Source organism: Vulpes vulpes, chromosome 2 (assembly GCF_048418805.1).
Source record: "Vulpes vulpes isolate BD-2025 chromosome 2, VulVul3, whole genome shotgun sequence".
Taxonomy (NCBI): domain Eukaryota; kingdom Metazoa; phylum Chordata; class Mammalia; order Carnivora; family Canidae; genus Vulpes; species Vulpes vulpes.
This window is the reverse complement of record NC_132781.1, coordinates 138787918-138911399: the sequence shown is the minus strand read 5'-3', so window position 1 is coordinate 138911399 and position 123482 is coordinate 138787918. Positions and strand designations below refer to the sequence as shown.

The 123482-nt window shown below is 44.4% G+C and overlaps 4 protein-coding genes and 1 long non-coding RNA gene across 12 annotated transcripts; 2 read left to right on the top strand and 3 right to left on the bottom strand.

Annotated features, from left to right (window-relative positions):
• Positions 1-5645: 5645 nt before the first annotated feature.
• Positions 5646-39601, bottom strand: PSME3IP1 (proteasome activator subunit 3 interacting protein 1). Its single transcript, XM_026011795.2, has 7 exons — positions 39353-39601; positions 27474-27615; positions 26832-26930; positions 26320-26441; positions 21942-22075; positions 14151-14215; positions 5646-6414 (listed from the first exon to the last, which is right to left on the bottom strand). The coding sequence occupies exons 2-7, from the start codon at positions 27598-27600 to the stop codon at positions 6197-6199; spliced, it is 765 nt and encodes a 254-aa protein (XP_025867580.1). The 5' UTR covers positions 27601-27615; positions 39353-39601; the 3' UTR covers positions 5646-6196.
• Positions 39602-39762: 161 nt separating this feature from the next.
• On the top strand, positions 39763-85761 carry RSPRY1 (ring finger and SPRY domain containing 1). Of its 6 annotated transcripts, none has more exons than XM_072750170.1 (16): positions 39820-39960; positions 43008-43161; positions 53350-53854; positions 59186-59238; positions 59920-60032; positions 61055-61181; positions 62168-62226; positions 64073-64139; positions 64550-64681; positions 65581-65696; positions 66828-66971; positions 72588-72699; positions 75206-75308; positions 75643-75795; positions 80871-80975; positions 84392-85761. In XM_072750170.1, the coding sequence occupies exons 3-16, from the start codon at positions 53505-53507 to the stop codon at positions 84486-84488; spliced, it is 1731 nt and encodes a 576-aa protein (XP_072606271.1). In that variant the 5' UTR covers positions 39820-39960; positions 43008-43161; positions 53350-53504; the 3' UTR covers positions 84489-85761. The 6 variants fall into 6 exon arrangements, with proteins under 6 accessions (XP_072606269.1, XP_072606270.1, XP_072606271.1 ...); XM_072750166.1 differs by having other exon boundaries at positions 39839-40282; XM_072750168.1 differs by lacking the exon at positions 43008-43161 and having other exon boundaries at positions 39763-39960.
• On the bottom strand, positions 65981-73293 carry LOC140597962 (uncharacterized). Its single transcript, XR_012000049.1, has 2 exons — positions 73215-73293; positions 65981-66988 (listed from the first exon to the last, which is right to left on the bottom strand). It is a non-coding gene; the product is annotated as an uncharacterized lncRNA (long non-coding RNA).
• Positions 85762-91973: 6212 nt separating the features above from the next.
• Positions 91974-110804, top strand: ARL2BP (ARF like GTPase 2 binding protein). Of its 3 annotated transcripts, none has more exons than XM_072750164.1 (7): positions 91974-92293; positions 92942-93003; positions 94561-94667; positions 96555-96640; positions 96881-96977; positions 109125-109174; positions 109359-110804. In XM_072750164.1, exons 1-6 carry the CDS (start codon positions 92256-92258, stop codon positions 109137-109139), a joined length of 405 nt encoding a protein of 134 aa, XP_072606265.1. In that variant the 5' UTR covers positions 91974-92255; the 3' UTR covers positions 109140-109174; positions 109359-110804. The 3 variants fall into 3 exon arrangements, with proteins under 3 accessions (XP_072606265.1, XP_072606266.1, XP_025867588.1); XM_072750165.1 differs by having other exon boundaries at positions 110156-110222; XM_026011803.2 differs by lacking the exons at positions 109125-109174; positions 109359-110804 and adding an exon at positions 97498-98945.
• PLLP (plasmolipin) lies at positions 101106-123204 on the bottom strand. The gene is made up of 4 exons (XM_072750163.1): positions 122975-123204; positions 106245-106418; positions 103782-103904; positions 101106-102264 (listed from the first exon to the last, which is right to left on the bottom strand). The coding sequence occupies exons 1-4, from the start codon at positions 123107-123109 to the stop codon at positions 102148-102150; spliced, it is 549 nt and encodes a 182-aa protein (XP_072606264.1). The 5' UTR covers positions 123110-123204; the 3' UTR covers positions 101106-102147.
• Between the last annotated feature and the right edge of the window lie 278 nt (positions 123205-123482).

Sequence of the window (123482 nt, the reverse complement as noted above, 5' to 3'; positions counted from 1 at the left end):
GTCCAGCCACTGCATGGCACCCTTCCTTCCTCCTCTTACTCTACACTCTGTCCTGAGGTGTACACATCCAGGTTAGCCATCGCTGCCACCCGTTTGCTCCTCTCACAGGCCTCCCAGGCATTGGGATATGTATGCCCTGTGGTCTGCAGTGTATGAGAACCTCTTTGCCCACAGGACACTAAGAAGGGTAGCTTGTGTCCCTGCTGACAACTATCTTTCGTTTCTAGAGCATACCTCACCCTGGCTCAGGCCCCACTTCATGAAGCCAACCAGGTTTCACTCTCAGGGTCCTCCCAATTCTCTCCTCTCCTCCACATAACACAACCTTTTCTCTGGTCTACCTCCCCCCTTGGAGTTTCTGTTAGCCCCCATGCCATAGGCTTCTATGTAACCAGTAACAACCAACAGTTCTACTAAGGGCTATTTCTGGCTCCACATTACAAGCTTTATAGGCATAATCTTGATAACCCTTCCAAAAGCCTATAGCCTCTGCCTATGCCCATTTCCAAGATGAGGAAACAAGCAGAGAAACTAACCAGACCCATTAGAGGCAGAGCCAGAACTTACATCCAGATCTAGCCCCTTTCCACAGCCCATACTTCTTCCACAGCACCTTCCTTTGACTCTGCAAGGGAGTCTACTCAAGCCGCTAATGAATTTGTCCTTTCTCTCCACTGAGCCTGGGAGGTCATGACCTTGACCTACTCCCAGGACAGTCATTCTCACTGGGACCCGCTAGACCCAGGCATGCACCAGACAGGTTCCTACCTCCAGGTGCCTGGCAGGCTCAGAAACCAGTGTATCTGGTGAGAGTGAGGGAGAGGTTCATCCTGAGCTTCTGATGCTCCTGCTGGTTCTATGGACACCAGAAGTCAACTGAAATATTCTTTAGGGGTACCTTCACTTTGGAGAGGGCTGCAGGACTGCGTGGAGCCCCGTTTCCCCAAGGACCTTTGGGAATCACCACATAATGGCCCAGGGGCCAGATGGCAACCTGGATGGAAGCCCAGGACAAGCGCATCTGGCTCCTTCATTTTCTGCCTAAACCTTGCTTCGGCCACCTGTAAGACTGGGTGTTAGTCAAAACAATAGCACAAGTCTGCTTATTTGCTGTTCAGCAGCTCAAGTGAGTCTAGCTGGATGTCTCATCCCCACCCATCCTGGAATAATCTGTCAAGTTCTGCAGTCAAATGCTCTACTCCTGAGCTATACCCCCTAATCTGTCAAGCTGTGATTGACCAGAGGTCTCTAAAGGGGAGCAGCCTTTTCATCCCAGCCCTACATCCCTTCCTTAGCTCTCACAGGATAGGTATACTGTGGGGGACCACTTCTCATGCAGACCTCTCCCTTATACCTCTCCGTGAGAGGAATTTGCCAGACCAGTAAAACTGGGGAAGATGGACATATGGGGCCATGTTATGGTCGAGTCCCTGCCTTATGCTGGGGTCCATCCCAAATGCTCAAACTCTTATGGACCACCTACCTCAAGTGTGGTGGCCATGGCCCTCACCTCTAGGCTCTATGGGAGGAGACCCCAACATCTTTGGTTTCTTCCCCCTTCTCTGCTCAGGTTGGGTGGATCAGTCAAGCAAGCCCTCTCCCAATGGACTCAAGTTCACAGGGGAAAGGAATGCACCCAAACTCCTGACCAGGTCCAATCACCACTTAAGAAAAACAAAATAAGTCCTGGCATGTAATGTACAGCATGGTAACTATAGTTAATAATAATACTATACTGTATATCAGGAAAGCTGCCAAAAGCATAGATCTTAAAAGTCTCATCACAAGAAAAATGGATGGACAATTTTGCAACACATACAAATACTGAATAAACTATACCCGGAAACTAATGTCAATATCTCAGTAAGGGTGTCTGAATGGCTTAGTTGGTTAAGAGTCTGCATTTGGCTCAGGTCATGATCCCAGGGTCTTGGGATGGGTCCTGGGATGGAGCCCCGCATCAGACTCCCTGCCTCTCCCTCTCAATCGCCCTGCCACTTCCCCTGCTTGTGCTGTCAAATAAATAAAACCTTTAAAAAAATAAAACTCAATAAAAACAAATGGAGCCTTGGTGATGCTGATTCTTGGCACATGGGTATAGCAAGCTGAAAAGTGAACATGAAAATCGAAAAGATCCTTCCACCTTTGCATCACTACTGCCGAGGCCTGGGCAATAGCATTTGTTTAAAAGTTTCACTAAAACCATAGAAAGCCAGACTTAAAGGCTCTAATTAAAATTCTGGTTCTGTCAACTACCTGTGCAACCTCAGGCAAGTCACTGAACCACTATGAATTTCAATTTTCTCTATAAAATGTAGAGAAGGGCTGCTTCACAGGACTTTTTTTTTTTTTAGGATGAAAGACACTACAGTCTGCAAAAATAATCCACAAATGTCCCGAACAGTGCAGGCACACACATAGCAGGCCCTCAGTACCGAATGAGTGAATGCAACAAATCCACATAAGGCACAATGATGTGCTTATTACTGAAATAGTAAGGGTGAGGCCCAGCCAATAGCTCAAGGTGATGGCTGTCTCTGGGTTTTGCTGCCCTTCTCTGTGAAGCTCTGAGGCTGGGCCACATCCTGCCTGTCACTGCTGTGACACTCCCATTCTCCCTAAACCATTGCTCCAACAGGTAAGGGAGCAAAATGCCAGCCCTTGCCAGCATCACTTTAAGGCATGAATGTGCAGCTGGCTTGTGTTCACCCTGTGACTACAAGGATGTTGCCAAGATTCTAGCCTCCCACCAAGCAGAACTTACATTCCATACTGTTATGCGTAAGTAGGCTGGGCACGCCAGAAAATTAAGACAAGACTCAGGTCCAAATGATGGTGCATTGCCACTGAGCTCTCCTTTTTGTTTTTCTGGAAGGGGCTTAAGACAACAGCTGAGCCATATACCCACGAGTAGGACACCCGAGCCAAGGAACCGGGTGTGCCTAAGCAATTAACATTTAGCTGAGAGGGAAGCATACAGCAGAAGCTGGTGGTTGTAGCTCTGACGACCAGATCTGACCCTTCATCGTGTCAATGTTCTAGCTGCAACTGAGGAATGCCAGTAGGATGGGAAGACCCATCATAAATCACCACTAACGGAAGCTCTGGATACCCTACCCAGAAATGGAAAGCCAACAGTTAACAGGGCTACTAAGGATGGCTACTGTTACTGAGCACTCTGTGCCAGATCCCACACCAAGTACCTAATCCAGATTCTTTCACCCTCACTAGAAAGTTGGTATCATTATTCCTATTTATAAGGATGAAATGGAGGCCTAGAGAGATTAAGGACCTTGCCCAACTGACCCAGCTAGTAAAGGTCTGGTTCTAAGCTCATAACCACTACAGTATATCCAGGGAAGGGGGAACTATGCTTAGTTCCCAGGGAGAAGCAGAAGCAGTGAAGGAAGCCTTGGGCAAAAGCAGCTTGTCTTGGGTAGGAAGGAGGCAGCCAGAAGGGAAGAATAAGGTGGAGAGTGGAAGGAACAAGGATGCAAAGAGCTGGCCCAGGTCACCCCAGTTGGGGGACCAACTTCCAGTCTGAGGGACACCTGGGTGGCTCAGTGGTTGAGCATCTGCCTTCAGCTCAGGGTGTCATTCCGGGTCCTGGGATTGAGTCCTGCATCAGGCTCCTACGGCTATGTCTCTGTCTCTCTGTGTCTCTCATGAATAAATAAAATCTTAAAAAAAAAAAAACAAAAAAAAAAACATGAGCCTGAAGCCAGCTTGTCTCTCCTCCTTGGTCCTGAGACCAGGGAAGGCATATAAAAGCAGATCGCCAGTCACTTCTCCAGGTCCAGTCACATCACCTCCCCTGCTTTTTATGATGACAAATGGATATTTTGAATTTTATGCTTTCTCCCCACCAAAGTGGGTAACAGGGCTGAAAAGTAGAAGTGGTTCAGAGGGTATAGTGGGACACAGGATAGATAAATCCAGAAAGAACTGGCAATAGGCTTTCTCCCCTGCCTGGTTTAAGAGCTGTACGAATACTACCACTCAGGACAATGCAAGCAGTTTAAAGCAACTCCCCCATACATACTTTGTCTTTAGCCTTTACTACCTAGTTATAAAACCCCAATTAATTTATTAAGGCCTGAGGGCTGCACTTTATGGATTAAAGCAGTCCCTGTTTTTCCTCTATCCTTCTTTGGGTTTGAACCACACTGTCTATACCAGATGCTTTTCAAGGCTGCTTCCTCTACCAAGGAGACCAGGTCCTGCCCTGCTAGTCACGGTTCTACGGGACGTGTGTCTCCATTCCTCTCCATACCTCTACACCATCTCCATTCCTCTCCATATCTCTACACCACCAGGAACAATGAACATGATGACAAGATCACCAATGACTCTCAGCCTCTCCTGTGACACCACAGATTAGAAATCTCCATCTGAGGAACCTCAACCTTAATACAATCTAGCTGTTATAGTAGATGGGGAGGGAGGTGGGAATGCAAGATCCAGTACGGGAAAAGCAAGATCTTGTTCCCTGACGGGTGGATTAGCTTTCAAGTTAATGTACAGTTTTAATTCCTATAACCTTTTTCCCAACAAATACAGAGGCCATGAGGCATAGTGATGGCTTAAAAGTCAAACCACATAGAGATGGTGACTCTGACTCCTCAGTCTGCCTCCAAAATGATACGAAGTTGCTCTGGTAAGTGCTGTAAGAATGACAGCACAATCGCAGGAACAACGGAGGAGAGAAGCAGAAGGTGCCTACACAGTTTTACCTAATGGTACTGTTTGTTAGGATGGAGTTGATACGGCTGTGCTGCCAGTCAGCAACAATTAGCATAAGTGGCCCTGGAAAAAGGAAGGATTTACAAGGCATCACTTATGGGTGAAGGGAAGCCACCATCTGCTACCGGGCACCAGAGTGTCACTGCACTGGAAGGGGAAAAGCAGTGGGTTGGAGGAGATCCAGGGGCCTCTCTGCCCACATTAAAAATGAGTAGCTGCTCTGCCTGCCAGCATCACAGTGTCAACACATTCTGTGTGTGTCTCTCTCTGTCTCACACCCAAAGAAGTAGAAACAATTGACGTAGGAGCCCAGAGGAAGAGAGAACTGTACAGACTCATTCTCCTGAAGCAGAGGAGCCTACAGATTTTTTTGTTTGTTTTTAAAGCCCATGCCTCCCTCTATCCTTAAGGCCTTCATACCTCATCTCCCTCTGTCCTGAAGGGAGAGCCTCTGCCTCTCTTTAGGAGACAGAGGTGGAGCAGTATCTCTAGGTCTTGGCTGCTCACAGCCTTGAAGCTGCCCTGTGTGGGAAGGAAGAGGAGCAGGGGGGAGGAAAGGACAGGGCAGCACCTTCGGGCCAGAAAGGGCTCCCACAGTTAGAAGCCCCAACTATAAACGTACTAAACGGACAGGGGCCTCGACACAGCAGAGTCGAGTCAGATAATGCAGATGTGTCCCAATGGTTGGCACTCAGGATTCCAGATGCTACTAGAAATAGGTCATCTTGTCTATATCCCTACCAGCACTTCTGCTTTCTGGCCATGATGAAATAAGATCTATGTTTGTCTCCCTAAGGTTTAGGGTCTTAGGTGGCGTTGAATGGGGGGAGGAGAAGGAGAAGGAAGAATAAAGAAAAACTTCACAATGAGTGACGAACATTAAGTGACACCCCCGGCAGATGTAGTTTATAATCTTTACTTAATCACACAACATCGAGAATTGGTTAGTTCCAAGGGAGCGCACCAGTTCATCACCTGGGCCCCTCCTCCCCCCACCCCCTGACATGCTCCACAACGCAGTACAACCACATGGTGTGTTCAGCTAGAATAGAAAGTTTAAATGATACCTGTCCAATAACTGCCCTTGCTTCTCTGTGCTGTCGGGCAAGAAAAAAAAAAAAGAAGAAAACAAGAAGCAACACAATCCAAACACTTGGCACACCAGCGGGTGCCTGTGTTCCCAGGGCATTTTCAGTGGAATTTCTGCTGAGCCCGGACCCCACCGCAGCAGTGAGGAAGGAGGCGGCAGGACAGGTTTGGACATCTGCACTGGAGTAGAAAGAAACCAAACACAAGTTGGGCCACAGGTAGATTCTGGCACACTTTTAGATAAGGTTAAAAACGTCATGGTGTGCACAGGAAGCGGGCAAAGGAGTTCCGAGGGAGGTAATACCCGGAGGCAGAACGAACCATCCGGTCTACTCTTGGGCAGGAGCTCTGAAGGACACAGGAGCTAGGGGGCCTCGAGGAAGGTGTTGGTTCGGAAGATGGAGGAGACAATCTTGCCAGTGGCGTTGATAGTGCCTTCACTGTCTGAGCTGGACTCGGAGTCACTGCTCCCGGAGTAGGCGCCCAAGCCTGGGAGGATGCCGATGCAGACTGCAGCGGATGGGCAGTGGATGGAAGGGGCACTCAGGGATGTGCTGCCAAGAGACACGCAGGACGGGGCTTCTGCAAGACAGGAGGAAGGGCTGTGATTTCACCACCTTTCCCAGAGCTGGCAGCGTACTTTCCATGCACCAGGCACTTCATGCACTTCACCCGGCGCTTTACAGTGAAGGCCTGACCACCGTATGCAGGCAACACTACTGGCATCCACATCAGATGGCTCCATGCCTTTTTACTATTGCAAAAACTGAAGCCACGCTCAGAGAACATTTTAAGATGGTGCAGAATGTGACCAAGTGGCTAGGGTTCTTTCTGTCCCGGGAAACCCAGAGCCACTGCAGTACCTCAGTGATGGGAAAAGCCTCAATCTAGGGAATGTGGGGACTTGATGGTGAAAGGAAAAATTAAGGCCCCTACTCCACCTTTCTCATTGCCTCCAAATGTTTCTAGCCTCAATCACTACAACAACCTGATGTGTAGGTAACCTCCATTTTACTGTGGTGGGAAGCCAAATGACTAGGCCAAGGTTAAAGGCCAGTTAGAGTAAAAAAGGTTAAACCAAATAGGAATCAAAAGAATTGGGACACCTAGGGGATCCATGGGTGGCTCGGCAGTTTAGCGCCTGCCTTCAGCCCAGGGTGTGATCTTGGAGTTCCGGGATCAAGTCCCACATCAGGCTCCCTGCAGGGGAGCCTGCTTCTCCCTCTGTTCTGTCTCTGTTTCTGCCTCTGTCTCTCTCTTTCTCTCTGTCTCTCATAAATAAATAAAATCTCAAAAAAATATTTTCAGCATTTGAAAAAAGCATAAACTTGGGAGAATAAACAATCTATAAGGAGGTAACGTATGGAGAACATGCATCTTCATATGTCACTGAGGAAATGCAGGGCAGTTTGGCCACGTCCTTCAAACTTAAATAGGGTACATATGAGAACATTCCCTGTAGCACTGTTGATAGCAGCAACCAAAAGGTTAAGAGGGGATCTATTCAACCATAAAGAAGAGTAAAGCCTCTGTGTTCTGGTATGGAATGATCTCCAAGATACTATGCTCCATGAAAGAGCAAGGGTATGTGTAAGCTATGGTCTGTGGGGAGGGGGCATGCCCAAAGACATGCATGATAACAACTGAGTCAATATATACAATTGCTTCGGGGAGGTCAGTTGAATGGCTGGGGAACAGAGGAGACTTAACTTTTTACTCCATTTCTTTTTTCTGTTTTGAATTTCCTATTGTGTACATATACTACCTCAGATACTTTTTTAGAAAAGCAAAGCAAAAGTTCAAAGAGCATCATCATCTACTTAAATTAGAGAGGAATAGTGTCACATTCTCTAACCCCAAGGATGTCCCTGTGTTACAGCCAGGAAGGCTGTAAAAGAATGGACAGTCTAATGATGAGGACTGCTTGTCTTATTCTCTAACTGTAAGCCTCTTGAGGGCAAGGGCTCTTTTTTCACCTTTCTGTCCCCTGGGCATTCAGCATGAGGCCTTGCACAGAGCAGATCAGTATTCACGATGTGTTAAAGACATTTTACCAAATTTCATTACAAATAGCTAAATTTAGGGGTGGTAGTGGTGAAAACTAAGGACAAAACATCAAACCGTATACCATTCATTACTTGAACATTCATTGATTATTTTCACATATATAGTGACACTTTCAGTATTCTATTAGAAATATTTGGTTGTTAAAAAAAAAAAAAAAAAAGCCTGGTATCTTATAAGGGTATGAATCAGTCACTCAGAAAAGTAATTTATGTGAAGCTGTTCAATGAGATGTCATTTTATTAAGTACTTCAAGGACCCTCCCGAACAATCTAGATTCCAGCTCAGGTCATGATCAGGTCATGAGATCAAGCCCTGCATTGGGCTCTACGTTTAGCAGGTAGTCTACTTGAGAGTTTCTCTCTCCTCTGCCTCTCCCCCCCTTAAATGAATAAATCAATCTTAAAAAAAAAAAAAAAAAAAATGAAACAAAACCAAAGAATCTGGACCACGGTGGCATCAGCAGAGTTTAAGCCAAAAGACCAAATCTCCCAATAATCTAGGTTTCAAGAAAGAAAAGAGACTGCAATTCTGACAAATTTCATTCCAAAAATAGTTACACTGTCCAAAGAGAACAAAATGGTGCCCTCTGATCTCACCCATTTGGTGAAGTTTCCTGCCAACTTCTGCATTTGCAGGACCACGCTGTCATACCAAATTAATACCGAAAATTACTAATAGAAAATGTTCTTGGGATTCAAACAGATGCGTGACTTGAGAGTCAATGGGACCAACTGTGCATTCATTCACTGGCTCTGCTTGGAGCTTAAGTCTGAGCTTCCAGTGAGGAAAGTCTGAATCTCTACTAGGGTCACAGAAGTATCTTCTGGTAGGACTAAAGGGGCAAAGCTTTCTACTGCCAAGGACAAGACTCTCAAGCAAGCTTTCAGGAGATATTCTTCCCGTGGGGCCTTAGCTTCCAGCAAAAGAGGATATTTCATGTCCAGCTGTAAGAATGCTGTGAGAATGAAGGGGGATGACAAAGATTTTAAAAGGTGGCTCTGAAACATGGTGTCTGTCTGAGATAGTTTTAAAAAAACCACACAAGTTTTCCTTTCTACTGACTGATGTGAATAATTCCTACAAGGAACTGAGTACCAGATACAGGGCTACTGGCTAACTAGTTGAAGTACATTTAAGATTTCTATAAAGTTTTATATATGTATGTGTACACAAACACAGTATACACTTAATCCTACTTAAGCAGACAGTTTAGAAGTTTTCTATACATTAAAAAGACATCAGTGAAATGGAGCTCCTATAAGAATATAAACTGGGATAACTTCTTTTCAGGGTAATTTTGCAATATTTATCTTTTTTTTTTTTTTTAAGATTTTATTCATCTATTCACGAGAGACACAGAGAGAGAGGCAGACACATAGACAGAGGGAGAAGCAGGCTCCTTGCAAAGAGCCCGACCCCAGGATCACAACCCTAGCCAAAGGCAGATGCTCAACCGCTGAGCCACCCAGGAGTCCCAGTGGCTTTTTTTTTTTTTTAAGATTTTATTTATTCATGAGAGAGAGAGAAACAGAGACAGAGAGAGAGGCAGAGACATAGGCAGAGAGAGAAGCAGGCTCCATGCAGGAAGCCTGATGTGGGACTCAATCCCGGGCCACCCAGGTGTCCCACGGCAATATTTATCTAAATTACAAATGTATATCCTCTCTGCCCTAGTAATTCTTTTAAGTATTTAACTTAATATATCATGAAAGTGACAAATGATGCACATACAAAGTTAAATACCATAACAGAGAAAAAATGGAAACAATCTAAATATTCATCATAAAAAATAGGATAGGGGTACCTGGTGGTTCAGTTAAGCATTCAACTCCTAATTCTGGCTCAGGACATGATCTCAGGGTCATGATATCGATCCCTGCATTGGGCTCTAGGCTTAATGGGGAGTCTGCTTGAGATTCTTTCTCTCCCCACCTCTGCCCCTACCCTAACTTGCATGAGAGCTCTTTCTCATAATCTCTTTCTCTAAAATAAATAAGTTTTTAAAAAAATAGAACACAAGGAAACCTTGGTGGCTCAGTGGTTGAGCAACTGTCTTTGGCTCAGGTTGTGATCCTGGAGTCCTAGAATTGAGTTCCACATCAGGCTCCCTACAGGGAGCCGGCTTCTCTTTCAGCCTATGTCTCTGCCTCTCTCCCTCTCTCTCTGTGTCTCTCATGAAAAAAAATCAAAATCTTTAAAAATATATAAAATAAAAAGGAAGAACTTCTTATAGGTCAAATGAGACATGATAGCCCATTGTAAAGATGCCATATGATAGCAATATTCCCAGATTGATCACCAGATTCAAATAATCCCCATCAAAATCCCAACTGCCTTTTTTATTGAAAGTGGCAAGTTGATCCCAAAATTCATATGGAAATGCAAGAGACCTCGAATAACCAAAATGACCCTGAAAGAGAACAAAGTTGGGAGGACTCATACTTCCCAATTTCAGAACTTCCTACAAGACTATAGTAATCAAGAAGACTGTGTCGTAAGGGCATAAGGACAGAAAACATAGATCAACAGAAGAGAAAAGAGAAGTCTAGTTTAAATAAACCCTTTGGGCACCTGGGTGGCTTCAGTTGGTTAAGCGTTTGGCTTCTGCTCAGGTCATGATCTCAGGATCCTGGGATTGAACCCCATATCAGGCTCTCTGCTCAGCAGGGAGTCTGCTTCTCCCTCTCCCTCTAACCCTCCTCCTCCCCAAGTGTACTCTCACTCTCTGTCTCAAATAAATGAATAAAATATTTAAAATAAATAAATAAGCAAACCCATACATGTTGGTCAACTGATTTTCAGCAAAAGTGCCATGAAAGTTCAGTTTGGAAAAAATAGTCTTTTCAACAAATGTTGCTGGGTCAACTAGATATACATACAGAATGAAAATGAATCCCTACTTCAAATCATATACAAAAAATAACTCAAAATGGATCACAGGGCACCTGGGTGGCTCAGTGGTTGAGCATCTGCCTTTGGCTCACGTCATGGTGCCAGGGTCCTGGGATCAAGTCTCACATCAGGCTCCCCATAGAGAGCCTGCTTCTCCCCCTGCACATATCTCTGCCTCTGTGTCTCTCATGAATACATAAATAATTTAAAAAAAAAAAGGATCAGGGCAGACCCGGTGGCTCAGCAGTTTAGTGCCGCCTTTAGCTCAGGGCGTGATCCTGGAGACCCAGGATTGAGTCCCATGTCAGGCTCCCTGAATGGAGCCTGTTTCTCCCTCTGCCTATGTCTCTGCCTCTCTCTCTCTCTCTCTCGTCTCTCATGAATAAATAAAATCTTTAAAAAGAAAGAAAAGGATGAAAGACCAAAATGTAAGAGCTAAAACCATAAAACTAAGAAAACATGTAAGTTTTCATGACCATGGATTAGGCAATGGTTTCTTAGATAGGACACCTAAAGCACAAGCAAACCAAAGAAAAAATAAATTAGATGTCCTCAAAATTTAAATTTTTTGTGCTCCAAAGGACTCTATCAAGAAAATGAAAATACAACCAGCAGTATTTGTAACACTGACAACTCAACAATAAAAAGACAAGTAACCCAACTTAAAAATAGGCTCAGGATTTGAGTAAATATTTCTCCAAAGAAGATATACAAATGACCAATAAGTACATGGTGCTCTCATCATTAGTCATTAGGGAAAGGAGATAACATTTCATACTCACAAAGATAAACAGAATAAAAAAAGATAATACCAACTGTTGATAAGGATTTAAAGAAACTGGAACCTTCATATACTGCTAATAGAATGTAGAAATGGTGCACCTGCTTGGAAAAACAATTTGGCAGTTCCTCAAAAAGTCAACCATACAAACACAGTTACCATATGACCTAGAAATTCCATTCCTAGGTATTTACCTAAGAGAACTGAAAATAGTTGTTCACATAAAAACTTATACATGAATGTTCATAGCAGCATCATTCAGAATAGCCAAAAATTGTGAACAACCCAAATGCCCATCAACTGATTACTGGACAAAACAAAATGCAGCATACTACACAATGGAATAGTAATCAGCTGTAAAAAGTGTGGATGCATACTACAACATGGATATTTTCACTATCATTGTAAAGTGAAAAGAAGCTAGAAACAAAATGCCACATACTGCATGATTTCATTTATATGAAATGTCCAGAAAAGGCAAATCCATAGAGAAAAGTAGATAAGTGGTTGCCAGTAGCTAGGAAGAGGGAAGAATGGGCAGTCACTGTTAAGGGACATGGGGCCTCTTTCTGGGGCGATAAAAACGTTTTGGAATTAAATAGTGGTGATGAATACACATTCCTGTGAACATACTAAAAACCACTGTATTGTGTCCTTTAAAAACAATGAATTTTTATGGTATGTGAATTATATATCAATATTTTTGTAAAAGCCATATAGGCCAAATACAATGTATGTCTGATCCTTGCTTGGATTCTGATTTTTTTTTTAATTTTCAAGAAAAAAAAATATGAGAAAATTGGGGAAAAATACTAATTTGCTATCCAATAATATTTAGAAATTACTGTAATTATTTTAGGTGTGATGTTATTGTAATCACGTTAAAAAAAACAAAGAACCCTTATTTTTAGGGATACATATAGAAGAATTACTGACAAAACAATATAACGTCTGGTATTTGCCTCAAAACACTACAGCTGAATAGACATAAATGAGACTGGATAGGTGCTAAAAATTATTGAAGCTACATGATGGGGTTCATTATCCTATCTCAACCTCCAGCTATGTCTTAAGCTACCTATAATAAAACATTTCTTAATTTTAAAAGAATATAATTGCTTATACATACATACAATAACTCTGGATATATACCTAAGAAATGTATAATACTGTTTCCCTCTGGAAAGGAGAACGGATGGAAGAGGATATATATGTAGAAGGGGGACTCTTCACACTCAATGTTCTTTTTAAAAGTAAACTCTAGGGGGTGCCTGCATGGCTCACTTGGTTTTAAGCCTTTGACTCCTGATTTCAGCTCAGGTTCAGCTCCACACTCTACAATGGGCTCCACACCCAGCCTGTCTCTCTGCTTCTCTTTTTAATATTGTCTCTCTCCCTCTCCCCTTCTCACCCTATCTCCCTCTCTTAAAAAAATAAACTCTAAGAGCAAAAAGTTATTAGCAATAGCTACCATTACCGATGCTCAGCAGATATATTATTTTTCATTTTTAAAAGTTTTTATTTAGGGCAGCCCGGGAGGCTCAGCGGTTTAGCGCCTGCCTGCAGCCCAGGGCGTGATCCTGGAGACTCGGGATCCAGTACCACATTGGGCTCCCTGCATGGAGCCTGCTTCTCCCTCTGTGTCTCTGCCCCTTTTTCTTTCTGTGTCTCTCATGAATAAATAAAAAAAAATCTTAAAAAAAAAAAGTTTTTATTTAAATTCCAGTTAGTTGCCAGATACATTTTAAAATATCCACTGTTTTTTGAGAGAGAAATAAATGTAAGCCCTCTTTTATAGATGACCCATTGAGTTTAGCACAGAGTCTCAATCCCACAGAGTCAGGGATAGAACTAAAAACACTCTTGAATTTCTCATCCCTGAATCAGCCCTCAGAACACTCACTTTCACTTAAAACTTTGTGCCACTTAACACAGTGCCAGATTTTTTTTTTTAAGATTTTATTTATTTATTCATGAGAGACACAGAGAGAGAGAGAGAGAGAGAGAGAGAGAGAGAGAGAGAGGCAGAGACACAGGCAGAAGGAGAAGCAGGCTCCATGCAGGGAGCCTGATGTGGGACTCGATCCCAGGTCTCCAGGATCACACCCTGAGCCGAAGGCAGGCGCCAAACCACTGAGCAACCCAGGGATCCCCACAGTGCCAGATTTGATTGCATACAAGTATTCACCAAAGAAAGCGTACTTCTGGAGACTATATTAGGCTTCTAGCCTCAATCCAATCCAACCATCAGCAAGAGCCAGGCATTCTACCTCTCACTGGTTGCCATCCAGGTGAAATCAAGAAACTTGACATTTGGGGGAGACAGAAAAACCCTTTGTGAGCAGGGCTTTGGCTTTGTAAGTACTTCTGGGAGATCACAATTGTCATTTATCAAATTCCACTGGTTTCTAACATACTGGTTGGTAAGGCAGCTGACATACTCTTGGTTATAAGTCCTGCTTGGTAGAAAAAGGCTTGCTTAGAGATCCATGCATTCCTTCATAGATACAATGCAGTCCAGCCCTGTACTATATGGTTCATGTGTATTATGAATAGTGAAATGGAAGCTGCCACCTACCTTGACTCTTGTCATCTGGGTCAGGGTCCGATTTCAGTCTTTTCACACTGTTGCCACTCTCTGAACTGTTAACAAAAAATATGGTAATTTGAGCTACTTCCAATCTCAGGGATTAAAACTTTGGGAATCAGGAGCTCCAATAACCATTCATATGGGTCTTAGGTAGCCTCAAAGATCTGGGGTAGTCTTGAAATAAAAAGGCTTCATTTCAGGTTCTTGATCTCCTTTCAGTTATATTATTGTTATAAAGACAACTTAAGGAGTGAAGCATTCTATCTTCAAGCAACACCTAAACTTCAGATTCTTTGTTGTCCTTATCATTCATCTTAGTTAGGATCACAGATGGATTTCAGGAATATATGGACACATTCATACATGACAAAAATTTAGTTAAGTTCTTAAACATGAACTCCTCCTCTTAGTGACATGCTGGAAATTCTGAAAGTTGGGGATCCCTGGATGGCTCAGCGGCTTGGAGCCTGCCTTTGGCCCAGGGCATGATTCTGGAGTCCCGGGATCAAGTCTCACGTCAGGTTCCCTGCATGGAGCCTGCTTCTCCCTCTGCCTGTGTCTTTGCCTTCTGCCTCTCTCTCTGTGTGTCTCTCATGAATAAATAAATAAAATCTTAAAAAAAAAAAAAAAAAGAAATTCTGAAAGTCACTCAAAAGACCTTCACTGAAAGACTAAGAATGTACTTCGCTTGCTGTGTAGCTTAGAAAAGGCATAATAATAATACCTCCAGCTCCACCATTACTGCTAATATTTAGGGTAGTCAAGAAAAACATAAAAAGGGATCCCTGGTGGCTCAGCGGTTTAGCACCTGCCTTCGGCCCAGGGTGTGATTCTGGAGTCCCGGGATCGAGTTCCACATTGGGCTCCCTGCAGGGAGCCTGCTTCTCCCTCTGCCTGTGTCTCTGCCTCTCTCTCTCATTCTCTCTCTCTCTCTCTCTCTCTCATAAATAAATAAATAATATCTTTTAAAAAAAAGAAGAAGAAACTTCAACAAAGAAAAAACTTTTCTCAGAAGGCCATAATCACAAAAGGGTTAGTGAACAAAGAAACAAGCAAATGCAATCTAATTTGCGAATTAAACATGACCATATTAAAGTCCTGGGCCATAGTAGCATGTAAGGAAGAGGTGATTATAGCTAAAAGTTCTAAGGTCCATGTATAATTTTGTATGGAAGTAAGATGCCTATTTAACTTTAGGTTTTCCTAAGTACTTCTGGCAAGTTGCAAGGTTAGCCATCAAAAACAGAATATATAAATCCAAACTAGTAGAAGGAAAATAACTGAACAAAAGAATTTAATATATTAATTTTTTAAAAATACAAAGAAAAAAATTTTTTTAATTTAAAATCAATTTGCTAACAGAGTATAACAGCAAGTACTCATCAAGAAAAAATATTTTTAAAAAGACAAATAACATTAAGATAACAGAAACTATATCAAAAATCCTTAAAAAAAAAAATCTAAGCCTACCTATAAAAAGAGATTAACATCCTAAATTTTAAATCAGCTATTTAAGGGTGACTGGGTGACAGGCACTGAGGCGGGCACTTGACGGGATGAGCACTGGGTGTTACACTGTATGTTGGCAAATTGAACTTCAATAAAAAAAATATATATATAAAATCAGCTATTTATAAGACATGCCAAAAATTTTAACAGAAGTAAAACAAAAACAAACAACTTAAGACCCAGGAAGACTGAAAGGAAAAGAAAAGCAGAAGAGTTACTGAGGCAAATACTGACCAAAAAACACTAAGCTACCTAGAGAGTAGACTTTAAGACCAAGAATAGTGGCTCAGTGGTTAAGTGTCTGCCTTTGGCTCAGGTTCTGATCCCAGGGTTCTGGGATTGTGTTCTGCATCAGGCTCCCTGCAGGGAGCCTGCTTTACCCTCTGCCTGTGTCTCTGCCTCTCTCTCTCTCTGTCTCTCATGAATAAATAAATAAAAATCTAAAAAAAAAAAAAGACCAAAAAATATTACAAGACCTAAAGTAGATTAGTTTATAATGAAAAAAAGTTTAATTCACTATGAAGATATCACAATTCTAAACAGGTATGCTTCTAATTAAAGAGCTTCAAATATATATTCAACAGAATTCTTAAGAAAATTCAAGAAAACATCACTAAAATGAGAGATTTCAAAATACTCCAGTACTGACAGAGCATGCAGACAAGTATGTAGAGACACAGATTTAAACAATACAATTAAAAGCTTGTTTGGTTGTACCTACATAGAACTCAGAACAATTACAAAACATGGATTCTCCTCAAGCTCACTTGGACCATTCACAAAAAAATAACCTCAGGAATAAGTCATAAAGGGAATTCTAAAGGAATTTCAAAATTAGTACATATAAACCACAATGTAATTAAAGTAGAATTCAACAACAAAAGACAAATATATCACAGACTCTTAAGACACAGATAATTATAAAGCATTAAAATGTGGGGGGAGAAGGGGCCAGAACCTTAGAACCTATGAGATACAGTTAAATTACCTCAGTATGTTTGGAAACTTTAAAAAATGTTTCTAATTTATGAGCCAAAGAAGAAATCCTAATGGATATTTAAAAATATTTAGTTGGATGGGATGCCTGGATGGCTCAGCATTTGAGTGCCTGCCTTCGGCCCAGGGCGCAATCCGGGGGTCCTGGGATCAAGTCCCATATCGGGCTTCCTGCATGGAGTCTGCTTTTTTCTCTGTCTCTTGTGGATAAATAAAATCTTTTAAAAAAAAAATTTAGTTGGCAATACAAAATTGTGTACAGTAAAACCTGAGGAAGACTTAAGTTTTAGGTGCCTATAATTGAAAAGCTGAAAATTAACTAGGTATCTGACACTCATTTATAACAGAAATCATAAAAGAATAAACTTGAGGGAAGTAAAGAATATCCCAAGGAAAGAAGATGGGAGAAATTAAGAAACTAGCCAAAATAAGGATAAAAGAATAATCCATCAATATTTGGGATGAAAAAGGAGATAATTATACATACAAGAGCAATCAGAAAAATAAAAAAATACTAATGTTAGTGAATGCATTTGAAACAAGGCAAAAATGGACAAATTCCGAGAAAATATAACTAAATAAAACTGACTCAAAAAAACATGGAGAAACCTAAACAGACCTATAATCACAAATTTTAATAAGCAGGATCAAAATGCTTATATAAAGAGTTCTACCAAATTTTCACAAAATAGAACATTACCATCTTACACAAATTCCTCCAGAGAACAGAAAAAGAATGCTTCCTAAATCCTTCTACAAAGCTACTTTTAACCTTCATATCAAAATCAGAAAAAAACGGGGGGGAGGGGGAGAAACAGATAAGTCTTACTTATGAACATAGATGTAACAATCTATACAAAATATTAGCAAACCAAATCTAGTAGAGTTAAAAATAATTATACTATAGCACGCATAGGGAATATAGTGAAAAGACTGTAATAACATTTGGTAACTACGCTTATATTAAGCACTGAGCAATGCAGAGAATTGTTGAATCACGCTGTAAATCTGAAACTAATAACGCTGTATGTTAATTATACTTCAATTTAAAAAATATTTTTAAGTAACCCCAGCTTGGTAGTGAGGTATGATAACAGGAATATAACATTAGAAAAATCCTTAAACTTAATTTTTCACCATAACAGAGTAAAAAAAATAATTTTTTTATCAATTCAAAGGAAGAAAAAAGTTGACAAAATTAAGCAATTTGTAGCTACAAAAACACTCTTCTCAAACTAAGGCCATAACTTCCTTAAACCTAAAAGATATCTGAAAAAACAAAAACAAGAATGATGAAAAGTTATAAATGTTCTGTCTAAAACAGGGACATACATAGTAATTGTTCCTAACATTTTACTGGTGATCATTGCTGGTGCAGTAAGATAAGAAACAAAAGAAAAGGTGTAAAAGAATAAAACTGTCATTATTCACAGATAATGCTCTATATAGAAATTTCAAAAGAAAAAAAAAGAAATTTCAAAAGAATCCAACAATAAAAGTTAATAAGAGTATTTAAAGAATTATTGTTAAGGTTAATAAGAGCTGAGTAGCTAGATGTAACTACTCCAAAATCAATTGCACTTATACAAACCAGCAACAAAACAAATTTAAAACATCTAGGAATAAATCTAACAAAAGATATGCACAACCTTTTGAAAAAAAAAAAAACTATGACTTTATTGAATGACATTAAAGAAACAAATAAATGTAGATATATGCCACGTGTAGAAAAACTCACATCCATAAAGATCTGTTCTCTCCATAAATTTATCAAGCCATTTAGGAAGATTCCAAAAAACTTAACTTAATTTAGACTTAATCTAAATCTAAAATTCAAATTTATCTAAATCTAAAATTTATATGGAAGAACAAAGTGGCCAACAATAGACAAGACTTTCCTGAGAAAACTATAAGGGGACTTGTCCTGCCAGATACCAAGATTTTTTATAAAGCTACAATAATTACACAGAGTGATACTGGTCTAACAGGTCCAAAGAACAGAAAACAAGGAACTCCCAAATAAACCCATATGTATCTGGAAACTCATTATAAGACAGAGGTAACACTGAATGTCACTGGGGAAAGAGAGAAATATGGAGCAAATGTTGCTAGAAAATTAGCTTCTGGAGTCCTGGGTGGCTCAGTCAGTTAAGCATCCAACTCCTATCTCAGTTCAGGTCTTGATACCAACATTGTAAGTTCAAGACCCATGCCCAGCATGGAGCCTACTTAAAAAAGAAAAGCAAAGGGATGGATGCCTGGGTGGCTCAGCAGTTGAGTGTCTCTCAGGTCATGATCCAGGAGTTCTGGGATTGAGTCCCACATTGGGCTCCCCACCTCTCTTGGCCTATGTCTCTGCCTCTCTCTCTCTCTCTGTCATGAATAAATAAATAACATCTTTAAAAATAATTAAAAACATTTTTAGGGATCCCTGGGTGGCGCAGCGGTTTAGCGCCTGCCTTTGGCCCAGGGCGCGATCCTGGAGACCCGGGATCGAATCCCACATCGGGCTCCCGGTGCTTGGAGCCTGCTTCTCCCTCTGCCTGTGTCTCTGCCTCTCTCTCTCTCTCTCTCTCTCTCTCTCTCTCTGTGTGTGACTATCATAAAAAAAAAAAAAAAAAAAAAGCTGTTGTTTAAAAAAAAAAAAAAAATTTTTAAAAAGGAAAAAAAACCGACCACCTTAAAATCAAATATATTTGACCACCTTAAAATTAATTAATGAAAGTAAAAACAAAAGCTATAAACTGTGGGGGGAAAAGTCAGGACCATATTTAAAAAAAACAAACATATGAACCCTCAAGAAAAATACAAATAACCCAGTAGAAAAATGGCAAAATATAGGAGACCTTGCATATAACAGGACACATGAATGGCAAATCATCATATAAAATATGTCAACTACATTTTTAAAAAATATATATATTTTTTATTTATTTATTCATGAGCGACACAGAGGCAGAGACATAGGCAGAGGGAGAAGCAGGCTCCTCATAGGGAGCCCAATGCGGAACTCAATCCTGGAACCCTGGGATCACACCCTGAGCCCAAGACAGACAGACTCTCAACCGCTGAGCCACCCAAGTGCCCTAGGACCTGGGTTTTAAATTTTAGTTCTAATTAATTTAAATTTAGATAGCCACAGGTGGCCAAGATAGCAGAGCTCTGGAGAAACATTTGCACATAGGTAACAAAGCATGCCCTAGACCTCTGGACATCATTTGTCACAGTTCAAATATACATCTACAAGAGAGTGGACACATTTTGGTATCTCATATAAGGCACCATTATAAAACAGGGAAAATGAACTTATTACAGCTATATATACATGAATACACAAAATTGTTTCAGTAACAGGAACATTTTTACTAAAAAACCAAATTCATATATTATATACAGAATGAAATCATTTTTATAAAGTTCAAAACCAAGCAAGCTATTATACTGTTCATGGACACCTATATAGGTAGCCAAAACCAAACCAAACACCAACAACACCGCTCCCTGCTCCCCGCCCCGCCACATACACACACCCCAAAACTACTAAAAGACATGCAGAAGAATGATAAAGCAGATTTGAGAGCATGGGGCGAGGATGGCAGGGCAGGGAGAGAGAGCACAGAGGTAGGCTGTCATGTTGATCATGCCCTAGGCACATGCCAGGTATCAGACTTTCTTTCACAAGTACCAGAATCATCCGTACAACTTGAAAAATTAGACTCCAAGACCTCACTTCAAACTTAATGAACCAGAATTAGTGAGAGGCCTAGAATCCATATTAACAAACTCCCAGGTGATTCTAATAAACTCAGGTCTGGGTAGATGAAGAACTCCTGCTCCAGGAGACTCATTTAGCATCTTGCCACACACAAAAAAAAACAACAATAAATGATGATCTAATAAAAGGTGAGCTAAGGACTAAGGAAAGAGTTATAACATCCATTTTGCTAGCAGCTAGACATTGCCGAGAACTGCCCACCTACAGAGCCCTTTCTTGCTGAAGTCCAGTAAAACTGACCCAGGACCAAATTCTAAGACACTGGGCCAGGTATGAAAGCTGCTGTGAAAACTTGAACAGAGGAGGCTGGATGGCTCAGTTAAGCATCTGACTTGATTTCGGCTCAGGTCATATATCTCAGGGTTAAGAGATGGAGTGCACACTGGGCATGGAGCCTGCTTAACACTCTCTCTCTCTCTCTCTCTCTGCCTCTCCCTCTGCTCCACCTCCACCCCCGCCCCCTCAAAAAAACTTCAAAGGAATAATTCATGGCTCAGATAGCACTTTTCAGGCTACTGCTACTCCTCCCCTCCACTGCTAAACCATGACGACATTTTAATCTGTAAGCAATGTTCTCCGGATCATCTGCAGCAGATGAATGGTGCGCCAAACCATAAGAGTCCATCAGTGCACTCCCCTGAAAACATGTGGCTGGTTGCCAACGTGCCACATTGATTTTCCTAATAGACTGCACTCAAACTTAACATTATTTCGTCCATGGTATGGTTGGTCAAACTGAAATGACCAGATTTCATCACTTTGGTGACATCTGAGGATTTAGCGAGGAGCAAACCTAAAACAGAACTTCTCAAAACCTCTAGGCACTGCTGCCACCGCACATCAATCAGCAAGGAGCCCAGTCAGGTCTGTGCAGCTGTCATAGCTTCCATGGTCTTGTGGGCTACAGTGCTTTGCAGCAACTGTTCTCTCTGCCAAGGATGTTCTCTTCCCTTTGTCTGTCAAAGCCCTAGTCATCTACCTGGTCAAGATCTCACTCTAACGCCTTCCCTATCTTCCCCAAGCTGAGCTCAGAGGCCCTCTCCAAGGAATTACGGGTTTCCTCCTCCCTGCTCCCATGACACCCTACCCAAATCCTTTCACACAACTTGCTACCTCGTTTGCCTAGAAAGAGATGCTCAAATATTGACCTCCACCTCTCCTATTACTTTGTGATCTGGGACAAAGGTTCTTAGCCAATCAGATTTGTACTTTATAGACTTGTGGGAAGAGTAAGATCATTCCTGGAAAGCACGTAACACAATGCTTGCTACATGACAGGTGCCCGATGAAGAGTAGTTAGTATTATGTTGAACGAAAAATCAAAGAGACAGGGCCCAAAGGCTAGAGACACCAAATCTAGAAGGGGAGAGAGAGGTAGGACTACCAAAGAAACGTCACCAAGACTGATGCTTAGGCAACTGTTTGCTCAGGCTACCATTACCGGTGGCATTTTAGAGTAGAGTCAGAGGGAAATCCAAGTTGTGTGAGAGCTGGCTGACCTCTTATGTTTCACGGCTCCTGCCAACAGCTTTGCCTGGGAGAACTTGTTCTTGGTTTCTATGGGTTTCACAGCCACTTTCTTCTCCACCTCCTTCTTATTTTCCGGAGAAATTCCAACTTTGTTGAGATTACTGTGTTGTAGGTTAAGGGTCAGACTAGGTAAAAAGAAGAGCTATAGCAGGACAATGATAAATCAAGAGAAGACAGACGTATATAATCCATTAGTACTTCAGCTCTGCCGAGTAATGTTTAGCTTATTTATATTAAAAACAATGCCCTCTTCTTTTTTCTGCCAGTCATATCCCAGCTGATTTGAAGAGAAATGAAGGTAACCACAGAGGAAGAAGGCAAATCAAGCCAAATATAATACAGAGAAGCAAACTTTATTCCTCTGATTCTCTGTGAAAATCTTGAATTATGGTCAGAAAACCTTCCCAAGGATAGGGCCACAGCTTGCTGGAGAAAACAAGGATCTTAAGAAACAGAAATGCCATGGGAAAATGTGGCTTCTCTGAAAATATTTAAATATTTGCTTTTTTCGCCCAAGGGTAAAATCAAGTCTTGCAGAATGTCCTATGATATATCAAGTATCAGTGGCATTCAATCTTGGACATCACAAAGACTAACTCCTCTGCTGGTATAAGACAACACCAGAAGCACCGTAAGGCTCATTATAAACCAGAGTCCATCCCCTGTCCCAAACCTATTGAAATGAGGACCTCCAGAGGTCTAGGAAACTGTTTTCAACACCATCTTCAAGGTGATTTTAATGAGAAAACCCAGTGCATATATATCACAAGAACCAAAACACAAACAGGAGGCCTTGGTGGCACAGTCAGTTAAGCATCTGACTCTTGGTTTTAGCTCAGGTCAAGACCTTGGGGTCTCTAGATGGAGCCCCACACTGGGCTCCACGCCTGCTCTGCAAGGAGCCTGCTTGAGATTCTCCCTCCCTCTGCCTCTGCCCCTCCCACTCATGCTCTCTGTCTCTAAAATAAATAAATATCTCTCTAAAAAAATAAAAGCACAATAAGTTCACTTGTAAGATCACTTCTTGCAGACCTGACATCAATCTCTGGCTGTCAAAGTCTGTCACTTTCTTTTGTTCTCTCCACCAGCCCCTCCCCTCCCTCCATTTCATACTCTCACAACCCATTAGGCAACAGACAGAAGTGTTGGATGTGGTGCAATTCTTTATTCAAGAGGCAGCAGTGCCTTACTGGAAAAATAGTGACATCTAGTGACCAAGAAATCTAAGAAGCAGGTATTATCAGCCCAAAGGGCTGGGCAAGAGGGGTATATGGTCTTTGAACAATGGGGAAAACTGGGCACCAGAAATAAGGAAATTCTAATTCTGATCACTCTTCAGGCACTAAGTCTTGGTCATATAAGCAGCAGTTACCTTAAATATTTGCAGTATTCAATGGGGATTATGCAAAATGCTCAGTACTATTCTGAATTTCATCAATTTAATGGTTTCAGAGTCAACATGAAAACTGATAATATGTTAACATTACATGTTTGGTTTTCTAGGAAAAAAAACCGAAAAGAATCAGGTTTCATCTTTCCAGTACCGCCAGAAACCACAAGCATGCTGATTTTTACCTGCAACCCATCATTAAAGGATAAGTTCTTAGAATTCTTAATATTGACAAATATTTTTTCCCAAAAATGGAAAAAAAAAGACGCATGTTTTTTTATAATAATAGGACACAAACAGAAACCAACACTTCATTTTTTATTCTTTTAAAGTGGAAAAAAAGCCTCCAGCATTTTCTTTTTTGGGGAGGGGGGTAAAATATTACTTTTGATCCACAGCCAAAATATAAACCACTTTTTCCCCCTTAGGTTCCTCTCCCCCTTAAATGCTTTAAAAATTCAAACACATCTCAGAAATTTCAAGGAATTCATCAGATGAGACATTTTTTAAATTACATAGTTTTAACATATAATATTGCTAAATGCTGGTTTAATCTGAAGAAAACAAGAGTTCTATTGTTCATATGGGCACAAATCACAGCTTATCTGCCTTCACAAGTATCACATTATAAAATGTATCATATTATAATGATCAAGCAGAGCCAAGAACCAGCTCCTGATTTAGAGCTTCAATAAACAAACGTCTAATCCTTCAGTTCCTATCTCAACACGTCTCTGGCTACTTGCATGCCAGGATTAGTGCATTATGTATCATTGGGTTGGAAGGCTTGCTTTTCTTCAGGTTTTCTAGATGGCAGGAACTTACCAAGTTTCCAACAAAAGCCAACACCCCTGGGGCCTCTCCAGTGTTGTACTGTAATGTTAGCAGGGCAGGAAAGTTTCTTTCGCCTTACTGTTGCCCTGTTCATTCTTTTCTTTGAACTGAAAACCACATTCATACCAAACCAACACTACTCCCCAGAATGCTGCTTTGGGAGACACTCTACATCTTATTTGTTAGCCTGCCAAACTAAGCACATAAAACAAGACATAATCCTAGGGATCGGTGTAATTAACGTATTTCCTGGGAGGAAAAAGTCCGGTGCCTGACAATGCAATACATATATCTGCCCATCTCTACAAACATCAATGCACGCTGTTATTCTGGAGTCACCAGGGAGGGCAGTGGCGGAAGGGAGCTCCAGAAGAGTCAGCCTCAACCCTACAGTTGGGATTGAGGTGTGATTTTCCATCAATTCCAATCATAAATGCTATACCAGAATTCCACTAGGAAAACTGGGTCTGGAAGCCCCATCTTTTGCTACCAGTTCAGAGCAGGTTTTGTAGCACCATGCTGCTTGCTCCCTTATCTCAACTGTTGTCAGTCACCTTAATTTAAACCAAATCCCTGGGGATCAGTCCAAATCTTCTCCTACATAGCTCTTTAAAGAAACTTACTGCATGCTCCCTGTAAAAACAAACAAAACCAACTGGCATATACATGCAGTCGCATCACCAATTGAGAGGAAAAGCTTGTTCAATCACATTAGGGAGGTTATTCAACATATAAGCCTGAAATACTCAAATAAGCCAGGAAAAAAGCTAGAGTGGCTTCATTAACCTCTCCTAGGAGTTTGTTCACATATATACTGAGAACCTACAATGTCAGGCACTAGGGAAATCAGTGGTGACCAAGTCCCTATTTTTATGCATCTTACCTTACATTCCAGCAGTAAAGAGGCAAATAAACCAGTAAGCAAATTAAATTAAGATTTTCAGGAATGAAAGTTACTATTAAAAAGTGACATCATACATAGTGACATAGTTTGGTGAAATTTTAGATGAGATGCTTAGGGAAGGTCTCTATGAGGAAGGGAGATGTGGGCTGACACCCAAGTGCTATAAAACTCCAGCCTTGTAAAATCTGAAGGCAGAGCACTCCAAGCCAAAAAACAAAACAGAGGCCTTGAAATGAAATCACAAAGCTCAGTATGAGAAGAACAGAAAGAAGGCCAGTAGGCTGGAGTATAGTAAACATGAAGGAGTTTAAGATGCAACAGGAAGGTGGGTTGGCCTATATCATGTAGGGCCTGTTAAGAATGTACACTCAAGTCTAAATGCCACAGGAAGCCACTAGTGTCTTAAATAGGAAAGTAACAGGATTCCAGGTATGTTTTCAAATGTTCCTTTGGACTCTTGTCTTGAGAATACATTGTGGTAGACGCGAGCAGAAGCAGAGATCAATTTCATGGTCACAGTGGTCCCAAAAGCCAGAGAAAGCTGAACTACACAGACCTGGAGAACATTCTTTTTGGAGGTAGTTTCTGGTTTGGACACCTGGGGGCAAGTTACCGAAATCAAAAAGAGCAGAAAAAGAAGACATTTGGGGGCAAGGGCAGTGTGATGAGTTGAGGGTAGGGATGTGGCACATAGAACTGAGAATTCCAACTCAGCCAAGTTCTAGGTGGGATTCAGACATGCAAGTGGAAGACAAAAAGGCAACACTGAGCCAAAGTGAAGTCATCTTTGCTGTCTTCTCTACCCTTCTGTGGTGACAGACCAGGCTACACCTCTAGGGAAGGTGTTAATAAGGACACAGGAGAGTTGCTAAACATTTCCTTTTAAAACTCAGAAGCCAATTTCTCCCCTGGATGAGTTTACTGCATTGCCCATCTGTTTTAGAGTCTAATCCCACGAGGCAAAAATACCCTGGTACTGACTATTAGGATTTAGGCCTTTAGTTAATCCTAAAGAATCTGGACTTTCAATTGCACATGCCATGTAACCGCACAAATCACTGCCTGTTATTCAGGCATGGGAGTATCAATGTTGAAAGGGAACTCAAAGGTCACTAGGTAGGAAATCTTATTTTCTTTCGATTTGTGAAGAAACTCAAATCCATAGACATAGACAAGAAAATGGACACCATACAGATTTCTCTCAAAGTACAAAGGATATTCTATATTCCTTTAGTTCTTTCAGTTCTTCTTCTCTTCGTTGCTTTTCCAGGAGTTCCTGCTGCCGAGAAACCTCATCAAGGAAGTTCGTCTCATCTTCGTCTAAGCCTCTTACCATATTTTCTGAGGAAATAATTGAACAAGGAATACTTAGCAGGCTAAAGGGAAAAGAGAGTCAAATAAGATTTTTCCTTCTTTTTTTCTTAATAAGCAGCAGATCCTTTAGAGGATTAGAAGAATTTGTAAACACCTCGGCTTTTGGAGAGGTAACAGCATAAAATCAAGGCATTTCTCTCATTACCAGACATTAGCACAGAATTAAAATGGGTATCTTGAGCTCTAAACAAAAATGTTCATTGTGCTCTAGAAGGCAGAAGGTTGTCTCTTTCCCACCAAACGAACATCTAGGGACTAGATAAGACAGTTCCATGGCCAATTGGAAAAAGTGTTGCATGAGGCAACGTGCATCGAAAAGGCCCTGCAGGGTATGCCAGACTGTTTTCTGAAGCTTACTGAATTTGAACTGCTCCTCATACTCCTGCTGCTTCCTGTCCTTCTGTTCCTGTAGCCTTTCATATAGAGACCGAGGGTCATAAACCTCCTCTGGACATTCTGAAAGGAAGAGGGAGGGAGAAAAAGGAAGGGGGAAGAAAAGGCACATACTTTAGAATTTTTCACATTATTTTGGAATCACAAAGGATTTCAAAGATAAAGTCAAGTCTCTGCATGATCTGAGGGCAAGGATAACACAAAAATAGTACAAAGTCCACAGTTTTGCTTTGGATCTCAGAGAGGGGCCAGCAGTTCTCAAAGGCAACTACAAATGTCAATAGGGCCCATGGCCTGAGACAGTTAACTGGATTGAGGGGCAAGCCCAACCCTACACAGCAGCCACATTCTCAGTCACTCAGATCCTGCATCCACCTATACAGATGGAACAAACTGGCAGAATGTTCTGGAAGGTAGGACAGGGGAGAGCAGACAGTGAGTACTCTGGTTCTGCTCCTGGCTACGAAGTCCTTACATAGGTTCTTACACTCCTCTGAGCCTCAGTCCCTGGCTCCAAAGTGAGGACATTAGTACCTACTCTGCAGGACTATTGGGAAGATTAGAGATCATTATGTTGAATGCCAAACTATAACCTCATACATATACCTTCTGGATCTTCAGGTTTTCGAACTTTCTCCCATTCTTCTTGCCTCCTTTTACGCCGTTCATCTAGTTCTGCCTCGGACACAAACCTCTTTTTGATAACAAGATTACCATCATCCCCTCCATCCATAATGGAATAATCGGTCTACAAAAAACAAATGAAACATTTCAAGTGAGAACTGCACTTGAAACAAGGAGCTATAGCTCTGTCTCACCTAGCAACAGACTACCTCAAAATTCCCTTCAACCTTGAAGAAATCTTTTGAGTTGTTTAATTTATAGATCATTGGTGAAAGCACATGATTGCATTTTTGTTAATGTATCAGGCAGTTTTATTAACATTTATGTTATTTACAAAGTCAGTGAGAGGACCTGGAATAATTCATTACATTCTGTTCCATAGTAAGTCCAACACTTCTTGGTCCCTCTCTAGACAAACTGGTCTCCTGGGTATCCTATCTTTTTCCCAGATCTCATCTTCCTTTATTTCTGTGACATCTGACATTGTTTCTTCTTGAAATTCCTGTTTCAGGAACATTCCACTACCTCTATTTGCATGTTATTGTTTCCAAATATTTTCAGAATGGAGAAACTCAGGTATTCAAGGAGCCTTGGAGATGAAGTCTAGTCTGTACAAGGGATACACCTAGAGGCACACAAACCCCACACGGAGACAGTGAGACTAGAGCCCAGATCTCCCAACTTCAGGTTCAATGTCCTGTGCTCTAGACTACGCTGAGTTCTCCAACTCTTTCCTGACCTCCCGTCCTGTGAGTTACAGATCTATGCCACTGAAGAGTCTATCTTCAATTCCTCTCTTTTCTCACTGACACGATAACCTCAAACACTTTATGCATATCTTGATGCACAAGATTCTCAAATCTAGATACTTCTACCTGAATCTCTCTAGGAAGGGAGAAGGGAATAATGCTAGAGTGTGCACTACTCCTTTTAAGCCTTTCTTTTCTTTGCTAGTTTCTTTCCTTTTGAAGAACTGTGGAATAAACTCTCTACTCAGACATGTTATATTAATCATAGAATTAATTACATCCAAAAAGGAAACAAGGGCAGCCCAGGTGGCTCAGCAGTTTAGCGCCGCCATCAGTCCAGGGCGTGACCCTGGAGACCCAGGATTGAGTCCCAAGTCGGGCTCCCTGCATGGAGCCTGCTTCTTCCTCTGCCTGTGTCTCTGCCTTTCTCTCTGTCTCTCTCATGAATAAATAAATAAAATCTTAAAACAACAACGACAACAACAAAAACCAGGAAACAGATATTCTGCATTACTAGTACACCAACTCAATGTCCATTCCAAAATGACCCCTAATAAAAAAAGTAAATCACTATTGGGATGCCTGGGTGGTTTAGTAAGTTAAGCATCTTGACTCTTGATTTCAGCTCAGGTCATGATCTCAGGGCCATGAGACTAAGTCTTGTAAGGCTCTGCACTCTGCACAGAGTCTATTTAAGATTCTCTCCCTCCCCCTGCTCCTCTCCCTCTACTTCCACCCTTCCCCCCACTGCTCCCACTCTTGCTCTGTCTCTACTGACAGCACAAAAATAAAGTAGCTGCCATTTATTGAACCTCTTACCATGCACTAAATACATTTTTATGTATATTATCTCACTTATGCTCCCACTGACTCTATGAAAAATATTATCTCTCTACAGATGAAGAAATGGGATTCTAGAGAAGTTAAACCACTTGTCTAAGATGATAAAAGGTGGTGAATGGTAGAGCTGAGAATAAAATCCAGGTCTGATGTAAAAGTGTCATACTCTTATCCACTTCACCATCTCCTTCCTCAGAAACCTGGGATCCTGGTTGAAAAGAAGGACATGTCAACTTCAGCTTTCTTCCTACACCAAATTCCAGGCTGAAAATGTTCATGTAAACATTTTACTAAAGATGAAAATGGAAGCTGAGAAAGCAAATCTATACATTCTGAACAAGAAAATAGTTTCAGCCTAAATTTCACTGCAGCAGTTTAGTTCAGTGTTAACAACCTTAAGAGAGAATTTTGAAATTTACTAGAAAGAAAACTAAATCCATTGACAGAAGCTATTGTTCCCACCTAAAGCCCACAAGCTGAACACTTGTGATTTAGCCTCATTCAATGTCTCCAGACAGAGCCCTGTTATAGAAACAGAATTATTCCATCTCTGCTAGCCATGCCAAAAATTCCTCAACTTCTGCAGAATAACCTCTTATGAAACAAGAGCCAACATATTTTTAAATGTCTTAAACTAGGGCTCTTATGAGTGGGAGAGACATACTGGACCCTCGATGTCCCCCTTTCTTCTCTGTTAGCTTGGCTGCAGCTCTCCTCTGTTACCCTAAATTGGCTATCTGGTTTCTTCCCCTCACCCTTATTCCTGGGAAATAATCCAGAGTGGGTCAGCTTGTGTCCCATCTAAAATGATTCTCCGTCCAACATACAAATCTACCACACATACCAGAAATTTTCATCCAACCCATATTCTAAAACTTTAACAGGGACCAATGCATTCACTCCCAGGCAACTGACTCCCTAAGTAGATCTGACCAGTAGGATGGTTTTTCCTTAAACCGCACTGAAATTCATCTCCCTATAAGTTCCACACATAAATTCAATCCACTAAAAAAAAAAAAAAAAAAAAAAAAATCAATCCACTGGACAAAAAAGGAGCCAAGTCCTTTTTCTTTTTCTTTTTTTTTTTTTTTCCAAGTCCTTTTTCAACACGGCAATGCTTCAACTGTTTGAGGACAACTCCCACGTTCCTCCTAATCCATCACTTTTCTGGGCCAAACAATCCCTAGTTCTTTTAATCTTATGAAATGGAGAAAATAATAGTGTCTCAAAGCAGTGAATTTATCAGATTGCGTAGGATTTAAAACTGGGAAATATTAGGATATGACAATGCCCTGGCATTCCTATTAAATGCATCTCTTCATTCTCATTGTACATTTTAAAAAATGAAATATGTTAATTTTGAAAAATGTTCCAATAGGCCAAAATTTTAAAAACCTAGAATCTCTCATGCTTCTATCTAAATAAGAATTCGGACTGTATGATCTACTCTTGTAATTCAAAATGAAGAAAGTAAAATCATTAATTTTCATGGCCTATTGAATTTTTGGAAAAGAACCTACCTTCACTTAACTTTAACAAAGATCTCTGAAACTCAAGGGACAAAGCCTTCAAGATATATGTGTAAAAGGCTTTGAATTTGAAATATAAACTCTAGAGATATAACAATCTTCCTAACACTTATCAATTTTGGAAAAAGACAAATTTAAGGGATTCCAAGAAATTCTTACTTTCTTTCTCATCAATCTTTTTCTCTGAAATGTTAGAATTCAATTTCTACCCAAAGGATTGAGTCTGTGCTACTAACCATCTTTCACACCACAGGGACAAGGGCAGGAATCAGAGATGGTTACCAAAAATGAAAATAAAGAAGCACATTAAAAAAGGAAATCGAGGGATCCCTGGGTGGCGCCGCGGTTTGGCGCCTGCCTTTGGCCCAGGGCGCGATCCTGGAGACCCGGGATCGAATCCCACGTCGGGCTCCCGGTGCTTGGAGCCTGCTTCTCCCTCTGTGTCTTTTTGCCTCTCTCTCTCTCTCTGTGACTATCATAAAAAAAAAAAAAAAAAAAGGGAAATCGATGGGGATTTCTGGGTGGCTCAGTGGTTTAGTGCCTGCCTTGGGCCCAGGGCATGATCCTGGAGTCCAAGGATCCAGTCCCGCATCAGGTTCCCTGCATGGAGCCTGCTTCTCCCTCTGCCTATGTCTCTGTGTCCCTCATGAATAAATAAATAAAATCTTTTTTTTAAAAAAAAAAAAAAAGGAAATTGAAAGACAATGGCTTCAGAATTTGAGAGAAAGTACTGCTTTCGAAGGGCTGGTTTCCTAAAAACAGAGTTAAAATTAGTGAACACTTGTAAAAATCTACTTTTTAAAGCTAGTATTATAATCCTGATAGTCCCTCGATCTCAAAATAGATAAAACAAGCTAGATGGCCAGACCTAATTATAAAGAGTTTCTGTGTTTAAAAGGGACAAGACTAGAATATAGCTGGCTCCATCCTCTCTTTCTACACTTTGCACATCTTCCATAGGTCCTCATTCCTGGGCTCTTCAACCATCATTCCCTCCTTGCCTTCTATGCCACCAGTGGCACTTCTAGCTATCTGGTCACCTTTCTATGTTAGGAGAAGTCAAAGACAGGGACAGAAATGTTCATGAACAAGTGGCATACTCCTGAGTATTCTGGATAATGTTCAGGATATTCCTTCTCCAGAAATAGTTTTTTTCAGGATTCAAAACATCGCTGACAATACACACTGCCAAGAAGCAAGTTTCATTTCACACACCTTTCACTTAACCTAATCTAATCCCCCCCACTATATAACAAGTACCTTCTGTGCTGGTCTCCTTATACAAGGCTGCACAAGTAATGATAGACTTTACACTGTGTCTGAAATCAAGCGACCTCAGTTCGGCCAAATGCAAGTCATATGCCCTGCGCAAGTCATTTAAGTCCTCAGAGTCTTGTTTCCCCCATCTACAGGTTGCTCTCACCAGTGAGGATTAAAACAGTCCTGCACAATAGAGAGCTTTTGTGAGGATAAACAAGGTAATTCATGCAAAGCACTCAGCACAGTGTTTGACACATGCTTATAAAATGCTTCAAAAGGTTTGCCATTACTACAAACCACTAAGCTAAGCCCTGGACTGGTTACAAGAGTGAGTGAAATACAGTCTGCACTCAAGGAATGGAGGGGAACCAGATCAGGGATACAAACATAGAGAGATTAGATATATATAAACCAAAGAATTATATCAGAGAAAGTAGGGAAGATTTACATGTGTATATATAATTGGGAAATTTTGTATTTTCCCATTAGCATGGTTTTCTATTTTACTGTTTTATTAGAAGTTCAATTTAAATAAACTGGACATTGTGCTGAATGCTAAACTCTATATCCAGCACTGTGCCAGATTACATGGGGTACATAAAGGAAATAAACTTTAAAAGAATGAGTACTCTTAAACTAATTAATACCAGATAATAGTGTATATATCATGAATTACCAAAGTGAATAGTACAGGTAAGAGACAATGGAGTGCATAAATATGGGTCAATCCTGTTTCCTGGCTGAAAACCCAGATGTGAACCTAAACTTCTTCTCCTTCAATTTCCTACATTTCACCAGTCACCAAGTTCTGGTATTAGTACTTCATAAGGTTTATTTCTTTTTAATCCATCCTCTTTTTTTTCAAAGAAAAGAATCCTTTTCGGGACACCTGGGTAGCTCAATGGTTGAACGTCTGCCTCGGCCTCAGGTGTGATCCCGGGTTTCAGGGATGAGTCCTGCATGCGTTCCCTACAGGGAGGCTGCTTCTCCCTCTGCCTATGTCTCTGCCTCTCTCATAAATAAATAGATATAAAAATCTTTAAAAAAGAAAAGAATCCTTTCCTTTCTAATCTCTTTCCAGGCACCTTATCTAGCAAGGACTACTAGAATAGCCTGCCATTAGCCTCCCTGTTTCTACTCTCACCCCTACTGGAGCAATCTGTAACTTGATTGCAGCACTTACCCATTGTGTTTTATCATTTGTTCCAACTGTTCCAACGGCCCTTTGTATCCACAGTGCTTATTAGCACAGTGTCTGGCATATATTAGGCAGATAATAAATGCTTATTGAATAAACAACCATGAAAAGGATTTGAAGAATTGAAGCAGGGAAGAATGATCTCACATGAATATTATGAGGTATTATCCAATGTAAAGTTACAGAAAATGGTAGACATTACGTATTTGCTCAAGCTTCTATGTTCCGTAGGGAATTCTATTTAAACACGACAAAAACTGTGCAGTTGGAAACACAGGACCAAAAATTAAATCACTTTCCTATATTATATAATTGATGTCTTCCTCAAGAATAACTCACTACTTTCCTTTAATTTCAACTGACTAAAAAATGCTCTGTTACACTGAGGAATAAGTGTTGCCCACACAAAGCATTTTTCTTTCAAGAGCTTAATTTTCATTGGTTGTTTATTCTCCAAAAGAGAGGTGATGAGTACCTGCAGCTCATTTACCTCCTTCTGGAAGTGGGGAAAAAACTGAAAATTAAACTTTATTTCTAATTCCTACTACCCACCTAAATTTTCACAAGTCTCTAATTTACCCCCTTCATTTGCTAGAAAAATTAAAAACAAAACACAAAGTCCAGGGGTCTGGGATGGGACCATAAAGAGTCATGTAGAAATGAAGAGGATTTATGTTGGGAATATTAATTTTGTTCAGTGTGCTTAATTGTAAAAAGAATACACGCTGTCAATTTTCATTTACTCACACAGCTTTTTTATTTCCAAGGTGATTCAAGTTTAATTATCAAACTAAACATTACACTATTTTAAAAAGGATTATTTAAGTTCCTCAATTAGGGAATTCATGGAAAACCAAAACCATACCAAGATCATTTTGTCCAAACTTAAAAGTTTCAAACCGACACAAATAAAGAACATAGTTTTCAAATTTGCTTAACAGCCAAAAAAACAAAGTTCTTATATTTCAAGCCAAAGTAACTGTTAAACACTGCACTCCTGTGTTTGTACTGGAGACTGTGGTATTTAATTTCCAGGTTGGTGGGACAAAATGGGCTCAGTGTCTTACACCGCATGCCATATAAAATAGAAAACTTAAATTGCTACCCCCAAACTAATTGCTATTGCAGACTTGAAAAATTATTCCATTTAGCTAGTGCCATGATACAAGTTAATGATAATCTGGTTTCCCATGCAATTGAATTCTGTGATGGCAGACTACTTAAGTGTTTACATCACCGGCCGCTACCCCCTCCTAGCCGCTACCCCCTCCTAATTCTAGCGTTAGATAGACTGCAGTATAAAAATACACCAAGGGGAATCGGATTTCTGTGTTATGGTGTTCTAAGCCTTCTCTTTGGGTAGCAAAACAACAGGCCAATCCACTTTCCTTTTGTCAGTAAATATACTTAAGTACTGCTCTTCCAACATTTTTACCCTGATATTTAAATCACATGGGACTTCAAAATGCAGGATGGCAATTAAGAGGAATCTGCCATCTGGCAAACTCTACTATATTCCAGATAGGTAGCTTTCTGGCCAGAAGTCACTTGTACCAAGCCATGGGAATGCAAATCAAGAGGACTTTCTCTATAGATTTTAAAACTTCAGGGCATGACAACTACTAACAAAGACTACTACTAGTACTTATTACTAGACAAAGTAATCCTCAATCTAACACTCAGGCTTATTTAGCACACTCCACTAGCAAAGGAGACTAAAAGAATCTATTTTTTTATTTTTTATGATAGGCACACAGTGAGAGAGAGAGAGGCAGAGACATAGGCAGAGGGAGAAGCAGGCTCCATGCACCGGGAGCCTGACGTGGGATTCGATCCCGGGTCTCCAGGATCGCGCCCTGGGCCAAAGGCAGGCGCCAAACCGCTGCGCCACCCAGGGATCCCAGACTAAAAGAATCTAAACACCAGCAGACAGCATAAGCAATTTCATTCATATTTAAAATGTTTATCATAAAGAGCAATTTGTAGTAATCTTCTGGTTGTCCAGGCAATCTAAAAAAACACATGCAATAAGAAAAATTTGGGGGGGGATCCCTGGGTGGCTCAGCGGTTTGGCACCTGCCTTTGGCCCAGGGCATGATCCTGGAGTCCCGGGATCGAGTCCCGCATCGGGCTCCTGGCATGGAGCCTGCTTCTCTCTCTCCCTCCTTCCTTCCTTCCCTCCCTCCCTCTCTCTCTCTCTCTCTCTCCCTGTGTGTGTCTATCATAAATAAATAAATCTTTTTAAAAAAATTTTTAAAGCAAACCTATATATACATTTAGCTTTCCAGAGCACAAGAACAGTCTTATCGTTTGTGCTTGTACCCTGAATTCATCTTTATGCACTGGAAGAAAATGAGAACTTAAAATACTGATCCCCTTGCCTGATCCTCAGTTCTCCAATTCATGTGTGCCTCTCATTGTAGAAGCATTTCCCTCACTATGTATGATTCTAATATTAGTCATATTAAAAAAAAAAAAACCATTATGACTCCTAAACGCAAACCAGCTGCTTCACCTGAGGCTCAAAGGAAGAAAAACAGCATCTGTTTCAAAGCTGGAAGAAAACCTGGGCATGTTGGAATTTTGCTGTGCCGATATACCTACATCCAATATGATGCCTCCCTAGAAGATTTTCGAAGGCAGCTTTGATTATACAGTTTCACCATCTGGGCTGGCTTTGGAACCTAGCCCACACACTAAATTATACTCCCCCCACACCTTCATCCCACTAGGTTTTGTGTAACTCCTAAGACCAAACTTAAGGGGAAAAAAAGGGTTTGCAGTACACAAACCACACGAGGCCAACTAACTCATTCAGTTGTATTGTGGAAGTAAATTTTACAGGGGATCTATTATGTACAAGGCAGAGTGCTAGGTGCTCAACTGGCACTCCACTTTTTAGCAAATGAGGAACTTGCCTTCAGGAAAAGAGATAAGGTTGGCACATAAGCAATTTTAGGAAAAGAAGAAGGAAGTTAAATGCTATAATAAAGAAGCAAAGCACTGAGGGGTTCACAAAAGGAAGACTAGAAAAAAGCATTAGGGAAGCTTACCACTGACAGTGGCTGTGACACTGAAGAGGGAACAGTGTGGAATTTTTAGGTATACAGAGAAAAATGATCTTTAACTCAAAATTCCCTGAAATCACAAATTTGCATTCCAAAATAAAAATGAAAGGGGGCTAGGGCAACTGGGTGGCTCAGTCGGTTAAGCATCCAACTCTTGGGGTGCCTGGGTGGCTCAGTCAGCTGGGCATCTCCCTTCTGCCTAGGTCATGATGCCAGGGTCCTGGGATCAAGCCCCATGTTGGGCTCCCTGCTCAGCAGGAAGCCTGCTTCTCCCTTTCCCTGCTGCTCCCCCTGCTTGTGCTCACTCTCCCTCTCTCTCTCAATGTGTCAAATAAATAAATCTTTAAAAACAAACAAAAAAACATCTGACTTGATTTTGGCTCAGGTGGTGATCTCAGGGTTATAGGATGGAGCCTGCTTAAGATTCTCTCTCTCCCCCTTGGCTACTCCCTACCTCCCTTCTAAAAAAGAAAAAAAAAATTTTTTTAAAAGACAAATTAAAAGAGAAAAGAAAAAAAGCAAGCAGGCATTCATTTCCAGAAATAGTGGCCTAGGAAGTTGAGACCAATCTTCTACCTCTATGATAGAACAAAAACAATGGAAGAAATTTTTAAAACAATTCTCAGGGCAGCCCGGGTGGCTCAGCGGTTTAGTGCCGCCTTCCGCCCAGGGCATGATCTTGGAGACCCGGGATCGAGTCCCACCCAGATCCCACATCGGGCTCCCTGCAGGGAGCCTCTTCTCCCTCTGCCTGTGTCTCTGCCCCCCCCCCCAGTCTCTCATGAATAAATAAATTAAAATCTAAAAAAATAAAATAATTCTTAAACAGAAAAGCTAACAAGATAGTAAAAAATTTGGCCAAAACCCAAGAAAAGGTGATACCAGAAATTAAGCCCAATATTCAAACTGGTTTTTCTACTGAGGATTTCTATGACCATGAAAACTGCTGTTCTGATAACCTTACGAAGTAATAGAAACAAAAGTCAAAACCAGGAATCCACAGATTATAGTCTGACAACCACCTGCTCCATCTGAACCTCATACCCCCCAAAGAACTCAAGGTAAAGGTGAAGTGGAAAGAAAAACTGCAGGAATAATGAGCAAAAGAAATAAGCCCAAAAGGGGACACCTGGGTGGCTCAGCGGTTGAGCATCTGCCTTCGGCTCAGGTTGTGATCCTGGGGTCCTGGGATCGAGTCCCGCATCAGGTTCCCTATAAGGGGCCCACTTCTCCCTATGCCTATGTCTCTGCCTCTCTCTGTCTCTCTCATGAATAAATAAATATTTAAAGTAAATAAATAAACAAACCAAAAGGGAATTCACACAGTGGGATTAACACACATACATCATAAAAAAAATGCTTACTGTGTTTAAAGAAATAAAAACTGAGCTTCAAAATTAACAGCAGAGAATAAGAAACTGTAAAGCAATGAATGGCATGGCATATTTGAAAAAGGGCCAAACAGAACCTCAGGAACCAAAAAAAAGCAACACCTGAATTTAAGTTTTCAGTGCAAGGGTATCGTAACAGATTAGAAATAACATGAGAATGAAGAAGAAATCATGCAGGATGTAGTATGGAAAAATAAAAAGAGAGTAAGAGACATACATTAGAGTGAAAGGTCTGTGTTTAATTAGCAAAGGCAACAAACAATGGGGCTTATGCAATATACGATCATAAATTCAAGAATTTTACACAAGTAATGAAAGACACTAATCCACAAATTGAAAGTCTGATAAACACCAAATACAACAAAAACACATTCACAGTTGGATATATCATGAAAATGCAGAAAACCAAAAACAAAGAACTGTCTTTAAAACACATCCCACAATAAGGAATGAAACTGACCATATTTAAGAATTGAAGACAAAGAATTTTCAAAAAGTGATCAAGAGGGAGCACAATGAAGCTATTTGATTCAGCTGCCGCAAAGGTATAATTACAGTATGATTGAGCCTCTGGTGGAACCACACACTTCAATAACCTCACTCACCAGCAATGCAGTTTTCAGTATGAGGTAGCAGCTTAACTCTAACCAAACATCAAGACTCTTAGAAGGTGAAAGGAAAGGCTGCTAACCACGTAAATGGTCTTGACGTTGTTCTTCCTGGTTGTAAGGGATTAAGGCACCAACATGTCAGCTGAGAAAAATAAGTGGCCAGCCTCTGCTTTCAGACTCCTAGAAATTGCTAACAGCTCCTCTCATGCTCTAGTTGACTGTGAAAGCTGCCTTTATCTCAGCTCAATTCCTTGTATCAAAAAGGAGTATAAACACTAATTCCTTTCAAGGACTTCAGAAGCAGTGCCCTCCAAACCATTTTATGGGGTCCCTGTTAACTCATCAATAAGCCAAACAGCTGAAGATGAACAACTCTTACCTCACAGCTGATACACAACAGGTCATTGGGATTTCTGACCACCAGGCGCAAACGCGCTGGCTTCCCTGGGTCCCAACTCCAGACCTACTCAGTCAGATTATCTGGGGGTAGGGTCAGAGAATCTGTATTTAAGTGGACGTCAGAAGATCGTATTTTCTACTAGGCTAAGAACCACTGCTCTTAGTAGGTCTCCACCTTCACACCTGTGTGCACAGACATTCACGTGGGCAACTTTCAAACAAGATCATTCCACCCATGGTCTTAGTTTCCTAAGCTGTTTATTTTGTTTTTTTTTTTGGGGGGGGGGGTTGGTTTTGGGTTTTGTTTTTTGGGGTTTTGTTTTTGTTTTTTTTTCCAAAACGAGCACGCTGGTTTGTTATCTATTAGAAGAAATTGCACTGAGCACAGCAAACGGTACATGGTACATAATAAATGCGTTTCCCATCCTACACTTGCGTTCTGGGATTCAACCATTTCCAACCAGGGACTCCCACATTTCCTGAGGAGCCCGGCGCGCACCTGGAGCCTGGGGGGTGGCCCCACTTAGCAGAAACGGTGGAAGAGAGCCAGGAAGAGGCCCGAAGTCCCGAGACCGCTGGAAGGGGTCGGGATGCTTCCCCACATCCCGCTGGGATGCCCTACCGCAGGCTCCCTCGGCTGCCCCCTGGCTGGGCCCCAGCAAGCCCCTGACCCCAGTGACTCAGAACACTGGGCGAGGGCGCAGACTGAGGGCGGGCCTGGCCCTATACCTCACACCAGTCGCAGCCCCCCGTGTCCTCAGGGAAGAAGCTGGAGCCCGGGTCTCTCCGCCAGACCAAGGCCCAGGCCGCACTCACCTACCAGCGTGCGGGAGGCGAGACCCCCTCACCTCGGCGGCGCCCACCCCAAACCGCCACCGCTAAGGCCACTCGTTCTTTGGGGGGGGGGGGGGGGTGAAAAAGAAAGAAGGAAAAAAGAAAAGAAAGAAAACAGCCTTTGCTTTTGTATTCCTTTTGACCCTTCAGGGCTTCCTCTTCCTCACCGCCACAACAAAGTTCCGCCCCGCTTCCGGCGGCGTAACCCAATCCGCACCTCTCTTTCTTCCCAGGGGACAGATGGAAATCCGGTGTCCCGAAGGCTAGACGGAGAGACTTGATTGGGCCATTCCCACTTCAGCAAGAGGATTGGCCAGTTCGCGCTTGGGGGGCGGGCCGGAGCGTGTGGTCACGTGGCACCGTTCCTGAGAGACGATTGGCTTCCAGGGAGAGGGCTTGCCACCGAGGAAGGGGCGTTTCCTAGGGGACCGAGGGAGGGCAGGGGCGGTGCGAAGCGGGGGTGGGCCCAGCGCGTAATGGCAGCGCCGTGGCCTCGCGTCCATCTTTACCGCTCTCTCGGACCTGTCACAAAGGAGTCGCGCCGCTGCCGCCGCCGCCCCCTCCCTCGGGTGGGCCCGGGAGCTGGAGAAGTCAGTGCCACAGCCCGGCCGCGCTGCTCTGGGAAACCAGTGGGGACGCGGAGCGGGGGGCAATCCGAGGGCTGGGGACGTCGGTGAGGGAGGGGAACAGCCGCCCGAGTCTGCGCTGGGGAGACCCGACGGGGGCCAGGGCAGGTTCTGTGCGGGCCCGGGAGGGAGTGGCGTTGGGCAGAGCCCAGGAAACAGCCCGAGGTCCTCCACTGAGGCCGCGCCGAGGGCGCCTGAGGAGGCACCTGGAAGAGGGTGTTCCCCCTCCAGGGGGCTCGTGGCCGGAGGCGGACCTTCCGAGGAGGCCGCGGCTGAAGGGGCCCAGGTGAGAGGCAGGTAGCTCTTGGGGGGCTCCTGATCTTAGGGGCGCTCCTCAGGAGCGTCCTGGACGGAAGGGGTAACCGAGGGCGGCTTTGGGAGGGGTTTCTTTTGTGGAGTTTAAGGTTGGGGCGGCACGGACGGGAGTCGGACCTTCCCCGGGAGACGCAGAAATGCCTTGGGGTGGAGGGGCCCCGCGGGGAGAGGGGCCAGGAGCGGGGCCAGAGCGAGCGGATCCTCTTACTCGGGAGGCCCGATGTCAAGAACGGGGAAGGGCCCCGGGACGAGGCGGTTGCCGAGCGGTTCCGGAAAGCCGGGTGGGGAATGGGGAGGGGGCAGCGGCAGCGGCAGGGCGGTGGGGATGCGGCGTCCGTCGCAGCGGCACCCTCGAGTGCCTCTAGCCGGGCTTCGGTTCCTACCTGGTGCCTCGGTGTCCCTGCCTGGGAGGAGGCAGAGCGAGGCTCTCGGAGAGGGTTGGCCGAGCCGGTGCAGTTCCGCTCGCGGAGCCGTCCGAATGGGGCTGCTCCCCCCGGAGTGCTGTACTTTGAACTTTCCGAGGTTGCAAGTGTCTTGTGCGTGTTAGTGACTCGGTCGAGCCCCACAGTGGCCCGGGCCCCTCGCCTACCGCGGGCGGGATCTTAGGAGAGAGCAGATGAGAATCTTGCGTCCCTTCTGTAAAACGGCAGGGTGTGTGCAGAGACTTGACAAGCTGCAAGCCGTGTGAAAGCGGAGGACTGCGATTCTGCCACCAAAGGGGGTGAGGAGTGGACGTGAAGGCACTTCCCGGACTGTGAAGCAGAATGTAGGTGTAGGGGATTAGCGTTAATACAGGTGCTGATCACCTTTGGTGCTGGGAGCCATGTTGTGCTGGGAACCTCCAGGTTCCGGCCTTTCTAGGTCGCACCGGGATCTAGACCCCTGCTTCAGATGGGAGTGCAGGGGTTTCCGGTTTTTTGCTCCCAGAGTTTTAATTGACTTTGAACTTCTGATGGTGCTGGCAGGAGGTAGCACTATAATATGATCTTTTCCTCCAGAAAGTTTTTCTCTGACGGCTGAAATTTGATCTCAGTATTATAAACCACCACCGCGCCCCCCCCCCCCTTTTCCCTTGTGTGTGTGTATCCGTGACCTTTGGGTATCTACACGTAGTGAATATCGTGCTTCTTCTCAGTTGTGATTTTGTAGATGAGACGTTTTTATTTATTTTTTTTCCCCGTGAGTATTATGCCTTTCTGTGTTCTATGGTGACTTCAAACGACGGATTGTGAGGCACATTACCAATTGCTTTTAAATTTCTCTTCCACAGTGGTTCTCTTTAATTTCTCACCATATATATAATTTGCATTTCCTGGAATGACATCTTGCTTTGTAGCTCCCCCTATGAGGTTATAAGATACTTGTGTCCATGTATGACATGTTCCTAACGTTTGGTTACTGGCATTTGCTAGAGCTGATTGTCCAAATGTTGGGTGATTTGTGATTTTTCAAGTTTGGTTTTTTGGTGATTGTTTTTTGTTCTTTGGGTTTCTTTCTTTACAAAAAGCTGGCTTGCATTTCCTGTTTTTTTCTAATTTTGTATTCCATGGGTCGTAAAGAAAAAAAAAAAAACAAACTGGTGATTTTATGAACTCCTGGTTTCCCAGGATACATGCTGTCCTGACCTACTGCTTAATGCCTCTGTCCTGCTTTTGCTGTTTTCACAAACCCTTCATTATTTCTGTACTCCATGATTATTTTTAAGTTATTAATTAGGAAGTGTTCCAGCATACTCTGTGTGGACTTTTTCTGATTTGTCAACAAAATGACTTTTCCCTTAGTGAATTGGCCAAGAATCAAGAGGAAATAAAAACATAGCATTGTGTGTAAAAGTTTATTATTCTATAGTGAATAGGGAAACACAACAACTCTACAGTATGTTTTGGCAAGAGAATAACAAATTGTTGTGTGTTCCTAAAATGCATTTACAACAGTCTGTCTCTACTCGTGAGTTTAAGTCCGTCTATCAATTATTACAAAAATTATGGGAAGTAATTTTTTTAATGAAGTGAGAAGTCACTTTGCATCCTTTAAAATACAACTCACCTTGATACTCTAATATCTATACAGTTTGAGAAATTATTAGGAATTCCTAAGGAGGGTAATGACTATTACTGGTTTAAATTGGAAGTGTTCCGCTTTGTGGTCGGATATTGAAAAGTAGGTGTGATAGTCACAAGGCTGAAAAGTGAATGGAAAATCATTAGGCACCACGGATGGGAACCACAATGGGACAGCACTCTATTTCAAAGAGTTACTTTGGGGTAGTAAACTATCAGTTCAGCTGCTCTTCAAATATTTGGCATTCTTTCATTTACCATTGAGTGTGGATAGTTTTTTCCTGTGTACAATTTAGAAAATTGAAACAGAATAGTCAGGAAATAGTGAATGCTAACTCTTAGCCACAATGGTTAGAAGGAGACTTTCACAATTTTAGGAGTGTAAAAGAATGAATATTTTCCCTTTGGTTTATCTATTTAATAAGTAAGCTTTTGAAATATGATTAGGAAAAAAGGTACATATTGTTAAATTTTACTGTGTCCATTTCAAAAGAGTGCTTGCTGATTAAATATGTAAAAGCATATTTAACTATAGATAACTGTATATAATTGTGTGATATATACAAGGCTAAATGAGGCAAACATTTTACAAATAGAGGCTGGCTGTTAGAGAATATTCTCCTTTCTCCCTTTCAGAGCTTTTGAAAATGAAGAATGCATTGGAAAAAAGCAAAGAATTGATGCATATTTTAAGTTTGCTAATGAATGAACCCTGCATGTAGCTTTCTTGCTGCTTGAAATTATAATTTCCTGGCATAATTTCATGGATCTTACACACATCAAATAGAAGGTTTGAAATACCTTACTTGGCAAGTTTATTTTTACCTCAGTTTAATGTTTCAGTGTTGAGTTTTTTCTTACCCCTTCTAGCTCCTGAAGAGTTAAGTTTCCTCTCCTGGGCTCCCTAATGCAGTGACTCTCCAAGTATGGCTCCCACTCCACCCTTCTTTGTGAGAAGTACAGCTTCTTTTTTCAGTTCTTATTGCTTCATAGTTGTTCATACTTACATATGCCTCAGGGCTACTTATTAATAACCTGCCAAGTGAATTGTTAAGAATTACTGAAACATGGTATTCATAAACCATTTGTAACATTAGAGTTTACTGTTGTCTCCCAGAGTCTGTCCTGGGAAACTTGGCACCAGTACAGAGCTTCTTACATGTCATATGCAGAATCGGGGTTCCTGCCATATTCAGGAAGGATGCTTATTTAGGATCATCCTCAGTATTGTCTCAAATGGATCTTAGTTTCCCATTGTGCTTCCTCTCCCGCATCCCCCTTGAAGTTACTGTTAGCTTCATCTTTATCAGTTTAGTTTTTGGGCTTTTGGTTAACCTTTCACTGTGCAGTCAGGAATATTTGCACCAATGATGTTTTGGCTTATAATTTAAGACATGAGTGTATGGCAGCACAGACATAAATCTTCCATTACCCTTTTGCTAACGCTGGTGTATATAGTCACCTAAAAACATGCTTGTAAGAGATACTTGAAAGTCACTTAAGTTTCTTTTCCACTGGAAAAATGGTAGAGGGAGAGGCCTCCACCTCTTGGACCTGATGCTTTACCCATAGGCTTCTATGGCACGTACTGCATTATGGATCGGGCACTCAGTATGTTGCCTGTTGCTGTCCTTCCCTTTGTGAAGAGCATGAGGGACCACTTTTCATCTTTGCTTGGTGCCTGGCATAAGCATTGGATTTATATTTATTGAATGACGTTGTTTGAGTTTTTCAAAGTGATAATTCCTTTGGAAACACTCAATTTTTACCGATTTTAGAATAAATTCACTTAAAATACTTACTGACTGCCTGTTAGTTTCTAATAGGTATCAAGTTGAGTGTGCAATGGAGTGTTTTCAGATACTGCTTTAAGTAGATCTCTTTAAGGAAAGTGTTGCTATTCATGCTGTTGACACATTTTGTTTTCTTATTAGCAAAGAGTTCTCTGTGGTAGTAAAGTCCTTTCCCCTCCATTTGTGGATCATGTATGTCTTTGAATAACAGATCTTTATGATTTCCTGTTATCTGGCTTCCTAGGGGGGAGAATCGCAAATAGTGTAGACTCCTACATTTGTTTTTGTTTTTGTTTTTTCCTCTGTACTGTAGCCATCATTGGCACTTACCTCAATCCTTTCATAGTATTTCCTTTCTGGGTTCAAGGCAAATTTTTCAGTCTTTGAGACCAGGCAAGTATTAGTTACTTTTCCTTTTTTACTATTATTTGCTTCTGGAAATTCCTTACTCTATCCCAGCCCTAAATTTTGTTACATTTTTTTGAATGCTAAAAGGATTTGTCTTTTATCCTTTGTACCGTTTCAGGTCAGGGCTATATTCTGTAATTTGTTTTGCTAAAAAAAATAATATATATATATATATATATATATATATAAAATAAAATTCACCTGACCACAGACAACACTGCGACTGAGTTAAAAAGCCCTTAACATTATAGGAGAAGCCTTTTCCAGATAACCCTTCTGTACTAGCTCAACCATGAAAATTAACTGCATTCCCTCCAAAGATGTACTTCCTTTCTTTTTTCTTTTTCTTTTTTTTTTTCTTTTTTAAGATTTTATTTATTTGAGAGAGAGAGAGCAAGAGCCAGCATGGAGGAAGGGGGGTTGCAGAGGGAAAAGCAGATTCCCCACTGAGCAAGGGAGCCAGATCTCAGGACCCTGTTGGATCATGACCTGGGCTAAAGACAAATGCTTAACTGACTGAGCCACCCAGGGGCCCCAAAGAGGTACTTTAACTTCTGCACATAGCAGAAAGATCAGAATCACACAGTGCTTTTCTCAGACAACATGAAGGTTAGTTACAATCCCAGGGATAATAGTACACTGTGTGGCTTAGACCTCAAGTAGCTTTCCCACTGCAGATAGTTTTGTACACCTAGGTGACATGGTAAAATATCTTATTATCAGAGCTGCTATTCTATTTGGGGGAAAAGTGAAATTCCAACAAAATATTTCACAATCTTCCCCCTGCCCCCCACCCCCACCCTCCCCTGCCTGCTAGAAAATATCAGATGCCTTAAAGTCTAAAGACAAAAACACACTTGTTAAAATGTCTTCAGGTGGTTTCTGTTTCAACTCAAGAGTATACCGTTGACATATAATATACTTTTCTTATCCACTTACTGTGCTAACAATCAATCTTAACCTCCCAAGCTTTCCGCATTTAAACACAATCTTCAGCAAAAAAAAATGGCGACCTTTGGTGTGTCCTATAGAATATTTTAAAAGCAAATATGTTTAATGGGTAAGATTTACCTTGATAAGGTTTGAGTTACATGGATGTATGCATTAGACAAAATTTGGCACATATATGCTTAAGATTATATATTTCATTATATGTAAATTTAACCTCTAAAAACATATTGAGGGATGCCTGGGTGGCTCAGTGGTTGAGCATCTGCCTTCAGCTCAGGGCATGATCCCAGGATTCTGGGATCCAGTCCCACATCGGGCTCCCTGCCGGGAGCCCGCTTCTCCCTCTGCCTATGTCTCTGCCTCTCTCTCCGTGTCTCTCATTAATAAATAAATAAAATCTTAAAAAAAAAAGAAAAACAAAACATATTGAAGTCCAGTTTGTGATATGCACAGTGAATGATTTAGGGGGCAGTATACTGATGTCTGTAATTTACTTTGAAATGTATCAAAACCAATTAGATGGACTGATGATGGATAGAGATGGATGGATGTGTGATAAAGCAAGTAGAGTAAAATGTTATTGTTAGAATGTAGATGGTGGGTATCTAGGTGTTCACTGTAAAATTCAACTTTTCTGTATGTTTGAAATTGTTCATAATTAAACGTTGAGGGGGCACTAAAATATGACACTAGAAGCTATCATTGTAATACATTCACTACCTTAGGACAAAGTCCAAAACATATTCCAATGAAGGAAAACCATTAAAATTTCCAGTGTATTACGTGTTCATGCTGTGGGATTTAGTCTTCGGGAACTGGGTAGTGGATTGGAAAAAATTACTGCATCCTGTAATACTGTTTTGTAATGATGAGGGAAGGATGACAGCAATAGTAATTTCATGCCCAAAGTTTGGTTTTTCTTCCTATGGCTATTCATTTAACCAGCTTCTTCTTTCTCGGCAGCATAATTCTGAAGTCTTATTTTCAGAGAAAAGAACGTATTCTTAATGCCACTGAGCTGTATTATGATTGAATGCAAGCAAATATTTGAGGAGATGAATCATTGATTCCTGGACCATTGTCAGACAGGGTTAGACCAGTTGGCCAGATGTCTCTGTGGTGAGCTGTTTATGATGGTAGAGGTCTATGTGTTGAGTACCAGACCTCACCGCTTTAATACTAAACTTACTGAGAGCCCGTTTGATTTTTTTCCTTTCAAAGCAGCTTTAAAGTAGATAAAATGTAAAAATCGAATAAGTCATAAGTGATATAGAAATGAATAGTCTTAAAAAAAAATAGTCTTCACTTTCTTTTGTAAGAGGAAATGCTTGATTATAATTATGCCCCTGCAGCAAAATGTCTATGAACAGTATAATGATTTACAAAGCATTACCATTTAGATGGTTAAAAGTGTCTCTAGTAAGCAGTGGCTTCCAGCGGTATCATTATAATCAGTTGATTGCTACAGCCACATATCTAAGCATTGTCTCTATTTAAATTATGTGACTTTTTTTCTCAAAATTGAGACTCCGACCATCTAATGCTAAGTAGTCTTCAAAGTTATGGGAAAGTATATAGGTATTTGAGATATTTTGCCTTTATATAATCTCTATTCTTATTCATTTTCCATTCTATTCAGCCTGTCAACAGTTGAATGGCATTACCCATAAGCAGGGTAGCATCTCAGTTTATTATGATGCTTCTTCATAAGGTGGATCTGGTGGGAAATATAGGGAGCTATTCACTGTGTTGATATGTACTGTATGCAATCATTAATGGATATAACGGTATTCTAATGGGTTTTTTTGGATACCCTCTCCAAAAGGCTATGTTCAAAAAAAGTCTTAGTTCAATTTTCTGGAAAGGGAGATTAATTGTTTTGACTGCAGATGAATCACTCTAGTGTTTCAGTTTGTCCCTTCATTCAGTCAGTAGGTCCTGCCTGTTGTGACAGGTCAGATTTTATGGCACAATAATTTCCAGACCCAGCCACTATCAGAATCAACTGGAGAATTTTAAGAAGACACTTGTTTGGGTCACATCCTAGAAATTTTGATTCTGATGAAAATTAGAACCAGGAATTTGCATTTTAAGAAGAACCTAAGCAATCATCACCTTTGGTATGCTTAAGCTACAGTCCCTTCCAAGGTTCTTTGTCTAAACGTGTAGATAAGTAAAAATTATTTTAGTACAGAGTAGATGAGAACTAGAAAAGATAACTTCTTTGATTATCTTAGTGCTCTTAAATCAGGTCTTTTTCCAGAGTCCCCATATCCCAGATTATTTAGTTACTTTCAATAACATCTTTCGTTTTTAGATCCAGTGTGTTAGGCCCTGTGCCACATATTGTACATGCATTCTTCCATTGAATCCTCACAGTAGTTCTGTGTAAGAACTACTATTATCTCCATATCTTAAAGTCTGTCAATAGCCGGGGTAATTAGAATATGTAGCTGTAAATATTGCAGGGCTGGGATCTGAGCCCAGTCTATCCAACAAAGCCCAGGCCCTGTGCTGGAGGTGGTCTCTAGCATCCTTTATAAGATCTATAGGCTGAGTGTTACTGTCTTAAAACAATGGTCCTGGAGAAGAAGAGGACCACATAATGTTTTTTGGGATGAGATAAAGCTGTGTAGAGTGTAATTGTTTAGTTTCATTATCCAATCTTTTGCCTAAAGTATTCACAGTTTGTTCTCTGAGAAAAGTACCATGAGTGACAAAGATTTCCAGATGCAAAGCAATACATTCTTCAACACTGAGTAAATCTAAAAGACCATACACTTTGTTCATCTATGTGCCCTGCCTTTAGCTGTAACCATTAAGATTCTCTGTACATTTCAGAAGGTTTTTAAAGATGCCAGCTCATTTTTTTTTTCTTTATGTTTCATAGGCTTTCCTTTGAAATGCTTCACAGCTCCTCCCATCTAATTAACCTCTTCCTTCCACCTGGTCTTTACAGTTGGTCCTTTCTCAAAGGAGAAAGCCTTTGATTTTAAAATATTTTAAAACTTTATTTATTTTACTTTGTTTCCTCCAATGACAAATTTTGTAGTTAGCATCATCTCCTGCGTCATTTGGGGAAAATGACTCTTGGAAGAAACTGACCTGGGATCCCTGGGTGGCGCAGCGGTTTGGCGCCTGCCTTTGGCCCAGGGCGCGATCCTGGAGACCCGAGATCGAGTCCCACGTCGGGCTCCCGGTGCATGGAGCCTGCTTCTCCCTCTGCCTGTGTCTCTGCCTCTCTCTCTCTCTCTCTCTCTCTCTCTCTCTCTCTCTGTGACTATCATAAATAAATAAAAATTTTTAAAAAATGGCAAAAGTCATTTAAAAAAAAAAAAAAACGAAGAAACTGACCTGAACTACACTTGAGTTCAATATGAAAATAGGGGGAAAAAGCCCACTAAATTCTTGTCATCTCCCTCCAAATTTAGTCAGATTTTTAAAAATACCTGTATGTATTAGATATCTTCCACTTTTTAAAAGATTTTATTTATTTATTCATCAGAGAGACAGAGAGAGGCAGAGACATAGGCAGAGGGAGAAGCCCGCTTCCCCCAGGAAGCCCGATATGGGACTCAAAACTGGGATGCCAGGATCATGCCCTGAGCCAAAGATGATGGTCAACCACTGAACCACCCAGGCCTCCCTAGATATCATCCATTTACTTTGGAACTGTACTGAAAGGAAACCTGCGTAGATTAATTCTTTATCCAGTTTAGCAACAAAAAATTTTTTTTGGATAAAATGGAAGTTTAAGACTCAGATTCAACAAGCTTTTTTTTTTTTTTTTTTTTTTTAAACTCACTGCTTTTCTCACAAGCATTCCCAATATTTCTTGTCAGTCTAAATAGCTTTAGAAGTGTTGGCATTAAACTGTAAGGATCCTCTGTTCTCTTGTCTCAAAGACTTTGTTTTCTGGGACTTAATCTCACTTTGATATTTTCAAATCATTACCAGTTTTTTTTTTCCTAAATACCTGATTGGCCTCCCTTCCTTACGTATACATACATTCCCCAATTTAATGTGTCTGGTTGGACTGAATCTTCTATTTGCATGTCATGCCTGTCCCAGCTTCCATACTGATCATGTGGAAAGGCACAGAAGCTTTGAGAAGCCAGTAGACTTCTCTCTGCTCTAGTAAACTTGACACCATGGAGCAGCATGAGAAAGCACTTGGCTAGGAGATGAAGCATTCCCAAATAGAATGAATCCTAGGCCACTCCTACCATCCAACTACTATTAGTTGGTTTAGACATAGATTTTTATGGCATTGTGAATATGAAACAATGACAATCCAGAGTATGAATTTTGATACAGTCTTAAATGGGATGAAGAGTAGTTTTAGATATTCTGCTGTATAGAAAGATGTGTTGTGGGGCACCTGGATGGCTCAGTTGCTTGAGTGTCTGCCTTCCGCTCAGGTCATGATCCTGGGACCCTGTGTTAGAGCCTCACATTGGGCTCCCAGCTCAGTGGAGAACCAGCTTCTCCCATTCCCTATGCCTGCCGCTCTCCCTGCTTGTGCTCTTTCTCTCCCTGTCAAATAAAATAAAATCTTAAAAAAAGAAAAAAGAAAAGAAAGATGTGGTGTTAAGGGGGGGAAGCAGGAATCCCTGGTGGCTCAGTGGTTTAGCGCCTGCCTTCAGCCCAGGGCGTGATCCTGGAATCCTTGGATCTCGTTCCACATTGGGCTCCCTGATGGAGCCTGCTTCTCCCTATGACTATCTCTCTCTCTCTCTCTCTCTGTCTCTCATGAATAAATAAAATCTTTTAAAAAGGGATGGGCACGGGAAAGCAAACCACAGAACAATAGCTATGGCATTGTCCTAGTTTTAAAAATTTTTGTGAGTATGTAATAATAGATATAGTAATGTTTGGAAATAGACATATGAAGCTTTTAGCAGGGATTACCTCTGGAAAAGGGAACGGGCTGTGAAGAAAGCCTTGAGAAGCTTTCACTTTTCTGTAGGCTAGATGCAGCATTTGGGTCTTAAAATGAACGCATGTCCATTTTTTGTTTTAAAAAGTTAACAGGGGTGCCTGGATGACTTGCTCAGTTAAGTGTCTGCCTTTAGCTCAGGTCATGATCTTGGGTTCCTGAGATAGAGCCTCACATTGGGCTCCCTGCTCAGTGGGGAACCTTCTTTTCTCTCCTCCCTGGCTTGTGCACTCTGTTGCTATCTCTGGTTCACTCTCAAATAAAATATATATTTTTTTTAAGTTAACAAAGTTTTAATATCATACTTTGGGATTTCAAGGGAATGCACTAGTGGCATATCAGCTGGGCAAATCTATCAGAAAACCTAGGATTCTTTACCCCTTCCCATCTGAACTGCTCCCTCTCTGAACATTCTGTAAGAAGGGCAGAGGACATTGCTTCTTAAATGTTACTTTTTGGTCTTTCTCAGAAAACAGCATAGTTTTAAAAAATCAATAGCAATTTATACCAAGGACCCTCTTAAAAGCGTTGTTTTTGATTTCTGTCTTCTGTCCTCTTAAGCTTTGAAATCTCTTGGTTACCTGCCTTATGGGGGGAATTGTCTACCATGGTCCCTGCAATAATGGAAATGGTATTATTTCAACTCTTTGCTAGTTTAGAATGTGTCCTCTTTTATTTTTTAAAAAAGATATTTATTTTTATTTGATAGAGTACACGAGCTAGGGGAGGGGCAGAGGAAGAAGCAGGATCCCCACTGAGCTGGGAGCCAGATGCAGGGCTTCATCCCAGGACCCCGGGATCAGGATCTGAGCCAAAGGCAGGTGCTTAACCGACAGAGCCACCCTGATGCCCAGAATGTGTCCCTTTTAAAAGGCTATTTCCACCTGAGTCCTTGCCTCATGCTCCTACCTATGTTCCAGTCACATCCTTTTAAGTATAACCTCCAAATTTGAGAGACAGCCTGTTTGGGGGGAGCAAAGAACACCTATGGTATTACTTAGCTATTGCCATCTTGGTAGTCTAGAGGGAGATGATGTCTGTTGCCTCTCTTCTCTTTTCCCCTCCCTTTCCTTTCCTTTGTCCCTCCCCCTCTCTGAATAGATTAGATTAGATTATTATATGTATGTGTAAAGACATCCTATCTCCATCTATCTCCTTCAGTTTTCTTCCATGAGCAGTACTTAAACTGGGCAATATTTAGAAGAATTTGCTGCAAATCTGTCCCAGTAATGGAAGTAACTTCTAATTCCATTGAATTACATATTTTATTTTTATCAGTTCCTGGGGTGTACTCAGTATATGCAGATATAATTGTAAATAACCAAATATTGAGTGGAGAGTATGCACTAGTCTTTCTTCCTTATGTGTCCATTTGTGTCCCTCTGGGCCCTGTCTCCAGGTATTGGTCTGATTTTTTAATTTCTGTTACCAACCCCACCCTGTCTGTATTCTTCCAAATCCTCCTCTCCAAACCTAACCAGATTTCCTCAGTTTAACAAAGAGCAGGTTCTATCATTAGGTGTTTTGTTGTGTACAGGATGAGAATAGCCATCCATGAATTCCTGGAGGGCGGGGACTGTGCTGTGTCCATCTTTATTCTCCCAGGGCTGACACTGTTTGGCACAAGGTGCTTACTCAGTATTTTTAGACAAAGATAATTGGTGCATCCTTCTTCATAACTTTGTAGCAGACATGTCCTACAACAAATTTATCATTGTGAAAATGTAACCATGTGATACATATTTGCCTCTCCCCAGTCTTGCTTACATAACAGAAAAACTTTATAACTGCTCCTGTGATTTCTGTTCATTCTCAAGAGTCCCTCCAAATGGAAAATCTATGCAGTTTGGTGAATGTATTCAGTTTTTTTTTTTTAATTTTTATTTATTTATGATAGTCAAAGAGAGAGAGAGAGAGGCAGAGACACAGGCAGAGGGAGAAGCAGGCTCCATGCACCGGGAGCCCGATGTGGGATTCGATCCCGGGTCTCCAGGATCGCGCCCTGGGCCAAAGGCAGGCGCCAAACCGCTGCGCCACCCAGGGATCCCTGGTGAATGTATTCAAGTAAAACACTCTACCTTTTATTCTTCTCGATATCAAGTGGGTACTATCATGTTTGCAACATAACTTTTTAAAGAACAAACATCTGTAATTAGATAGTTTATTTGAAACATACTGGTTGGCTTGCACACTTCTGTGTGTAAGAACTTCTGTGTGCAACAACTGCACACTTCTTCTAATGTATTTTTTTATAGGTAGAACTACATGTATGGTTTAAAAAAAAAAATCAGGGCAGCCCGGGTGGCTCAGTGGTTTAGCACCGCCACCTTCAGCCCATGGTGTGATCCTGGAGACCTGGGATCAAGTCCCATGATGGGCTCCCTGCATGGAGCCTGCTTCTCCCTCTGCCTGTGTCTCTGCCTCTCTCTCTCTCTGTCTCTCATAAAAAAATAAATAAAATCTTAAAAAAAATAAAAATAAAAAACAAATCAATGGTAACTCCTGTTTATAAGGGTACAGTTTAGCAACCAACTTTATAATATGAAAAGGAATTCTTGACTGTTAATTCTCTTATGCAAAGGTACTTCTTTGTGTTGGAAACCTATAAAAATAACCAAAGATGTTTGGCATTGTAATTCTAATGCCTATAAAACCACACTAAGAAAGTTCTGAGTAATTTTTTTTTAAAGATTTTATTTATTTATTCATGAGAGACAGAGAGAGAGGCAGAGAAGCAGGCTCCCCGCAGGGAGCCTGACATGGACTTAATCCCACGTCTCCAGGATCACGCCCTGGGCTGAAGCCTGTGCTAAACCACTGAGCTGCCCAATTTTGAGTAATTAAATGACCAAGAACCGTGGATTCATTTTTCTTTTCTTTCTTTTAGAACTGCTACTGGATGACCCGGGTTCCCTGTAATTGATAATGTTGGAGATCAATTCTGCAACTTTCTTCCACATTCAGTTGTTAAAAACAAATAGAATGCAAGTTCCTCAACTCTGGATTATGAAAACAGTACTTGGAAAACTGAAAACTATCTAAATGATTGTCTTTGGTTGGGCCGTGTTCTTAGTGAGCAGAAGCCTTGGCCAGGGTCTGCTGTTGACTCTTGAGGAGCACGTAGCCCACTTCCTGGGGACTAGAGGTGCCACTGCTACCATGGGTAATTCCTGCATCTGCCGAGATGACAGTGGAACAGAAGACAGTGTTGACACCCAGCAGCAACAGGCCGAAAACAGTGCAGTACCCACTGTTGACACGAGGAACCAACCCCGGGACCCTGTTCGGCCACCAAGGAGGGGCCGAGGACCACATGAGCCAAGGAGAAAGAAACAAAATGTAGATGGGCTAGTGCTGGATACACTAGCAGTCATACGGACTCTTGTAGATAAGTAAGTATCTGACTCCTTAGTCACCTCCTATGCAATGAAAAGGAACCTAATTTTTGGCTCCTTCACTTCATTAGGACATAATCGCCAAGCCATTAGCTTATAATGCAGAGAGACTATTTTATTTCTCTTCTGATGGCAGAGTAAATTATAAGGTTTGATGTTTTTACTTGCCGCATCTACTCCTATCTGGAAATGTCTAAACATTTCGATAGCAGAAAACACTAATTAAGGTTACAATCTTTATTAGGGAAGGTAGTAAACGAGTGAATTTATGTTGCAAGCTACTATAGGAAATGGTTTCACGAAGACCGACTCTTATCTTGCTTGCCTATCTGTGCCACTTACCAGAGATTCAAGATGAGTTCTTTTCCAAGAGCATAGCTGCATGCCCTTTTGGCAACATAAGGACATAGGCCAAGGAGAGTATTCATCCTCCTCCTATTTTGTATCCCTTATTTGGCCATCTTAGATCCATTTGGAAAGCTTGTAAATTGGAATGCAGGGCACACTTGTACCTGTTTTGTTTCTCCTATGCTTTGTCTAACTCTACATGTGAAATCCCAGATTGAGTAACAGTGAAATGGAAGAACATTGTTCAAGTTGAAAAAATATTTTAAGTATAGTTCAATGGTTAGGAGCAAAAGTTTTAGAACCATGATGGACCAAGTTTCAGATTTTGGCCCAGCCCCTTAACTAGCTACATGACACTGGGTGGATTACTTCCCTAAGCCTCAGATTCCTCATGTATAAGAGGGAAATTAAAAAAAAAAAAAAAAAAAGGAAATAATACGTTTTTACAGGGATTATCATAAAATATATAAAGCATCTAGCATAGTGCTTTACACATTGCAGTTGCTCAACAGATGATCATTTGCAGGAGGTTTTTTAGAGTTATATCTATTTTGTTTTTTGTTTTGTTTTGCTTCAGCCTCTGCTAGCAAATTTAAGTATCTAAATATTTGATCACATTTATAAAAACCCAGTTTAAAAAAAAAAAGTTTTGTTTAACCCTCAAAACTATAGCATTAAGCAAGGTGTACCTATGCATATTATTCTGAGGTAATTTTTCCCCCTCAGAGAAATTTGTTATGCATATTTTTCTATCTGCCATAGAACATCCTGGGGAAAGATGGTTCTTACAAATATTCTCCATAACCAGTTCAGAAAGGCCTTCCTAAGTTTACTAAACCAGGCTTTGAACTAGTTCTGGTATCTGAACTAATTTAAAATGTTCATATGCTTGTAGAAAATATTTATTGAATATAAATCTTTGCCACTTACATCCCTCAAACCCAGGCAAGGGGCTAGAAGCCATTATAATAAAGTTTCTTCATGGTGACATTAAAAACATACTATAAAATTATAATGAAAAGTTGCCCTTCCCAAATAAGGCAGTAAATCACAAGCAGTGTTATTTAAGCCCATTGGAAAAACAGGTACAGAATAGGCTTTGCCATATTTTTTAAGAGTGATTAAGAGTGTGTGGGAACAAGGTAGGAGCTTTATCTCCAAGCTTTTAGAAAATACTACATATTATGAGTGAACTTGTTGATGAAGCACATAATTCACTTACATGAGGCAAGCAGCATACATTTGAGTAATAGTCCTTTTTATCTTAAGCCTGCGTATACTGAATTACAGCTATAACTCTTCTGAGAATGGACAAATAAGGCAGATGGAGAGCAAGTGTGACAAGACCTGTTAGTCTAATAGCAAAACAGGGTTCGGAGAGTTACAGTCTCTGTAGCTGGGTTTTCAGAAGCTAATAGAGGAGAAGAATTTCATAACCTATAAAGTTGATAGGGCTATTAAAACTAACCATGAACGTTAGGACGGCTGGGCTTCATACAAGTGTACCTAAAAGGGTGTATGCAGATGTTGCAATTACAGAGCAGTCGGCATTGACTGCTGTCCTCTTTCTTTTCTTTTCTTTTCTTTTCTTTTCTTTTCTTTTCTTTTCTAAGATTTTATTTATTTATTCATGAGAGAAACAGAGAGAGACGCAGAGACACAGGCAGAGGGAGAAGCAGGCTCCATGCAGGGAGCCTGACATGGGACTCGATCCCGGGTCTCCAGGATCAGGCCCTGGGCTGAAGACAGCACTAAACCACTGAGCCACCCCGGCTGCCCTGCTCTCCTCTTTCTGCTTGTTACTGAGGAAAGGGTGACACTAGAGCAAGAGAGTTGTTATAGGAAACACACTTTAAGTACTCTAACTTTCAAATCATTTTGAAGTTCTGTTATTTGCATTTTTTTGGTAGAAACTTGATCCTCAGATTGTCAATGGTATTAATGTTAGTTATTCTCATACGTTTTGGAACAATAATTTACAGAGTCCTGATGGAAGTTTTTTCTTCACTGTGTGTGTTCTGTCTCTCTGTCATTCTGTCCTTCTCTCTGTGTTATCTCTCTTCTTGTCACTTTCATTGTCATCCTCATCTACCTTCAGCCTATGACTGAACCTAAACTGGATGGTTCCAAGTTTCCATTTCACTGTAGGAAGCCTAAGTCCTGCTGCATGGCTTTCTTCACCTTTTCTGTCACTGCAGATTTGAAGCTTGATAACACTTGTAGCTCAGATTATCATTCGTAACTTACCTTCTTTCACTGAGAGGGGAATCCTGTCCAAGCTTCACTTTGTCTGTTCCATCCCTTGCACAGGTGGGGTTTTGGTCCCCATTACCTCCCACGCAGGCTGAAGGCTCCTGGTCACTTCTATCTAGTTCCAGACAGTGAGCCCTGCTGTCCTACGGCTTTAGTTCCTGCCTCCCACCAGGAATCTCTGCTCCACGTCCATTCCACAAAGAAGTTTATCTGATTTTTTGAATGTAAGGATATGGGTGTCCTTTAAGTGCATCTGTGTAGAATTGAGGTCCTTAGAGTCCTTATTGGTCACTAACCCTGTCATATTTTATTATTTTTCCCTCCCCTAATCCCATTGTCCCCCTTGCCACCCACTATCCAAATATCAGTGGGTAACCATTCTTGTGATTTTAAGCTATGTTCTCCCAATCTGCCTGCTATATATTTGTTTATGTCTGTATAGAAAGTTTATATTAGTGTTTAGTGTCTGATTTTAAAAACTTATGTAAGTGGGACGCCTGGGTAGCTCAGTGATTGAGCATCTGTCTTTGGCTCAGGTCATGATCCCCGGGTCCTGGGATCGAGTCCTACATTGGGCTCCCCGCAGGGAACCTGCTTCTCCCGCTGCCTGTATCTCTGCTTCTCTCTGTGTCTCTCACGAATAAATAAAATCTTTAAAAAACAAACTTATATAAGTGATACAATTGTAGGAATCTTTGTTTTTTAAGATTTTATTTATTTATTTACTTATTTACCTGAGAGAGAGATTGAAAGAGACAGAGTGTACAAACATGGGGAACAACAGAGGGAGAGGGAGAGGAAGAAGCAGGCTCCCCACTAAGCACGGAGTCCAGTGCGGGACTCAATCCCAGAACCCTGGGATCATGACCCTAACCCAAGGTAGAGGCTTCACTGATTGAGCCATCCAGGTGCCCCTAGTTGTATAAATCTTTGTTTTTAACTTCTCTCAACATTATGTTTGAGACTGATGTTGCTGTATGTAAACCTATAACTGCTTCTAACTCCTGCACAGAATTCCTTTGTATGCTTGAAAGTACTATATTTTGTTATCCTGTAATCTGGTGATGGCCACTTAGATTAATTCAAGGGATGCCTGGGTGGCTCAGCAGTTGAGCATCTGCCTTCGGCTCCAGGGCATGATCCCAGGATATGGGATCAAGTCCCACATTGGGCTCCCTGCAAGGAGCCTGCTTCTCCCTCTCCCTAGGTCTCTGCCTCTCTCTCTCTCTCTCTCTCTCTCTCTCTCTCTGTGTCTCATGAATAAATAAACCTTTAAAAAAAAAAGTTTAATTCAAAATTTTCCTACAAATGGCACTACAGCAAACAACATCATATGCATCTATTATCTGTGTAATAGTTCTCTAGCATTGTTGGGTATATGGACATTTAATTTCATTATTACTAGATTGCTCTCTAGAAATATTTGTAATCAGTTATATCATTTAAGACAAATATTTTAAATGACAACTTTCCCTTGCTATGGAAGTGTACCAGATATGTCAAATATCCAGTACCTAATGAGTACCTGAAATGAACTTAATAATTTCCATATCCCAAGATTTCTCGGAGGATTAAGTGATTGAAGACAATAGTTTTTATGGTTTTCTTCAGAGTAAAACAGAGAACTACAATATGTAAATAAATGTGAATATATTCCCTAAGTAATTAGATTTATCATTATTTGATGGCAAATATTTCATTCATTATGCTTTAGTTTCCCTAAAGCGCCTCCTTAAGATTCCTGGGATCATAGATTGAAAACCCACTGTAAGATATATAATGCCATTTTATTTTTATTTTTATGTTTTTTAAAGATTATTTATTTATTTATTCATGAGAGACAGAGAGGCAGAGACCCAGGCAGGGGGAGAAGCAGGCTCCATGCAGGGAGCCTGATGTGGGACTCCATTCTGGGACTCCAGGACCACACCCTGGGCTGAAGGCGGCGCTAAACCAACCGCTCAGCCACCTGGGCTGCCCTATAATGCCATTTTAGAACAATGTCTAGAATATTTTTTAAAATTTATTTGAGAGAAAGCATGAGCCAAGGGTGGGGAAGAGGGAGAAGCAGGTGCCCCACTGAGCTGGGAGCCCAACATAGGGCTCAGTCCCAGGACCCTGAGATCATGACTTGAGTCAAAGGCAGATGCTTAACCAACTGAGCCACCCTGGTGCCCCCAGTGCCTAGAATATTAAATAATTCCTCAATTAAGTTTGGTTTCTTTTTCTTCTAACACCCATTTTATGAAGTTCAAGCAAATAGTGATATTTCCCAGAAAAACACTTAAAAATGAAGATGTTTATGTAGACTCTTGCTTCCATAAATCCTCTGTTGAGATTACAATCTCTCTTCCCAGTGTTTCTTTGAGGTAAGTTGGAGGAAGACCATGTTGCCTTCCCTGGCTCGTTTCAGTCGCCATCGGCCTCTAGAGGAAAGCTCAAAGTAGTCCTCTGGCCTCTAGTTTTAGGCCAATGGTGGTCCTTTCCTATGCCCTCCCACCCATTTTATTTGTGGGCCATCACAGGTGGCAGCCTGGAAATTAGCATATGCGGTGTGTATTTATTCTTACAGAGTGGAGCTCCAGACTCTCTTCCATCTCTCTCCACATCCATGAACACGTTCATTTCTTCTTTCTCTCTCTAGACCCACACTTTGAGTTTGAATTTGAGTTAGAATTGTCATTTCTTAGTTCTTCAAGTTTGATGTCTTGACTATTTGTTTTTCAGTGATCAGGAACCTCCCTATTCAATGATTACATTGCACGAAATGGCAGAAACAGGTATTCTTAAAGTTTTCTTAAAATACTTTCTAACAAATTGATGACTATGAAGAAATGTGGCTACTTTTTTTTTTTTTTTTAATAAGATTCCAAAAGTACTTAACACACATGACCATGAAAAAAGCCATTAGTATATGGAAATTTTCCTGTACTGGAGTAACAATTAATAACCACTGTATACTGCATCCTGAATATGCAGCTGCACCTCTCAGTATTGATTTTATTGCACTGAAATTATTGAAAGAAATTTTTTTTTGGCATTCTATAGATCTTTGGCCATAATTGTTTCAGAATGGGGAGAAATATTTTTGTCCCACAATTTCCTGAGTTTCATTCCGAAAGTGGAGCCAACTGCTTCAGATACTGAATCTTCTCAATAAACTCCTAAATAAGATGCTGAAACTATTTTAATAATGATTTGAGATCCCGGGACTATAGCTTCACTTTGCTCCAAATGAAGATACCTCCAAACCACCAGACTCCTATAAGTTAAGAAACTTTGGTCTACCATGTTGGCTACAATTAATGACTACGTCCATGCCATTGTTAGCTGCTTAAAAGCTATAGGATGAAAGCCAAAAGTGTTTCTATTTTAATGTGAAGTCACTTTGTGTTATGTTATATATTTTTACATTTTTAAAATAGTGGCTCCATCATATAATCTTCTCGATTTGCTCTTAGATGAAGGATGGTTAGACGTTGTCCAGTCTTTAATTAGAGTTATTCCATTGGAAGATCCACTGGGACCAGCTGTTATAACATTATTGCTAGATGAATGTCCATTGCCCACTAAAGTAAGTTAATACTTGTCTTTTATGAAACTGTCACCTATGCTTGAAACTGTCACCTATGCTTTACATTTGGGGTCTGTTTCATTCGATATTGACTTCATTTATGTAAGTTTATTTTTTATTAATGAGGTGCTACACCCTCTTTCCATCAATAACTATAAAGCTTTAATTTAAAATTTAAAAAAAATCTTAAAAATGAAAGCATTTATACCTGAAATGGCAATCTGTATTTGAAATTGAAAGAGAATGTTCAGTTGCTGAGCTGATTTTCTTATCTTCCACAGAATAATTTTCTCATTACAGAATGTTTTCGTTAATATTTTCTATTAGGAGAAAAAACCGTTACACTAAAAGCATCTGTGAGTCTTAAACATATTAAAGATTGGTGTAACCTTTATTTTCCCTTATATAGAACTAAAGTATCAAACTTTCATTGCCTGAGTCCATATGTTCTATGGAATAATTTTTTACAAATTTTGGGTGCTGGCATCTTTCATTTGTTTAAGCCTCAGACATTTGGGCACAACATGGAAAAACATTATGGACAGAAGAGAAAGCCTTTGGCCTAGACACTGATGAGCTGACCTTTGCCTAAGCTTTATAAGAGGTTTTCTGTTGTAATTTGCTTCAAAACCTCTGGCAAGATTTGTTCTTGTTTGATTTTTTTAAAAAAGGAAAAAAATCATAAGTAACTTTTTATTTCAACCTCATTAAGGTGTTGTTGTTACCAATCATACTGGCATTTGGGTGGATTTAGTCTAATGATTCAAGAGTACATAGCATATTTTTGATACAACGGGTACATTTTGAATGAAATGGAATCTAGCAATTCATGTAAGAAAACTTCTAGGTTGATCAAATTAGCATTTCTCTTCAATAATGATATCATTGGGTGCATTATATCATTTTTGTATGTATGTTCATTCTGAGTTAATAGCTGGCTATAGCTTTTGTCTCAATTTCCTTGGAGGAGAAAAAAGTCTAATACATTTTATCAAATTCACTTGTTACATTTTTGTTTTTAGGATGCACTCCAGAAATTGACTGAGATTCTGAATTTAAATGGAGAAGTAGCTTGCCAGGACTCTGGTCATCCTGCCAAACACAGAAACACATCTGCAGTCCTAGGCTGTTTAGCCGAGAAACTAGCAGGTAACTGGGAACCTCTACCAAGAAAGCTCTCCAGTGGTTTGACATAAAGGGGAAGATTGCACTGCAGGACTTTAATCAAACTTGCCATACCAAAAAGGAGTGTTTCTCCCCCACCCACCACTACTACCAAAAAAAAAAAAAAGAGGACCAAGAACAAGTTAACTGGAAAAAAATTATTCAAAAGGCCAAAGAGATGATTGCAATCTAATATAGCTTTGAGGATTCTCAGAGACATTTAAAAGAAAAATTTTTACTTATTTGCTTTAAAATTAAGAATAAAAGACTCAATTCAGTATAATAAATATTTATATAGGTATATGTTTATGCATATAATAGATACCATAGGGCAGCCCCAGTGACGCAGCGGTTTGGCGCCGCCTGCAGCCTGGGGTGTGATCCTGGGGACCTGGGATCGAGTCCCACGTCGGGCTCCCTGTATGGAGCCTGCTTCTCCCTCTGTCTCTCTCTCTGTCTCAATAAATAAATAAAATCTTAAAAAAAAAAAAAAGATACCATACATGAATACACTTTTATAAAGTTTAGCCAGATACTGGAGATGTTCTAAGTCAGGGAAGAAGAAAGGAATTTTAAATTGGAGCCATTCCTAAGAAAAGAAGCAGATATTTAACTTGTTTATGAACGTTACCCACTTTAGGCAATATCCAAATACAGGTGAATAGCTCAGCTAGTTAGATGGTGTATGATGGAAGAAACAACAGATTCAGAGTCAGGACACTTGGTTACTGGTCCTAGCTCTGCCATGTGTGCTCCAGGTGCACCGGCCTGACTCATTCCACTGTGGGCTCACTTGCTCAGCTGTGAAATGGGAATGCTGCTGTTCCCTGCCTCAGAGCAAGAGACTTAAATAAGAAAATAAGACAGCATGCATGAGAGCACCTTGTCAAAGAGTTCTAAAAAGCAATTTGTACTGATGAAAAATAATATGGCCCATTTCATTATATCTCATGTTTGTTGTGTTTGTCTAGGTCCCGCAAGTATAGGCTTACTTAGCCCAGGAATACTGGAATATTTGCTGCAGTGTCTGGTAAGTAAGGCATCGAAGCCAGTTATTCTTAGTCATCTAAAAGTGTGTGTTTTTCTAAAATTGCCAGCTTAACCACTGGCACAGATTATGGAATTGGTTATAAATTTTATTTGCAGGTGCTTCCTGAGTGTTCATCTATTCCCTCTTATATTAAAAAAAAAAAAAAATGAGAGTGGGATAGGAATTCATTACAAGCAAAAGCAGCCAAGTTGGTCTGGTTTTAAGTTTAGTCATAAGATAGCTGCTATGATTGGCTTTTGTGTGCATGTCCTTAGAGTCTGCCAAATGGTAGTAGGGACCTCCACAGTGGAAACAAAATTACATGGCATTCCAAGCCAGGAAACTGTCAGGTCAGATTGCCAGTATATATAAATCTCTACTCCTTCCCTCCCCTCCTGGCTACTGCTCTTATAACTGTTGCCATAGAGTATTTGATCTATTGTCTGTGAAGCTTATGGTTTTCTGAAGTTGTGCTGTCAGATTGCCCATACTGCTGGACTGCAGACTTGTCTGGTCTATATTTCTAATAGGTATTTTTGCAGGCCAAGTGAGCATTGACCTTCAAAATCTAGAAAATACCTTATTTTTCGGTACCTATATGATATGTATGTAAAACACATTCTACTATGCTAAGCAAGCACTGTGGAGATACAAAAGTAGTATAATAGTCCTTTGCCCTCAAGAAGCTTCCTGATTAACTGCGGGAACAAAACTACCCAGACAAGACACTTAGCCTGCATTTTATGACAGGATGTGATTAAGGGCAAAATCAGGTATTTTAGACTAAGTGCCATAAGAGTTCTGAGAATGTGATGGAAAGGTGTAAGATGTGAGTGGTGAATGCTAGAGAGCTGTGGGAGACAGGCTTCCTCATGGAGTTTGGACCTTGGCTGGGTCACGTCATAAGTTAGGATTTGTCCGTGTACAATGGAGGGAAAAATGGGTTTCTTGGCTAAAGGTATCACCAGCAGAAGCCCAGAGATAGGAATGGCCATGCTCCTGGCATATTAGTGAAAATTGTCTGATCAGGAGACAGTGTTCAGAGACAGGAGGACAGGCCTGGACAGCCTGATGGAAAGGGCTCAGGGCCAGAAAAAGCAGACAGAGGGATTGAAAGCGGATATGGCAAGAAGCAGGGTGCCAAACAGGCTTTGCTATGGGGCAGGCTGGTGGTTATATGAGCTTTGCAGAACCTTTGAGCCCCAGGGAAGTAAGTAGGAATCATCTAATGTTCTAGAGCTCCTTTGCAGGCTCCAAATGGAGCTATGAGAAGGGGTGCTGATAAATGCACACACCTGTGGAAGTTAACTGTAATGGGAAGAACGCTCTCCCTCCCACTGTTAGCATTTCTGTGATTCCTTTCAGAGAACAGATTGAAAACTAAGCCATTGGTTGTTCATTTAATCATTTATCATTTCGTAACTTGGTAATGATGAATGGTTCCTTTAAGGGCTCTGAGTAAAAGTCATTCTTAGCTACAATTCTAGGTTTCCATTTGGCTTGCTTAAATGAATGTAAGAATCAGCATGGTTTTATTTCACAAAGCCCTAATATAAATGTTACTAAGTAGAATAACATAGTGCATTTAACAAAATACTTTTGAAATCTGCATATCTATAAATGGACCCCATGACTTCAAAAAAAATAGATTTTACGAGACTCTAACTTGGTTCCTCATTACTAACAGTATTAGCAAACAGAGATTTGAGGACTTAGATGAGTAAAACTTTAATGACTGCTCACAACAAATCTAGCACACATGACATAAGAAGAGGAAATTGCTCACTTGCTGCCTCTGCAGGGGAATGATGTTTCTTTTTGTTTTTTATCTTTTGTTGTCTTTCAGAAGTTACAGTCCCACCCCACAGTCATGCTTTTTGCACTTATCGCACTGGAAAAGTTTGCACAGACAAGTAGGTATAGTGACTTCTTACACTAATGATCTTCTGTATCGGTTGTTAAAAATCTTATTTTTCTTACTTACTGAATGAGCTTTTGCTTTAAGCCCCATCAAACGTGCACATGTTCTGTTTTTGTCTGGGTAGATGCCTCAAGGCCAGTAAGATGTAATAGAGATAGAAGCTAAGAGTTTTCTCACCTAAGAATGAGAACTTGGTGACCATTGTCATTCACTTTTTATAGCTAAGAAGTTAGTGATAAGGTTGCTACTTACCCGAAAACAGGTGAGGCTCTTGGGCTATGTCATTATTCTAGTTTCCAAGTTTTCTGATCGCCTCTCCTCGCTCCTACCCACCTGTTTACCTCGCCCACAAATCATCCTACTCTTTCATGGTTGCTCTAAGGTTTCTGTCTTCCCAAACAGGTGAAAATAAATTGACTATCTCTGAATCCAGTATTAGTGACCGGCTTGTCACATTGGAGTCCTGGGCTGATGATCCTGATTATCTGAAGCGTCAAGTAGGCTTCTGTGCCCAGTGGAGCTTAGACAATCTCTGTAAGTAGATAAGACATTGTCCTTTATTAAAATGCCTGCTTCTTTGTCCAAACCCATTTCTTACATAGGGTCACCATTCTTCATTTTGTAATAGCAAGTATGATGCTTTCCTTGTAAGGGCTTACACTGTAGGTGAAGTAGCAGAAAAGTATTCTAGAGATCATCCAAATAAGAATTATATGGCACACTTCTAATTCCAGCACTCTTCTATTCAAAAACTTTTACCCTCCTTCCTGCTGCATCAGGGCCATTAATCAGATGTCAGTGTCCAATCAACTCTTCCCTCCACAAACTATTACCTCACTGTCCTGCAAGCAGGCCCCAGTCATCCCTACCTCTAGGCCTTTCCCTCACTTGGCGTTCCTTCTCTTTACCCTTCTCCCTGTCCTAAAATGGCTCTTCAAAACTCAAGATACATCTTACCTATGCCAGGAGGGCTGCTCCTGGCTTTTCTTTTTCTCCTCTAAGGGCTGCTAGAACTGACACTGTCCTACTACTAAATCCTCGCTCCCCCTCCATAGTTAGCACATGCTAAAGTATGGTCAATGTGTATATCCCTCCTCCATACCACAGCACTGTGGAGAGTTATTTTATGCACGGCCTGTATGGTGCCAGTGAAAGAATTGTTTCAAAAAAGTATAATTTGGGTTTTGTTGCATGCAGAATAAGAAATCCAGTTAACAGAAGCATAAAGCTAGCCGTGCTGTCCTAGTTGTCCTAGCTTTTGCTTGGTTGGTCCTCACATGATAGTGTGGCAGGAGGGAAAGGTTTTAAGTCTCCCTACAATTCTGCCATTTCTGAGCACCTGCACTTCTTAACTAGAATGGCAGTCAGTGAGGATGCTGGGTTTTTTCCCACAACAGCCTGCCTTACAAACATGACCACTTTTTCTTTCACAGTTTTAAAAGACAGTAGGCAGCTGACATATGAGAAAGTGGACTTGAATAGCATTAGGGCCATGCTGAACAGCAACGATGTCAGCGAGTACCTGAAGATCTCGCCTCATGGACTGGAGGTAAAACTTCCATAGATGGCACATGTGGGGGGAAATCTTTCACACCCTGGTTCCGAACAAAGAGCACTTTCTTGCAGAATACATGGAAGTTTATGTCCTGTTCTTATAGTGTTTAGAGGTAGAGGGTGCATGCAGAAAGAGGGTGTTTGGGATATTACTTACTCTTCTATATCCCACATGGTGCTATACAGATAGTAAGCACTATAATATTTGATAATTTGATTGTTTTTTTATAGCTTCAAGTTTTTATTTAAATTCCAGTTAGTTAACATACAGTGTAATAATTAGTTTCAGGTATAGAATTTATTGATTCATCACTTACATACAACACCCAGTGCTCATCATAACCAATTCCCTCTTTAATCCCCATCACCCATTTAATCCATCCCCCTTTTCCCCCAGCAACCCTCAGTTTGTTCTCTGTAGACAATTTGATTCAAATATGTCTTTCAATCTCTGCCATCTTTTTCATCCAAAGGTTAAAAGAGGCTCTTCCTTTTTAAATCCCTGCATCACCAGTTGTATTCTGTCTTGTGCTTCCCCTCCTCCCTGTATGTTGGAGATGTTGCTGATTTTGTGGTGCAGGTTGATGAAAGCTGCTTATGTGCAGGAAGGCACCATCAGGCACCAGACACCTCAAGATGAAAGAGCTGTTTGAAGAATGGCTGTAGACAGCTCTTTGATCTTACGTTATTGCCAAATGCCTGCCGTAGTTTTCTACTTTAGATTATTTTTAGGAACCCCGTCTTATACCCTTCAATGTCCTCCTCTCTGCATCCTAACAAGTACAGGTTAAGGCCATGTTGACGCATTTGCCAAAGATTCTACCGGGGGGGGGGGGGTAAAGCTCTGTATGTAAGTACTTCAAAAAGAAGCCAGTAACCTCATGAATGCTTACTGCAGCCATCTTTGAGGCCTTCCAAGCCTGTTAGAACTCCCTGAGAATAAAACTATAAAAGAGCCTCTTTCACTCTGTTTTGCACTTTGTGTCACTGAGGATGCATGGAGAAAGAAACGACCATCTACCAGCAACTTCAATAAGGAAGAAGACATTCCACCTCTGGGCGGTCATTTATCTTCCGTGGTCTTCAGGCATTGATGGTGGGCTGTCACATGCTTTGGTTTTGCCAGGCTCGCTGTGATGCCTCCTCTTTTGAAAGCGTGCGTTGCACCTTCTGCGTGGATGCTGGGGTATGGTACTACGAAGTCACCGTGGTCACTTCTGGTGTCATGCAGATTGGCTGGGCCACACGAGATAGCAAATTTCTCAATCATGTGAGTACCCTAGAGAACTGTGTAGAGGGGGACAACAGCAGTTTTTTGGTGAGTGGGTGGAGGACATGAATTTTCCAGGTAAGTTTGCACAATAATCATTTCTTGGGCTGAATCACATGCTGCCAGATCCCTTGCAGGGCTTGCTAACCTGTTTCCAAAATAGGAAAACACAAGGAAAATTGCCCCTCAGTTTTTTTTCCCCTCGAGTTTTTTCACCTAGAGGTTAGGTGTGTCCTTTGTCTTTGTAGGCTCTCCTCCAGCCCCAGCCACACATCTCTGGCTCAGTTTTTATATTGGGATCTGTGATGACTTTTACCTCGCATTTAAGCTGTAAGAACTTTGTAGGAATTCTCTTCCTTTCATAAAGTTCTAGATGTTGGATTGACTTCATTTACTTGATTTTTACCTTGTAACTAGTAGGCACATTTGTTTTCGATATTTAGCATTTATCTTCTGTTACAGAAAGCTGTCGTGTAGGGGGAAGATGAAACCTGCTAGAGGAAGTAGGATTCAGCTACCGCTACTTGAGTATGAGAGGCTGGAGTTCCTCCCTTTCCTACAGATGTTGATTTCTTGCCAATTTATGCCCTTCCGATGCCCAGCCTGAACAGCCTCCTTGGGTTTTTTGTTTTTTTGTTTTTTTTTTTTTAAGATTTTATTCACCCATTCATGACAGACATAGAAAGAGAGGGAGAGGCAGAGACACAGGCAGAGGGAGAAACAGGCTCCACGCAGGGAACCCGATATGGAACTCGATCCCGGGTCTCTAGGATCACACCCTGGGCTGAAGGTGGTGCCAAACCGCTGGGCCACCGGGGCTGCCCTCCTTCTTGTGTTATTGCAATTTTTAAGCTGTTTGGAATTAATCCAGTTTTGATCTAGAATATTTTGTGGACACAGGATTTTTACTCTTCGAACTGGAACACCCCTTGAATTACTTTGTTAATCTAAACAATAGTCTCCCATAGGTAAGGTCCTAGGATGGGTTTTAGACGTGAACCAAACTGAGCTTGCCTGTCAGAAGCATAGTTTCAGAAGGGTCCTTTGAGCAAAGCTGTATAGCATCTTGGAACTGTGTGTGGCTAAATTCCTTGTTGGAGAGACAACTGGAGGAAGAGGGCGAGTGAAGAGGTCAGATTCTTGTCCAGGATGGAGACTAGAGCCCAGTCTGTGATTGCTTTCATTGGGAAATTTCCCTGATGAAGGGCTTCCTCATTGACTGGACCTTAATTAAAACCTGGATGCGTGGGGCTTGATTGTGGCACCATAAAAGTTAGTATGTGGGTCTGGAGAACAATGCCAATTAGTCTCTTAGTTCTGACCTTAGTTCTCACCTGCTTTAAAGCAGGTAGTATCAGTTACCCTGACGGCCTGCCCCAAAGGATATCCTGAAGACAGTTTTTTAGGACTTGGGGGGGAAAGGGGGCTTCATTTCCAGAGCACTATCTTAGAGCCAGTAGTCTGATTCCCACCACAGTTTTTTTACTTTCAGAATTTCCATTTCCCAGATGAGAAAACTGAGACTGAGGGAAGGACCTAAAGAATCTCAAACTACAATTCAGGCTCCTTCCTGTTCTCTTTGCATTTGAAAATGGGAAGAATCTCAGAGAATTAGCTAGACTCTTCATTTGGATGTAAAAAAAATTGTTCCTGGGCGGCCTGGGTGGCTGAGTGGTTTAGCACCACCTTCAGCCCAGGATGTGATCCTGGAGACCCGGGATCAAGTCCCATGTTGGGTTCCCTACATGGGGCCTGCTTCTCCTTCTACCTGTGTCTCTGCCTCTCTCTCTGTGTCTCTCCTGAATAAATAAATAAAATCTTAAAAAAAAAAAATTGTTCCAGAACTAGAAGAAAGATGGATTCCTTTGGGGGGAAAGCTTTGATATAACATTTGTTTCTCTTCATTTGGCAGCAAACACACCACAGATCTATGTGTAGTATATATGATTCTGAATGACTAAAATTTTTTTTATTGATCAGTGAAGCTGGATCATTTTGTCTGGTAGATTAAACTGATTTCTCCCATATAGTTGGAGAAACTTTGGCTCCTCAAATTAAGAGGCTTAAAAAGATGTTTTCCTACTCTCTAAATTGTCTGATAGACTTTGAATTCCTTTCTTTAAAAAACAAAAAATATATATTTACCCCAATCCAAGCACAGGTTGGTTCCCTGTTAGAAATCAATGGAGTCTGCTATCTCTTTCCCCAAATGTAGGATTTTAATCATGTTGCCAAACTGAAAACTTTGCTTCAAATAGACATTGTTCTGGTAATTCTGAATCTTTGTGCCTGTATAGACAGGGTGTGGTTTTATGGAATAAGTCATCCCTAGAAATACCCAGTTTCTAAATACTTGAGGTTTATTCACAGTGCCTCTTGCTTACTTGAGGTTTCTTCACAGTGCCTCTTGCTTTAACTCTTACTGCTTGGGCTTCAGTGTTTAAAGTGTCAGACTCAGAGACAGAGCATTAAAATGAGAATCTTAACAGTAGTCCTTGTTCAGGTCACCCACAGAATAGCTTATCTTGTTGTGTTGTGTATTTTTATGGAGGTTTCGGTGGAGCAAATCTTTAAGGGTGCATCTTAAGTTATCTGAAATACCTTTTGCCCTCTCGTGAGCATCTACCACGTGACAAATCTTTTATATGCTATCTCTAATCTTTTCAAGAATTTGAACACCTGGGGGAAAGGTGTTCTCCCCATTTAAAGATGAGAAGAGTGAAGGACGCCTGAGTGGCCCAGTGATTGAGCATTTGCCTTTGGCTCAGGGAATGATCCCGGATTCCTGGGATGGAGTCCCACATCAGGCTCTCTGCATGGATCCTGCTTCTCCTCCCTCTGCTTGTATCTCTGCCTCTCTTTCTGTGTCTCTTATGAATGAATAAATAAAATCTTTAAAAAAAAAAAAAAAAGGCCAGGATGCCAACGCTTCTGCCACAAATCAGTCCTAACCATCCCTTTATGTGGGGTCACTCATACCATACTGGGTGTCTATTAGAACAATCCAGTTGGCCAACCTACCCTTCCACCTCCAGAGCAGGAGGCAGGACCCTGTATCTTCATTACATTACATAAAACAGGAAGCAGTTAGGATGCTGGACAGCAGAAAAAAGGATCGTGTCACCACATGGACGAGGGTTCAAAATATTTTGTGAATGACAGTTATGGATAAAACTTTGTTTTTAATAATGTTTCCATGACTAAAATATATGTAATATATGTGACCATAAACAAGCAGATCAAAATTATCACTCCCAAGTACTAAGTTAGCTACCCTGTCCTCTCATTTACCTGTCTCAGCCAGCAGAAACCATAGTTAGCCCTGCTGGAAATGTTTTCAGGTTGACAGAGGGTATAGTACATCTAGATTGTTCTCTGAGATGTCAGCTCAAAGGAATTTTTAAAGTGCATCTCTGCTTGGCAGAAACACCTACTTCTTAGTCTGTAGAGATCTGTGGTTGAAATTAATAGAGCTCCACCTTTGTCCCACTGTGAAATTTATCAAGATATGGAAGACATTGCATGGTGAGGTCTGCTATTAACCAATTCTTGTGGCTAGGAATCTTCTAGAAATTTCTATCAATTGTTCCATTGAGGACTTCCTAGGACATTAGAAAGTAAAGGTAGAAAAGAATTGTCTTTTGCCTATATCCAACACCCATAAAATAAAAAATAAGTTTTTTACTTGTTCAGGCTTTGAAGGAAGCAAGGTGTTCTAAGTAAACTGATGAATTTCTTCTCTGCCTACAGACAGGAAGATGCAAATTTATTTAAGTCCTGAATAGTCTGCATAGGGACACCTGTGTGGCTCAGCAGTTGAGCGTCTGCCTTCGGCTCAGGGGGTAATCCTGGGGTTCCGGAATCGAGTCCTACATCGGGTTCCTTGCATGGAGCCTGCTTCTCCCTCTGCCTATGTCTCTGCCTCTCTCTGTGTCTCTCATGAATAAACAAAATTTAAAAAAAATAGTCTGCATAATGCATTTATAACAGCTAGTTCAGAAGCTTCTCTTTGGAGAACACTCATCAGAATTCAGTATATTGTAGTGCAAGGAACATGTTCGAGCCTTTTTTCCAATTGATCTCCTCACTGGAGCATCTGGCTGGCTCAGTCAATAGAGCATGCAAGTCAATCTCAGGGTCATAAATTCAAGCCCCATGTTGAGCGTGGAGCCCACCAAAAAAAAAAGTGGATTTGATCTCCTCACCACATTGTTTATCCCCATAGAACAAACAGACCAGGAGCGCCTGGGTGGCTCAGTGGTTGAGTATCTGCCTTTGGCTCAGGTCATGATCCCGGGGTCCTGGGATCAAGTCCTGCATCAGGCTCCCCACAGGGAGCCTGCTTCTCCCTCTGCCTATGTCTCTGCCTCTCTCTTGTGTGTCTCTCATGAATAAATAAATAAAATCTTTAAAAAAAAAGGAGGAGGGGGAGGGCAGCCCCGGTGGCTCAGCGGTTTAGCACCACCTTCAGTCCAGGGCCTGATCCTGGAGACCCGGGATCGAGTCCCACGTCGGGCTCCCTGCATTGAGCCTGGTTCTCTTCCTCTGCCTGCCCCTCTCTCTCTCCCTCTCTCTCTCTCTCTCTCTCTCAAATAAATAAATAAATAAATAAAATATTTAAATACAAATTTTAAAAAGGGACACCTGGGTGGCTCAGTGGTTGAGCGTCTGCCTTCAGCTCAGGGTGTGATCCCAGGATCTGGGATCAAGTCCTGTACTGGGGCTGTCTGCAAGGAGCCTGCTTCTCCCTCTGTCTATGTCTCTCTCTCTCTCTCTCTCTCTCTCTCTCTCTCTCTCTCTCTGTGTTTGTCATGAATAAATAAATCTTCAAAAAAAGAAAAGAAAAGAAAGAACAAGCAGACCATCACCAGGACCTGAGATCTTGCTTGGATTTGGCCCACATTTTCAATTCTTTTCTCCACTAACAATCTTTCACCTTTGGCCTTTGAAGGAAGATAGCAATTGTCTGATATGCATGCTGCTTCTGTTCTATTTTTTCATAAGCACTTAATTTAATAGCCCTCCACCCTTTTAACAATAAAATAACTTAAAAGGTAATCAAAAGAAGCTGCCAAGGACCTATATAATGCTCCAGTTGAGCCTACCTCAGAATAGCTATTAGCTGATTATCCACTATAACCTTTCTCTTGTCTCCAATTTTGACATCTCTGAGCATGTGGTTCTTGTGAAGTCTACTACATGCAAGAAAGGTGTTTGCCCAACTGCAATGAAGTGGAAAGCACACTGGTCTTGGAATCAGAAGATTCCAGTGTCCAGACTTTCTGAGTAATGATTTGTCCTTGGGCAACATGGTTGACCCCTCGGAGCCTTTATTTCCCCTTAAAAGTGGAGTCTGATGGCACCAGCCTCAAAATGTTAGTGATTCAGTGAACTAACAAATGTGAAAACTTGGGAGATATTTGTTGGTAAAGCCATTATCTAGTCACAGAGAACCAGGGCACATCAGAATTTAGTATCTTCTAAGAACCATAGGCTCCCTTCATCCAAAAAGCTTCAAATTCCAGCCACCAGATTAATGGTTACAAAGACACACCATCTTTTCCCTGAACACAGCAGGCAGAGCTTGCTAATTTTCTGGGCCCTGTCTCCCTCCAGGAAGGCTACGGCATTGGGGACGATGAATACTCCTGTGCATACGATGGCTGCCGGCAGCTGATTTGGTACAATGCCAGAAGTAAGCCTCACCTACACCCGTGCTGGAAAGAAGGTATTCATTCCTCTCTGTCATGAATTTATCGACTAGATTAAGATCTGGTTATGATGAGGCATCTATTATGTTAGGCCTTAAAATATTTTAATGGAAAAAGATTTTATGTGAAAAAGGGATATGAGCCTTTGTATTCCCTGTCATGGATGTGACCAGTATTCTGATAAGTTCACCTCTGGTGGGGCCCTTCCTTTAGCAAAATCATTTCAGATTATAAAATCCTTAATTTAGGGGGGGAAATGATAAGATTAATATGAGTGCCATTTTATTGAACTCACAACCCCAAGATCAAGAGTAGCACACTCCACTGACTGAGCTAGCCAGGTATCCCTCTGGGTACATGTTTTGAATCACAGCATCCAGGGAAATACTGAGGATGCTGAAATTGTAATGCCAGTAAAATGAAGATTTTTCAGAGTAAAGATGGCTGGGGAAAAGGCACTCTTCTGCCACATTCTGGGCCCTTCTAGAGAAGCTTTTAAGGACCACTTGAGAACTTTAAGTCTTAAACATACCTGCCCAGCTTCCATTCTCCAGACCTCAGGCTTGGGATGCTGCAGGAGGCGCATACTGCCAGGACTGTCAATCATGGCTCTAGGATTTTAGCAGGAATATATTTTATCAACTTATGGTCTCTTTTGACCCAGTCAGTGTTCATTCCATCCATTTTGCAGTATCCAATGCCTTAGACCCATGAAAACAATTTATTAAGGAAAGATTCAAGCAGCAAAGTTACAGTCATACAATTTGTTAAAGGGTTTAAGATTGTTGAATCTTTTTATCCCCAACTAAACACAGTGAAAACAGGCTTCCCCCTGCTATGGCACCATTGCACTGGAGGATAGTATTCTTGGGAGGCCTTCTAATGGTCCTACTTCATTTTGAAGATGTAGAGACATATGGTAGGGGATAGAACCTCTGGAAGGATTTTACCCTCAGCATGGAACAATATTGGGGAAAGAACTCCACTCCTTCTCTAAGCATCTCTGTCTCGGTTTCCTGCACCAATAGCATTATGGATGTCAACTGACTTTAAAGGCATGCTAAGAGAACAGGAATCTGACCACTGCTGTGAGGGGATGGCTCCACCTAATTAGCTCAAATGATAGTGTGGGAAAAGAGAAACCTGAAAAGCCAATATAAGCCCTCATTTTAACAGCTGGCAGGTTCTTAAAGGAACATAAAAGCTCTCCATTTAGCAGACCTGAAGATGGAAGCACTGTCTACAAAGACTGCCTCACTTGTGTTTTTAATAATTTTGAAAAGGATTACTGAAGTAATACACTTAGCATAAAAATTTGAAAAATAGGAGAAAAGCAAACTGAAAATCCCTTATAATTTTTTTTAAAGATTTTATTTATTTGACAGAGAGCACAAGTAGGGGGAGCAGCAGGCAGAGGGAGAGAGACAAGCAAACTCCCTGCTGAGCAGAGACCCCACACACACACCACTACCACCACCACCAATGTGTGGCACTATCCCAGGACCCTGAAATCATGACCTGAGCCAAAGGCAGACGCCTAACCAACTAAGCCAACCAGGGACCTCTAATTTTTTTTTTAAACACTTAAAATTTGGTATATTTTTTGCTGTTGTTATATATGCCTTGAGCAGCTTTCCAGATTATTAAATAACATTATTTTTAATGGCTTTTTCAATAACCCATTATATCATTATACTATATCAACCAATGCTCCCAAGGGGTTGGACAATTAGATTTTTGCTTTTGAAAATTATGATTAAAAAAATATTACAAACCATTCTGGCTTTCTCAGGATAAACCCCTGGAAGGGAAACTTCTTTGGCTTGGGGGATATAGAACTTCAAGGCTTTTGCCATCTATTGACAGATTCTTCTCCACCAGCTTTGAGTATCCATATTTCTTGTCTTCACTGTATAATTGCATGTTTATTATTTTTAACAGTTAATTTTTTTTATGATTTTATTTATTTATTAAGAGAGACACGGGCAGAGGGAGAAGCAGGCTCCCTGCAGGGAGCCTGACGTGGGACTCAATCCCGGATCTCCAGCATCAGGCCCTGGGCTGAAGGTGGCGCTAAACCGCTGAGCCACCTGGGCCGCCCATCTTTTACAGTTTAAAAGGCAGAAACTTTGAGTGCAGATGAATGATTTTTTTTTTTTTTAACATGCTTTTGAGCAGTTGTTATCTCTGGGAGTTGTTACTCAGTGGAGAGGCAAGGAAGCACAGGATTTGGACCTGGCCATATTTCACCGATCCCAAAATGCACATTTTTCCACATTCTAACATCTTTGATATTGAGGTGAAACCTAAAATTGATAGTTTGTCACAGATTACTTGGCAGCATTTTCTTCTTAATGGTACTTTAAAGTATTAGATCAGCTGTAGAAAAAGTGAGGAAGGTGAATGTGTTAATACATAGCTACAGATTTATACAGTGGTGTATTTAATTAACGCTTGAGACACTGAGCAGAACCCTGGCAGTACTAAACCCTTACCCTAATAATGTTCCACTTTATCCTCTAGGAGACACAGTAGGATTTCTGTTAGACTTGAATGAAAAGCAAATGATCTTCTTTTTAAATGGCAACCAGCTGCCTCCTGAGAAGCAAGTCTTTTCATCTACTGTGTAAGTAGCTTTCCTTAGTCAAAAATTTGAGTAGATACGTGGGATTCACTTTTCTCCAGAAAAAGACTTTGTCCACTTATATGGTCAGTTGTAATGAGAAATAATTTTATTTTGAGTCATTGGGGGCCCATTTGATCATACTTAAAATGGTCCCAAAGTTTGATATGGAAGATGAGGGCAGGATAGTGTCAGGGTCACAGCCCTATCTAGTTTAGTAAACAGAATCTGTCACCCTCCTTTCTGCTAGGGTACAACATATAAAAGCCACTTTGTGTATGAGTATTACTTTTTTTTCATGAATTCTCTTGACCTCTGTCATTGTTTTTATTTCTAGATCTGGATTTTTTGCTGCAGCTAGTTTCATGTCATATCAACAATGTGAGTTCAATTTTGGAGCTAAACCATTCAAATATCCACCATCTATGAAATTTAGCACTTTTAATGACTACGCCTTCCTAACAGCTGAAGAGAAAATCATTTTGCCAAGGTAAGGAGACCACTTAGGCTGTCTGCAGACTTTCACCGCATTTCGTGAGAAGCTGAAACAGTTCCTTGAGACTTTTTTTCAGCTTTTAAATAATTTTTAAAACCTGGGTTTTTATTTGTTTGTTTGTTTATTTTAAAGCCTGAGTTTTTAAATAATTTTGAAAACTTGAGTAAAATGGATGACCTCCTAGGAAATATAAATTACTCAAAGAGATACAAACAAACCAGTTATTACAAAATTAATTGAATCAAAGTAAGGAGTATGTCCACCAAAACCACCAGACCCAGGTGGTTTCACAAGAGATTTCCACCAAAGTTTTAAGTAACAGATAACTTCATTACTATTTAAAATGTTACAGAACCCAGGAAGAAAAAGCACTTCCAAATAATTTTATGAACTAAATAACATTGGTATAAAAACCAGACAACATAACACATGAACATACACAAAAAAAAGCCCCTCAACTAACTTTACCTGAAGGTCAATGAAAAGTCCTAAACATTAGGAAATCAAGTATATCTTTTAACAGATGTGCTGTTAACTTTGGGATTTGTTGAAATAGACTTCCTGTTGGGTTTAGCCATTGTGGCAAAGATGCCAACACTGCTCTGCTGCCATTAGGACAGAGAATGCCATCTTGGATAAAATTCCACAGCCCCGCTTTTCTAAAAACTGTGATCAGCATTGTCTCCTGGATGAATACCTGCTTTTCTTTCTCTGTGATAAACGTGGTCTGTTCCTTAAGCTAGGAGAGACTCCAGACACTTGCTAGTAATGACCTCAACTTGGAGCTTATTTGACCATATGAGCCAAAGGTTATCATTTTTTAACAGAGCAGCTTTCTGGGCCTATGTGAGAAAGAGCATCCCTGCTAGTAACCCCACTTGGGTCAGATCAGTGACAGAATCTGTCAGCACTCAAGGAGGTCCCACTGGCTATGGTGGAGCCAGGGTTGAGCCGTCATGCCCCTGAAGGTATCTGTAACACAGTGTTGTAATCCTAGCTCCTGTTGTGGCTAAGAAAGCAGGTCTGTAAACAGTCCTTCTGGGCTGTGCTTCACCTTGGACTCGGTGTCTCAAGGCCAAAAGTGGCTCAGCAGTTTCCAGTGAACCAGAAAATGTCACATGGTGACCCAGCAGCATTGCCTGCTACAATAGAACCTCTGTGATATGGCAGGAGCAGAAGGGCCACGTACATGCCAGCTCAGGAACCTGAGGTTCACTCCTAGAACTTCCCTGCCACGTGGCTTGGTGTCTGACAGAGATTCTGAACTTTAAATTCCTTTTGGTGAACATATGAAGTGATGATACCTTGCACGTCTGTCCTGCCTCATTCCTTTTTACTTAGCCTGTCTTCTTGGATGTAGCCTGGCATTAGGCTGGCCATAGTTCACACTGCTCCAGCACTTAGTGAACCACCCCTGCAGAATTAAACTTTGCAAGTCAGATGACAGGGTGCATGACTGCCTTAAACATCTGCCTTCCACTCAGGTCATGATCCCAAGGTCTTGGGATCCCAGCCCTTTGTTGGGCTCCCTACTCATCAAGGAGTCTGCTTCTCCCTCTCCCTTGTCCCTCCCCCTGCTTGTGCTCTTGCACTCTCTCTCACTCTCTCTCTTTCTCTCTCTCTTAAATAAATAAATAAAATATTTAAAAGAAAAAAAGTCAGATGGCAATAGGTATCACCTATAAAAAGTCTTTTACGGGCAGGTTCTATGTAGTCTCTCAGTTCCCTGTCAGCTTGACACCAGGTGCAGACAGCCCTAAATGAGAGCGGTGTTAGAGGCTAGGACAACCTCACCTTGCATGGTCTCTGAGTGGCACCAACATAAGAATCAGTGGAGGCCAAGTAAACCTCCTGCTGCTACCTTGTACCCCTTTAACATTACAGTTGCACCTCATTACAGATTGTAGCCTTAGGTGTGGATGTGCCTAAGACAGTTTTCCTTGTATCTGTTTACTCATTGGAATATATTCCTTTCTGGCTTCCTGGTGGGAGATCATCGCCCTGTGACTAATTGGGAACTTATAAATTCTATATGGTATATACTCACTGTCTCTAATTCTCCTTCATTCTTTTTTTATCCCTCCTCTCAACCTTTTTATTAGGAGGAACTTCAAATGCAAAAGAAAACAAGAGTACAGTGACAAACCATATCCCCTCTCAGCCACAATAGTCATCCACTGGAGGCCAGGATTGTAGAACTGCTGGCTACTTTCATTCGTTAATAACTCCATTATCATTCCAGGTTCCCTGGCCACAATCCCAGAGTTACCTTTGACACCATACTTTCTGCTATTCCCTATATCCTATCCCTCAGCCACCCTGGGGGCTGGGCCTTCTGAATGTATCCCAAATCCAACTATTTCTTGTCACTCTCACTGCAGCCACCATTGTCCAAGCTGCCATCATTTCCTACGTGTATCATTTTTGCCCTGACATTTAGCTTCTGCCTGGATCCCCTTCAGTCTATTCAACACAGCCTCCAGAATGATTTTGTTACAGCTTAAATCAGATTGTACCCTTTTCTGCTCAAAAGACTCTAGTGGCTTTTCATTTCACTTAAGGTGAAAACTTAAATTCTTACTGTGACCTTGTAGGCTGTAAACGATCTGTCCCTTCCTCTCCTTTGTTATTTCTCTGATTTTATCTCCCCCTTTTTTTTTTAAGATTTTATTTATTTATTCATAGAGATAGAGAGAGAGGCAGAGACACAGGCAGAGAGGGAGAAGCAGGCTCCATGCAGGGAGCCTGACCTGGGACTCGACCCAGGGATCCTCTCCAGGATCACTCGACCCATGATCCTCTCCAGGATCATGCCCTGGGCTGCAGGCGGCGCTAACTCGCTGCACCACCGGGGCTGCCCTTTATCTCCCATTTTATCTCCTATTTGTTCATGCTCCTTATTTAGCCACCCTGGCCTTGCTGCTCCAGAAACATCCAGATTGTAGCCTCAGGGCCTTTGTGCTGGTTATTCTTGCTACTAGAATAGGCCTGTGTGTTTTCTAGTACCACAAGCAGTTAACTCAATTCTGACACACTCTCTATCTGGAGAGATTATCGCATCCCACAGGTTAAGGGCTCAGTCCTATAAAGCTGTCCTACAACCCCACTTTAGATGACTGTTGCCAGTGTGAATTTTTACAGTGCTTCTGACTGGGTCTAAATTGAAGAAAATAAATAAATTAATAAATTAATAAAATAAATTTAAAAAGAAATTTTAAAAATGGAAGATTCTTATGACTCCCTCATCAGATTTGATTAATTTGTTAGAGTGGCTCACAGAACTTAATAGTTTACTTTCCTAGTAACTAGATTACTAGTTTATTATAAAAGGATATAATATAGGAACAGATGGAAGCAATGCGGAGGGCAAGGCATGTGGGAAGAGGCAAGAAGCCTGCATGCCCTGTGAGCGCGCCACTCTCCTCAAACCTCCACGTGTTCACCAACCTTGAAGATTTTCAAACTCTCTCCTCACAGGTTTTTATGGTGGCTTCATTAAGGAGACATGATTGATGAGAACTTTGGTCATTAGTGATTGAAGTCAACCTCCAGCCCCTCAGCCCTCCTGGGAGGTGGGGGAGGAGTGAAAGTTCCAACCCGCTAATTACAGGGTTGGTTCCCCTGGCAAAGCAACCAGCCCAAATCTTAGGTTACCTAGGGGCTTTTCAGTATCCACCTAATTAACACAACAAAACATCTTTATTGCTCTCCTCTCTTAGGAAATTTCCAGGGTTTTAGGACCTCTATGCCAGGAACCCAGACCTAGACCAAATGTATATTTATTATAAATCACAATATCAGGGACGCCTGGGTGGCTCAGTGGTTGAGCATCTGCCTTTGGGTCAGGGCCTGATCCCGGGGTCCTGGGATCGAGTCCCCCATGGGGCTCCCTCTGCCTATGTCTCTGCCTCTCTCTGTCTCTCATGAATAAATAAATAAAACCTTTAAATAAATTACAATATCACAAATAGTGTCTCTTCAGATATCATAGGTCTCATTCCCTCATGCCCTTCATGTCTTAAGTGTCACTTCCCATGGCTGCCATATTTAAAATGGTATCTCCCTGCTTCTCCTACACACTACCTCATCCTTCTCCCTGCTTTTTCTTCATACTTCTCATCAGCACTTAAAATTCTATATATTTTGCTTTCTCACCTAGTTTCTTTCTAGTCTCTCTTCCATGAAGTGGAAGCTTTGTGAAGGCAGGGATATGTTTTTAGTCCTCTCTTCATTGTTGAATTTCCAGACTTAGGCTTAAGGTGAACAGAGTGAATGTTTCATGTCTCTCTTGCCCAGCTACCAGGTCTGCACCTTCAGCAAAGCAGTTCTGCCTGTCTGCTTTTCCATTTCAGACGGGTCAACATGTAATTTAAGGGTTCTACCCCGAGGTGTGTGGGCTTCCAGAATAATCTGTGCTGGACTATCATAAACACCTTGAAATTGTATAGGAACTTATATGTGTGCATTTTTCTTGGGAAAATACTGCTTTTCATCAAACTCTCAGAGCTATAGGACTTAAAGGTGAAAATTTGCTGGTAAAATAAAACTAGAGGGATCCTTGGGTGGCTCAGCAGTTTGGCGCCTGCCTTTGGCCCAGGGCACGATCCTGGAGTCCCGGGGTCAAGTCCTGCGTCAGGCTCCTGGCCTGGAGCCTGCTTCTCCCTCTGCCTGTGTCTCTGCCTCTCCCCCCGTCCCCCCTGTGTCTATCATGAATAAATAAAACCTTTTAAAAAAATAAAATAAAATAAAACTAGTACTAGACTGAGAACCAGGAGTTGAATTTGATTCCTGAATCTGTTTACCATGTGTGTGACCTTACATAAATCCTTTCTATGAACAATGTCTTTGTCTACAAAATGTGAATAACTGCCTCTGTCATTCTCTTCTATAGAAAATCACTATAGGATTGAAATGAGATGCAAGTGAGAACCTTACTGACCAAAGCTTAAGGAATACCTATAGTGTACTTCATATGGACAGAGCATTTTCAAAGTATTTAATATGTATCACTGCTAATAGGCCCATTTATGTGTTGACCAAATAAGTTTCAGACTACTCTTTCTACTCAGGCACAGGCGTCTTGCTCTTTTGAAGCAAGTCAGTATCCGGGAAAACTGCTGCTCCCTGTGTTGTGATGAAGTAGCAGACACACAGTTGAAGCCATGTGGACATAGGTAAGAGGGTTTGGTCATTTCTTTTGTGTATTGCATTTGGTAAAATTTCATCCTATTCTAGAATTGCTTTTACAGCTATAGGAGAGGAAGAAATTTCCCTCTGTCCAGAGTTCCTCTAGCTAGACTCAGAATTAAATTTATATGCTACAGATTAACAGGAGAAAATCAAATTTAGTTTTGTATATATGGGGAATCCACACAGACAAGAAATTCCAAAGACAGACAAAATGATGTAAGTATGTCTTCCTAAGCTAAGGAAAGGGGCAGAAGTCAGGAGGTAAAAAGGTGAAGAAAGCCATTAGCAGGAAGGTGAGAGGAGATGTCTGGAAAACAAAGGTTGCCCTGTTATACAGGTAAGTTTCTTAGTGTGTTAATAATTCTTTTCCTGGTAACAGGTATTCTATGTAAAAATTTTTTAGACAGTTGCAGGGAAGGTACAGTCTCTTCCTGAGACTTTTTCTAGCACCTAGGACCTTGATTATTTTCAGCTCAAAGTAATCTGCTTATCATTGTGGCCCATCCAGGAGCTGCCTGCCCTTGGACTCTATGCAGTGTTACCAGTTCCATATCTTTTTCTTTTCTTTCTTTTTTTTTTTTTTTTAAAGATTTTATTTATTTATTCATGAGAGACACACACAGAGAGAGAGAGAGAGAGAGGCAGAGACACAGGCAGAGAGAGAAGCAGGCTCCATGCAGGGAGCCCAGTGTGGGACTCGATCCCGGGACTCCAGGACCACGCCCTAGGCCAAAGGCAGGAGCTAAACTGCTGAGCCACCCAGGGATCCCCCACAGTTCCATATCTGTCCATTAAAGTTTATTATATACAAAGTGGACTGAATGAGAAATTAGAGTTTGCCAGGGAAAACATGGCTATCTTCCAGAAAGTATCTGAAATAGAAGCTGCTTGATGGAAGGCGTCTCTTTTTATTTTTTTTTACTCAGTATTATATTTTAATACAGTTTTCACCTCGCAAAATGTAAAGATTTTTTTTTTTTTAAGATTTTATTTATTTATCCATGAGAGACACAGAGGGATGCAGAGAAAGAGGCAGAGACACAAGCAGAAGGAGAGGCAGGCTCCACTCAGGGAGCCCAACATGGGACTTGATCCCAGGTCTCCAGGATCACACCCTGGGCTGAAGGCAGGCGCTAAACCGCTGAGCCACCCGGGCTGCCCTAAAATGTAAAGATTTTAATAATATTTATGATCCTCTTGGGAAATCCCTTTCAATTTTATTTTTAGGGCCTCCTCATTTACTTACTATCTACCCTCCTAACCATTGAGAAGGCAACACCTCCATCCCATCTAACCAAGTTCAGTTATAGGAGATGAACTAGAGGGCAGCCTGGATCCTATAGAAGAGTGTCCAAATATCAGCAAGAGTAACAAGTACAATGCCCCCCAAGAAGGCCTCCCCACCAAGGTTGGAAACAGAAGCTGGGCAGTGTGCCAGCCCTAACCTGGCCCAGGCATATGTGCTGAATGTGGATGAGCAGTACCGAGGGTGATGTCCAAACCAGCTCCCTGTAACTCAGCTCATCCCGTACCCTGCCCTGTTCTTTCTTTTTTTTCTACCTGCCCTGCTCTTTCTTTTGGCAGAGCTTTAGTCACTAGGTCTCCTGGGGGTCCAGAGCCTAGAGTGATGGACCCCAGTTTATCACCTCCAGGTGTGGCTCAGCCTGGGCCCTTCACTCTGCCTTGGTAACTTTTGCAATGGGTTGTTATCTAATTGGCTGTGAAGGGAAGTGCAGGCAGTGTATCTCATTTCACCCTTAGCTTTACCAGTTTCTCTTGTGAAAGAAAAGCCCAGTGACTCCACCTGTGGCTGTTCCTTGGCATCAACTCTGCAGCCTGGAATTCTCAGTTTGAGCACCTTTGAAGATTTTAATTATTAGAGCCTCACGGGCAGATGCAAAGTTTAAAGAATGGATATCTCAACACCCTTTTTAATCTTTGTCTCTGCGAGGTTGTTGAGATCCCAAAGAGCAGTACTTGGTCTTACTCAGCTTTGGGCTCTCTGGCCCTTCTCAGTGGTTTTGCACACAAAGCGTGCTCATGAATGGGGGCTAAAATCTAAAAACTCAGAACCAGGTATCTTTAAGTATTAGCAGTCTCCATAGTAGATATATACAAAACAGAATCAAAAGAGGAAACCTATAATCATAAGAAAATTTAGCTCAACTTTCTGCAGCAACAACAATTTAAAGGGGTAGGAAGGAAGAAAGGAAATCTGGATAAACTGAATGACTTGAGCTGACCCTGGGAGGAGATGAACAATCTAAGCATTCCTAGTACCATAAAAGAAATCAAGATGATTATCAAAGCCACATTTCACACACACACACACACACACACACACACACCTGCAAAAGCACAAAGCCCAAATGGTTTCACAGATGAATTATTTCAAACTTTCAGGAATTATTTCAAACTTTCAGGGAATAGATAGATTCTATATAAACTTAAAAAAAAAAAAAAAGATTCTATAAAACCTTCTCCAGACCAGGGGTGTCTAGCTGACTTAGTCCATGGAGCATGCAATTCTTGATCTTGGGGTTCTGAGTTCCAGCCCTCTGTTGGGTGTAGAGATTATTTAAACGAGTAAATAAAAACTTTACCAAAAAAAAAAAAAAAAAAGCCTATCTGAGAATACATACCAAGAAATATGTGGTGCCTATGAAAAGAAAACTTTTAAACTTTATACTAAATGTAGTACAAGACTTGAATAAATGGGCCTGTTCTTGAAAGAGCTCTCAGTATTGTAAAGGGGACAATTTTCCCGTAACTCCAAGTTTAATTTGGGTCAACTTTTTTTCTTCCTTCCTGGAAATAGAAATGCTAATTTAAGAGCTTACATGATAGAAGGCAAGAAAATTGTGAAAATGAAAAGTTATGGAGGGGACCCACCCTACCTACCACATCTTAAGATCTATTAAAATAAAGGCTTATAGTTTGCTCCCAGTATATAAAAAGAATGGCAGCACAGTGGATCAGAACAGAAACCCAGAAGTGAAACTAACTACATACAAATGAAAAATTTGGCATATAAAGGCTTTGTGTCAAATCTGCAGTGTGAAATGGGAATTTAATATTGGGCTGAATAGCTGTCTGGGAAAATACCATGTTCTATCCCTACACAATACACACATCTGTAAGTTTTTGCCGTGTACATACAGACTTTACAGACTTTCTAGAAGAATCTACTTGAACTTTTGGCTTCTCAGAAGAAGAAAATGGAGGATCAGAAATGAGAGGGAGACTCATTGTTGGTTTATATATTTAGTTCATTTTTTAACCATGTGTAATGATTATACTTTCACTGAACAAACTTGTTAATATTTTAGATTAGTTGGCACATTGTCAGTTTGCCCTTTTGAAGCATTAACCTGACCAGCACTTGTATCTTTCTCCTCAGTGACCTGTGCATGGATTGTGCCTTGCAACTGGAGACCTGCCCGTTGTGTCGTAAAGAAATAGTGTCTAGAGTCAGACAGATCTCTCATATTTCATGACACATGTGAAGAGGCATCATGGACTTATTTCTACTTGATTCCAGCCAATGTTGAAGAGAAAAACAAAGAAAAAAAAAAAAAACAAACATCTCTAATCAGTTGTGCGCACATTGAAACTTATAGCCATGGCCAGATTTTATGCTAAAAATGGTAGTTTGTTAAAGACAAAATTCTCTTAGAATCTAACCCAACTTGCCAGCCCTGAGAAATTCCTTTTAAGGCCAAGGAAAGCTGAGTGCTAACAGCTAGGCCTGTGGTCCTTCCATGAAAAACGCTAGGAGACCGTGCCCTCCTGAGTGCTAAAACCACACTGGAATTCTCCATGTTGGGTGCATTTGATTGTTTAACAGGATATATTGTCTCATTCTAAAGTTTTTATCTGAGGCAGAAGTCATTTTGGAAAAGTAAACAGCATTTCTGGGTTAAACATAACTCCCCATTGGTCACAGAGACACCGGTGTGTTAAGCGTGGATATTGCACTGCAAGACTTGAATCTATAAACTAGAACCACACAGGTCAATGCTACAAGCAACATGGAGGGCCTAAAAGAAGGTGCACAGACTGTGGAAAAAAAACCCAATTTTTGATATTTCCGTGATTCCAAAGAACATTGTAGTTTTTTTTTAACTGCAGAAAACTGGTGGTATTTTCACATTCATGGTGTTTCTATCCAGTTTCAGTACCCGCATTTTCTGAGGAAAAAATGTTTTAACAATGCAGGAGGAGTTATTAAATTAATTGCAATGTTAGACTGGAGAAAATTTGGTATTTAGGGTATTTTTAAGGTACCATCAAATCAGGTTTTTTGTTTTTTGTTAAAAATTTTTTTTAAATCAGTATTGTTTTTGGAAGTAATATACTTTGAAACTCTTGAACTAACAGTCTCAAAAACTCTTAGAGGACAGTCTGAGAGCACGTATTCCTATTGTTTTAAATAAATACATGTTTTTTGAAGAGTAAATTCAATCATGGATTGTTGCTATGTCTTCATCAAAAGTGTTAATCCCTCTCAGGGTCTCCAGTGAAGACCTTCAAGAGTTTGGTTTTTTCTCCCAGAAAATTGGAAGGTAGAATTGTAAATTCATAGAACTTATTTTATAATGGTGTACCTCAGCAGCTGCCTTTCAATTTATGCCAAGTCCTTACTGAGTTTATACTTGAATAGTAAATATGTCTTCTGAGTTTTACAGTGTCTTAAACTCAATGCACATTTTTTTTTCTTCCTTCCCCACCCTTTCTTGTTTGTAATTCATTAAACTGTTCTATCACAGAGCTGATTTCCTTCCTGGCCGTACTTGTTGGGGTGCTGGATTTTTTCCATGTCTTTAGTCTTCCATAATTTCAAATTATATATATATATATTATATATATATATAATATATATATATATACCTTCTTTAGCTTGTGAATACAGTAATTTGCATTGAAGAAATAAAACATTTATTGCCTTTTTTGACTAAGATTTCACAACTTTCATTGGTACCTGCTGCTAAGGTTCCAAGACTTCCTTCTCTCAGTTTTAAGGGCTACTTTCCAAGGTAGGAGAGAGTCAAGTATTAGAATTAAGAAGCAAGAGTAATCGTTTACTCATCCCGCAGATCTTTGTTGAGCACCTAGTATGTTCTACTAGGTGTATACCATGCACTTTGCATGGTATACAAAACATATCTGTTTGTGGAGCTTATGTCTGACAGTGGGGAGAAGACAATATATTTGTTTCATAAGTTGTTAGTGCCTTCAAAGATTAGGGTGCTATGAGAGAGAGAGAATGAGTAGGACTTAATTTAGATGGGTGGAAGGGGACAGAAGAAACCTTACTGAGGAACTAACACTAGTAAAAACGTCAAGGGAAAAGTAGGACATGGCCAGGCATGGAGACCGAGAACAAGCTTCTAGGATTCCATAGCTATGGGAACACAGCATTGCAGGCAAAGGCCTAACTAGGAAGAAACCTCAGTGAGCTTCAGGATCTGATGGAAGATTCCTGAAGTTAATAAGGTAGGAACTGAGAGAGTAGAACAGTGTGCTCCCATGTTGGAGAGGTCAGGGGACTACTCATGAAGCCATGTTGAGGAATTCATATTTTATCCTAAGTGCAATAGAAAGCAAAGAGATTTTAAAAGATAGTTCTAGCATCTATGTGGAGAATGGACAAGGTAGGGGTGAGGAAGGAGCAGTGCAGGGCAGAGAACAAGCAAAACAGGGAAATAGTAAAACCAGTAGGGAGACTTTGAAGTCCAGCAGACAGGTGAGGGTGGTCTATAAATTCAGTGGAGAAAAGTGGACAGAATTAATAGGTCATCTCACAAATCGAATGCAAGAGTCTATTAGCTTTCTAAAAATCTACTCTTGAATTTTGTTCATAAGATAGCCTTTTCCAATTCTTTACTAGACAATAAGACAAAAGGACTTCATTTTTTTTTTATTTATTCATGAGAACACACAGGATTGAGAGAGAGAGGCAGAGACACAGGCAGAGGGAGAAGCAGGCTCCATGCAGGGAGCCGAAGCGGGACTCGATCCTGGGTCTCCAGGATCACGACCTGGGCCGAAGGCGGCACTAAACCGCTGAGCCACCCAGGCTGCCCGACAAAAGGACTTCAATACTAAGTTACTCGGGATGGGAGCAAAGTTGTAATCTTGGAACTGCTGCAACGGGAAAGACCACATAGAAGAGAAAAAAAAATTGGGAATAGCAAGCAATGTAGAAGGGAATATTCTGCACTGCATGTAAGCATGTAAGGGAATATTCTGCACTGCATGTAAGCATTCTAAGAGAAATTGAAAGCTAGGCTTTTACTGATAACCACAGAGAAAAAAATTAAATGCTGGCATTTCTTCAGTGATTTTTAAAGATTGTATTTATTCATGAGAGACACAGAGACAGAGGCAGAGACAGGCAGAGGGAGAAGCAGGCTCCATGCAGGGAGCCTGGAATGGAACTCAATCCTGGGTCTCCAGGATCATGCCCTGGGCTGAAGGCGGCGCTAAACCACTGAGCCACCCAGGCTGCCCTCTCAGTGATTTATTGGAGAAATGCTCCCAGGGTTCCAGCCAAAAAAATTTTTTAATGAATTCCTATCTTTCTGGAATGATACTGATAAAGCAAGGTAAAGTTATGGTGCCATTTGCACACCAGAAAACAAGGATTCAATCACAGAAATCAAAATTTCATTTGCAGAAAATGACTTTTGCATGAATTTCAGGTATCTTGAATCCAGGAAACTGTTCAGCTCTTTCCAAGATAGTCTTTTTTTTTTTTTTTTAAGGTTTTATTTATTTATTCATGACAGACAGAGAGAGGCAGAGACACAGGCAGAGGGAGAAGCAGGCTCCATGCAGGGAGCTTGACGTGGGACTCGATCCTGGGATTCCAGGATCAGACCCTGGGCTGAAGGTGGCGCTAAACCGCTGAGCCACCCAGGCTGCCCAGATAGTCCATTTTTTATTCATTCACTTAAAACAATTGTTTTTAAGATTTTATTTTAGAGAGAGAAATAGCGTCAAGAGTAGAAGAGGGAGAGGAGCAGAGGGAAAGGGACAAGCAAACTCTGCACTGAGCGTGGAGCTTGACAGGGGTGCTCCATCTCAGGACCCTGAGATCATGACCTGAGCCGAAATCAAGAGTTGGGCAGTTAACCGACTGAACCACCCAGGCCAGATCATAATCTCATTGGTTGTGGGATCAAACCCCCTACCTGGCTACTCCCTCACCTGGGAGTCTGCTTGATTCTCTCCCTCTGCCTCTACCCCCCAAAATAAGTCTTAAATTGTTGTGTTTTTTTTTTTTTTTAAGATTTTATTTATTCATAAGAGACACAGAAAGAGAGGTAGAGACACAGAGGAAGAAGAAGCAAGCTCCAGGCAAGGAGCCCAACGTGGAACCCAATCCTGGGAATCCAGGTTCAGGCCCTGAGCCAAAGGCAGCCACTCAACCACTGAGCCACCCAGGCGTTCCTTAAGATTTTTTTTTTAATGCTTACCCACAAAGGATTTAAGAAATGATTATTGGGACGCTTGGATGGCTCAGTGGTTGAGCGTCTGCCTTCGGCTCAGGGCATGATCCTGGGTCCAGAGATAGAGTCCCACATTGGGCTCCCTGTGAGAGGCCTGCTTGTCCCTCTGTCTGTCTCTGCCTCTATGTCTCTCATGAATAGATAAATAAAAGCTTAAAAAAAATTATTAATGGAAAACATAATATATTCAAGTGAGTCTTAAATTTTTTCTTTAAAGGCCACCATTCTGTTTTAATAGAAAAACATGTTCTGATTTCTAGGAGTATTGTTTGACAGCTCAGGGATCGGAGCCATATATAGCATGACAGTTAAACATACCTTGGGAGTAAGCCTGGACCCAGTTCCAGCTCAATGATGCCACTTATCACCCATTTGCAAGTACTTCTAAGCCTTTGTTTCTTAATCTATAAGATAATACCTTTAGGAGTTGTTTCTTTTTTTCTCATAGAGTTTCAAGTATTTCAAAAAGAGACCATGTATATGAATACATGCTTAGCACAGTAACTGGCACATGCCTGAGTAAATGGGTACCTATTATTATCTTTGTGCCCATTTGTTCTTAAAGCCAGACATGGTAGGGCACCTGGGTGGCTCCATCGGTTAAGCGGCTGATTTTGGCTAAGGTCATGGTCTCAGGATCCTGGGATCCAGCCCCATGTTGGGCTCCCTGCTCAGCAAAGAGTCTGCTTGTCCCTCTCCCTCTGCCTCAGCCCTTCCCCCATTTGTGCTCTGTTTCTCTCTCAAATAAATAAAATCTTAAAACAAGACAAAACCCAGAAATGGTGAAATGGAATTAGCCACAAATTCTTTGACATCTTTCCCATCTACAAATGAAGTTTAAGCCCCCTCTCCTAAAATCTGGATGGACTTCATGTCTATTTGACTAATAGAATTCAGTGGAAGTGACACTGTGCCAGTTTCCAGTCCCTAAGTGGCTGGCAATTTCCAATTCCTGTCTCTTGAAATATTTGTTTTTGGACCCAGCCACCATGGTGTGAGAAAACTCAACCATCTCTGGGAAGATTTAAATGGAGAGAAACTGAGGACACCCCCCCCCCCCCCTCCCTGCCAACCAGTAGTCCTCTGACCAACATCCACAGCTGAGCTCCCAGGCAAGAGCCAACAATGATTTGCCAGACATGTGAGTGAGCATGCTGGAAGAGGCTCCTCTAGCCCCATTCCAGCTGCCCCAACTGATGCCAAGTAGAACAGAGACTGTCACTACCAAGTCCTGCCCAAATTGCAGATTGCTAAGCACAATAATTGTTGTGTTGTCACTAAATTTTTGGGTAGTTTGTAATAGCAATAGATATCCAGAACAGCTGAAATAATTTCCTACTCCACTCTGATTGCATATGATTCAGAAGTAGAAAAATGGTGAGCACGTTCATTTAATCCAGAAGAAATAAGTGGTTTATAGAGAAAATAGGTCATGAGGAAATGCTGAGTTTGCTTTGAGCTGCAAAACCAGCACTTGCCTTAAATATAACTTAGTCTAGTTAATCAGCAAACCTTTATAGATACCTGTCTTCTATTTGGTGCTAAATATAATAGCTCTGAGATCTGATCTCATTCACTCTGGATACAACTGTCTTGATAATCATTTTTAGTTCCAGATCCCACTGTTTGTTTTTTAAGATTTTATTTATTCATGAGAGACACAGAGCAAGAGACAGGAGCAAGAAAGAGCAAGAGGGAGGAGCAAGCTCCATGCAGGGAGCCCAACGTGGGACTTGATCCCGGGTCTCCAGGATCACGCCCTGGGCGGAAGGCGGCACTAAACCGCTGAGCCACCCGGGCTGCCCCCAGATTCCACTGTTAACTATTTTTTAAAATGTTATTTGAGAGGGCATGGAGCCTGCTGCTCCCTCTGCCTGTGTCTCTGCCTCTCTCTGTGTGTCTCTCATGAATGAATGAATAAAATCTTTTTTTTTTTTTTAAAGAATTTTATTTTATTTATGATAGTCACAGAGAGAGAGAGAGGCAGAGACACAGGCAGAGGGAGAAGCAGGCTCCATGCACCGGGAGCCCGACGTGGGATTCGATCCCGGGTCTCCAGGATCGCGCCCTGGGCCAAAGGCAGGCGCCAAACCGCTGCACCACCCAGGGATCCCATGAATAAAACCTTTTAAAAATAAATGTTATTTGAGAGAGCGAGACAGCAAGCATGAGTGAGCGAGGGAGGGGCAGAAGGGGAGGGAGAGGGACAAATAGACTCTTGCTTGGTGGGGGAGGGCTCAATCCCATGACCTGGAGATCACCATCTGAGCCAAAACCACAGTGGGATACCAAACCCATTGAGCCACCCAGGTACCCCTCACTGAGATCTATTTTATGTCCATTCAAAATGTCAATTCACTCAGGCTGGCCATCTTGACCCTCAGATCAAACCTTCACTGCAGACATGTACCACACATTTGGCCCAAGGGTATAACACAACCAAAGACACATAAGGCCTCATGGTCCAATCCTGAGAAATCAGCTCCAGGCACCTGGGTGGCTCAGGGGTCGAGGGTCTGCCTTTGGCTCAGGTCCTGATCCTGGGGTCCGGGGGTTGAGTCCCGCATCAGGCTCCCCTCAGAGAGCCTGCTTCTCCCTCTACCTGTCTATGCTTCTGCGTCTCTCGTGAATAAATAAAATCTTTAATAAACAAAGAGAAATCAGCTCTCGGGAATCCTTTTGCAAAATTTGAGTTTGGGAGGGGAGTTTTCCTGGAACAAAATTATCCCATTTCTGATTACATTGGTTCAGTAATTGTCAACTTTTATTGCGCCTAATTAGCCAAGAAACTAATAACTGCTTGCCGAACAATGTTTATGATATGAATATTATCTTTATGATGTAAATTCCACAAAAGGTCGCAACTGTCTTAGAAGAGGTCTGCATTATGAGATTCAAAAGCTAAGGGATTGGCACTCAAGAAATCTGCAGTTTACAGTGCTCTGACAACCCACTTTAATCTCTTTAAAAAAGATTTAGAGAGCGAGCAAGCACGGGGGGCCGGCGTTAGGGCGGCGGGAGAAGGAGTGAGAATCCCCGGCGGACGCCACGCTGAGCGCGGAGTGCACGCAGGCCGCAGGCCGGGCTCTCCATCCCGGGAACGCGGTCTGGGCGGGCGGAAATCCAGAGTCCCACCCTGGGCCACTGAGCCTCCCAGGCGCCCCCTATTTTTAATCTTCTTAAATCCTGTAATTTATCCCCAAGTTGCAAGCGAAACTGCGGTCCTCAGCTTCCATTCCTTCCTCGTTAAGAGGGGACGACGCGAGAGTCAGCCGCCACCAACCCAGAGGACAGTCCAGGGACTAGGCGGCCGCTGAGGCTCAAGGCCGGCCCCCGCGCCTCTCTCCCTTTCCTCACTTCCGCTCCCCACTTTGCCCCGCCCCCGGCGTCGGGCAGCGCGCGCCTGTGATTGGCTCTCGGGAAGCGCGAGGCGGCGGAAGGGGTTGTGGTGGCCATGGTGACGGGAGGCGGGGCGCGGCGCCCGGCTGTGGGTAACTGACGCCCGGACCCCGCGGCGAGGGCGGCGCGCGCCGAGAGGCCTGGCCGGGCGCGGGGGCCCGGGCGGCGCGTGGCCGCCGCCGGGAAGCCTGAGGCCTGAGGCCCGGGCCGTGAGCGGCCGCGGCGTCGGCGGCGAGGCCTCCCGGATGCGGGCTGGGGCTCTACGGAGCAGAGCGGAGGCTGGGCCCGGGCCGCGGGCGGGGTAAGGCCGACGGGCGCGCTCGCCCGCGGGTGGATGCGGCGGCGGCGGCGATGGACGCCCTAGAGGAAGAGAGCTTCGCGCTGTCGTTGTGAGTGACGCCGCCCGGCGCTCGCCCGGGCCTCCGCCCCGTGAAGTGGGGGTGTCCTGGAGGGCCGGGAGCGGGGTGAGGGGCCGCCGCCGACCGCGCGGCTGCAGCGGCCTCCCTGCTGAGGCCTGGAGGCCGCGGGGGGGGGGGGGGCGACGCCTCCTTCACCGTCCCCCTGCCTCCGACCCTCCGTCGTCAGCAGAGCCCGGCGGCCTTGAGCTGCCGAGGCCGAGCACGGGGCGGAGGACCCGCCACCACCGCGGGGACTCCCGGGCCGGTCGCCCTCCGCCAGTGTGTCGCTGGCGCCGGGCCCACGCTCGCAGGCCGCTGGGTGTGCGCTGATGGCGACACCCCGGGGGCGGGCGGACGGGCGGGCCGTCGCTCCCTTTACCTGCCCCTGTCGTAGTTCCTCGTGTCAGGACAGGTTTTCTGAAAGTGGAGCCATTCATTGAGCTTCGATGTCACCAACGTGTCAAATGTATCGCCCTGTTTGGAATCGCTCCCTTAGACGATGCTCATTCTTAGTGGTTGAAGCTGGGTGATGGGAAGTTCGTTTTGCGGTTTCGTTTTTAGGCATGTTTAAAATGTCCTTGATTTATTTTTTAAGCGAATTCTTTGAAACAGCACCTAATGGCGGTATATATTTTTCAGCTCTTCTGCCTCTGATGCAGAATTCGACGCTGTGGTTGGATATTTAGAGGACATCATCATGGGTAAGCTTCCTTGGGCCGCGGTCTAACCTGTGCCCCCTGTAGTTCTTACCCCCTTGCAGTTTGGAGTTCATTTTGAGAGAAAACAGCAAGCTGCGAATCAGTTTCAACGTAGCACAGAGTAATATTAAGCCTTGCTGTGATTTTTGAGGCAAACATCCCCCACTGCTTCAACAATAACCATAGATTTAGGTCCTGGAAGGGATTTACAGAGGGGATGGGGCCCTAGACGTTAGGAAGCTCTTGGCACAGCCTACCTTATTTCAGAGTAAGAGGAATTCCATTTTTCAGTTTTGAGCTTTAACGTTTCCATCACATAAACCACAGCCCAATACCATAGTCATAGCACACATGTCCATGCAGAAAATAAAGCGCCATAGTTCAGCTGGTTCTGTATTTTCCTGGGTTCTGAGGCTCGCTTTGTGCATGAACTTGGGTGCACACAGGCCTGCTAATAAGCAGTGACAGGCACCCAAGGTTTAAGACAAATACGTGGGGGAGAGAAACTTTGAGAAAATTCAGAGTTTTCTTCAAATTAGGCAAAAAAGGACTGCGTTAGTTTAGTGGCCCTAGCAGTGTTTCTTAGTCCAGTTTAGTCTGAAAATGACTGACCCAAGCTTTTTTATTTTCAGGTCCCAAAAAGGTTCACACTTTAAATATTTCACCAGTAAGCCCTTGTCCTCTGTGACTCTGACGGTTTCTGGGAGAATCCCAAGGAATACTTCTGAGTTCTTTTGCCCTTTTGGGCACCCTGTTTGCCATGGGAAAAGGACCCTTTTTTTATTTTTTTATTATTATTTTTTTTAGGACCCTTTTTTTAAGCTCAGGGTATTTATCCTAAAGTCTGGGTCATTTGTGAAGCTTTCCTTTTACTTTCAGAAGTAATATTCTCTTCACTTGCTAACGTTCCCTGTTCTCTCACATTCAAGTGTTTGCTATAAACTAATCTCTATGCTAGTCCTTATCTGAATTCCACTTGGCAATCCTTAATGATAGGTACTTTGATCATCCTCATTTTGTAGTCGACAAAACTGGGGCTTAGAGATACTAAGAAGTGTGGCAAGGTCACACAATTCAAGGGGCTGAGCTAGGATCAGAGCCCATGTGCTTAATCACTGCACTGTTACAGCTGCTGAAATCATATTATAAGAGAACCATTCCATTCCTTTGTGGAAAAGGAATGTGAAGGAGCTCCCAAGCCACCCTGAATTGGGTGTCTTTAAAATGGACCAAAGAATGGTGGTCATGTTTGCATAACAATGGGGATGTACTTAATGCCACCAAACCACACTCAAAAATAGTTAAAATGGGGAATTTTTTGTGAGGTATATGTTACCACATTTTAAAAAATACTAATACTTATTAATAAAAAGGCTGGATTGGGCTTTTTGAACACTGGTATCCTATTGAACACTTCCTTAAAGCATCTTTAGCTTTCCCTCTCCTAGATCCTGGCCATTGAGAAAGCACTTGTGCTGGCAGAGAATTCCTGCCTGTTTATAAATCAGAATGGTTTTTAGTTTCCAATAAAAAGCATAACATTTTCCTACTGTTGTTCAGATGACGAGTTCCAGTTACTACAGAGGAATTTCATGGACAAGTACTATCAGGAGTTTGAAGACACAGAAGAGAATAAACTCACCTACACGCCTATTTTTAATGAATATGTAAGTGGTTTTGTTTCCCTCCCCCTGAGATTAGTAGGAGTTCTTTAAAATGTGAGTTGAAAACCAAAAGATTTTGACATATGCTGGACTTTGAGAAGCTGCCACCTGTCAGGAATTGTTTAGAATCTGGTTTAGTTCTCATCTGTTGCTTTTCCTCCGCAGCATTTGGTGGCTTTCATCCAACTTGTTTTTTGGTTTTTTTTTGTTTTGTTTTTGTTTTTAGATTTTATTTCTTTTTTTTATTTCATTCATTCATTCATTTATTTATTTATTTATTTATTTATTTATGATAGTCACACAGAGAGAGAGAGAGAGAGAGAGAGAGAGGCAGAGACATAGGCAGAGGGAGAAGCAGGCTCCATGCACCGGGAGCCTGACGTGGGATTCGATCCTGGGTCTCCAGGATCGCGCCCTGGGCCAAAGGCAGGCGCCAAACCGCTGCGCCACCCAGGGATCCCTAGATTTTATTTCTTTACTCATGAGAGACACGGGGAGAGAGAGGCAGAGACACAGGCACAGGGAGAAGCAGGCTCCATGCAGGGAGCCCGACACAGGACTCGATCCCAGGTCTCCAGGATCACGCCCTGGGCTGCAGGTGGCGCTAAACCACTGCGCCACCAGGGCTGCCCCATCCAACTTATTTTTAAAAAGAAGTTTGGCTTGATCATACTCCTGTCTTCAGTTATAACATGGGTTCACCGTACCTTGCATTGATATGCTTTTGACCTTTGGACTTGGACACAAACTACAGCTGACCCTTAAACACTATGGGGACTTGGGGTGCCGATGCCCCTGTGGTCAAAAATCCCCATATAACTTTTTGACTTCTCAAAAACATAACTACTTGTAGCCTGTTGACTGGAAGCCTTACCAATAACAAATTGTTGATAAACACGTATTTTTTATAGATATTCTATACTGTATTCTTAAAGGAAGCTGGAGAAAAGAAAATGTTACTAAAATCATGAGAAAGAGAAATTACAGTTAAAGTACTGTATTATATTTATAAAACAAAGACAAAAAACCCAGGTCTGTGTGGAGACACACAGTTCAGACCCTCTCTATTAAGCATCAACTGTGTTTTTTGCTACAACACATCCAGTCAGACATGGCATGACTGTTAGGTGGAAGTGAAAACCAAGACCAAGATCATTAATCAATTGGTGGGGAGACCAAGACCAGAACCCGGGAGTCTCAACTCTGCACCCTTGCTGAGGCCTGGAGTTACCCTCTTGGTACGATATCCTCTGTCTGAGCAAAGGTTGAGTCTCCGGGACTTTCTTAGCCTTAGAAGCATGACATCTTGGGTGGTTTCCTCCAGCCAAGCCTCAACGTATATAGAACCTGTGATTACCTCCAGCAGTATGCTTCTTTGCTCGCCCCCCCCCCCCTTTTTTTAAAGATCTTTTTATTTATTCATGAGAGAGGCAGAGACACAGGCAGAGGGAGAAGCAGGCTCCCCACAGGGAGCCTGATGCGGAACTCCATCCCAGGAACCCAAAAACCAAGGATCACGACCTGAGCCAAAGGCAGATGCTCAGCCACTGAGCCACTCAGGCGCCCCTGTCCGTTCTTTTTTAATAGATCCCATCTACCCAAGGAAAAAGGCTCCACTTACTTCATTACTCACTTCCTACCATGGGGGTTGGGAGCCCTGGTGTCCACTGCCTCCACCTATCTCAGCACCTTCCCCTTCCCCACGTGAGCCAGGGCACGTGCTCAGTGAGGACAAGCGCCCTATTTGGGTTGTTTAGTTTCCCCAGCGCTCACCATGGAGCCTGGCATATAGAATAGGCTCTTAGGAAGTGTTTGCAAAGGCCTAGAGCCCAGGCTTTTCTGAAAAGCAGCCTTGTTTTCCTAAAACCACGATCCTTTCCACTGTTGCAGATTTCTTTGGTAGAAAAGTATATTGAAGAACAGCTGCTGGAGCGGATTCCTGGGTTTAACATGGCAGCTTTCACAACAACTTTACAGTGAGTTGCGCTTAACTCTGCATTTGTATCTTTTTTTCACCTTCCTCCTCCTTCACTCTGGAAAAAAGTCCCTCTTTTTAATTTTTTTTATTTTTGCCCCAGTGCATGAACATGAAGGGTGGCAGCACTCAGTGGTTGGGTCCTGCCTGGGTGGGAGGCCCTCACAACCCTCTAGTGGGATCTTGAAGAGACAGAGTCTGTTTTAGCCTGTTGTGAAAAGGCCATCCTTTTCCTCTGCAGGCACCATAAAGATGAAGTGGCAGGCGACATATTTGACATGCTGCTCACGTTTACAGATTTCCTGGCTTTTAAAGAAATGTTTCTGGACTACAGAGCAGTAAGTCACTCTTGCTCACTTTGTTAGCCACATCAAAGCACTAAGGAAATGTCAAGTAGAAACTTGGTTTCTCCCCACCACTGGCTGGCTATCAGTCTGGCAGCTAACCAGGTATCAGAAGAGCAAGCTACTGTCCTCCAAGCAGGACCCAGCACCCTTACTGAGGGACTATATTGTCGTGTTTTGTTGTAACAAGTCCCAGGTACCTCTTACCATAAATAATCAAAAGGACAAAACTGAAAAGCAGGTCTGATTACCTTGTCTCTCTTCTAATGCAAGCTTTTCATAGGAAAAAATCTATTTCTGTGAAAAGAGGTGACACCTTTTAAAGAATGAATGACTGGGGCAGTGCTGAACCAGAATGCAAAATAACCTCCTTCCCCCTCCTGTGTGCTCCTCTGTGGCCACCCTCCTCCTGAGCACCTCCTCCCCCATGCCAGAGGCAGAGTTCTGACCTAGAGAAGGACTTTTATTTTTCCCCTATTCCTTGCCTCTTAGGATTATTTCTTTTTTAACCCAGGAAAAAGAAGGTCGGGGACTGGACTTAAGCAGTGGTTTAGTGGTGACTTCATTGTGCAAATCATCTTCTGTGCCAGCTTCCCAGAATGACCTGCGGCCCTAGGTCCCACCACCCGGCAATGGGATCTTTCTGGACGTTGCCAGCCCAATAGACTGGAAGAGGCTCTGACTAATGTGACAATACACGTTGTTAAGACTGACTCTGTTTTACAACTCCTTAATGTTAAGTATTGATGGGTCAGAAGACAATCCACTGACCCTCCAGAGACCCTGAAGCACCTTCTCGTGTGCGGTAATCCTAGCACTCCTCCCCGAGCCTCAGGCCTCTGCGTCAGGCCCTTCTGGAGCAAGCCCACGGTGGGCATCACACCGGGGCCTCTTCCCCTGATATACATGCTGGTAGGTCAGAAGCATTTGGAAGAATCCATCCTCTCCGGCCCACTTTGGCTCAGCAGGCTCTGCATGTCCATCAGGCTCTTGTGTGCTCACAGCCTTCTGTATCATCGTTTCATCAGACCTGCAGCCTCAAAGGGGGTTGGTTCTTCCTGTTGGGGAACATTTCCCTAGGCTGTTAATCAGGCCAGCCGCCTGGCTGAGCTCCCTGCCGCATCCCAGCTAGCCTCGGCTCTAGGAATCAGCTGAGGATTCAGTCCTGTACCTGAAGCTCCATGTGAAAATCAGTTTCTTGTCTTTCACTTCGCAGTCCTTGCATCACTGTCTTCTGCTAGTCCTTGATGTAGTCTGTTTCTAGAATCCTCTTAAGCATTTTTTAGAAAAATATTTTTATAGGTAAATACTCAGGCTAAACTAGTGGATATAATCTTGGAGCCTCCATGATTACCCACTTAAAGATCAAAGTATTATATGCTGTGTGCTTTTTAGCTGTTAGTGCTATGAAAGCGAAAAGGCTTTCTTTGTTGGCGTGCCTGGTTTACTGGGCGCCAACGAGTGTGTGCTTATGCTGGAAGTAGGCTAAAAGGTCTCCCTTTCTTACAGCATGTTAAGTGTTTGTACAGGTTTCTGAAATTCCCTTTCCATATAAATCATTTTGTTAGGTGTTCTGTTGGGGGTAGGGTCTCTGTAGTTGCCTCCTCCTGTCAGAATCTGCCTGCCAAGATGGTGTTCCACTGAGCTAGCTCAACAGAAGTAGGAGAGCAGACAGCTTCACTGGTCATCTGTAGGCTTTGACGTAGCACAGTGTTTCAGAGAAATTACTGACCAGAAGAGACATATCATACCTCTAGAAAGAAAAAGCATAGTGTATTTCAATTCCCAATGTGTACCTTCTATATTTTTTCCCTAAGTAAAAACAAGACTCTACTGATTTCAGTTGGCTGTTGTGGTTTTAAAGTATGAGCTATAGACTGTGTTTTTCTGTACTAATGTGTGGCGCTTATTAAATACTTTTGTACCATAAGTAAACTTGGAAGTACATTGCAAGAACCATGATTCTTCAGAGTCCTCCCCTTTCTTCACTGTCACCATTGGGTCACGGCTACTTTGGTCTTCCAAGCCACAGGCACTCAGCCAGCTTTTCCAAATGCTGCTGCTCCTAGCCTTTTGCTTCTTGCCCTTTTTATAGAGGATTACACCACTATAGAGAACTATGCTGTAGTCCTCTAATGTTTGAAGTACTTGACAAAGACCTGTTGGTCTGTCTGCCTAGTTGAAAAAGCCACAAATGTGTACAAGTGCAAAGAATCAGTTACAAAAAAATAAATGAGAACAGAGGCAAATGATTCTTTTCCACTCGGAAAAAAAAAAAGCAAGCAAGCCTGTCATAGCTAAATATTAGCAGATACGCTTTCTGATTTTTTTTTTTTTAATTTTTATTTATTCATGATAGTCACAGAGAGAGAGAGAGAGGCAGAGACACAGGCAGAGGGAGAAGCAGGCTCCATACACCGGGAGCCCGATGTGGGATTCGATCCCTGGTCTCCAGGATCGCGCCCTGGGCCAAAGGCAAGCGCCAAACCGCTGCGCCACCCAGGGATCCCCCGCTTTCTGATTTCTCATAAGGTTTCTAATTTTAGAAACCTGTCTCTGTCCACACAGCAACTTCTGTCCTTGTGTCACTTTTGTTGGAGCTCAGGGCTGGTCTGGAGTGAGAAACCTACCCAGGTTCAGACAGCTGCACTGTCTTACTGCTGTGGCCTCCTCACTAGCTGGAAGCAATATTCCCCTAAACTGCAGGGGGTGCTGGCCTAAACAAAACGGAGTAGTCAGAGTGAGCACATGAACACCTGCAATGCAATTAGCTGTTGTGGCAGGTCAGAAACCTTAGGATTTTGTTTCCTCTTAAGCCTCAAAAAAAATAAATAAAATGGGTTGACCCTTAAGACTGAACTCTCTGGTTTAGTCCTGGAACAACTAGAGTTTATCAAATTCTGGGACACTTGAGAGTAAAAAGGGATCCTGCCCACGTTTCAACAAGCTAACTGGGACACAGGTGTCTGGGTTAATCCCCAACCCTCTGGGCTGGAGTGGTTCCTCCACCACAGTGCTCCAACAGTAGCCGCCACCAGCAGGGGCTCTGTCCCAAGACACCCCCCCCCCCCATGGATGCCTGAGATCACAGATAACACCAAACCTGCCTTATACTACTTTCCCCGATACATCCCCACCTATGAAAAAGTTTAATTTCTAAAGGCGTGGTAAGAGGGATGCCTGGGTGGCTCAGCAATTTAGTGCCTGCCTTCGGCCCAGGGCCTGATCCTGGAGTCCTGGGATCATGTCCCACATCAGGCTCCCTGCAGGGAGCCTGCTTCTCCCTCTGCCTGTGTCTCTGCCTCTCTCTCTCTCTCTGTCTCTCATGAATAAATAAAATCTTTAAAAAAAAGGCATATAAGAGATTAACAATAGAACAACAATTAGGACAACAGACTGTAATGAAAGTTATAAGAATACGGTCTCAAGATCTCTTAACTGCCCTGTACTCTTCTCATGACCTGAGCTGACAGTGCCCAGGGGAGGGAAGGTGCAGGAAGGTGAAGGCGGGCGCAGGCAATGGGGCACAGCAGGACATTGCTATTTGCCTTCTCAGGAGGATCATCTGCTTCCAGACTACTGCTGGCCGTGAGTAACTGAAACCGCAGAAGCGAGTACGTGGCTAAGGGGAGACCACCTTATTTATATGTCCCCAGGTTGTCAAAAAAGGACCAAAGGGTGCTCAGTGATGCCTCCAGCTGGTTATTCAAAGCGTGTTACTCTGTGGCCGCAAAAGCATGGGCTCAGTCAGGAGATTTCCCCTCTCTGCTGACTGTGCTGGCTCTCCGAATCAAGTATGGCCACGCGCTTTAATTACATATGTTCTCTGAACTAACCAAGACCTTCAAGGGAGCTGATGGGAGGACAATCTTGAGTCCAGTAAGAGGACTCAACAAGCCTAAAGCTAGAGTGACTAGTGGCTTAGTGTTCAACTGAGACCCTTGTGAGAGTAAAAGGTGCTGCTAAATCTGTCAGGACACCCGGAAGGAAGTGGGCTGGGCCGCCTCAGCTCAGAGACCCCAGAACCAGACTGGCCCCTCCTCCAGGTATCTGGAACTGCTGGCACCACGACACCTGACACTTCCCAGAATTTATAAGCAACAACCAGGATTACCCAACACCTTTTCCAAATAAGTTCTTCTGTCTTTATTTTTGTAAAAAAAACAAACAAAAAGCTCCAAAGAACAAAGTCACCACTAAGCACAGGACAACTTACCAGGCAAGGCCTTGCTTGATTCCCTCCCTCCTTCATGTCCCCGGTGCCTCATCAACAGTGTCAGGGAAGCCATCGGCATTATTAGCTTTCCCCAAAGGGAATATTATAAACAAGTGCTTGGGTGAGGGAGGGAAGCCTGGCCGGGTTTTTCATCACTGAGAAGTTGCTTGGAACCGATTGCTTTAAATAATGAGTACATTTGAAATGCAGGAAAGGAAGACCGTGTTGTCAGAAATCATGACCCTCTTTCCATAAATGTCTCCCTTGATTGAAACAGCCCACTGGCCTGGATGAGGGTCAAGTCAACTGTGTTGTAAGGGGGGTGGTTCCTGGGTGGCTCAGTTGGTTGGTGGCCAACTCGATCTCAGCTCAGGTCTCAATTTCAGGGTTGTGAGCTCAAGCCTCACAGTGGGCTCCATACTGGGCAGGGAGCCTACTTAAGAAAAAAAATAGTGTTTTTAAGTTATCAGACCGGTTTCAAAAACTTGCTCTGCAGTCCTGGAACAAAGACTAAGATAAATACATGTGGCTTGTTAGGCTTACTCTACAGAGTGTCAGGGGTTGTAGGCCTGGAGTCCTTGTTAGTGTATTTAGTGTTGGTGAGAAGTCTGGGCCCCAGCCTTGGACACTGAAGTCTTTTACGGACAAAGCAGAGACACAGCCCCGTATCCCCGGTCGCCTTCCACTAAATACAGGGGGTGGGCAGGCAGTCTCAGCCACCGGCCTCTTTCCAGCCCCTGTGCCATCTGACTTGGGGCAAACCAGAGGAAAGATCCCAATTCCTTAGGAGTGCCAGGTGAGCCCGAATCTGACGAGCAGAGCGGATGGAGCCAGGGCAGTCCCTTCCATGCTGTCTCCACAGAGGGCTCAGGCCTCAGACTTGCAGGTCACCCCACACCATGACCCGGCTGCAGCCTTCGGCCCCACGGTGGGCCATGGCACAGTGGTCTAGGCGTAGCCACCGGCCATCTGACTGGTGGCCGCGTTGCTGCCCACTCCCCGCCAGGCCTGGAAGCTGAAGAAAGCGCTCACTCCGTAGGCAATCATCACTAAACACGAAAAGAACTGAAAGGAAGAAGACACCAAAGCTGAGTCGGTGAGCAGCGTGGTGCTGCGGGGCAGGGGGAGACCATGATAACGAGCACGGCAGCCTCAGTCTGGCACAGGGGGTAAAACGTGGCATAGCACCCCTCAGCTAACGAGAACAAGGTGCTCTGGCAGCCAACCAGCTCCAACTGAGCCACACACTCGTTCGGCAAGTGTTTGGGGGGTGCTGCTGGGGTCCCGGGGGAAACCATTACTAACCACGCAGGCAAGGTACGCCAGACTGCATATGGACAACTGGACAATGTGCTAAGAGTGGCTGAGGGGTACACATGTCAGGGATTTAGTTTAGTTTTTTTCTAAAGATTTTATGTATTTATTCATGAGAGACACACACACAGAGAGAGAGAGAGAGAGAGGCAGAGACACAGGCAGAGGGAGAAGCAGGCTCCCTGAAGGGAGACCGACATGGGACTCGATCCCAGGACCCCGGGGTCATGCCCTGAGCCAAAGGCAGATGCTCAACCACTGAGCCCTGAATGTTGTCTTTTGTTTTATTTTTATTTTTATTTATTTTTGAATGTTGTCTTTTTGAAGCTAAATCCCTGGGATGCCCGGGTGGCTGAGCGGTTGAGCATCTGCTTTCAGCTCAGGTTGTGATCCCGGGGTCCTGGGATCGAGCTTCACATCAGGCTCCTGGCTCATCAGGGAGTCTGCTTCTTCCTCTGCCCCACCCTCTTCCCCCCCCCCCGCCCCCCCCCCCCCCCCCCCCCCCCCGCCCAGCTCATGCTCTGTCTCAAATAAATAAAATCTTAAAAAGGCAATGTTCAAAAGGTACCCAAGGAATTTTCTGGAATTCATTCATAGGTGCCCTACACTAGCCCCTGCAGTCCCATTCCAAAGCTAAGGAAACAAACCCAAGTCATGGTCTCACTTCTGCCCTACCCTGGGGACTGCGCCTTGGGAGTGTTCACTTCTCTGAGCCTCAGTTTCCTTGTCTGTCCAGAGGGACCGGCAGACCCTGTCCTCCTCACAGGAGTCAAGGGGTCCAGGAGGAAATGGCTGTGCAGGGCCCCGAGGACTGAGGCGTGACAGGTGTGGACGGGGTCACTGGCATGTTGCTGGCTACTAGCTGTGGAGTTCATGTTTGGGCTTCCTGAGAGAACCTATAAATCCCCCAAATGGTTTATGCCAAAAGGTTTTGCATGTGTCCTTTTCAAAAAGGGTAGGCAGTTGTTAACAGATTCTCCAACGGGGCGAGGGCTGTAAATCCATAATGGAGCACCTGGCTGGAGCAAAGTGCAACAGTGAACCCCAAACTTCCATTTCCCATCACAAGTATTTCCCAAGTGTTCTGGTTCCTCCAGGTTCACTGTTACTCATGGAAGACAAAGCGTCCCTGAACCCCCCTGAGGAGATGACTCAGAGGTGGCAGGTGATGGCCTCAGATCAGGGAGCAGTGGAAGTCCAGGGGCGCAGACCTGGTTTGACCCATCCCCCCCATAACTGCCAGGGGCGCCCCGGGGAACCATACTCACAGAGGCAGCTGCACGCTGGTTATACGGCCGGGTGCCCTTCAGGGATGTCAGCTCAACGGCGGCAGAGCAGGTGATGAAGGCCGTGATGTAGAGAACAGTGGCGCCCACGTTAAATATCATTAACTGGGGGGCAGGGGGAAGGGGAGAACAGGCTCAAGACAGCAGACTCTTCCTTGGTTCCCCGCTCCAGCACACCCCCTTAGTATCCAGAACGGGCTGAGGCTCCAGGATGGGGACGGGTACATGGGTCTTACCCACTACACTACTTGGGGCCAACCCAGAGGCCATCTGAGCAGAGAGTGTAAACACACCTAAGGCTGAGAGTGGAGGGGAAATGATGGGAAGGCCTGAAGGATCTGGTCAGGGGCTGCAACCATCCCAAGAGGCAAAACCCCATTCTCAATGGCAGGAGACCAAACCAAGGCCATCTCAGAGCATCAGCTAAAGAGCTCCAGGGCTGGCTCAGGGCAAACTTGGCCCTCTTGGCACTGCAGGCCTTAGTCCTGAGCCTCGCCCTGGGAAGGCTTCTCATCCCCCTCTGTCCTCAGGGGGAGAAATCTGTGTCTGCCTTTTGGCCACATCCAAGGACAAAGGCCACTAGTCAAATGCCAGGGTCAGGACCCAGCGGGATTCTAGGCCACACTGGCAGAAAGGACCGTCGGCTGACACTCAGGCCCAAGTCCCATTTCCCCAAAGCTTGGCCCCTGGAGCTAGTACACAGTCTTTTTTTTTTTTTTTTTTGAAAAAAGATTTTATTTATTTATTCATGAGAAACACAGAGAGAGAGGCAGAGACATAGGCAGAGGGAGAAGCAGGTTCCATGCCATGCAGGGAGCCCAATGTGGGACTCGATCCCGGGGTTCCAGGATCACTACCTGAGGCAACTGCTGCAGGCCCAACTGCTGAGCCACCCAGGCGTCCTGCCAGTAAACAGTCTTAACAGAGAAAGTACAAACTGGTGGTCCTCAAGCATGTTTGATTTAACCTACAGAGTTGATTTTTTTTTTTTTTTAATTACCAACACTCTAGGGGTGCCTGGGTGCCTCAGTCGGTTGGTGTCTGCCTTCAGCTTAAGTCATGATCCTGGGGTTCAGGGATCGAGCCCCTTTGTCAGGCTCCTTGTTCAGCAGGGAGCCTACTTTCTCCCCCCACCCCTACCACTCATGCCCTATCTCTCTCAAATAAATAAAATCTTAAAAAAAAAAAAAAAAAAAGAATTACCAACATTCCAAAATGAGATTTCCTATGAAAACCTTAAGATTTCATATAAAACTTTCGATCTTAATATATTAAGATTTGGCACCAAGGGGCCTGTACTCCCACAAACAACAGTAGGCGCTGGCTAGAGGTGGTTCCCTATGGACAGATGGGTGCAGGTTCTCTAGAACCCCTCCTTGGCCTACTTCACTCACTCAACCTTGTTCAGGTCCTACTGCAGGGGGCTGGTAGCTCCCATTCCAGAAAGTACCAATCTGGCCATCCCAACCCAGTCGTCTCTAGATGCAGGCAAGCCTCCCCTGCCCCTGCTAACAGGCCCAGGAGTGTAAGAGACATTGCCCTGCTATCCTGGCCCAGGAGAGGCATCTCCTTCCAATAACACTGCAGCCGGAGCCCCAAATCTGTGTTCAGGAGACACCGAGGCCTCACCATCTCGGGCGATTTCTTCCTTCGAGGCTCCCAGGACACGGGGCAGGGGCTGGACCCCAGCCAGGGAGTCCAGCCACCCCCTCCTCATCCCAGAGTCTTCCCTCCAAGCCCAGCGCCCACCACAAACACTGCCTGGCTCCTGCCAGTGATGTCAAGACCTAACAAACCCGTTCTGTCTTAAGGATGACTCACGTTTCCTCAGTTTAAACAGTCATTGAATTCCAAACAATGCCTCCTAGTCCCAGCCTCTCTCGTCTTCACAATCATGTGCTTCTCTCTGGCCTGGCTGCTCACTGAAAGCCTCAGACCCCAGCTGCAGGGGTTTTCCGGGTCAGGGAAAAAGCGCAGCGGCTTTCTGCGTCTGGCCGGCCTACTTCCTATGGACACGCTCTGCCCTGAGTCCCGGGGAGGTGGCCCTCGACCGACCGGGGAGGCCACCCTCTCCCGGGCTGTAGTGGCCTCGTCCTGGGAACTCCTGATAGCTCAGCCCAGCCTCCAGGCCCAGAGTGGCCAGAGTCCACCAGACGCCCTGCGACACAGGTTCGAATCCCAACCGCCTCCCCGACCCCCAAAAGAAAAACACTTTCAAGATTCCAAATGCAGTGGGCTCTCCAAGAGCCCCTCACTTCTACATCCTTCCCTGGAGAAAGCCAAGCCCATGTCCGTGTCTTCCCTCCCCCAAGTGGCTCTGCAGGCTGGCTGAGGGCCAACCCCACCCGCCACTTCTCGTGTCTGGAAGGTCACACTGTGACAGCTGCTCCCAGAGGCAGAGGGATCAGCCTGGAAACACCCGCCCCGCACCCCGCCCAGACTCACCACCAGCGGCCAGGGCACCATGTACAATTTCATGTGCAGCTGAAACAGGTAGAGGATGAAAAAGACGATTGTCACCAGCCAGAGGAAGACAGCAACGAACATGACCCAGCCGTAGGCCGGATACAGGTGGTACGGGGTATCCGCAATCAGGGCCCACACCAGCAGCCCCAGCACCTGGTGGACAAGACAGGGTCAGAGTCCCCCAGAGCTCCTGGCACACTGGCTGGAGGCCAGGGGGCTCCCTCTGCAGGACACATTTCTCATGTAGCTCCTACTGCTTACCACTGTATACCAAGCCCTTATCTGGTAACTCTTCCTTTTAGGGCTCAGCTGAAATATTACACGCTGTGGGACACCTTCCCCTCCTCATCCTCCAGTCTGAGTTCTGGAACCTTCTTTTTTGTCCACATGGCCCCCCAGGCACCCACCACCCAGGACCTGAACTCTGTTTCCTTCCTCTGACTTTTGAGTTCTTTGAGCACAGGACGATGACTATCTTACCCATGACTGCATCCTGGCAGCCAGGACAGGACAGGATCAGGGCCCTGCCAGCAGCTCAGTAAAAGTTGCTGAAAGAAGATAAAGTCACCAGCACACCCTTGACAGATGGACACAGTCCAAGCTCCAGAGGTGGGGAAATGAACAGCTTGTGTCCTCCTCCCGCCCAGGGCCCTTGGGTGACTTCCATCCTACCAAGCCCTTCCCAACCTTCTCGGACTCTTCCAATTGCCCCTCTGTTCCCATCCCCACCTTACAAGTAAAACTGAGTCTCACACAGTTCCCACGTGGCATCCTTGCAGTGTGCAAAGCAGCCAATAGCACAGACTCTGGAGCCAACTACCCAGGGTCAAATCCTGCTCCCCTTCCCGGCTGTGTGACCTTGGTCAAGCTCACAACCTCTCTGTGCCTTGGTGCCCCGATCTCTAAGAGTATATAATGACCGTACCTACCTCACAGAGCCACATCAAGGACCCCTGAGTTCACTTATGTAAATGGGTACAAGAGAAGTGTTTGCCTTTACTTCTCCCAGCTGTATACACTGCCCGCCCCAGCCCTCTGGGCCACGGGGAATTCGGCACAGACGGTGGGACCGAGCAATGGATGGCTGAGGCAGGGCCCAGGAAACTCGGGAGAGACCCGCAAGCAACCTCCCATGGAGCCATCCTAGCCTCCACCACAGCGTTCAACCCCTTCCTGGCTGCCCAAGATCCCCCTAGGCTGGGGCCTCCTCCCTTCTCCACAAGGACATCTCTGGAGCTAGGCATGATTCAGGTCTGGCTGCTGAGGCATAGAGGGTCTACCATGGGGCTTTGGAGGAAGGCTCCTTTGCTGACAGAGATGCACAAAAAGAACTGTGCCTCTTCTTCCATGGATGACATCTAGGCATGTGCCTGCAAGGCTCACAGTAACCCTGCCACGGCCAGAGAATGAGCCAGCATCGGCATCAGATGGATCACAGAGAAACAGCTCAGGAGCAAGATCCACCCCTGGCGGCTGGTTCTGGAGACAAAAAGTCCCCTGACCAAAAGCTCCTACCCCAGACCCTGGAGGGCTGTGCTCGCCCTAGAGCAAAGCCAGCACTGGGCACCTGCTGGGCACTCCCACCCAAGCACCCCTGCCAAGGATCAAAGGGATGTTTCCATACCCATCCCCCTATATGTGCAGGCTCAGGGCAGGAATGACCTTAGTTAGCTGAGTGGGAGTCCAGAAATCCCTAGGGACAGGCTTCCTTTCTCCTCTTCCTCTTCCTCCTGCACAAGAGGCCTCAGAGGGGTATGGTTGTGAGAGGTGGAGCCCCAGGCCTGGGAGCCAATCGCTGGGCTTCAGTCCTGCCCATGCTGTGGGACCCTGGGACAGCACCTCTCCCTCTCTGTGCAGTGCCCCCAGGGCCACTCCAGTCTCCCCACCAGAACACAGGTCCCCTGAGGAATCCAAGTTTGGGTTTGGTCACTAGCACACAGCACATATGTTCAATACATATGTGCCCAGAGCTAACGAGCCTCAGTTTCCTTATCCCTGAAGTGGGGGTCAGAAACATGCCCTGCACAGGAAACAGGTATGAATGGGTCCATTGGCTATGGCCTTACCCCCTCCATCCAGGTCTCAGCCCATGGTGGAAGAGGGCAGGGGAATAAGAAAGGCATCCACTCTGCTTTCCAGAGATCTGCACCTGCTCCTCCCCAACCAGCAGGGTGAGCCTGCAGGGATGCCACCCACCAGAGTGGCAGTGAGTGGCCTGTGCAGCTCATTTTACAAGTGAAGGAGGTGGGACAGGCAGCCGGGCTTTGCCTGCAGGGGCACAAGCTGGGGGGAGAGCCATTGCCAGTGAGGACCCAGACCTGGGGTGTCTCAGCACAGCGCCAAGTTTTACCATCCATCCTCAAGACACCCTGCCAGAAATGGACCTATCAGGGGGACCAAGAGCCCCCAGAGCCAGGTGAGGTCACTGCTCGGAAGGAGAACCAACCCTGCTAACGCAGCATGTTGCAGGATGCTCCCAAGTGAGAACTGGACATGTGAGGGACAATCATCTTTCTACTTAAAGCAGGGCCCTTGGACTCCTGGGTGACTCAGGGGTTTAGCATCTGCCTTTGGCTCAGGTCGTGGTCCCAGGGTCCTGGGATCGAGTCTGCATTGGGCTCCCATAGGGAGCCTGCTTCTCCCTCTGCCTGTCTCTGCCTCTCTCTCCGTGTCTCTCATGAATAAATAAATAAATATTAAAAAAAAAATAAAGCAGGGCCCTTACAGGACTCCATGCCAACATGCTGTTCCAACCACTGGAAAGGAAGTTAGAAAATGCGCTGACTGGAAAATCAAGGAAAGACCACTTCGGATTCACCCTAATGTACATCCATCAATTATTGGTTTGATTACTCCCAGATTTGGCTGCAGTGACAGCGGACGCCCTCCAGCTCTGCGCCAGGCCTCAGGTAAGCCACTTCCCCTTCCGGTTCACAGTTTCCCCAGGACCCTGCTCACGGGTTGGTACTATTTATTTTCCCCATTTTCCAAACAGAAGCTCAGAGGGAAATGTGTCTGTGGTTGCCCATGGTCACCTGTGGGTAAAGGGCAAGGCAGGACTTGAACCCAGATCTGTCCTTCTTTGGAACCCAGGCTACTGAGTGTTACCTAGTGTGTGCAAGATGAAGACAGGCCAGCTGTGTCCCGGCTCTGCCCTGCCCACCAGCCCAGCCCTGGTTTCCAGATCAGCAAGCGCAGCCTGAGAGATGAAGCCACTGGATAAGCAGCAGGAATTTCTGGGGTTCCTCCTGGCTTGGTCAACCTGGCCCCATGCCCTGGGAGCCTTGGTTTCTGGCCTCAAACCAGGAAAGGTCCATTCTTCCATCTGAACCAGAGAGACCGGTTTTCCCCGTTCACTCTCCCCCAGGCCCGAGAATCTGAACAGAACCCCAGCCCAGGGCTCCAGGGAGACCCCTTCAGGACAGGGCAGCCACACATGTGCTGACCCCTCTTTTAGGCTGGGCAGCCTCTTCTCCCTCCTGCAGTGCAGCCATACTAGCCCAAAGACGAGCCCAGAGGACCTGTGTGTGGTCCACTGTAGAAGAGTAAACCCCACTTTTCAGAGGGAAAGGGACAGCCGTGGGTAACTGAGGGCAGAGAGCAGAGGCCACCTGTCTCCAGGGTCAAACCCAGGGCCCTCTGACCAGAACAGTCACCTTGCAGCTCTGATGCACCTCTCTGGGATCATTCATTGAGTAAGAACGTACTGGGCACCTACTGCTGTGGGAGCCAAACTGACAAAAAGCCCTGCTCTCCCAGTGCTCCCACTCTACTGAAGGGACCCAGATAAAAGCTCAATACATCGGTGAATACAAGTGAGCCACGGAGAAGTGAATTGTGAAAAATCCAGCTGAGAAGGGACAGAGCAGTGAGGTCATTTGCAATTTTAGATAAGAGGCCAAGAAAGATCTCACTGGGAAGGTGACCTGTGAGCAGCAGGAACAGCAAGGATTGCTGGCAACAACCAGAACTGGGAGAGAGGTATGGAAAAGAGTCTCCTTCAGAGCCACCACAACTGAAACAATATTGTCTGAAGCCACCCAGTTTATGGTATTTTGTGATGGCTGCCCCAGGAAACTAATACGTCTTACTTAGCTATTCTTTGACAGCAGATGGGAGGTCGTGATCTGACTTAACTGTGATATTGTCATCAGTTTTGGTGGAAGGTTGGCTTATTAACTCCCTGGGTTCAAGCTCTGGCCCTGCCAACTTACTAGCTGTGTGACCTAGGCAAGCTGCTGAACTTCTCTGTGCTTTAGTACCTTTGTCTTCAAAATGTGCCTATCTCAAGGGGGCTGTTCTGAGATTGAAGAAAGTAATATAGGGACACCTGAGCAGCTCAGTCCGTTAAGCAGCTGCCTTCAGCTCGGGTCATGTTCCCAGGGTCCTGGGATGGAGCCCCATATCATCAGGCTCCTTGCTCGGCTTCTCCCTCTCCTTCTGCCTTCTGTTCCCCCTTGCTTATGTGCACGCTCTCTCTGTCAAGGAAAGAAAGGAAAGAGAAAAAGAGAGAGAGAGAGAGAGAGAGAGAGAGAGGGAGGGAGAGAAAGAAAGAAAGAAAGAAAGAAAGAAAGAAAGAAAGAAAGAAAGAAAGAAAAGAAAGAAAGAAGAAAGAGAGAGAGGAAGGAAGGAAGGAAGGAAGGAAGGAAGGAAGGAAGGAAAGGGAAAAGAAAAAAAAGAAAAGGAAAGGAAGGGAAGGGAAAGGGAAGGGAAAGGGAAGGGGAAGGGAAGGGGAAGGGAAGGGGAAGGGGAAGGGGAAGGGAAGGGGAAGGGAAGGGGAGGGGAAGGGGAAGGGAAGGGAAGGGGAAGGGGAAGGGGAAGGGAAGGGAAGGGAAGGGAAGGGAAGGGAAGGGAAGGGAAGGGAAGGGAAGGGAAGGGAAGGAAGAAAAGAAAAAAGAAAGAAGATTCCTGGGTGGCTGCCTTCGGCTCAGGTCATGATCCCAGGGTCCCGGGATCAAGTTCAAGTCCCGCATCTGGATCCGCATGGAGCCTGCTTCTCCCTCTGCCTGTGTCTCTGCCTCTCTCCCGGTGTCTCTCATGAATAAATAAATAAAAACTTAAAAAAAAAGAAAGAAATTTGAGGGAATTTGCTCAATGCCCAACATGGGCCTACCACTCAATACACATTCTACTGTAATTAATTATCAACCCAAGAGGCTGGAATGTGGGTTTTCCAAACCAAACCTCTGCCCAGCTTATGGAGGTAGGGGTGCCAGGCCTCGCTGAGATAAAGAATGTATCTAAACCTTAGCACCAGGCACACCTGCCTGGCACATCTGGCCCACACCACAGTGGGCCCCACCCATCTTTGAGATAAGGCAGCCACAAGGCAGCGGGGCTTATCTGAGGGGGAGGCCCCAGCAGGGCAGCCCAGCGCTAGAGCACTGGAAGTGCCTGTCCTCTGTTCCTCAGAGGCCAAGGGGCCTTGGCCAGAACACTTCATCCTCAGGCCTCAGGTTTCCCTCGGTACAATGGGAGCAGGGAGGTTCCACTTAGTGTTCTCCTTGGGCCTGACATTCCTCAATGCACACCTCCCCCGGGGGGACCCAAGCCCTCTCCCCCTGGTGCAGCAGGGATCCCACCAGCCCCAGCACCAAGCTAAGTCTTCTCCTGCCCAAAGATGGTCACGCTGACTCTCCGGATCTTCTCCATTTCCTGGGCTGGGTGACACCCTTGTGGATTTGCTGTGTGACCTTGGGAGAGTCAGCCAACCTTTCTGGTCTGTTTCTTTATCTGACATGTGAGACAGTTGGGCGGGCACACCCATACTGGTCACCTCACAGCTGTGTCACTGCAGGTAAAATGACGTGAAGGAAAAACTGAGCAGCTGTAGTGGTCAGGAGTGGCTAGGAAGGCTCTTGGGCTCCGCTGGGCAGCGGTGGGGGATGGAGGATGTATCTCCCAGAGGGGCCTCAAAGAGCCTCGAGGCTGACACAGGACTCAAACTCACCCAAGGCGGGTCACAAGGGTGCGCCGGGGTGGCTCAGTGGGCTAAGTGTCTGCCTTTGGCTCAGGTCATGATCCAGGGATCCTGGGACTGAGCCCTGCATCGGGCTCCCTGCTCAGTGCGGAACCGGCTTCTCCCTCTCCCTCTGCTCCTTCCCCCTGCTTGTGTTCTCTCTCTCTCTCTCCTTCAAGTAAATAAAATCTGGAAGGAAGGAAGGAAGGAAGGAAGGAAGGAAGGAAGGAAGGAAGGAAGGAAGGAAGGAAGGGAAAGAAGGAAAAAAAGAAAAGAAAGGAAGGAATTGACTTGGGGGTCTCAATGGTTGAGCATCTGCCTTTAAGCTCAGGTCGTGATCCTGGGGTACTGGGATCAAGTTCTGCACTGGGCTCCCTGGGGGCAGCCTGCTTCTCCCTCTGCCTGTGTCTCTGCCTCTTTTTCTGTGTCTCTCATGAATAAATAAAATCTTTTTTAAAAAAGAGAGAGAGAAAGAATAAAAGAAAGGAAGAGAGAAAGAAAAAGTGAGGGATGCCTGGGTGGCTCAGCAGTTTTAGCGCCTGCCTTAGACCCAGGGTGCAATCCTGGGGTCCTGGGATCAAGTCCCACGTCGGGCTCCCTGCATGGAGCCTGCTTCTCCCTCTGCCTGTGTCTCTGCCTCTCTCTGTGTCTCTCATGAATAAATAAATAAAATCTTGAAAGAAAGAAAGAAAGAAAGAAGGAAAGAAAGAGAAAGGAAGAAAGAAAAAAGAAAAGAAAGAAAGAAAGAAGTGGTCAACGTGGCCCAGACAGGGACTGCAGAGCTGAGAGTAGTCTGCTGGCATCAGGGTAATGCAGCCTGGGGCAGCCAGGACTTCTAATTTTTCAAGAGACCCTAGAAATCCGAATTTGTATGTGAAATCTTCAGCTTTTTAAATGTTGGGCAATGAACCCAAGGGTTTTGGAGACAATGTGAGGATGGGATCCACCCAAGAGCCCCAAAACTCCCTTCTCCCCACTGCACCATCCAGGAAACTGGAGGCCCAGGGCAACACAAACCCTCTGGGGTTCCCCCTCACAGGGACACATCTGGGCAGCTGAGGACACTCTGAACTTGGCCTGGCCAGGCCCAGCCTCCACCCCCGCCTCAGGCCTTCTCCCTACAGTGAAAGGGACTTTATGGGGACAAAAAGACACCCATTGTGTCACAGGAGACAAAGGCGCAGGGGACAGAGGCTCCAGGCGCCTGGACTGGTCACAACAAATCCACACACCAACCACCCCCTCCCTGTGCAGAGGCGGCAGGCTGCAGGGGGGCGGGGGGCGGGGAGGCTCCCTGGAATTCCCGCGCTGTGGAGTCAGGACACTTGGGGAGTCCTGGGGGCTGCCTCCCGGCTCCAGGTCTGGCACAGGTTTAACTCCTCTCAGCCTCCCTTTCACAGAGAAGGAGGCTGGGAGAGTCATTTGGTTATTGAACAAAGTCTCCTGAGGGCCTGCAGGGTGCCAGGCACCGTTATAGACCCTCGGAGTGAAGCAGGAAGCCTGCAGCCAAGTCCTCACAGTCACACACTCACACGCACATGCACACGCACACGCAGCTCCCAGCCTGGGCTGCTGCAGGGAGGAAGGTGAGGACGGAAATGCCAGCTCAGGGCCTGGTTCACCTGCTATGCTTTCCAAATGTGACCTGTCAACATTACTTGTTATTCCTCAGTCTTGAGTCTAGGATCTGAGATTTTTAACTCCTAGAGAGGGAAGAGATTTCTGCACCCCTACCCGAGCAGCTGAGCAGCCGAGCAGTCCCCAGAGCCCCATAGCGAGAACCTCCAGCGCCTGTGTGTGCCCTGCATGTCCAGGAGCCTACTGCTACCTGGTTACTTTGTGGTCTCCCTTAGAGTCTTAGAAAAATCTTCCCAACGTGAAGCTCAGACTGCCTTCTGCATATCCCCGGCTAGTTCCCATTCCCTGCGCTGTGTCCCAGCCGATGGAGCCGCCCAGAGGAAGAGGGGTCTCCACATTACAGGTGGGGACACTCCCCCTAGGACCTGGGCAGAGGGGCTGGCACCACAAGCAGGTCCCAGTCCAGCCACTGGTCTTCCGGAGAGAGCTGGCTGTTGGGAGCACATGGACCGTCATCAAACCGGTGAGGCCTGCTAGAGAATAGGGGTGGTGGGGAGAGCCTCACGTGAACGTCTTCTTTGCTCAAGGAAGCATGCTTCCCTAGATGCTGGCTTGAGATCTGATTCTGGCACTACTGTTGTGGGTGACCATGAGCAAGCCCTGCCCCATCTTAACTTTAAGGAAGGACAGGTGACCCCATTTGGCCAACCTCATACGGGGTGGCAAATCATCCAATGTCAGACTCCCCACCCCCAAATTAGAGCTGGAATAGCCCTAGTACAGGCCCAGGTCGGCTGCCTAGCAGCTCATATGCTGAGCCCTGCCTAACCTTTAGCACTTACCTTTCTGCCCTAAGCTCCCTGTGAGACCTTGGGGTACCACACCCTGGCCTCTCCCCCTTGGGCAAACATGACAGGCCAACCAGACTAACAGTGAAGGGCCTGTTAATATCCAGGGCCAAGCTCACTGGGCTGTTAAGGAAAAGAGCTCACCCCTCCCTGCCCACCAGGCAGGATCCCATTGGCCGTGGGAACCGGGGCAGCACCCCTGGGGCTCCCCTAGGCTGTCTATGAGCAGGAAATCAGGGCCCAATCCTCACTGAATTCCATCACCGACAACTCACCAGCTGCCATGCAAGGACCAACACCTGACCCTGCCGCACATACAGGAACAGCAACCATCCACCATACGTGGACAGCTCTGTAGCCTCTTTCCATTTACACCTGATTAAGAAATCCACCCAAGGTCACCCGGCCAGTAGCACTGACTTCACGGTTACCGCTTGCTGCTGTGTTTCACGGACAAGTGTCCTCCCCAATCGGGGCCAGAGGGGCCTTTGAGTACCACCTTCATGCTTTTTGCCATATCCACAAACTACCTGTACTATATTTTTACTCTGTATTTTCAAGTACTTGAAAGATTTTTTTTATACTTTTTATTTTATTTTATTTATTTATGATAGGCACACAGTGAGAGAGAGAGAGAGGCAGAGACAGGCAGAGGGAGAAGCAGGCTCCATGCACCGGGAGCCCGACGTGGGATTCGATCCCGGGTCTCCAGGATCGCGCCCTGGGCCAAAGGCAGGCGCCAAACCACTGCGCCACCCAGGGATCCCACTTGAAAGATTTTTAAATAAGTCATTTCATTTATTTTTGAAATATGTTATTTGTATGACATGGTAGGTAACAAAATGGTGCTTTCATCATGTCTCCCTCCTCCCCTGATACTCAATTTCTTCCCCCGGCGCAGCCAAGAGTGGTTTCTTAGCCTCTCTCCAGAGACTGTGTGTGCATGCACGCACACACACACTCTTTAGATAGCTCTGTCTGTACATGGTCTCTCTGTACTTCTCCCATACAAAGGATTGTATTCTACACACAGTTTTGTACCTTGCTTTTTTCACTTAACCATACAGCCTGGAGACTGTCCCTCATTACATAGGGAGCTGCCTTCCTGTCTTCTGAGGGTAAGACAATCTTTTTTATAAACTGCATGATATGCGGATATGATTCACCTGCTATGCTTTCCAAATGTGACCTGTCAACATTACTTGTTATTCCTCAGTCTTGAGTCTAGGATCTGAGATTTTTAACTCCTAGAGAGGGAAGAGATTTCTGCACCCCTACCCGAGCAGCTGAGCAGTACAGCAGCCCTCAGAGCCCCATAGCGAGGACCTCCAATGTACATTGTACCATTGTACAATGGTACAAATATATCATAATTTACTGTAACAGTATGTGTCAGGGACACCTGGGTGGCTCAGTGGTTGAGCGGCTGCCTTCAGCTCAGGGCATGATCCCAGGGTTCTGGGGTCAAATCCCACATCGAGCTCCCCCTGAGAAGCCTGCTTCTCTCTCTGCCTGTGTCTCTGCCTCTCTCTGTGTCTCTCATGAATAAATAAATAAAATCTTTAAAAAAAAGAAAATCCTTAAAACAAAACAAAACAGCGTGTGTCAACTATACTTCAATTAAAAACTAGGACACCTGAGTGGCTCAGTAGGCTTCAGTATCTGCCTTTGGCTCAGATCAGGATCCCAAGGTTCTGGGATCCAGCCCACATCCCTGCTAAGCAGGGAGCCTGCTTTTCCCTCTCCCTCTGCCCCTCCCTCTGCTGGTGCTCTCTCACTCTCTTTCAAATAAAATCTTTAATAAATAAACAAATAAAATGCTGATGGAAAACTAAAAAAAGAAAACAAAACAAGAAGTCTGCATGGCATAAAAAACTACCGTGAACAAAGTCAAAAACAACATGAGGAAAAAAATACTTGCAAATCATCTGGAGGTCCCAGCAATTGATAAGACAGACTTACGACTCCATAGAATGGAGAAAGAATACAGACAATGAGATACAAACAGCTTTTAAACATGTTTTTCAAAGGCCAACCTCACTCAGAAAAGAAATGCTACCACCCCGCGCTATCAGAGGGGTAGGGAGCAGGTGCTTAGTTCACCATGCCAGTGACCCGTATAGAGGGCATCTGGCGACCTCTATCAAAATCACACACATACCCTGAGCCAGCAGTCCCACCTCTGGAAATGTACCGTACAGATGCCCTCAGTGGCTTGGGTGGGATCGTTCACGGCAACAGGGCACACAACAGCAGGAGTGGGAACCCCAGTGTCTGTCCACAGAGGGACAGGCCACGAGTCAAAGGGTGGCCCCACGATGGACCCCTGCGAAGCCCGAAGACAGAAGCAATCATGCTCTATGCCCAAGTACGGAGACAGAAAGCCTACCAAGACACATTTCTAAGTGAAAAAGGAGAAGGTGCAGAAGGATCTGGATGGAGGGACCGCATCCCTTGGATGAAGTGGAGAGAAGCCAGTATGGAATGGGAATGGTACGTGGGAAACCAGAGTGGGCTGGGGTGGAGCAACTCTAACAGGAAGGACAGAGATTTTTCACCCTGCTTCCTCCCAGCTTGTTTTATTCTAAACCGTAGTAAATATATTACCTATTAAAGAAATTAAGAACATAAAAGATTAGAAAAAGAAAGAAACACGCAGCACAGTGTGTGCTGATGTAGAACATCCCCAGGTGTGCTGTTAAGGGGGGAAAGCTTGGCAGGGGGAGGGGAGGGGTGCCAGGCACAGGCTGTTCCATCTGTGGTTTCTAAGGGAGGATAGGGGTTACGTGCAGAAAAATGCTTAGACTCAGCCTGGAATGCTGCCTTCCTACAGGTGCCTGCCTCGGGGACAGTCAGGGAGAGGAGAGACCATACTTGCATTGATTACCCCATATATCGTTTGAATGTTTTGCTGGGTGTCTGTTTATTTTTCTCAAAGCATACAAATTTTTTTAAAATGTGCACATCCATAGAGAAAGGGCTACCGGACCTGGGGAGACGACAGTGATAGGAGGGCATGCCCTGAAACAGTTAACAGGGAGGGACACACCTCTGTATAACAGAAGAGGTCTCAGGTGCCTTAGGTGTTAAGAAAAAGCAATGTGCTGAACAAAGGAGAATAAAACCATCCACTTTTTTTTTTTTTTTTTTTAACAATGCACAGGAAAAAGAACTGGCAACTCCCAACAGTGGTCCCCTTGGAGAGAGGAGCAAGTGATCCAAGAATAACTTTGGCCTTATCTGTAAAAGGTTTTCATTTTTTTAAGGAGAATGTGTTCACATGTTTATTCCAAACACTCAACTCTCTCCTGGCCACAACCAGCAGGGTGTGTAGGTGGAGCTAACAATACAAAGCATTGGTACCCCGCCCCCCGACCCAGGGAGGTGGAGGGTGAGCCTGCAGGGCCTGGAATGCTGCACCCGAGACTGAACCCACACATCTCAGTGCTGAGGAAAGCCGTGGGAGGCCCCAGCACCACGCTTCCAATGGAGCTGACCTCTGCTCACACCTCTGGGACTCCAACAACCTCATCTGGGCAGCCCCTTTCTGGAGGTCAGAGGTGATTTGCAGGCCTTGTCCTGACCCCCACGAAGGACCTAAGTGTTTGCTGGGGACAAAGCCAGGATCACCACAAGGAAGAGCTTTCTAATCCTCCTAAATTCACAGGGATGGTGCAGCAGCCTTGAGAGAGACTGAGTTCCTTGTCTAGAGAAGCATGCAAGCTCAAGGGATCTCTGGGAGCAAGCATAAGAAACCCTAGGATACTATGGCTCTGTGAATCCTAACTGCCCTGCATTCCAACACATGCTGCACTAAGCCCCTTACAGCACCACCTTCCATTCCTCACTATCCCTTTATCACTATTTAACCGACAAGGGAATGAGACTCTAAATACTAGGGAAGGTACCCAAAGTCACAGCCAGGAAGGGGCAGCCAGGATTGGAACCCAAGGCTCTCTGCTTTCAGGCCAGTGCTCCCACCAATACTCTCTGCATCACCTCATGGATCACTGTGATCCAGTAGCAGGTGAAGCTTCCAGTATCTGCCCATTCACCTGCAAAGTGGGAATTGTGTGGCCACCCCCAACCCCAGGAGGTGTGGCAAAAAGGATAGAAAGAGCCAAACATTGACACGCCTGTTGCACGAAGGACCAATTATATGGGCTGCTATGCCTGAGGCCTCAGGGATGCCTTCTGACTGCAGAGCTTTTACACAAAATGTTCTGAGGTTCAGGTATTTAGAACCTTCTTCTCACTACTCCCTTCCCTTGTAAGTAAACCCTTCAGAGCCCACTTCTGTCAAGAAGCCTCCCTCAGCGGCCCCTCGAAAGCACCCTAGGAACCCCCAACTTCCACCAAAAAACAAAAACAAAAGAGGCACAGCTAGAGCCAGGCTTTGGATCTAAGTGTAAATTCTGATGGCCTCACTACCAGGTAGGACCTCATACAAGTTCCTCCCTCCCTTCTCACCAGAAAACCCAGGTAAAATAATCTTTTTCCCCAGGGCCATAAGCACCAGTTAACCACACCTTCCACAAGATTCCTTCCACCCCCCCACCACCACCACACAAAGATTTGCAGCATTAAAGCCTCCAGATTTTTTAGGACCAAAAGAGTTGTCTCTAGATCAAATTTGCTAGCTTGCTTTTTAGATACTAGCTGCATAAATTCATCATGTTTCCCTTTTTGCCTACGCTGCTAGGAAACAGCCTTAAACTTGCTATAGATTCCCAGTACAATGATCTCTTTAAGTCAATCCTTCCCCCTCCTACACACATACCACCAACTTTTAGAAATATATTATGACAGGGGCGCCTAGGTGGCTCAGTCAGTTAAAAATTTGCCTTTAGCTCGGGTCATGATCTCCGGGTCTGGAGACCGAGCCTACATTGGGTCCCCTGTTCACGGGGGAATCTGCTTTTCCCTCTGCCCCTCTGTGCTCTCTCTCTCTCAAATAATGAAATCTTAAAAATATTTAACTTCTGTTGTATGTAACTAAATATCACCTTCCACGTAATGTTCTTTCCGGGACCAGATGGAGGTGGCAGGGAGTGATAAATCACTGAACACTGAAATTGGTTCTTCAGGACACATTTAATACCAAAGAACACATCTCCTTCCCAAGAAGATGGGGCCTTTATGCCCAGCCCACCTCCCTCCTCCCACCACATCTGGAACACTTCACCAAATCCTCTGGGCAACAAAAGAGAATTAGTTTTCATTTTCCTATTTACTGTCTCCTCCATGCAGGCTTCCCTGATCCCTGTGCAGAAGAAAGCTCATCCTCTGGGTACCTCGCTCAGACCAAGAGCTCCTGGAGAGTAGGTACTGGGCCTGGGGGGAGAGGGGTGGGGACCACCACTCCACCACTCTCTTAAAAGCATCATACCCTGTGCCCTGTGGGAGCACAGTTGACTGTGGTAATTAAGAGCATGGGCCAGGGGATGCCTGGGTGGCTCAGCAGTTGAGCATCTGCCTTCGGCTCAGGGCGGCTCAGGGCGTGTAATCCTGGGTCCAGGGATTAAGTCCCACATCGTGTTCCCTGTGGGGAGTCTGCTTTTCCTTCTATGTCTCTCTCTGTGTCTCTCATGAATAAATAAACAAAATCTTAAAAAAAAAAAAAAAAAAAAGAACATGGGCCAGAAAAATCAGACCACCCAGGGCTTAGATCCCAGCTCTATCACACAGTGTGATTCTCAGCAAAGAACTGACCTGTTTCCTCACCTGTAAAATGGGGAGAATAAGAGAATCTAAAGCCCTTGCCAAAGAGGGCAAGGAGCCTACTTCGCACCTGACTGGTGGGTGCTTTATGGCTTCCCAGGAGATGGGGGTGCCTGTTGGGGTAAAGCCCCCTATGGAACCAGGAAGTGTCCATTGGAACTGTCCACTGCCAGAGAAACAGCTCCAGAAGCAGCTTCTCCCACAAGTAGGAAGGTTAAGGCACTAAAAGGCACAGGCTTTCAGAACTCTGATGGGAGACTCTCATCTCCTCATCCCCAACCCCAAAACCACTGCAGGGGAGGGGGGGTGGCAAAGGAAGGCCACCCCACTCACACCCAGGCCCTGGGAGTCTGGAGATCTAAGGGCCAAGTTTCCCCCCACAAGCCTTGTGAAGCAAGTCCTACACCCTATGTAGACCTCAGGGTTGATATCTGTGCAATGGAATCCAGATGCTCAGGACTGGGCTGCTGGGTCCATAGGGACCCCCAAATCAGAAACAGCAGTCTCCCCTATAAGGATCTGCCTAAGTCTGGGCGGGACCCAGCAGGGCCCTCTTACGCTCAACTCCTGAGCGCACTGTTCAAATGCAAAAGAAGCAGGGGCTCGGGTTGACCCAGAGCTAAGTGTTGGCCTCCACCCCACCGTCCTCCACAGAGCCCGGCAGAGATCTTTCTGCTGTTGCAAAAGCCCCAGGATGCCAAGAGAACAGGCCCCCCTCTCTCCCTGCGGCACCCCAGGCCCTTGGCTTCTGACCACCTCACAAATAACGGCTTCAACTTCAGCTTTGCCAACCTGATCCCCTCACCTTCCTTTGCACTCGCCCATCGCCAAGGCCTGGCTCACACAGCAACCCCCCACCCCGCCCCTGAACACCTTTGCCCTTTTTCTGTCAGAGGGTTCTGTGAAGTCAAAAGCTTCCTCTCCTCCAGGAAACTCCCTGGACTCCCAAACCATCCGCCTCTCCCCAGGCCTTTCAGCCCAGGGCCTGAGGCTCCCTTCCCGCTCTGCAGGTGCCTTACCCGGTCCTGGGGCCCAGCACAGCAGCCCCGCTCCCACAGGCCCAACCTACCTGCAGATTTAAATCAGGCCCCCACCGGACCCCCCCCCCCCCCCCCGGAGAATCTGCCAAACACCTCTGGCAGAAGATTGATTACAAGTGTAGACTCCTGCGCTGCCCCTTCCTGAGATTCAAATTCCAATTCCACATTTTTTCCAGGGGTGGGGATCCAGAATCTACATCTTAAACAAACCCCTGGGAGAGAGCCTGAGGCTGGGGTGAGAGAGGGGCCCCCAGGGCGCGATCTCTGAGATCCGGAGGCGGAGCTGGCTGGCACTGAGCCCGGAGACCGGCGCTCGCGGGAGTGGGGGTCTCCGACCACCAGCCTTCCGGCCCCGCGGCAAGCCAGGGTGGGCGGGCGCGGGGCGGCGGAGATGCCCCAGCAGGAAACGGACCCGGGCCCACCTCCAGTTGCCACTTAGTCCCTGGACCCTCGGCTACGGGGAAGCCTCGCAGGGCGGCCCGGCCTCCTGACTGCACCTGAGGCCCTACGGGGAGAGAGCGAACACCGCCAGGCCCCAAACCGCTTGCGGGGGCAGGGGTGTTCCCTGCTGGGGTCCGCGCAGGGTCCGGAGGCTTCGGGGCCTTGCCTCTGCCGCCCACAAGCCCCTCCCGCCTGCGCCGGGCGCCGGATCTCGGCCCGCGGGACCGGCCAAACCGGCGGGAGCCCGGCGGAGCAGCCGGTGGAAGCCAGGAAAGCCCGGTCCCCGCGCAGGAGCCCCCGGGGCGGGCCGACGTGTGCGCGCCGCAACCGAGGCGCCCTGCGGTTGGGCAGGACTGTCCCGGGGCCTGGGCACGCGGGGCCGCTCGGGGCGGACTTTGCCCCGGCCAGGCTGGGCGCCCTGGAGGGCCGCGGGCACCGTCCTGGCGCAGGGGGGCGGCAGCCGGGGACCGCGCATTGCGCGCAGTGACCGCGCGTCCGCGGCGCCCCTCGGCCGCCTCCCGCCACCGCCCAGCGAGGACCCGCGAGCGAGCGTGGGCACCCTCAACGCCGCGGCGCGGACCTCGCGGGTGAGAGGGCCCCGGGGCGTGTCGAGGGCGAGCGTCCCGGAGGCGCCCCGGGGGCGGCGCGGCGGAGCCGACGGTGAGGGTGTGCCGGGAGCGAAGGAGGCAGCCCCGGCCCCCGCCGGCCCCGGCCCCCGGCCCTCCCGGAGCCCCCGCCGGCCCCAGCCCCCGGCCCTCCCGGTGCCCCCGCCGGCCCCAGCCCCCGGCCCCCCCGGTGCCCCCGCCGCCCCCCCGGCCCCCGGCCCTCCCGGTGCCCCCCGCCGGCCCCAGCCCCCGGCCCTCCCGGTGCCCTCGCCGGCCCCAGCCCCCGGCCCTCCCGGTGCCCCCGCCGGCCCCAGCCCCCGGCCCCCCCGGTGCCCCCGCCGCCCCCCCGGCCCCCGGCCCTCCCGGTGCCCCCGCCGGCCCCAGCCCCCGGCCCCCCCGGTGCCCCCGCCGCCCCCCCGGCCCCCGGCCCTCCCGGTGCCCCCGCCGGCCCCGGCCCCCGGTCCCCCCGGCCCCCCGGTGCCCCCGGCCCCCGCCCCCCGCCGGCCCGCGCGCTCACCAGCTGCAGCAGCATGAGCGCCCCGAGGCTGGAGCGCACGAAGCCCAGGTCCGGGCGCAGCGCGGAGACCGAGGCGCCGGCACCCTGCGCGGGGCTGCTGGTCCTCGTGCTCACTTTCGACGGGAACTCGGCCATGGCGGCTCCGCGCCGGTGCCGGCCGCCGCGCCGCTCCGCTCCGCTCCTCCCGGGGCCCGGCGAGCTACGCGCGGCGTCGGGGCGGGAGCCGCCTGCAGCCAGGTGCGGCCGAGCCCGCCCCGCCCGCCCGCCCCGCCCCGCCCCGCCGCTGGCCCGGCCCCCTCGAGCCCGGGGCCGCGGTCGCCGAGCTGGCTCTGCCCGGCGCGGGGGCAGCCGCCTCCTGGAGGCTCCTCGCCGTGGCCGGGGCTGGGGCCGCGGCCCCGCGTCCTGCCAGCCGGTCACCCCCAAGCCCGGGCCCCCGGGGAGTCTCCGGGCGCCTCTCCGAAGTTCCTCCTGAGAGCGAGGTCCGCGGGCCTGTGCAGCGACTGCGGAG

Coding starts and splice junctions, on each gene's coding strand:
- RSPRY1 (XM_072750168.1), top strand. CDS start 53,505: ATGATTGTCTTTGGTTGGGCCGTGTTCTTAGTGAGCAGAAGCCTTGGC. Junction 66,972..72,587: donor ATAGCAAATTTCTCAATCAT/GTGAGTACCCTA, acceptor GTCTCCCTCCAG/GAAGGCTACGGCATTGGGGA. Junction 75,309..75,642: donor CAAGTCTTTTCATCTACTGT/GTAAGTAGCTTT, acceptor TTTTATTTCTAG/ATCTGGATTTTTTGCTGCAG.
- PSME3IP1 (XM_026011795.2), bottom strand. CDS start 27,600: ATGGATGGAGGGGATGATGGTAATCTTGTTATCAAAAAGAGGTTTGTG. Junction 26,931..27,473: donor AAAACCTGAAGATCCAGAAG/GTATATGTATGA, acceptor TCTTCCTTTCAG/AATGTCCAGAGGAGGTTTAT. Junction 6,415..14,150: donor CCCAGATGACAAGAGTCAAG/GTAGGTGGCAGC, acceptor CCTGTCTTGCAG/AAGCCCCGTCCTGCGTGTCT.
- PLLP (XM_072750163.1), bottom strand. CDS start 123,109: ATGGCCGAGTTCCCGTCGAAAGTGAGCACGAGGACCAGCAGCCCCGCG. Junction 106,419..122,974: donor CGCTCATGCTGCTGCAGCTG/GTGAGCGCGCGG, acceptor CTTGTCCACCAG/GTGCTGGGGCTGCTGGTGTG. Junction 103,905..106,244: donor TGGTGCCCTGGCCGCTGGTG/GTGAGTCTGGGC, acceptor CCTGCCCCCCAG/TTAATGATATTTAACGTGGG.
- ARL2BP (XM_026011803.2), top strand. CDS start 92,256: ATGGACGCCCTAGAGGAAGAGAGCTTCGCGCTGTCGTT. Junction 92,294..92,941: donor GAGAGCTTCGCGCTGTCGTT/GTGAGTGACGCC, acceptor TATATTTTTCAG/CTCTTCTGCCTCTGATGCAG. Junction 96,641..96,880: donor GCTTTCACAACAACTTTACA/GTGAGTTGCGCT, acceptor TTTCCTCTGCAG/GCACCATAAAGATGAAGTGG.